Source organism: Bos indicus, chromosome 5, assembly GCF_029378745.1.
Source record: "Bos indicus isolate NIAB-ARS_2022 breed Sahiwal x Tharparkar chromosome 5, NIAB-ARS_B.indTharparkar_mat_pri_1.0, whole genome shotgun sequence".
In the NCBI taxonomy this organism is placed as follows: Eukaryota; Metazoa; Chordata; class Mammalia; order Artiodactyla; family Bovidae; genus Bos; species Bos indicus.
In genome coordinates this window covers 115909453-116049884 of record NC_091764.1, presented here as the reverse complement: position 1 = coordinate 116049884, position 140432 = coordinate 115909453, and the positions used below count along the sequence as shown (strand labels likewise).

The 140432-nt window shown below is 54.9% G+C and overlaps 1 protein-coding gene, 1 long non-coding RNA gene, 1 other non-coding gene and 1 pseudogene across 6 annotated transcripts; 2 read left to right on the top strand and 2 right to left on the bottom strand.

The window, feature by feature from the left end:
• Positions 1-25752: 25752 nt before the first annotated feature.
• LOC139183369 (small nucleolar RNA SNORA11) lies at positions 25753-25873 on the bottom strand (annotated as a pseudogene).
• Positions 25874-46317: 20444 nt separating this feature from the next.
• On the top strand, positions 46318-135326 carry PHF21B (PHD finger protein 21B). Of its 2 annotated transcripts, none has more exons than XM_019961952.2 (13): positions 46318-46757; positions 47640-47705; positions 112704-112796; positions 114316-114666; positions 116830-116970; positions 120859-120910; positions 123419-123495; positions 125703-125757; positions 128937-128959; positions 129966-130124; positions 131606-131681; positions 132038-132141; positions 133255-135326. In XM_019961952.2, the coding sequence occupies exons 1-13, from the start codon at positions 46704-46706 to the stop codon at positions 133471-133473; spliced, it is 1470 nt and encodes a 489-aa protein (XP_019817511.2). In that variant the 5' UTR covers positions 46318-46703; the 3' UTR covers positions 133474-135326. The 2 variants fall into 2 exon arrangements, with proteins under 2 accessions (XP_019817511.2, XP_070646666.1); XM_070790565.1 differs by lacking the exon at positions 46318-46757 and adding an exon at positions 47199-47479.
• Positions 48853-71429, top strand: LOC139183271 (uncharacterized). 3 transcript variants are annotated; one of them, XR_011566896.1, is made up of 3 exons: positions 48853-49036; positions 70155-70322; positions 71154-71429. It is a non-coding gene; the product is annotated as an uncharacterized lncRNA (long non-coding RNA). The 3 variants fall into 3 exon arrangements; XR_011566897.1 differs by lacking the exon at positions 48853-49036 and adding an exon at positions 65474-68474; XR_011566895.1 differs by lacking the exon at positions 48853-49036 and adding an exon at positions 68818-69670.
• TRNAW-CCA (transfer RNA tryptophan (anticodon CCA)) lies at positions 80758-80829 on the bottom strand. The gene has a single exon. It is a non-coding gene; the product is annotated as a tRNA-Trp (tRNA).
• Positions 135327-140432: the final 5106 nt, after the last annotated feature.

Genomic DNA, 140432 nt, shown 5'->3' with positions numbered 1-140432 from the left:
AGACCCCGCACGGCCAAAACGAAAACGGAAAAGCACATTTTTAAAAATTAGAAGGAATCTTAGAAACAAATTTTAATGCACTCCCCCCTTCTGTTGATCGGGGAACTGAGGTCAGAGCAGCTAAGCGCTCTGCCAGGGCACTCAGTGAGTTGCTGCGGGCTGGCATCTTCACCATTCCTCCCAACCCTGCCCTCTTTGGTCGCCGTCACCAGCTGGGTTGAGTGGCTTCTCTCCATAAGAATCCCATGGACAGAGGAGCCTGTAGGGCTACGGTCCATGGGGTTGCAAAGAGTCAGACACGATGGAAGTGACTTTGTATGCCCTCTCTCCTTACAATGTGCTGCAAGAGCGGATCCCTGTTGCTCCTCCAGTCCTGCTCCCCCAGCGTCCCCTTTGCCCCTGAGAAGGCTTGTCCACCAGCTTCTTGCTTGCCTGATGATGAGGCACCTCAGGAGAGCTTCTCAGGGCCGACCACTAGGCCAGACCCCTGCCGTGGAAGGGAGACACAGCTGGTTTGGTCAGCGTCACTGTACAGCGAAGGGGTGTTACACACAGCCCCAGAGGATCATCAGCATCTGATCTGCCACCCGATTCCGGTTTAGGGGACACACACTGAGCCTGCCCAGGTGGGGAGACAGACTTACAGACAGACAGTTATGACGGAGATCTGAGATGAGCAGAGGGCAGTGGAATAGGAAACTCTTGACAGAAAGGAGATGCCCGAGCTGAGTCTGGGGGCGCAGGCAGGAGCCGGATGGGGGACAGAGTTCCCGCTTACTCAGCCTTTTCCAGTGATCCGTCTTGCTCTAGGTCTTAACACGCGTGAGAATGATGAAATGTCTGGCTCCTAGCTCTTCTAGCTCAGCCCACAGCCTCCAAAACTCAGAGGACCCGTAAGCTGGTCGCTGGCACCTGGGACTCTGCAGAGATGCTCAGCGGCGTCTCTCAGGGTGGATCTTGACGTCTGGCCATGTTCGTGGTGTGCGTGGTGGGGGGAGTGCCTGTGTCATGTTGTCCACAGGAAAGAAGAGGTCACTGCCACCACCGGCATTCGCACGCCTCCCCTTCTGCTGTGACGCGGATCTCTGAGAACACCGAGTGGGAAAAGTGAAGCTGCAGGAAGAGCAAGATTGGCCTGGAGAACAGTGACCCACAGCGCAGCCCTAAGCATGTCAAGGGGCCCCGTGGGTTCGGGGAGAACAAGAGCCCTTCGCGTCGCTTGGGGTGGTTGCCAGCACCAGGCAGAACCGCGGATGGGGCTGAGCGCTCATTGAAAGATTCTGTTCTTAAAGACTGTGTGTGTGCGCTCAGTTGTGTCCAACTCTCTGTGACCCACGAACGGTAGCCCGCCAGGCTCCTCTGTCCATGGGATTCTCCAGACAATGATATTGGAGTGGGTCGCCGTGTCCTCCTCCAGGGGATCTTCCCGACCCAGGGATTGAACTCAAGTCTCTTGCATCTCCTGCTTTGTCAGGCAGGTTCTTTACCACCAGCGCCACTGGGACTCGGCTTTGCTAAAGGCATAAACAAGGACTTAGAATTTACCGAGCAGGAGAATCTCGGTTCCAAAACAAGAAGTGAACGTTCTAGTATGACAACACAGGCATCGTGTGTGTGTATGCGCATGCGCGTGCGTAAAGGCACTAAAGAGCTCGGGGCAGAGTAGATGGACCTTTTCTTTGAATCAAATACTGAAAGATCACGGATGGTTCTTCAGCAAGACTATTATTCACGGCTCGTCACGGCTCGTTGTGAATAAATGTTTACAATTTTCTTTTCAGAGTTTGGATCCAGTCATTCTGACAAAATCCTTTTGTCATCGCACAAAGCCTGGGATTAAAGACTCCATCCGCGGATTATTTTCTACATATGGCTGCACTGGATTATGGTGCCAGAGAGGGTGAGCCAAGTAAACACTTTCTCCAGGATGCGGCCCCGATGAGCCGGGGTGTGCAGAGGCTGCTGCATGTTGGTCCATGGGGCCTGGACGGCTGGTGTTGCTCTGATCTCTGGTGTTTAGCAGAGAGAGCAGATGGCTTTTCAAATCCATCTCCTGCTCCCATTCTCACTGCTAAGCTTCAAATAGTCTTAATCCCTATAATTGGATTAAGGCAACCTGGGATTTCTAGAGGCCCTAGGTGCCTACCAGAAGCAAAAGTAAATCCTCTGTGGAGGAATACATCATTTTAGCCCTCAAATTACTTATATAATTTTTCATATAGAACGATTGAGTCTGACACTCAATCAAAAATAACACAGCATCAAGGACAGAAGACCATATGATCAAATCCCAAGAGAAACAATAAACAATAGAAACAGATTCACAAAGATTCCAGGTAATGGAACGGACAGAAACTTTTAAAAATAGCCATGTTCTGAATGTGTTTGAAGACTTAAGAGAAATGAATGTTAGATCATTAGAAACTGTAGGAAAGAATAAAACTGAAATTCTGATTCTGACAACAACCCAAATTCTCTGTCTATACAGTAACTGAGATTAAAAATGAAAGGGTTTAACAGCAGGATGGACATTGCCAAAGAGAGATTTGGTGAACTGAAAAATAGGTCATACCCAGAATAAAGGATGGAGAGTCAAAAGAATGGGATATACATAACGAAAAGAAATTCTACTGCAGGAAGAAAAGCACATCCAGAAATATCGAAAGAAACGCAGAACACCGAGGATTTCTCAAAGAGAAGGAACGACAACTGACTTCACAGAAACAACGGTACCAGAAGACGGCAGGATTCTATCTAAGGTGCTACAAGAAAATAAGTGTCAACCTAAGACAAGAGCTTTGGATATAACCTTCAAGAGTGATGGTAAAATAAAGATGCTTCCAAACATTCAGAAACGGAGATACTTGTCAGCAGAAAATATTAAAGAAAATAAAAAAGGTGAGACTTGAAAAAGAACAATGATTCTGATGAACCTGTGGTGATACTGAAAAAGAAAAAAGGCACGAATCCCCGACATCAGGAATGAAAACGGGGATTGTAGGGGATATGACGAACAAAACGCCAATAAATGTGAGCTTTATTCCTGGAAATATACAGTTTATCAAAATTGACAGAAGAAGAAATAGAAAATATGAATAATCCTTGAATAATCCTTGCAATTCAAGTCCTCTAGGTAAAGAAAATATTATGCTCAGAAAGCTTTCATAACTCGTATAAAAGAAGAAATAAAGTCAATATTTCACTGGTATCCTTCTGAGGGTTGTCACACCCAGTCTGAACCATTCAGTAGTGATTAGAATGAAGTTCATGCTCCCTAGTTTGGTGTACAAAGCTTAAGATTTGACTTCTGTTTACTTTTTTTAAGTGCTTCTCGTTTTATTTGCTTTTAAATATTTGCTCACCTACTTTTAATATTTACTTATTTGACTGTGTCGTGTGGGGTCTTTCATTGCAGCGCACAGACTGTCTAATTGTAGGGTGCAGGCTCAGTTGCTCTGCAGCATGTGGGATCTTCCCGGACCAGGGATCAAACCTGTGACCCTGCATTGGCAGGTGGATTCTTTACCACTGAGCCGCCATGGAAGTCCCTGGACTTTAGCCTTAATGTGGCGGGGTAGGTTGTGTTCAGCAAATAGATTTCTGGCAAAACAGGTAAGAAAGATTTGTCCAGCTGGGCTGAACCCTCCACGCCTGCGGACAGGTAACGTGAGCCATGTGGGCCATCTGAAATCATCTGGGAGGCACATCACAGAGAGGAACAATCAGGTTAAAATCATGCTGATCTTTATCTTATTTAACCCCGCACTTCCAAAATATTATCCAGTCAACCTGTAATCCACACAGAAATGATGAAGGAGATACTTGACATTCTTCCTGTCACGCTTGCTGAGTCCTACGACGCGTCAGTGATTGGTGACAAAGACGTCTCGGACCCAGCTGTTACCAGATGGGAAGAGAGAACACAGAAGTGAAAGTCCACTCACTCACAGGGGAGTCCAGCCCCAGGCCAGACTCTGGACACGCCTGTCCCCAGGGAGCCAGCATCGTGAGCCTTGTGGGCGGCTCGGAGGTGTGGCTGGGCCAGCGGGCAGTGCTGCAGGCCCGCCTTGGGCTGGGGGACCGAAGTCCCCGAATTCTTGTCTTGCTTGCTTGCTGAGCGCTGCGGATGCAACGCTCCGTGCACCACGTTGGGTGTGTCCGTGGCCCGTCCTTGTTAGATGCTGAGTCTCTAGTTTTGTCTCTTCCACTCTCCTGTCGATGCTGTGAAGGTCCCTATGTGTGGCTTCCTTTCTGTATTTTTTTAAATTGAAGTATAGTTGACTTGTAGTGTTGTGCTAATTACTGTTGCACAGTAGAGTGACTCAGTTATATATATCTACATATACAGTTTTTTATATTCTTTTACATTATGGTTTATCAGAGAATAATAAATATAGTTCCTTGTGCTATACAGAAGGATCGTGCTGTCTACTCATCCTAGACGTGACAGCTTACACCTGCTGGTCCCAAACTCCCAGCCCGTTTCTCTACCCGCCCCCCGCCCTGGGCAACTACTGGTCTGTTCTCTGTCTGTGAGTCTGCTTCGGTTTCATCGGTATGCTCATTTGTGTGTGTTTCAGATCCCACATGTGTGTGATGTCATATACTGGTCTTCCTCTTTTGACTTCACTTAACACGATCATCTCTAGGCCCATGTGTGTTGCTGCAAATAACACTGTGCCACTCTTTATTACGGCTGAGTGGTATTCTACTTGAGGGTCAAAATGAGCAAATATATATAAAGTCCTGGAACACACCTGGTGCATAGTAAGTGCTTTAAAATACGTCTCAGTCAAATTAACAGCATCTCCTTAGAGACTGACTCTGCTCTAGGTGGGAGGGTGTGAGGGCCGCTGTGGGAACCGGCTTGAGCCAGCTGGCATCCGCTCCTCCTCACTGTCCTCCCTGGAGGTGGGCCCTTCCTGGGGCCCTTGTCCTCCTGAACCGCTCCACGGCCACCCAGGTGCCCTGGCCGGGAGATTCCCAACACCCCTCCCTTACCCGCTCCCTGGCCAGTCTGCCCCCAGCTCTGTGACAATATGGCATCCTTCACCTCTCCCATCCTTCCTTCCCACTGTTAGTGTGTTAGTATAAGGACCTCAGCATCTGTAAGGACTCTGTTTAAGGTCCATCCGTACAGTCAAAGCTATGGTTTTTCCAGTAGTCATGTACAGATGTGAGAACTGGACCATAAAGAAGGCTGGGCACTGAAGAATTGATGCTTTCAAACTGTGGTGCTGGAGAAGACTCTTGAGAGTCCCTTGGACTGCAGAGATCAAGCTAGTCATTCCTAAAGGAGATCAACCCTGAATTCATTGGAAGAACTGAGGCTGAAGCTGAAGCTCCAATACTTTGGCCCCCCTGATTCAAAGAGCCGACTCGTTGAAAAAGACCCTGATGCTGGGGAAGATTGAAGGTGGGAGGAGAACGGGGCAGAGGAAGAGATGGTTAGATAGCATCACCGTCTCAATGGACATAAACTTGAGCAAACTCCAGGAGACAGTGAAGGACAGAAGAGCCTAGTGTGCTGCAGCCCGTGGGGTCACAAAGAGTCGGACACGACTTAGTGACTGAACAGCAACAAATCTGTAAGGACCCCACCGTATGTACGGTCTCCATCATCTGAAAGGACCCTATTATCTATAAGGACCCATCAAGCCTTGCCTAGACTAGCTCAGCAGCCTCCCGGCTGGTCTGATCACCCTAGCCCTCTGCCGATCCACATTCTGGAAGAAACTTTCTTAACCTCTAATTCTCTTTGTCTGCAGGAGAAACAACAGCCCCACGCTTGTCTGCAAAGTGCGGGCAGCCCTCCCCATGGCTCCTCTGCTCGTCCTGCCCTGGCCGTGGCCATGCCCGCCTGCCCTTGAGGAAGGAGGACCAAGGCACTAAGGTGTTCTCAGCGGGGCTGAGTGCCTCTGTCAGCTCAGGGCAACACAAGACCCTCAAACTCGGGGGCTCAAATCAGCTGCTCCTTTGTCCTACGTCTCAGCTGGGTGGTTCTCCAGTCTTGGGGTCTTCTCACTCGTTGGTGGGAAGCCCCGGGAGTACGCAGCTTTGCTGGCTCTGTCTGTCTCTCCCCCAACTCTTGGGCCTAGACTGGACTGACTGGGCTGACTCCCCGACTCTCCACGTGCTTAGCCCAGGCAGGCTGGCCCGGACTTCGTGCCACCACCCCCTCCCTGTCTGGTTCTTTGCAAAGCAGCTATGAAGAATTTTAGAGGCAGGTACCACGGGGGCCTGTGAGTCAATTCTTAGAATAGGACGTGATCATCTCTTCTGGGAAGAAGGGTTTGCAGCCACTGCCGATTCCTGACTGAGTCATGGGTGCCTTTATCAGGAGGCGGGAGAGCACGGCTTAGGTGCCTGTGAGCTGGGTGTGTGCGTCTGCTTCTTAACCTTCACCATTCACAGCCCTGTGCTCACTGCACCCTCTGGATGAGCCAGTGGGCTGGGAAGGAAGCTTGGAGCCAACGTGACTAACAATTTCTAAATTCTCTAGGTGGCAATTATAGGGAATAAAGAGAAAGGCATAATTTCAAAACTTTCTAACAGCATTGCTCTGGGTATCTCTGGTTATCTTCTTAACTCATTTTAAGAGCTCTAACTATGTGCCAGGCAAGGCTGGGATCTTTAGAAACATGATTTTATTTACTTTTACACAGCCTTGTGAGATGGACATGATTATGCACTCTGGGGCGCAGAGAGGTCATGTGATTTGCCTAAAATCACACAGTTGGAATGAGTTAAGCCCAGATGAGAGCTCACGCCCAACTCCAAAGCCAAGTCCTTCCACCTCCATAAGATTCTGTAACAATGCACTTTGTCTTCCGCCCGGAGCTGGGAAGAATCTGTCTATTTTCTGAGAATGAGCATGTCAGTGAGTTCGTTCACAGGACTGGGTGCCCGCCATGGGAACTGTCTGGCTTTAGGCACTGGAGAGCAGGCTCTCAGGACAGGCTATGCCCTCCAGAAGCCGATGTTAGACTCGGGGAAAGGAGATACGTACTTGGACAAAGAAGAATCGTGCAGATGCTGCTCTGTGCCTAAAGAAAAGGGAAGTGGGTCTTGGCACAGAGCGTTCCTGGGTGGGTCAGCGGCCTGGGGAGGCCTCTGGAGGATGGACGTGTGAGTGGGGGTCTGAGTAACAACCTGGAGGCAGCCAGGCGATGGGAAGGCAGTGTTGCCTGCAGGAGAAAGTGTGCAAAGCAGCCCCTCCCTGTCCCTTCCCCTCCCGCCTCCCCGCTGTTCCTCTCCATCCTGTTTGCCCCTTTCTCAGGCCCAGGCCCGCCCTGTCCCTGCGTGTCCCATCATTGCACACACACCATCGCCCATCCTGAAGCCCAAACCAGTGGACCCTCCTGGACTCCTCCTTGCCCCTCATCCCTGGAACAGAATCCACTGTGTCCTGTGGGTTCTGGCTCTGCCTGATTCCTGCCTCCCTGCGTCCTTTTCTCCCCAACTCCCTGCCGGCATCTTTGTCCAAACCACTGCCATCTCTTGCCGGGGCCTGCCAGCCTGGCTCCCGGGCTCGGGTCGTGCCCTCCCAAGTTCCTCTTCGAAGCATGAACGTGGTCCTGTCACCCCTGCTGGACCCCCTCCTGTTCTTTCCTCTAACTTAGGAGAAGGTCCGAGTCCTACCCGTGCCCGCGAAGCCCCATCCCTGCTCCCGGCTACCTCGGCACGCTCACCCCTCGCCACCGTTATGCTCACCACCGTGCTTGCACGCCTCTCTGGTCTGATGGTGCCTCAGGCAGGCCCTGCTGCCCCTCCCTCGGGTCCTGGAGCTGGCTGAGCCCCCACCTCACCCACGTGCCCTCCCTCCAGGCCTTCCCTCTGGTCCTCAGCTTTTGTCTCGAAAGCTGCTCCCCAGGGGGCTTCCTTGCTCCCAAGCTACGCTATCCCCAGAATGCAAGCGCTCTCGCTCTTTCTCTCTCCTGATGTTGGTTGGTTTGTTATCAGGACCACCGGCTCCCTGTTAAACCTTGACTCTTTGTGACCCCTTGACTGTAGCCCTCCAGGCTCCTCTGTCCATGGGATTCTCCAGGCAAGAATACTGGAGTGGGGTGCCACTTCCTCCTCCAGGGGATCTTGCTGACCCAGGGATTGAACCCAGGTCTCTTATCGCTCCTGCGTTGGTAGGTGGGTTCTTTACCACTAGCACCGCCTGGGAAGCCCTCATGTATGTATGTCACTCAGCCACAAAAAAAGGATGAAGTCTCGTCATTTGTGACAACTTGGGTGGACCCAGAGGCTGCTATGGTAAGTGAAATAAGACAGAGAAAGAGAAGTACTATATTTTTTCCCTTATGTGTGGAATCTAATAACAAAATGAACAAATATTACAAAACAGAAACAGACTCATGGATAGAGAGAAAAAACAAGTGGTTGCCAGAGGGAAGGATGGAAGCGGGTATGAAAAGGTTACAAAAAGGGTAACCACGTGAGGTAATGAATGCTAAGTAGCTGATTCTTGTGATCATGTCACAGTGTTTATTTATATGAAACCACCGGGGTATACACCTTAACTATATATAGTTTTTGCAATTAAAGCTCAATAAAGCTGAAAAAAGATTCTGTGCCCGTGAGTCACACAGACCTGGCTGACTCTTGGCTTCCACCCTCACAGTGGTGTGACCTTGGACCCGCAACCATCGCAAGACTCAGTTTCCTCGGCTGAGAAGCAGGGACAACAGTCACCACCTTACGGGGTTGTTACAGTTACGTGTGCAACTGTGTGCAAAACGCTTTGCACAGTCCTTAACACGTAGTAAGTTCTTCTATAGGATGGCTGACGTTCTTTCATTATTCTTGTTATGACGAGGAGGAGCACCATCGGGGTCTGGAAATACTTGGCTGGTATTTTTAATGCCCGCCCACCATGTGTTACGCATCTCGTTCTCTTTCTCACTTTCTCACCTACCCTGATGTTTGTCTCCATCCACCCACGAATACGTCTCATCTGGCTTCTTTCCAGATGCCAAGTCATCCCCAGGGTGTGCGTCTGCAGTGCCCTCTCCTAGCCTTGGGTGGCCTTGACCCTGTGAGAATTCCGAAGACACGTGTCCTCCGAGGGGACTGGCTGCATCCCAGGCTAATACTTCTTTAACCAGAGACTCGGAGGTGGGAACTTTCCTTGGGGGTGGGTGGGCGGTGCAGCCCACCTCCCCCAGCACTGCATGACACGTGTGCTCATTCCATCCAGCCCGTGGCACTTTCTGGTTTCTGCCAGTGTGAAGGTGTGAAGTGAACCACTCTGTTATTGTAGCCTTTTTGATTGCCACGGCTTTGAGCGTCTTTTCCTCTCCCTGTTGACGTCTGGATTGCCGTGGCTTTGAGTGTCTTTTCCTCTCCCTGCTGGCGTCTGGGCTCCTCTTCTGGAAATCCGCGCTGCTTTCTGCAGGGTGCTTGTCTTGCTGAGCTCCACATCTTTCTCAATGGACTAAATTATTCTTTTGATTTTGTCCTTTTCTTCTTATGTTTTGGCATCTGGATATTGTCTTCAGTCTAAAGAACATTCCACAGACCATGAAACTCACAGGTCTTTTGGAGCAGTGCTGATATCGCTGCTAGGATATATTGAACAGGCAGCATTTATTGAGCACTTACTAGGTGTTGTTCTACATGCTTGTATCATTCAGCCCTCAAGGCTCTATGATGAGGTAGGTGCTCTTACTATCACTGCGTACAATGGTCATCATTCCTTCTGCTCCACTTTCCAGACGTGGCACGAGGCACCGAGTGGCCAGTTCCTCTCCGAGGCCACCATGGTGAGCAGAGTGACGCCCCCGCCCAAGGATGCCCACACCTTAACCCCTAGACTTGTGCATACGCTGCTTTCCGTGGCAAAAGGGACTTTGCAGGCGTGATTAAGTTAAGCATCTGGAGATGGAGAGATGGGCCTGAATTATCCAGGCGGATCCAACGTAATCAGAAGAGTCCTTATGAGGGGAGGAGGGAAGCAGGAGGGTCAGAGACAGAGAAGAAGATGTGCTGAGAGAGACAGAGAGAAGAGGGAGAGGAAAGAAGATTGGAAGATAGAAGATTCTATGATCTGGCTTTAAGAACCGCAAGAGGGGACTTCCCTGGTGGTCCAGTGGCTAAGCCTCCGTGCTCCCAATTCTGGGGACCTGGGTTTGACCCCTGGTCAGGGAACTAGATCCCACATGCGGCAACTAAAGATCCTCCATGCTGTAACCAAGACCAGCACAATCAAATAAATAAATAAATACAGACGGAAAGGAACCTGCCTGCAAAGCTGGACACCCGAGCTCGACCCCTTGGTCATGAAGACCCTCTGGAGAGGGAATGGCTACTCACTCCAGTATTCTTGCCTGGAAAATTCCATGGATAGAGGAGCCTGGTGGGCTACAGTCCATAGGGTTGCAGAGAGTCGGACACAACTGAGCGACTAACGCTTTCACTTTTTCATAATAGAAAGAACACGAAGGGGCCATAAAGCAAGGAGTGCACGTGGCTTCTTTTGGAAGCCGGAGAAAGCAAGGGAAAGGATTCTCCCAGAGAGCTTCTGAAGGAGTACAGACCTGCTCACACCTTGATTTGGGGACTTGAGACCTGGCTGTGCCTGTGACGCTGAGAAGGTGCCTCCAGGTGTGACTCAGGACTCTGGGCACAGGGCACAGGGGTTGACAGCCACTCCCTAGGGACATCCCACTGATTCAAGATCTTCTAAAGTTGTTATCTTTGAGACCACAGCCACAACTGGCTCAATGGAAAAATAGGGTATATTTTACCAAAAACAATTTTGAAGCGATCTGTTAGCTGAAACGCATCTACAGCAAGTCCCCTACTTACAAAAATGTGTTCCTAAGTCCAGCTGATTTTTAAGTCAAGCAAAGTTAGGTCCAACTAATGCAATCGGCTATACAGTACTGTAATAGGTTTATAATACTTTTCACACAAATAATAATACATTAAAAACAAACACAAAAAATAAAGCATTTTGAATCTTACAGTCCAGTATCTTGAAAAGTACAGTAATCCAGTACAACGGCTGGCATACAGGGGCCAGGCATCATACAGGGGCCAGGCATCAAGTGAACAGGCAAGAGGAGTTACTGACGGGAGGAGGGAGAGGAGGTGGGAGATGGTGGAGCTGAAGGATCGTCAGCAACAGAGACGGAGGGCGAGCTGCTGTGTCCCTCACACCTGACCTTGATGCCCAGCTTCTGGTTCCTGGCTGGAACCCAGATGCACGTTTGTATCTTTGAAAATTCACAACTTGAAGGTTTGTATGTAGGGGACTTACTGTATTCCACACATTGAGGGTTTTACACACACGGGGACATCAAGGGTGCATTCATTCATTCATTCGCTCACTCTGTGCCTACTGTGTATGTGGCATCCAGACATCTGGCCGTGGCTGGCCGGGAAACTGCCCTCCCTGAGCATTCGGTAGAGAAGGGAGACAGACAGAGTCACACACACACCAACCCGGATTATAAACTGACAAGCGGGCAGAGGAAGCACCAGAGTTATAGACGAAGTCTGCTGCGGAGCCTGGATATTCAAGTCGCCCACTGCCCGTGACGGTGCCAGGCGCATAGTAGGGCCTCAAGACCACTTGGAACAAGGCTGGCGGTGGGCTGACAGCAGGGATGAGCCCCCCATAGGCTAGACCCTGGGGCCCTAAGCTGGGGGCGCCGGGGGCATCAGTCTTTGACGCTCACCTCCACCACTTAGTAACTCGCCACTTTGTGCTTCTTTACCTCTCAGCCTCAGTCTGTCCATCCACAAAATGGGGACGATCACAGACCCCACCCCACCCCTCCTCCACAGGATTGTTGTAAGGACTCATTGGGAAAAAACAACTAACCATAGAAAGCCACCTGTAGCTCTTGCAAGTGGAGGGAGAGGTGAGGCCTGGGCGAAGCTGGGCAGAGGAAGGAGGTTTGCAGAGGCCTGAGTTGGGGGTGGAGCGGCCTGGGGTGTGTGTTGGGGCGTCATCGGTGTTCGGGGAAGGTCCTCTGAAGTGTGACGTTAGATGCAGCGGCCTCTTCCAAGGCCCTCCTGGGTCTTCAACAAGATCCTCTGGCTGCAGTGGACAGGACCAGATTGGACAGGAGGAAGGCAGAAGGGAGGGCGGCGTGTACTAGGGGAGGGGCGGCCGTGGTGGGTGGAGAGCAGACGGATCCCAGGGTCATTTAGGGCTCGGTGAAGCCGTGCAGGGGACGGGAGAGGGTTCATCAGGATGACTCTGGCGTGAGTAACCGGGTGGCACTCCATTTAACCGAGGTGGGAAGAGTAAGGGAGGAGGGAGCAGAAGTGATGTGCAGAAAGCATCGAGCTTGGTTTCAGGCAGTCTTGGAGACAATCCACAAAGACTAGAAAGAAGAGACAATGGAGGGGAAGTTGTGGTGCTTCTGGGGTTCATGACTCAGGGGGTGTGTCCTCAACCCCCACAAATGTGAGGGGCAGAGTGGGAGGGGGAGGGGTCCCAGCCCTTATTCCAGAAGGACTGTGATAGCTTCAAGGAGAACCAGTGAAGTTGCTCAGTCGTGTCCGACTCTTTGCAACCCCATGGACTGTAGCCTACCAGGCTCCCCCATCCATAGAATTTTCCAGGCAAGAGTACTGGAGTGGGTTGCCATTTCCTTCTCCAGGAAGGTCTTTCCGACTGAGGGATCGAACCCAGGTCTCCTGAATTGCAGGCAGATGCTTTACCGTCTGAGCCACCCGGGAAGCATCAAAGAGAGGAACACCTAATTGAGACTCTGTCCTGAGGCCACCGGAGGAGAGAGCAGGGTTGCTGGTCACAGACAAGAGCTGGGAGGGAGGCAGGGACAGCTATGTGTTTCTGACGGCCTCGTGCTTTGCTAAGGAACCACCTCAACTCTGCAGAAGATTCTAGAACTGTTCCGGTTCTGAAAACTGGACCAAACTCCTGCCTAGAGGCTCCCTTCCCCGAGCACTGCAGAGGTTCTCCTGGAAACCTGGGCAGCCTGCATGGCTTCACCCCTCGTCCCCATGGAACCCCGCAACTCCTGCCCAGAGCAGATTTTTCCTCTCTGGCTCCTCTTCTGCCACTTCAAGGACACTGACCAGAAATACACCCCCTCGCCCCCGACACCGGGAGGTGCTGCCAAGGAGAGCCTTTTACAGCTGCCATGCCACCTGTCCCTGTAAAACGCGCCAAGGGGCGCCTTCCCCAGTGGGCGGGTGGGAGGTGGCCACCATCTCAGAGGCTGGGCTCTGAGGTACACCCTGCCCCCTCCAGCCGGACGGGGTGGGGCTTCTGGGCCGGTGTCTTCAGGAGGCTGTGTGCTCCTTCCTCCTCCCCTCCTTCCTCCTCCCTTACCCTCCTCCCCCTTCCTCCAGCTCACTCCTCCTCCTTGTACACCCCACACTCACTTTCACCCTGCTGACCATCTGCCTGGAGGACAGGCCCCCAGCTCTCCTTCTGACCATTGTGACCAGCTCAGCCCCGCCTCCCTGACCCTCTCCCTCCCCACCGACCCGCCTTCTTCCCTGAAATCCTCTTGCCCCGCTGCCCCCATGACGCTGCCCCGTGTTCTCTAGGCTACGATCAGGCAGAGACCACGTCCTCGGGGACTGGAAGGGCTCCTGGCGCATGGTGCTTGCTCAGTCAGCCCTGGAGGCTGCACGAATCTCTACAAACAGCCGACAAACCTGGAGCGATTAGACGGTGAATGCAAAGCCACGTGGTTTACATCAGACCTGGTGGTACCAAACTGTCTCCTTAGAAAGACAAAGAAAATTAGGCAGGGAGAGAGAAGACAAGGGAGTGTATAAGCCCCTGAAATCAAAGCTGTATTTGTGGAAACGTTTGGTTCGCTGGGGGGTGAGAAATGAGTTACAAAACTCTGTGCATTGCGTCTTCTTCCTTCGTGACGTCTGCCGAGGATCCTGGGCACGTGGACTGAGGAACCCAGGAAGCGCCTACTACAGTCGCTCACTCGGGGATTTCATCTCTTCCTCAGCGGGCATGCAGGACCATCGCGTTAAGATTTGTTGCCTGGGAAAACTGCTGTCCTCGAAAAGATCAGAGCTGTTAAATTACATCCAAAATAAAAATAAATGCTTAGAGTAGGAGCCAATGCGGAGGGAGCCCTCTTGTGAGTTATATGTGTGAGTCTTGAAATTTGAGGGTGGGCATCTGCTTGGATGTTTAGGAAACTGTCTTTGCTATTTCTGGTTCTACAGCGTGTTCCAGATAGTGAGGGAGCCCGTGGCGGGTCTCCTGAAGCCAGAGGTCCCTAGGGGTTGGCTTGGCCTTGAGCCTGCGTTGGGAGGCCTGGCTCCGGCCCCTGTCCTCACGGGCCCCTAGAGGAGGAATGCATGCCTGTCTTCAGCTGGCAGCCCCGGGGAATCAGGAGTAACCAACCCCAGGCCGTGGGAAGGCTTTCTGCTGGCTTCTGAGCTGCCCACAGTGACTAAGAATGACGCTTGAAAATAGCAGCTGAAAATGTCACCACCCACCTCCCAACTTTCCAAGGAAAAAAAAAAAAAGGAATGTTGGCCCCGGGAACAGCCGTCTCTGAGCAAAACGAAGAAGCAACGGTTTATTTGTGGTCAGAGAGAAGGGTCTCCCAGAATGAGCAATCTCAGGCCTGCCTGTGTTCGTTACCCACAGGCCCTCGGGTCCCGTGATGGGCGTCTGTGGCCAGAGCCCAGTCCATTCCACGTGGTAAGGCCCGTCCCTCCCACTCGAGGGCGGTGTGAGTTTGTGGTGACGTGGCGGGTCGACTGTGCGATGTAGAACACGCCACGTACAGTCCAGCAGCCTCCAGTCCAGCCCCAGGCTGCCTTCCAGGGTGGATGTGTTTTGTGAAGAGGATCCTTCTCCATACAAAATTAAAATGAGCTTTCTCTGCGGAAATGATCTTCTTAAGCTATGTTAATGAAACTGTGTATTTGCTTTGGAATCTGCCTTTCTTCAAAATGGTTCCACCTAAAGACTAACTTTTTTTCTTTTCTCAAACCTTGGGCTAATAATAGCTCAACAAACCAGTATTCCTATCACTTATTTTATGGCTGGGGGATGACACACCCCCTGTCATCCTTATCTCAAAAATGCGTATTGTGGGAGAGGGGCCTGGTGAAACTCGTCAGCCTTGAGATGTCTCCCTTATCTGATTAACAGCTTTCCAACAGAAAACAGCTTGCTGAAACTAGCAAAAGGGGGCACTTCCCATCCCCCTCCTGATGTCTATGTCAGAAGCTCTCTGTGTCCTTTATTAACTTTAATAAAACTCTGCTATACAAAAGCTCTTGCGTGATTAAGCCTTGTCCCTGGTCCCAAAGGTAAATCTTCTCCTTTGGAGAGCACGAATCCGACACTGTTCATCGTAAGCTATCAATATTGCTGCACTTTGCTTCATAGTCATTGTTGCTATTTAGATGCTCAGTCGTGTCACGTCCGACTCTTCGAGACCCCATGGACTGCAGCACGCCAGGCTTCCCTGTCTTTTTCTGTCTTCTGGAGCTTGCTCAAACTCATGTCCACTGAGTCAGTGATGCCATCCAACCATCTCAGCCTCTGTCGTCCCCTTCTCCTCCTGCCTTCAATCTTTCCCAGCATCAGGGTCTTTTCCAACGTGTCGGCTCTTGGCATCAGGTGGCCAAAGTATTGGAGCTTCAACTTCAGCATCAGTCCTTCCGATGAATATTCAGGTTGATTTCCTTTATGATTGACTGGTCTCATAGTCATTGGATTCGGTTTAAAAACAAAAACCACAGCTCTAAAGACTCAGAGACAGCACACAGAGCAGGGGGCCACGCTCGATAAGGCCTTGGGAGAGCGTGTTGCCCGGGGCCCCTGTTGTTGAAAGCTGTGGAGGCCAGGCAGAAGGATGTGAAGGGACGAGGGCCTGAGGCTGAGCCAGTGTGGATCTGAAGCTGGTCCCTGGCCCTTCCTCTGGCCACGGTAGCCCCTTATTTCTGCCTCTGTCCTGAGTCCCAGTTGGGGTTTGTTTCTTTCTAGGACAGTGCCTGGTACCTGCAAACGTTGAGCAAACATTTTTTCCATGAACGGACATGTGGACAAGGAGGGTCTGTGTCTCCTGATGCCGTGTGAAAGCCCTTCCACACCACATCATCATATTCTCGGTCGAGGTCGTGGGGGAAGATGGCACTGTTCCCATCGTACAGGTGGGGTAAGTGGAGCCATGCGTGCGCCTTTCTGGTCCCTCTCTGGCTGACGGTTGGACTAGAAACACCCCTGCGTGGCCCTTGGTGGGGAGTGGACACCCTGATTCAGATGCTACTGTTGCTCACGACCACGGAGGAGCTGGACTCAGGGCGCTGGCCGTGGAAGTGGCGTGGGCTTGGATCCGTGCCGTGGAGTGGGTGCTCCTGTGTATGGGGTGCCTCCTGCGTGGGTGTCCAACTAAGAGGGCCAGGCCTTGGGGGGCAGCACCATAACTGGATGCAGGGATTTTTGGTGAGGGATACGCCCAGTCTGGACACACAGATTTTGAAGGTCTTGTAAACTCGATGGAGGAGGAAATGGCAACCCACCCAGTATCTTTGCCTGGAAAAATCCCACGGATAGAGGAGCCTGGTGGGCTACAGTCCATGGGGTCACAAAGAGTTGGGCACGACTGAGCAACTGAGCGTATCGCACTCTGGTGTGAGATTTTCTGTTGACAATTGGTAGATGATTAAGATGCTTTCAAATCTTAGATTTAAAAACGGCTGTTCGCATTAGACTTTGAGAACCATGAGATAATAGAACTTTACGCTCAATAGATCATAACATTGTAACATACTCAAGAAAACATCTAAATATCTTCATAAGAACATGGATGAATCTCCAAGAAATTATGTCAAATGAAAGAAACGAGACACAAAAGGATGTGTACTCTTTTATTCATTGATGTGAATTTCCCAGAACAGGCAAAACTAAGCTACAGAGACAGAAATCAGAACAGTGACTGCCTCTTCGGGGCCGGGGGGGCGGGGGGCAGGCATTGAGAAACACAAGGAAGCTGTCTGTGATGATGGAAATGTAGATCTTCGCTGCGCTGTGGATCCCACGAGTGTGTTCATCTCTCAAAACTCATAGCACCATCCCCTTAGGATCTGTGCGTTTCCCTGTGTGTTGATGCCTGTCCACTAAGTCGTTTCAGTTATGTCTGACTCTTTGTGATCCAATGGACTATAGCCCGCCAGGCTCCTCTGTTCATGGGATTCTCCAGGCAAGGATACTGGAGTGGGCTGCTGTGCCCTCCTCCAGGGGATCTTCGGGAGAAATCTAACCCTACGTCTCGTATGTCTCCTGCGTTGGCAGGTGGGTTCTTTACCACTGGCAGCACCTGGGAAGCTCTGTGTGTTGATACTTGTATTTAAAAGATAAAGAAGAAAAACACTGCAGGTCTCCTCCCCTCTGTGTGAACGTGTCTCCTTTGGGGAATCCAGTGCCTGCTTCACCGCCTGGTGACAGCAGGGACCCCTCTGACGTGGCCTCAGGGGTCCTGCCCAGCTCCCTCTTTGCAGCCAGCGCCCATCCAGCCCCCGCGCAGCTCTTTCAGGGGCAGAAGAGCCAGGAATGCCAGAGGCCTGAGGGACCAGCTTTATGGGTTTGGGGTGAGGGGGTGCCGTCCGTGTAGCACTCACGCTGTTGACGTCTCGCACTGTTTATAGGACGCTGTGTCTTCTGTGCCATGACTCACCCTTTCTCTGAAGTACACCAGCTCCCTTAGAACACAACTCGTGGCGTTAAAACGAGCTCTGCACATGTGAAGGGACAGTGTTTACACTCCAGACCAGAAGCTGGCAACTCTGAGTCCTGGAATTTCCAAGTTGGAAGTTTGGCGGCCACTGAGATCCATTCTACCCCCAAACACACACAGCCACACGCACACACACCAACCTCTGTTCTTGCTCAGGGGACCATACGGAGCCTGCAGCATATTCAGTTGGTCTGTTCATGCTCAGGTCTTCCTTGGAGGGTAGGTGTGACTTGGGGGAATAAATAATGCAGATAATGTAATGGGATAATGTAGATGGGAAAGAAACTCAAGGTGTACAATTCTACACAGCATGACCGAGGAGGGACCGTCTCCCCCAAGGGGACCCCAATGGGATCGCCCAGTATGATCCCCTCTCCTTGGGTGTAGCTGTGCCCTGGGCTTCTTGCCAGAATATGGCAAAGGAACCCGCGTCCCTGCTGTGTTAGAACAGCCACTTGTCAAGGTGCTGGGATGGCCCTGGGTTGCACCCCCTTGTCTGAGACCCCCTCAGGCATAAGCAGTGGGAGACCCTCCCCCACTGGCCTTAGGGAAATGGGTTGCCGAGCTGAGAGGGTCTACAGGGGGACGTGTGGTAAGAGAGGCAGGAGCAGCCAAGAGCAGCTGCTGCTGACACCCTACAAGAAGTGGGACTCCAGTCCCACAACCGCAGGGCACTGAACAGGCCTGGAGGAGGACCCTGGCCTGGCGGGCAGCTGGGTAGCACCGGTGAGACCCAACTACAGCGCCCAGGCCGCCATGGAGCTGGCTCCTCCTGCACAGAAGCTGTGAGATGATCAGCGCGAGCATCTCTGCCAAGTTTGTGGGATTCATCACAGAGGACTAGAAAGCGAAGACCAGCACTTCCTCCACAAGGGGCGTGGGTGTCCATATTTGCCTCTGTATAAATCCTGGGAGGTCACAGGAGGAGCTGGTTACCAAATGTGTGTGTGGTGGGGATGAGACGGGGTGGTGGCTGGGAATCTCTGCTCTGCACCTCTGTTTACTTGACTGATTCTGCAAAAACAGTGAGTATTGAAACCTTCAGGAAGAAAGTGAACACGCTGACAGTGACCGTGGTGGCCGACAGTGAAGTAGGCCCGGTTTGATGCCCCATATGTGAAATCACTCATTAGCCTTTCACTCTCCTGTGAGGTTCGAGGCTGTTACCAGCCACACTGGACAGATGTGGACACTGAGGCCCGAACAACTCCTCATCACTGTCGGGCTGAGAGAACCCAGGCTCTCCAGGGCTGGGATCCGGGTCAGCTCGCTGGGCTCCAGGCCTGTGTCCCGCTCTGCTTCTCCCCTGGCTTTTGTCCAGGTCTCCCACGCTGGGGAGGTTGGTGGAGGCCCCCGCTAGGCTTGGGGGCCTGGGTGACACTATCAGGGCTTTGTGAACTCCACACTTTACAGCCTGTGATTAACTTTCAACAATCAGAACAGAAGGACACACCTTTGAGCTCTGGATATTTCCATGCTGTGACCTTGGTAATTCACATCTCTATACATTAGCATCCACCACTGTCCCCTTCCCTCATTCCTGAGTCTCCTTTGGTAAAAAATTCCAGTCGAAAAATCTCCTTTGATTTAAAAAAAAATTTGTTCTTTGAAAGGACTGTATATTTCTAACCTCGCTGTTTTACATGTATGAGTTAGATTTCGTCAGCAGATTCTTAGAGTTTCTGTATTTCATTATACTATTTTTGGAAGTCCGTATGCAAGCATTGTTTCATAGGTACCATTTCTGATCTCAGTGTGTTTTTCTTTGGTTAATAAAAGCCACAGTTTGTAAATCAGGCATAAAAGATGGCATTTCCCTCAGCTCCCAGGATGGTGCCATGGTGAAAATCCTGCAGCTTATGTCTTCCTTGACTTTTTTTCCTTTTATTTCTTTGAATTCCCCTCAGGGAAAGCCCTCTAAATAGCTTCTTTAGGAGATAAGGAGACCTATGTTTCTGGGCTACCCTGATAGCTCAGCTGGCAAGGAATCCGCCTGCAATGCAGGAGAGCCTGGTTCGATTCCTGGGTTGGGAAGATCCCCTGGAGAAGGGATAGGCTACCCACTCCAGTATTCTTCGGCTTTCCTGGTGGCTCAGTGGGTAAAGAATCTGCCTGCAATGTGGGAAGCCTAGGTTCAATCCCTGGGTTGGGGAGATCCCCTGGAAGACGGCCCCACTCCAGTACCCTTGGCCTCGAGAATCCCATGGACAGAGGAGCCTGGCAGGCTGCATGCAGTCCATGGGGGCACAAAGGGTCGGACACAGCTGAGCAGCTTTCACTTACATTTCTGTGGGTTTTATTTTCACGCCCAGAAATTCTTTCACCTGCAGAATCTCTCCACTGTGTCGCCCAGCTGTGAAGCAACATTCTTACGCAGCCACGCCGCCCCCATCCCGTGGGGGTTTCACTGTGCTCCGCGTCTCCCTCCCTTCCCCTCCCTCCCAGCGGAGCGTCTTGATGGAAAGGGCAGCAGAGCAGAGGGGTGGAGAGTTAAAGATGCTGAACTTTCACCCCTGGACTTTCACTGTCTTAATCACTTTGTGTCCTTGGGTAATCGCTAACCCTCTCTGGCCCTTGGGTTCCTACCGTTGGTGGGGTCATCTCTGCATCTGCATAGTGTTGCTGGGACAGAGGACCTCTTTTCATTTCATTTTTGGTTGCGCTGAGTCTTCATTGAAGGGCAAGGGCTTCCTCTGTTTGCAGAGAGCGGGGCTGCTCTTTGTTGGGCACACAGGCTTCTCACTGCGGGGGCTCCTCTCCTTCTGGGCACAGGCTCTAGGGTGCACAGGCTCAGTATTTGTGAAGCACGGGCTTAGCTGCCCTTCGGCATATGGACTCTTCCCAGATCAGGGATCAAACCTATGTCCCCTACAGCAGTAGGCGGCTTCTCAAACGCTGGACCACCAGGGAAGTCCACAGAGGACCTCTTTACATGAGATGGCTGTTGTCACGATGTCGTGAATCCTTGATCAGTGCTTGGCACACAGAGGCCAGCTGTCAGGCAAGCCTCCTGCCGTGGATCAGTTGTCAGGGTGCTCAGAGGCTCATCGTGAGACAGTCTACACAACAGTGAGCGGGCGGTCACGGCCAGGCCCACAGCAGTCCGGTAGGCTGCCTCCTAGCGGACTCGGACAGCTTGGAATCCTTCTTTGTTTATTGATATAATGTCTTTGTGCTTCTGCCAATGGCTAGAATCTGCTGCGGAAAAACCCGGGTGTTCAGACTGTTACAAGCTTCAGGAGACTGCCAAGGTGAAGGTCCAAGGGGTTGCAAAGAAAGCACTGTGGTCCTTACACGTCTTGGTTATGTGTTCACGATGCGGTGGAAATTTCAGGACTAGAGGAGGAAACGCTCCCTGCCTGGTGTCTAAGCGCGCCCGCAATACTGCCACGTGTGTCTTTGTGAAAGGCTCCAGGAGCAGGTCAGTCAGTGACCGGTCCAGACTCTCGGCTAGTGGTGGCTCCGTCCATTTGAACATCAGCAGGTTGAACGGTCCACTGCTTGGCTGGGGTTCCCTTCTGGCGATACCCCTGACACACTAGGCCGTTCCCTGGGCCCTGGGAGTGTGTCCTGTGACCTGCCTCCCTGGGCACCACAGATGAGTCCACGCGGTGACCTTTCACCCCAGTTACCTCCTTTCCCTCTGGGTTTACGAGGATTAGCAGTGTGCAGGGACTGGTCACCACTGGCCCTTTGCTCCACAGTCCTGCCAGGGGCCTGCAGCCGAGTAAGTGATATGCGTGCTGGACCTTAGAGGACAGAAGGAGGCCAAAGGAAGAAAGTGAACATCCCAGGGTGCTGGGGAGGGTGCGGGGGGCGCGTGTGTGCAGAGAGGCAGGGCCCCACATGGTGGGCTCAGCCTAGGGCAGTGTCTGACCTCCCCACAAGACTGGCAGCTCCTCAGGCAGCGGCTGTCCTGGGCCCTTGGCAGCCTGATCACCTGAGCAGCTCCTGCGGGTCACGCGTGAGCTCAGTTGCTCATCTTGTCTGACTCTTTGCCACCCTGTCGACTGTGGGCCTGCCGGCTTCCTCTGTCCTTGGGACTTTTCAAGCAAGACCCCATTTCCTCCGCCGGGGATCTTCCTGACCCAGGGATTGAACCAGCATCTTCAGCTTTGGCAGGTGGATTCTTTACCCCTGCCAATTACCACTGCACAAAGATATTATATCTTATTATATCACTACCTTTACCACCACTGAGCCACTTGGGAAGCTCCCTTGTGGGTCACAGGTAGGGGTGAATCCCAGAGCCCCGCACACCCAGCAGCTACTCGCTCAGTGCAGCCGGGCTGGAGTCAGCGTGCTGTCTCGTCGCATCTAACGCTGAGCAAGCATTCCCCGCTGTCCTCTGCTCTCCCTTCGCTCCCCGCTACCTCCCACCCTCACCTTGGGGAGCTGGCGAAGCACAGCCCCCTCGGGTGTTTTTATTCCCCGGGAAGCCAAGAGAACTAATGTGTGCTGTAGCGTGTGATCTTCATAAACCCCCTAATAGTGTTATTTGAAAACCAATTTCATTTCCTTTTAAAGATGGCAAAGTCAGTGGTCTTAACTCAAGGATTCCAGTGCCTGAGGTTTGACCTGGCGGACAAGTCACAGGGAGAGACACGAGAGATAAAAACTCCGTGTGGATGTACTGAGATGCCCCAGGGCACACCTGTGGGGAGAGGTGCTGGGGGATCTGAGGTTTTGTTTCAGGTGAAGGATGTGTTTCTAATGTTACCCTTTGAGCAAAGGCCCTGCTGGACTGGAGCCGTGGGTGGTGCTGGTGCACAGACTCCTCTGGGATTTTCTGAAGCCCCCAGCACTCTCAACCCAGTATATCCTCCCAGGGGGGCTCTCCTCATAGACAAGGGGGTCCCCAGGATGGAGTCTGTGTTACAGCCGAGCGTGTAAAGGGATCTGAACTTGTCGAATCTTAGACTCAGGAGACAGGGAAGGTCCTGTCTCTTGCTTGCTGGAAAACCAGCCCCTCAGCAGGGCCTCTTACACCTGGAGGTCCTAGAGCCACACTCCCCGCCGCCACCACCCCCCCACTCCCCGCTGGCCTCTGATGCTCCCAGTGCCCCTCTTTCTGAACAGACCGAGCCTCTGTTCCCTATAGGGTCTGTCCACAGCCTTAGGACGAGGGTCCAGGCTCTCCTTTCTCCCAGCTCCACCCCTACCCCCACCACCCACAGTGTTTTTCCCTGCTAAACCCTCATGCTCAATTTCACTTCTGAATTTCATTTTTATGTTCTTTTTTTTTTTTTTAGTTCCCCAACCAGCGATGGCATCCATGCCCCCTGCATTGGGAGCTCAGAGTCTTAATCCCTGGACCCCCAGGCAAGTCCTCCTTTTCTGTTCTTTTGCTCAGAATTTCTATCCCAGACTTCTCATATTTCAAATCTCAATTTCCATGTCACTCCCCTGGGGAAACCCTCTCTGACCCTTGGGAACGTTTGAGGCCCTGGGCAGGGGCTGCAGACACAGTGCTCCAGGGATCCACAGCCTGGTGTGGCTGATGGGACAGCAGGAAAAGGGGGCGTGTCCCTTTCCTGGGAGGCCATGAAGGCGACTGAGGAGGTGGATGAAGGAGGTGCTGAGGAATGGCCCTGAAAGTGGAGGAGCTAGACGTCGGTGAAAGAGACAGAAACCCGCCCTATCCACACGCTTCCACCAGCTCCTGCTTGGAGCTGCCTGACTGCCGTGCCAGCAGCTTACTTTGCAGCCCAGGCTCTGGGTGCCTGTCACCTCGGGGGCCAGTCAGCAGTCAACAAGGGGCTTGCAAACTCTGCACGTCACAGAGCCTGGTCCTGAGGCTGAAACGCAGTGATGTCCAGAACAGAGGTGACTCTGACCACAGGTGACTCAGGAGGACGACGCTGGCCTGGCTGGAGCGCCCAACCCTGGAGGAGGTCAGTGTTTCCTCCTGACGCTTCCCCATGGACTGTCTCCCCCTCTCTGTAATCTGCAGGAATCCTCTAAGCTGTTGCCCCCTTGAAATCCACCTCACCCCTGCAAACCCAGGCATTAGTTCTTTCTAGGTGAACAGAGAAAAATGACACCTAATTAAGAGTAGACGTGCTGATGGGGTTCTTTGAAACTTATTTCCCTCTGCAAGCCAGTAATCTCTATCGATCACCCCTTTCAGGGCAAATAATTCACCCTGGGAGACTGCGGCCGTGTGCGTTGTACCTGATTCATCTTAAATGGCTTTGAACTTTTAAAATGTCCTCCTTTAACTGTGGAGTTGAAATAGCTCAGAATTCTTATAATGATTGTAATTATAGCTGCTGTTTGGTTAGCACCAGTAATCTCCTAGGCTCTTCACAGCCATTCTCTCTGCTTCCCAGAACTCCTCTGTTAGGGATTATTATTCCTGGGGTAGGGGGAGATTGAGAGAGACTGGGGATGAATATCTCAGAGAGGTTAAATAATTTACTTAAGGTCACACAGCTGAATGGATCTGAACTAATCCTGCCAGCCCATGCTTCCTCCGTCCCCCAGTGAGGCTCTGATTCAAGGATCTCAGAGCTGGGAAGGACCTTAATCACAACCTCATTGTTTTTTTTTCACTTTTAATTTTATATTGGAGTATAGGAGGTCAAACCAGTCAATCCTAAAGAAAATTAGTCTTGAATATTCATTGGAAGGACTGATGCTGAAGCTGAAACTCCAATGCTTTGGCCACCTGATGCGAAGAACTGACTTATTGGAAAAGACCCTGACGCTGGGAAAGATTGAAGGCAGAAGGAGAAGGGGATGACAGAGGATGAGATGGTTGGATGGCATCACCGACTCAATGGATGTGAGTTTGAGTAAACTCCGGGAGATGGCGAAGGACAGGGAAGCCTGGTGTGCTGCGGTCCATGGGGTCACAAAGAGTCAGATACGACCGAGTGACTGAACAACAACAATATAATGGTTGCTGTAACATATTATCCAAAACAGTGGCTTAAAATAACACGAATATATTCTCTTACAGGTCTGAAGGTCACAAGTCAAATCAGTTTCACTGGGTAGAGGCAAGGCGTTGGCAAGGCTGTCCGCTCGGAGCCCTCTCTCACCTCAAGGCGTGTGACATTCGCCATCATCACGATCTAGGGACGAGAGCCACAGAAGAGTGCCTATGGCAGCTTCCCAGCCATGGCAGCAGTCCCCTCTTGGGGCCCTGGAAGAAATCCCTTCCTGGGACTTTCTAGTGGTCCAGTCCCATGCACAGGGTCAGGTTCAACCCCTGGGTGGGGAGCTGAGATCCTACATACCTTGTGGCCAAAATATCAAAACATAAAAAAAAAAAAAACCCAGAAACAATATTTTAACAAATTCAATAAAAACTTAAAAACAAATCTCTTCCTTTCCTGGTCAATGGCCTGCCTCGTGGGTACATGCCCTGGACAGTGGCATGGGCTTTGATGCTCAGAAGGAGTCCACCCTGGATTGAACTCTGCTCTCACTGTCTTGAAATTCTTTACCAGTTTTTTTCATCTTAGGGTTCACTTTAATGAAGATAGTAATGTTGCACATTCCTATCAGTTTGGACAAAAGTATAATGACCTATATTCATTATAATGTCATTTGAAGTATTTTCATTGCTCATAAAAACTTCTGTGCTCTATGTATTATCTCCCTGCAAACTTCTGGCAACCACTGGTCTTTTTTATTGTTTCCATAGTCTTGCCTTTTCCAGAATGGATTATAGTTAGAACCTATTTTTTTCTTTTTCCTTGCAAAGTGAAATTCACTCAGTCATGTCTGACTCTTTGCGACCCCATGGACTATACAGCCCATGGGATTCTCTAGACTAGGATACTGGAGTTGGTAGCCTTTCCCTTCTCCAGGGGAACTTCCCAACCCAGGGATCGAACCCAGGTCTCCCACATTTCAGGCGGATTCTTTACCAGCTGAGCCACAAGGCACAAATCCTTTACAAGACTACTCCTGATCCACTCATGCCACCAAACAGGCTCTAAGTGGCAAATTCCCCCACGTGACACTTCCAGTATTGAGCCCTGTCCCACTGGCCTTGCCTAGCAGCCCTGTGGAGGGGCAGAGGGACACATGTTGGATATTTATTCGTAGGAAGCCCACAAATTTTGTGCCCCTTGTTACAATGAACCCAGATTCCTGTTGAGTGTATTATAAATCTTTATCATTTTTGAACAAGTAGCTCACATTTTCATTTTGTCCCAAGCTCTAAATTATGTAGCTGGTGCTGACTCAGCCCTAACCTCTTACCTCCAGCAAAGACACCTGGAAATGGACTTCATAGTTTTTTTGGACACTTGACATAATTTTAGCTAATATCCCATTGTATTTTTCTGGCCTAACCATTCATAGGCATTATTACTGCCCTGGGAACAAAGTTTCTGGCAACAAAGAATGTCCTTGTAAGATGTTCTTTTTATTAAGAGAGGCAATATTGTCGATGAAGATTCAAACACAGGCATCATTTGAATTAGGGAATGATTATTCCCATTAAGAAGAGGTTCTTGTTTTCCGAAAAGGATTCCGTATGGAATTCTTTAAATGGTCGGCTTTCCTAATGCATTTTTAATGTGTTTCAACATATTAAAAATTACTTACACGCAGGCTTCTCAAGTCTGTGCATGGAACCAGCGTGCCCTGAGCCCCTGCTCTGGTCCGGCCCCGCAGGGCTCAGGAGGGACTGTGTCTGGCAGGGTCGGGGAAGGTGGTCCCTCTCGGAGGAGCTCTGCCTGCTGAGGGGTCACCCAAAGCAATGGAGATGCAGACAGACAGGATCCAGTAGGATGCCCTGGAGCAGTGGCAGGAATGGGAACTCCAGGCACATCCCCTTGAAGATCCTTCAAGGGGCTGAGGTTTGCAGGTGGGCAGGTGGGTGGGGACTCTGGGAAGACCCCGGGCATTGTGTCTGGGGGAGGGTCCCCAGGGGAGAGGCCTGGTTGGCAGCACAACAAGGGCCCTCCTGCTGGTCTGAGGAGCCAGGCCTAGGGAAGAGAGGAGAGAGGCCTGCCAGCCCCGGAGCCACGAGGTGGGAAGATCACTGTCCACAGGAAGGCAGGTTGGAGCTTGAGATCCCAGAGCTGCGGGTGGCAGAGAGGCACTCTAACAGCCGTCAGACAGCGGAGCATTGGACCTGGGCAGGCAGAGGCCCTGGGAGGGGGCACAGGATCCACAAAGGGCACCAAAGCTGGAATGCAGGGAGACTCAGGGGCGGGAGGTGCCCTGAGAAAGGTTACCCGTTTGTAACTTGGCCATGTCCGACCCTTGCAACTCCACGGACTGTAGCCCACCAGGCTCCTCTGTCCACGAGCTTTCCCAGGCAAGAAAACTGGAGTGGGTCCTACCATTTCCTACTCCAAATCAAAGCTGGAGGGAAGGTATGGCTGAATGTGAGGCAAGTCACTTGGACCAGGTGCAGACACGAGGATCTGGGAGAGAGACCCGACCGGTCCCAGTAGGCTTCTGAGAGCTGATGCTGCTGGAAGCTTCCAGCATGGGGGCAAGAGATACTACTCGGGAGAAAGGCGAGGAGAGAAAAGTTAAATGTGAAACCGGGAGAGCCTGGCGGCAGGAGGGACAGGCTGAGGCAAAGGGCTGGTGGCGGGGCATGGACCTGCTCGTGTGAGCAGGGCATGGAGGCTGCTCTCAGACCCTGCAGGCCAGGAGCAGAGCCCTGGAGGGAGGGAGGTTTGTGGCCACTGATGCACTTCGGGAAGATGGGACGTGAGGCTGAGGAGGGACGGAGGTTGGAGCACAGTCCACGGTCAAGGACAGGAAGAAGCCTGTGGTGGTGACAGTAGAAGAGACCAGCCTGGGAGCTCCCCGATGGCCCAGTGGTTAGGACTCCTCACTACTACCACGGCCTGAGTTCAATCCCTGATTGGGGAGCCAAGATTCTGAAAGCCTTGTGATGCGGCCAAAAACAAATTAAAAATAAAAATTGAAAAAAAAGAGGAAGAGACCAGTTTAAAAGCCAAGGCTCTTGCACAGCAGGGCTGCTCAGTGCCCCTCGGCCGGTGCCCGTTGTGAGTCCTGTGTGCAGGCTGCCACCCGTGTCGTCTCTGCATCCAGGGTAGCTCCTGGGGCCGCACCCCTGTCAGCCAGGCCAGACCGCGGTTCAGCAGAAGGCCCAGCTGCAGGAACTTCTCTCTGCCCTGCTGACACTTCCCCACTGAGGCCCATCATCACCTGGGTGAGCTGGCATCACCATCTTCAGGTAAAAGGCCAGGAGGCTGGGTCACTCATCTGTAGTCACGCGGGTAAGTGGGACTGCGTGCTGAGCCTGTCCAATTCAGGGCCAGCCAGGACCCTTTCCAGCACTGGGCACTTCTGCCAGCACCAGTGGGCCACTGCCCCAGGTAACACTGACACCCACCCCAGTGGATCACTGACACCCACCCATGGACCGGTACCACCCGTGGGTGAAACCTCCACCCCAGTGGGTCACTGACACCCACCCACGGACCGGTACCACCCGTGGGTGAAACCTCCACCCCAGTGGGTCACTGACACCCACCCACGGACCGGTACCACCCGTGGGTGAAACCTCCACCCCAGTGGGTCACTGACACCCACCCATGGACCGGTACCACCCGTGGGTGAAACCTCCACCCCAGTGGGTCACTGACACCCTCCCACGGACCGGTACCACCCGTGGGTGAAACTTCACTTGCCAATGGAACCCCGGCACAAAGCAACAGACACAAAGGGAAAAGAGGTTCTTTAGGACGGGTTGGCCTTGAAACTCGTGTAGGACATCCAAGCATGGACGGTTAGCAGCAGGCTCTCTGGGGATTGGAGGGATGTTGGCACATGGCTGACCACTGAAGCCTCGGCTTCACAGAGGATCCCCAGGGAGACTGTACGGGGTGGACCCTCAGACGCCAGGGGACAAGGAGGGCCATCTCTTCACCTGGTGGGCAGAGCCACACCTGGCCACAGCCCGTCCTTCGTCAGAGACGCTGGAGGGTAGGAGCAGCGCTGTCCTCCTTGGCCCTGGGGACAGGCTGGTGGGTGGTGTCTCTTCCCTTTTCCTTGTCATTCAAAAAATAGCTGGTGGACTTCCCTGATGGTCCAGTGGTTGAAAGTCTACCTGCCAATCCAGGGGGCACCAGTTCGATCCCTGGTCCAGGAAGACTCCACGTGCCACAGGGTGACGAGGCCTGAGGACCACATCGACTGAGACTGCATGCCCTAGAGGCCACGCTCTGCAAGAAGAGAAGCCGCTGCAACGAGAGGTCCCCGCTCACCCCAACTAGAGAAAGCCCCATGCACCAGTGAAGACCCAGTGCAGCCCAAAATAATTAACTACTTAAAAAAACCTCAGGGTGGCCAGAATTTGATGTAAGAAATCAGTGAACAACTATCGTATATTAACGCGTATATATGGAATGTAGAAAAATGGTACTGACGACCTATGTGCAAGGGCAGGAATAGGGATGCAGACGCAGAGAACACACTCGTGCACACAGTGGGGGGAGGAGGGGGGATGCATAGAGGGAGTAGCATGGACCCTGCACATTATCATATGCAAAACAGAGAGCCAGTGGGAGTTTGCTCAAACCCTGCTCTGTAAGCCTAGAGGCCTGGGATGGGGTGGGAGGTGGGAAGGAGGTTCACCAGGGAGGGGACCCATGTGTACCTATGGTTGATTCATGCTGATGTGTGGCGGAAACCAACAAAATATTGTAAAGCAATTATCCTCCAATTAAAAATAGGCACATTTAAAAAAAAGAAATCAACGATTTCTGTAAAAATGAAATTGAATAATACATTTTTAAAAAGTGGCTATTGTGGGTCCCACTGGGCCAGCACAGGGTGTCCCTTGGCGGTTCCCAAGCTCAGTTTCCCCATCATTAGCCAGGCAGTGAGAGAAATAAAGGGCTGGCCTGCAGGGCTGGGGAGGGGACAGCCAGTGATTTGCAGAGTGCAGGTGGGTTTGGGGGGCAGGTTGGTCTGGGAAAATAAGGCAGGATGGCTGCAGACAAGGGGAGGCTGGTGGCCGAGACCCCTTCCCCTTCATTTTACAGATGGGAGCCTGGCTTGGGGAGGAGAACAGAGCAAGGAGGGTGCAGGGACCCGCGGGGGCCCTCAAACCCAGGGTGAGCCCCCTCCGTCCTCAGCCGTGTCCTGCGGTGGGAGGTACAGTGGCCTTGAGCTGGTGGAAGCTGGACGTGGCTCCACCCCACACCTCTTATGGGCAAGGACCTTGGCAGTCGCTTTCACCTCTTGAACCTCTGTGCTCTCACCTGGTCAGCAAGGCTTAGAGGCCCCTCTGGCTCCGCTGTCCTCACAGGGTCATGCGGGGATCAGACCAGATGAGGTGCCTCTTCCAGATCAAACCCATCCAGCCCTCCACTCAGGGGCTGGCTTCTGGCACACTCAGCCGGGACTAGGGGACTGGCCGTGTCCTCCATTAGAGCAATCGAACAAGAGAGAATGCAAACATTTGTTTTCGAGGGAGATGGGTGTCCCTGCCAAACCAGAGCATTCTCTTCCGCTTGGAAACCACAGGTCAAGGAGACCCAGGGTGAGCTGCCCCGCGAGGTGCAGGTGTGACGCGCATTCTGTGGCCGCCAAAGAAGATGGCCTGGACACACGGCCCAGACCAAGGCCGTTCTCTAGAGGGCCTGGAACGGGGGTCGGCGTGCATCTGCTGAGGAGTGTTCTTGGCGCTGGGACTGGAGACGCACGGGGAGTGGGGCCAGCGATCTGGCTTCCTTGGGGGAAATTTGCAGAATGTGGATAGAGCCGACTTTCCTTCTGCGCGCCGAGCAGAAAGAGCTCTTGACAAGGAGGCTCCTGGTGAAGAGGCTCCTGTTCCAGTTCCCACAGCGTCCTGGGCACTGGGAGCCCTGGCCCCCAGGTGAGACCCCACCATGGCTGGGTGAGAGAAGTGCGTACAGATGCCGTGAACACGGGCGCCCGAGATGCCCTGGCTCACCTCCCAGTTCTTCTTCCCCCGTTACTGGGCATCAGGATGTGAATCCAGCGTCTGCTCCACATCTTTGAGTGCACCCCTCCCTCCCCCAAAGGGAGACTAAGCTAACATTTTGATGAGACCCTCTTAGGCAACAGGCCCCCTGCCCACTGACTTCATTTTGCAGGAGTGGACACTGGGGCTTGAAGTTTAGGAAACTCACCCAGGCTCTGGGAAGGCTGATGTTGGTGGGGTGTGGGGGGTAGGTCCAAGGGGAGGATAGGGGTGTGGGGTCAGGGGAGGCCAGATCCCGGCCCAACTCCACCGTCCACTCATTCAGAGGAGGTGTCAAACTCCCAGGATCTCAGTGCCCTTGGATGAGGGGGGAGGTTAGAAGGAAAGAATTCCAGACGCCCTACCTCACAGAATGTTGAGAGCCTTAGGCGAAAATAAGGGCTTCCCAGGTGGCTCAATGGTAAAGAATCCATCTGTTCACGCAGGAGAAGCCAGAGATGCGGGTTTGATTTGGATGCGGGTGGGGAAGATCCCCTGGAGTAGGAAATGGCAACCTGCTCCAGTATTCTATTTTTTTTAAATTTAATTAATGTATTTAATTTCTGGCTGTGTTGGGTCTTCATTGCTGCGTGGGCTTTTTCCGTAGTTGCAGAGCGTGGGGGCTACTCTCTAGCTGCAGTGCATGGCTTCTCTTGTTTTGGAGCAAGAGCCGTAGATGCATGGGCTTCGGGAGTTGTGGTTCCCGGGCTCTAGAGCGCAGGCTCGGTGTTGGGGCGCATGGGTTCAGTTGCCTTGTGGCGTGTGGGATCTTCCCGGACCAGGGACTGAACCCGTGTCTCCTGTGTGGGCAGCTGGATCCTTCACCACTGAGCCACCAGGGAAGCCCTGTTCTGCGTTTTTAGGAGATGGGATACATCAGCAGGTGTCTAGCCCTGAGTCAACAACTGTGTTGAAATTCTTCTCTGGCCGCTATCAGGCAAACCTTCAGAACTTTTAAATTCACATTTTTCTTGCATACTTACCTTTCTCATTCCTCCCTGATTTACAAACCTTGAACCGTGTTCTAATTCCCCAATAAATGAGTCATTATTGCCGTTAACACCGGTTCTTGGCCTCTCTCATTGCAATAGTAATGACCCTCATTTCATCATTGGAAGTGTTATTAATAACTCATAATTCCTTAACTACTATTTCGCCAGTGACAGCTGAAAGATTTTTGACCTGTGTCCTCCGCAGAGGGTGACAAAGCTGCGCCTAGAAGCCTGTACCCTTGCCTCCCAGCCAACAGTGTTTTCCACTGGCCACAGTGGCCAGCCTCCCGGCCAGTATTTGTTGGGCATCTTCTATGGGGGAAAGCATGTCTTTATTTTTTTTTAATTAATTTTTATTGGAGTCTAGTTGACTTGCAATGTCATGTTAGTTTCAGGCATACAGCTAAGTGTATCAGTTATACGTGTGCATATATCCGCTCTTTTTTAGATTCTCTTCCCATATAGGTCATTACTGGGCATCTTTTGTGAGCTCAGCAGAGCTGTGATGTGGGCGGTTGGACACCAAGCTTGGACCTGGCCTAGTTTCGGTTAGAAACCATTGCGTATCAGCTGTACTTCCTTAGCTAAATTGTTAGATGAATTGGCCTCAGTTTCCTCATCTATATAATGGGGTTGAAGGGTGAAGGATTAAAATGAGACAACACAGAAAGCCCTTGTCTTGATGTCTTCCATTTAATATGCACTTGCTCAACAAGCCCCTCATTATTATAACTTGAAATGCCTGTCGGGTACCTGGCACGTGCAGCGTGCTGACAAGGACTCTCTGATTTGGACCCTATGGGCTCAGATGAGATGCAGGGAGGCAGGGTGGGTGCCGGGTAGGAAGCGAGGCACTCTGCTGCTGCTCTGGCATTCAGCGAACTGAATGGGTGGAGAATAAAAGAGGTTTGTTTTGCAAGTCCTTGAAAGTTTTCAATGAACTGCGGAAAAAAATCTGTGCTGAACATGCAAATGAATAATTGAGCTCACTTTCTATGCCTGCAAACACCAGCCACTGAAGGCAGAGGTAGTTGCATTTAAGGACAATGGAGCACCAAGGTTGAAGATGGTTTTTTCCCCATCACAACCAGAGGCAGAATGTGAAACTCACCTCCCTGGGGAATAAGAGAAGCGCCATCTGATAAAGCCAGGCTGCGTGTGTGTTGGTTGATTAGTCATGTCCAACTCTTTGTGACCCCATGAACTGCAGCTCGCCAGGCTCCTCTGTCCATGGGATTTTCCAGGCAAGAATACTGGAGTGGGTTGCCATTCCCTTCTCCAGGGGATCTTCCCGACCCAGGGATCAGATCTAGGTCTTTTTCATTACAGGCAGATTCTTTACCGTCTGAGCCACCAGGGAAGATGGAGTCAGGCTGGGGTGCTACTAATTAGGAGAGTTAGGTCCAGCCTCAACCCTCCAATCAAGGAGATTTAGGACTTGAATGGGGGTGGCTCCGAGAAAGAGGTGGAATTCACAATGGGATGAGGCCTGACTCAGGAAGGAAAGATGGGGAGCACGTTGGTGTCCTGGGGTGGCCGCAACAGAGTCCCAGGTTGGGCGGGTTTAAACAGCAGAAATGTGTCCTCTCAAGGTTCTGGGAGCCAGACGTTCAAGATCAAGGCACTGGCAGGGCCATGCTCCCTCTGAAGGCTCCAGGCAGGAATCTGCTCCTCACCTCCCCCTTGGCTTCTGTGTGGCCCGCAGTCCTATGTCCATGGTCACGTGGCATTCTCTCTGCGTGTGTCTGTGTCTCTCCCACTCTCATCACGACCCCAGTCTTATTGGATGAAGGGCCCACCCTATCCTGGGATGACATCATCTTAACTTAGTGAGATGGGCAATGACCCTATTTCCAAATAAGGTCACCTCCTGAGGTTCTGGGGAGGTTGCAAATTTTTCAAGGATGTGTCCAACCCCATATAGGAAGGAAAGTGAAGGGAGACAGATCGAGAGGGGCTGACCACAGGTCTCACTCCCCCTGCCTGCCTCTGCACTGGACCAGGCCGTTTAGGGTTCACAAAGTGTCCCCAGAACAAGCTTGGGGGACGGTGGGGCCTCGACACCCCCGACCTTGTAATGTCCCCAGTCTCTCCTCTCCGGCTCACCCTACCCGACTCCGGCACCCAGTGCCCCAGGCCGGAAACCCAAGGCTGTCCTGGACGCCCTCCTCTTTCTCTCCCCGTCCCCTCCCCTGTCCACCTGCCTTATGCTCACCTTTCCCACCCTGAGGGTCCCGCTGCTGGGCTCCACCCTGAGTCACCGTCCCAGCCTCCAGGGTCAGGGGCTGAGACCCCTGCATCCAGCGGTGGCTGAGTGACTGCTGACGACCGGCTGCTCCTCACCCCAAACCTTCAAGGCCCCTCCTCTTGGCGCCTGATGCCAGGACCTCTTCCAGGTGGCTGCTTTGCCAGGGTATCCTGTGGGTGTTGGGGACCCAGCTGAACCCAGCATTGGCAGTTCGGGGAGGCCAAGTTCTGTCTCCCCCCACAGCACCCTGGGCACTTGTCTGTCCCAGCACCTGCCACATGGCTCACTTGTGTTGCCAATAGGGAGGAAGTTCACTCACTTAATCCTCACTTCAGCTGGCACGTAGCACTCTGGAACTGTCTACGAGTGGATGAGCCCCATTTTATATGGAGGGGGAGACTCAGAGCATAGCTTGCACTATGCCATGCAGCCAGTGGGTGACAGCCAAGCCCCCAAACCCCTAACCTCAGGGGACTCCAGTGGTTAAGACCTCGCCTTTCAATGCAGGGGGTGCGGGTTTGATTTCTGGTCGAGGAGTTAAGATCCCACATACTTTTAGGCCATAAAACCAAAATATAAAGCAGAAGTAATATTATCACAAATTCAGTAAAGACTTTAAAAATGGTCCACATTAAAAAAAAAATTCTTCTTAAAAGACTTACTTAAAAAGACACAACAAAAACCCAACCTCAGCCATCTGGGCTGCCCAATTCCCTTTCCTGCTCAGGAAAGACAGGCAAGGGACCCCAGAGGGTCATCGTGGGGCCTCATCATCAGCTTCCGAGAGCCAGTGTCCAGGCAGACTCGGGGCAGCGCTTCAGGGGCCATGGAGATGCACTGAGCTCTTCTCCGCGTGTGCAGACCTGCAGCTGCTGCTCCGGGTACCCCTCCCCAGGTATGCCCTCGCCCGCAGTCCCTCCCAGCCCTGCCCCTCGGCCAGTCAGCCCGGTTTGCCTCACAGTCGCTGATCACCCGGGCTCACAGGTTGGACCTGCAGAAGTCTTGGGGAGCCCTATCTGTCCTAGCCTTCTCGCCTGGGTGGCCTCTGCCCTAACCCCCAACCCCGTCCTCACCCCCCCTGCTGCTCCCCTTGGGCAGGGCCGGGACCGGCCCGTCCTCCTGGGGCAGCATCCTCACCGGTGGCCCTGGCCCGCATCTCCCCACATCTGGAATCTGCAGACACTGACAACATCACCGCACTTGTGTCCGCGGCTCCCCATTGCTTGCTGACTGTCCCGGCTGCTTGGGAAGCGCTTGGACTTTGCCTTTCTTCCTGGTACATCTCTGATCCTCTCTGGATGGGAAGATGCCGCCCTGCTCTGTCCCTCCAGTGCGCCCGAGGCTTCTGTGACTGCCTGGGAGGCCCCAGTTTCGGGAGCTGTGGGCTCACCCTGTTCTCGCTCCTTAAGTCACCTGGTTTGAGCTTCCTACCCACGCCCCACAGGCACTTCCGGGGATCATCTCCGGAGTATCACCTCCCGGCTCAACTTCTTCATGGTAATCCTAGTTCAGGGCCAGCTTCTGGCTCAAACCCAAGCTAAGCTACCACCTCTCCCCTCTCCCAGCACGCCTGTGTTCACACCTACATGTGCACTCCTGCCTCCACTCCAGGGCTCACTGGGGACCTTGCCCTGCGAGGCCCTGCCCCCAGAGCTGCAACTGGAAAGCAACAGAGCTCAGACTCAAGGATCTCAATCCTCACTGACATCTACCAACTAGGTGACTTCTAAATGATCCAGCTGCTTTGAGCCTCAGCTTCCCCACCATGTATTCCCCATGCTTTTGAACTGTGGTATTGGAGAAGACTCTTGGGAGTCCATTGGACTGCAAGGAGATCCAACCAGTCCATCCTAAAGGAGATCAGTCCTGAATATTCATTGGAAGGATTGATGTTGAAGCTGAAACTCCAATACTTTGGCCACCTCATGCAAAGAACTGGCTCATCTGAAAAGACCCTGATGCTGGGAAAGATTGAAGGCGGGAGAAGAAGGGGATGACAGAGGACAAGATTGTTGGATGGCATCACCGATTCAATGGACATGAGTTTGGGTAAACTCCAGGAGTTGGTGATGGACAGGGAGGCCTGGTGCTGTAGTCCATGGGGTCGCAAGAGTTGGACATGAGTGAGCAACTGAACTGAACTGAACTGAACTGCACTTCCCCATGTATAGTGGAGGTGATAGCAATTTCCCCACTCCCACCCCAGGGTCTTGAGGGGGCCAATGAAATGACAGAGTGTGAAACCAGCAGTGGGGAGAGGGGCTCCCTCCTCGGCGCTCCCCACCCTGCGAATGCCCCTTCCAGCGTCTCTTCTGGAACCTCCTGTGGGGTGGCGGGCTGGCGGTGTCGTTCCTCCCACACAACCTCCGTCACGTGGAGCAGGGCCCAGCCCTTTCTCACTCTGTTCCCCAGTAATCACCCCTCACTCCCCTGGGTGCACTTCGGGTTGTGCATGGAGAGAGCAACCAGACTCGGGGTCAGACAAGTGAAAAATAACTTCCAGTCTTGCTCTGCAGAAAGGTTCCAGGCTCAGAATCACTGCTGGCTTGGAAGTCTGGAAGTAAAACCATCACCGGGGACTTCCCCAGTGGCCCAGTGGTTAAGAATCCACCTGCCAGTGCCGGGCATATGGAGCACCTAAGCCACAGGTACTGAGCCCTGCTCCCCAGCCTGCGCTCCGCAAGAGAAGCCACTGAGACAGAAACACTTGCGTTGCAGCTAGAGAGTGCGCCCGGCTCTTTGCAACTGGAGAAAGACTGCACTCAATGTTAACAAATGATTTTCAAAAGCTGTCACCAAATGAGAGAGGAAACCAGAGAACCAGTTCCACTCTTGGGTTTGTTGGGGCTCCCGGGTGCAAAGGTGAGAGAGACCAGGGGCTTGTCCCCTTCCTGCCCACCCCTCACGCTGTGTGTTCCCTTCCTCCTTATAAACGCATCCTTCACGCACAAGCAGCACACCGCCGTGGTCTCCAACAGGAACCACACAGCTGACCTAGAGCCTCTGAAGGTGTGGGTGTCAGAGTACTAATTAGGACGGACGCCGATGATAGAAGCTCTGAGACAGAAGCACTCTCAGGTGGGCCTGAGACTCGACTCCCGCTGGGGGTGGAATTTGCCTTTAGGGCACCCACAGTGAGGCTCCGGGCCTTCTGGGACCCACCCGGGGGTGGGGTCTCTGTCCTTCCCCGGCCACTTTCCATTTGATGCCACCTCAACCATTTTTACCAAGTGAAGTGTGACGTGAAAGTCACTCAGTCGTGTCCAACTTTTTGCAACCCCATGGACTGTAGTTTGCCAGGCTCCTCTGTCCACGGGATTCTCCAGGCAAGAGTACTGGAATGAGTTGCCATTTCTTCCTCCAGGGGATCTTCCCAACCCAGAGATCAAACTCAGGTCTCCTGCATTGCAGGCGGATTCTTTACCATCTGAGCCAACAGGGAAGCCCCCCTCAAACTCCCAGAAGTGAAACCAGGAGACTGTGGGCACCTTCCAGGCCTTGAAACTGGTTTCTTAGATGGCCAGTTATCACCTCTCCACTCTGTCCTTCCCAGAGAACTTCGTCCTGGGAGGTGGTACAGAGATGCTTCACTGGGGACATGAGACGGGGTCCACACCTCCCAGATCACCACAGGCTTGCAGGTTCCCGCTGCTCAGTGCCCGCTCCTCCCATTGGGGGTCCTGAAAGTCTTCCTTCGGGGCTTCCTTATCAGACGGGGTTCAAATACAGGGCTCCCAACACACAAGAGAGCTGACTGGGTGACTTCACATCATTGCACCTCAGTTTTCCCATCTGTAAATGGGGCATCATGTCCCGATTTCCCTGGGCTATTATGAAGAGACAATCAAATAATGTACCTAACACACCAAGTCAGGGCAGGCACTTGAAAGCCCTCTGCAAGCACTAATTCTAGCCTCCTCTGTCACCCAGCCACCACTTTCCTGGTTCCAATACTCTACCACAGCCCAGTGGACACTCCTTTTAGTGAAACAGGGGTGTTCGCTGGGGCTGAGACAGAGGAACCAACATGAGCTCTGTGGTGGAACCTAGGACCTGTAGTTAGCAATGCTGCATTGAAAACAAAGTTCTGCCAACAGGGTAAATCTTGTGTCACGTGTCCTCACCACAAAAGAAAAAAGTAAATGAAAAATATGCTTTTAATAAAGGAGACAAGGCGAGGGACTTCCCTGGTGGGCCAGTGGCTAAGACTCCATGCTCCCAGTGTTTGATCCCTGGTCAGGGGCTTTCCTTGTGGGGAAGCTCAGCTGGCAAAGAATCTGCCTGCAATGCAGGAGACCTGGTTCGATCCCTGGGTTGGGAAGATCCCCTGGAGAAGGGAAAGGTCACCCATTCCAGGATTCTGGCCTGGAGAATTCCATGGACTGGGTCACAAAGAGTCAGACACGACTGAGCGACTTTCACTTTTCACTTTCAGAAAACTAGATCCCGCATGCTGGAACCAAGACTCAGCGTAGCCAAATAAATGAAAATGAAAGTAAAATTCAATCAGTTGTGTCTGACTCTTTGCGACCCCATAGGCTGAAGCCCACCAGGCTCCTCTGTCCTTGGGATTTCCCAGGCAAGAGTACTGGAGCGGGTTGCCATTTCCTCCTCCAGGGGATCTTCCCAACCCAGGGATTGAACCTGGGTCTCCTGCATTGCAGGTGGATTCTTTACCGTTTGAGCCACCAGGGAAGCCCATCCTTCCTCTTCAGCCAACTTATCAATAAGTGTGTAGTTTAGAAATGCGATGTGGATCAGCAAAAGTTTCTGCAGGCAAAAGCTTTGAGACTTCTTAGAATAACCATATTTGAAACAAAAACGTCAAACTGTAGTCAATCAATGTCTGGCTGATATCTGAGAGGGGAACGCAGGAGCTCCCAGCCAGCTCCCCTGACCTTGAGTGAGGGTTTCCTTTGAGAGTTGCTGCAGGAAGGACCCTTACAGGTCAGAGGATAATCACTCAAGGATCCCTAGAGACTTTGTGCAAGTCAGAGCCTTCAAGGTGTCATCCTGGCCTCAGTGCCTAGGGGGCTCTGATGAGTATATTCAGTCAGTTCAGTTCAGTTGCTCGGTCATGTCTGACTCTTTGCGACCCCATGGACTGCAGCACACCAGGCCTCCCTGTCCATCATCAGCTCCTGGAGCTTGCCAAACTCATGTCCATTGAGTCAGTGAAGACATCCAACCATCTCATCCTCTATTGTCCCCTTCTCCTCCTTCAGTCTTTAGTCTTTCCCAGCATCAGGGTCTTTTTCAATGAGTCAGTTCTTTGCATCAGGTGGCCAAAGTATTGGAGCTTCAGTTTCAGCATCAGTCCTTCCAATGAATATTCAGGACTGATTTCCTTTAGGATTGACTGGCTTGATGTGCTTCCAGTCCAAGAGACTCTCAAGAGTTTTCTCCAACAGCACAGATCAAAGGCATCAATTCTTTGGTGCTCAGCTTTATGGTTATCAGTGCTCAGTTGCTTCAGTCGTGTCCGACTCTTTGCAACCCCATGGACTATATAGCCCACCAGGCTTCTCTGTCTGTGGGATTCTCCAGGCTAGAATACTGGAGTGGGCTGCCTTTCCCTTCTCCAGGGGATCTTCCCAACCCAGGGATTGAACCCATGTCTCCTGTGGCTCCTGCATTGTAGGCGAATCCTTTAACACTGAGGTACTGGGGAAATTATTGTTATAAATCATGTGAAATGCATTGCTTCAGAATAGAAGGAAGTGGGAGAAGGGGAGTTGGAGGTCAGGAAGGAGAATCCAACTGAAATTAGCAAAAGGCCCAAACAAAAGCACGTTTGCACTTCCTGGGCACAATCCACTGGGCCAGACACAAATTCAGGCAGGAAGACTAAGAACTAAGGTGAGGTTAAGCGAGTGCACCAGACACAGGGGCCTAATGAATCCTGTGAATGAATGAACAGTGTCCACAAGCCAGCACACAGCTGGCCATCTCAGAGAGCACAGCTCCAGACATGCTGCCATTCCTGTGTTGCAGTCTTAACCTCCAGGACCTCAAAATGTGACCTTATTTGGAAATGGAGTCTTTACAGAAATGAACAGTTTTAAAGGATGTCGTTAGGGAAGGCTCTGATCCAACATGACTGATATTCTCATGAAAAGGGGAGATTTTGGAACCTCCCCGGTGGTCCAGTGGTTAGAACACCGTGTTTCCACTACAGGGGTCCAGTTTCGACACTTGGTGGGGGATCTAAGATCCCACAAGCTATGCAGTGTGGATCCTCCCCCCCCCCCAAAAAAAAAAAATCAGAAGAGGAAGCTGAAAGCAAAGAAGGAACCAAAGACTTTGCACAGAATGCCATAAGACAACATCCTGTGGGTCCTTCACTGGGCACATAGAAATCCTAGTTAATTGTTCATAGATATTTTCATATGATTTTGACAAAAACAGAAGATCGATCATTTCTTTTGGCTTGACGTGTGCTGTGACTTGCTTGTGCATTGCAGGGTTCGGTCTAGATTGTCATTAGACTGACGTCTACCTTCACAAAATAAAGGTAGCACTACGTGAAAAAGTTTGAAATAGGATTTGAGAATAGAATGGTGGTTCAAATAGCTCTTAACTTTTCGAAAAATCTGATGCCGAGCAATAAGACTTTTCAAGTCTGAGTTGAAAATTTACATTTCCCAAGTCCTGCCTTTCTGAGGTATTGAAAGAGATTAGAGAAAAAGATTTCCCTTTGATATAATTTTTCTCATTTTCACTGTGTGGGAAAAAAAAGAATGTATTTCCCATAAATGGGAACTCTGCCCAGTGTCTCAAGAAATGTGTATTCCAGTGACAACTGTGAGGCCCTATTGGAGATAAAGTCCAAAATTTACTCATACTTTTAGATTATACAACTAATAAAAACTACCTTACTTTAATTCAGTGTTCTACACATGATAATACAGGACATGTTTAGGAAGCTTTTATAAGCCTATGGTGCTGTCTTGATTTCTACAAAGCGTGGTTGCCTTTTCTGTTTTCCTCTGTTCAGTGTATGACTTGTATTTTCCTTACCATGGGTTGCATTTTTCATTTTCCAAATTGGATCTTTTCCTGGAAATGTTTTCATGTTTTAATAAATTGTTTCAAACTGAAAAAAAAAAAAAAGCCAGAAGAGGCAGGAGCTGCGGGTTACCTGGGGTTCCCAGGGTTGGACAACATGGTGATAGAAACACTGCAGCTTGTCCTGTGTTCAGCACGGGACAGAGGAGGCTGTGCTGAAGGCCAGCCCTCACTTTATTTTTGTTTGTTTGTTTGTTTAATTTATTTATTTTATTTGGAGGCTAATTACTTTACAATATTGTAGTGGTTTTTGCCATACATTGAAATGAATCAGCCACGGGTGTACATGTGTCCCCCATCCTGAACCCCCCTCCCACGTCCCTCCCATCCCATCCCTCTGGGGTGCTCAGCACCAGCCCTGAGCACCCTGTCTCATGCATCAAACCTGGACTGGCTATCTGTTTCATATATGATAATATACATGTTTCAGTGCTATTGTCTCAGATCTTCCCACCCTCGCCTTCTCCCACAGAGTCCAAAAGTCTGTTCTATACATCTGTGTCTCTTTTGCTGTCTCACATATAGGGTTATCATTACCATCTTTCTAAATTCCATATATATGCGTTAGTATACTGTATTGGTGTTTTTCTTTCTGTTTTACTTCACTCTGTATAATAGGCTCCAGTTTCATCCACCTCATTAGAATGGATTCAAATGTATTCTTTTTAATGGCTGAGTAATATTCCATTGTGTATATGTACCACAGCTTTCTTCTCCATTCATCTGCTGATGGACATCTAGGTTGCTTCCATGTCCTGGCTATTATAAACAGTGCTGCGATGAACATTGGGGTACACGTGTCTCTTTCAGTTCTGGTTTCCTCGGTGTGTATGCCCAGCAGTGGGATTGCTGGGTCATACGGCAGTTCTATTTCCAGTTTTTTTAAGGAATCTCCACACCGTTCTCCATAGTGGCTGTACTAGTGTGCATTCCCACCAACAGTGTAAGAGGGTTCCCTTTTCTCCACACCCTCTCCAGCATTTATTGTTTGTAGATTTTTGGATAGCAGCCATTCTGACCGGCATAAGATGGTACCTTCACTGTGGTTTTGATTTGCACTTCTCTGATAATGAGTGATGTTGAGCAGCTTTTCATGTGTTTGTTAGCCATCTGTATGTCTTCCTTGGAGAAATGTCTGTTTAGTTCTTTGACCCATTTTTTGATTGGGTTGTTTATTTTTCTGGAATTGAGCTGCAGGAGTTGCTTGTATATTTTTGAGATTAATTATTTGTCAGTTGCCTCGTTTGCTATTATTTTTCTCCCATTCTGAAGGCCGTCTTTTCACCTTGCTTATAGTTTCCTTCATTGTGCAAAAGCTTTTAAGTCTAATTAGGTCCCAATTGTTTATTTTTGCTTTTATTTCCATTACTCTGGGAGGTGGGTCATAGAGGATCCTGCTGTGATTTATGTCAGAGAGTTTTTTGCCTATGTTTTCCTCTAGGAGATTTTTAGTTTCTGGTCTTACGTTTAGAACTTTAATCCATTTTCAGTTTATTTTTGTGTATAGTGTTAGAAAGTGTTCTAGTTTCATTCTTTTACAAGAGGTTAACCAGTTTTCCCACCACTGCTTGTTAAGGAGATTGTCTTTTCTCCATTGTATATTCTTGCCTCCTTTGTCAATGATAAGGTGTCCATAGGTGAGTGGATTTATCTCTGGGCTTTCTATTTTGTTTCATTGATTTATATTTCTGTCTTTGTGCCAGTACCATACTGTCTTGATGACTGTAGCTTTGTAGTAGAGCCTGAAGTCAGGCAGGTTGATTCCTCCAGGCCCATTCTTCTTTCTCAAGACTGCTTTGGCTATTCGAGACTTTTTGTATTTCCATACAAATTATGAAATTTTTGTTCTAGTTTTGTGAAAAATACCATTGGTAGCTTGATAAGGATTGCATTGAATCTATGGATTGCTTTGAGTCGTATACTCATTTTCACTATATTGATTCTTCCAACCCATGAACATGGTATATTTCTCCATCTATTTGTGTCCCCTTTGATTTCTTTCATCAGCGTTTTCTATATATAGGTCTTTTGTTTCTTTCAGTAGATATAGTCCTAAGTATTTTATTCTTTTTGTTGCAATGGTGAATGGGATTGTTGCCTTAATTTCTCTTTGTTTTCTCACTTTAAGGCCAGTTAAGGGGTGGGGGCTGTGATTGGGGCTCTTCAGTGAGCAAGCAGCCAACATCCAGGGCCAGGAGAAACTGAGTGGGTCTGGGGGTAAGCTGTGGTTACGAAGGCTAGGAGACGTTGAGAAAGTTGCCGAAGCTTGGAGGCTCTTAAGGAGTAGACCCAAGTCTCAAACCCAGATAGCCAAGCTCCTGTTCAGGTGCCCAGTACACTTGACCACAATGCAAGTGAAGAGACATCTGGATGCCGGGTTGAACTGCAAACACTGCTCATGTCTGTGGTCATGGTTAATAGCCCACGTTTCCAAAAATGAAATGTATCTCCCTTTTGGAGAAGGAAATGGCAACCCACTCCAGTATTCTTGCCTGGAGAGTCCCATGGATGGAGGAGCCTGGTAGGCTATAGTCCATGGGGTCGCAAGAGTCAGACACAACTGAGAAACTAAGCACATCTCCCTTTTAGCATTCATTCATTCACTCATCCCCTCACTCACTTATTCATCAGGGAAGCATCTGTTTGGCTCTAGCCCCTACTCTCTCTTCCTCCCTTCAATATCCATATACAGTCAGTCCTGTACACATGAATGAGTTATGTTCCAAGAGCATGTCTGTAAGTCCAATTTGTTAGTAAGTCGAACAAAGTTAGCCTAGGTACCCAACTAACACAATCGGCTACATAGTACTGTACTGTAACAGGTTGATAATGCTTATCAAACAAATAATACATAAAAAACAAACAAAAATAAAGACAGCATTTTTAATCTTTCAGTACAGTACCTTGAAAAGTACAGTAGTACAGCACAACAGCTGGCACACAGGGGCTGGCATCGAACAGTCAAGAAGAGTAAGATGGTGGAGCTGAAGGATCTTCAGCAATAGGAGACAGAGGCTTGTGTTGTGTCCAAGTCTTTGAGAGCCCATGGACTGTTGCCTGCCAGGCTCTTCTGTCCATGGGATTTCCCAGGCAAGAACACTGGAATGGGTTGCCATTTCTTTCTCCAGGGAATCTTCCTGACCCAGGGATCAAATCCAGGTCTCTTGTGTCTCTTACATTAGCAGGTGGATTCTTTACCACTGAGCCACCTGGGGAAGGAGACAGAGGGCAAGCTGCAATTTTGCTCATTCCTGATGTTGATGGAATGCATGTTCACCTCTTTGAAAGTTCACACCGTGAAGGTTCTTAAGTAGGGGCTTATTGTACTGTGTTCTGCCCACAAGCCAGGCTCAGGTTCAGCTCAGGCCACAGCAGGGAAGCCATGACCTCGATTATGGGGCAGAAGTCCCCCTTGTACATAAGTTCTTCATGGTGAGTTTCTAGAGGGAGGAGTAAAGAACTGATGTGTAGAAGTTAGAATTTCACAGAAAAGGCAGTGTTTGAAGTCAATCTTGGAGGACCAAGAGGAATTTAAAAGGTGGGTTTTGAGAGAAAGGGCATTCCGATACAGAGCGTAACATGGGCCCAGGGAGGGTGGGCTCGCGTGCTGGTCACTTTCAGGGTAAAGTGCGTCTGCAGCAGCTGCCAATGATTCCTGCTAAGTTTCTCTCCCTCCACGTAACCAATTCCCTCTCTCTCAGAGAGCACCCAGCCCCTGGTATTTGTTGCTGGCTCAGGACCTGGGTAACTCTGAAAATGACAGAGGGGCATATACAGGATCATCATGATAACTTGGATTAAATAATGTAAACTTGTAAACAGGACCAGAATCTCCCTGAGTCTGTGCAGGTTATGGACAACTTGAACATCCTCTCTGTTGATTCAATTACATACACGCCCAATGAACTTATTATGAAATTTTACTAAAAACCAGTGACATTTACAGACTGCAGTAGGAACCCTGTCACTCTGGCTCTGGGAACACAGGTGCCTAGGCAGTCCACTTTACCTGGCTGCCCAGGTAAAGCGCTAGGTAGAGGGGACCCCAATCCAAGCTGGGCTGAACCTGGAATGGAAGGAGCCAGAGCCAGCCTTTTTGGATTGCATTGGTGAGCCCTGCTCGACCAAACCCATGATGGTACTTAGGACAGGCCATAGTTTTGTGAGTCTTCAGCAAAGCTCACAAAGTAATCACAGCGATTCCTCACTTAAGGGCCTCCTAAAGGCTAGTGCTGGGGTCGGGGAGAAGAAGCCCCCACTCTTTCAAGGCCCAACAAGCACAGAAGTCACCGCCAAATGCCCTGAATAGGAGGCCAGAAGGACCTTAGGGTCCTGACTTGAAAAAAAATTCCAACAACTTCTGCTGACAGTAGAAGCAAGGGAGCGGCATGTTGGCATATGCTGAAAGGGGCATTTGTTGCCTGCGTTCGCTGGGGTATTTTGTGTGCTGCAGAGGAATCCGAACCTACAGTAATTCATCAGTGTAAACGTTTAACAGTTTAGTTTGAGTAATATGGTTGCACCATTTCTCCCCAGCTTCTCTCAAACATAGTAGGATGCTACCAACACGACACAAAGGTTTCCAACGTTAATTGATGAAGATGGTAACTCCACGATGCTGTGTCCACTCAGAGACGTCAACCTCCTGGCTGCGGGGCTGGGAGTTCTAAAATGCGATCTTCGCAGCTGTGGTTGTAATTGTTTCATGTCACATTGACCGGGCACGTCTACGAATTTTAACACCAGTCTTAAAAAATTCCAATGACATCTGTTGAGAGTTTAATTGTGAGTGTAAAAAAAAAAATCATTAAAGGCACAGTCAAGAGATCAATTTTCAGACTGTTTAAACAACACGGTGGCTATCAGGCGGTGGAGACATGACTAAATTAATCTCCAGAGTGGCCGCGCTTAATGTACAGGGGGCAGGAGTGGATGGAAGACAACTTAAATGAAGTAGGAAAAGACGGGCAAAGAGGGATGAGGCGAGAGCCAGAGGAGACCAGGAATGGGAAAGTGGGCCATCTCCCGTCCCATCGGAAAGTGTCCCCGACCCCGGGATGACATGGTGGGCGTCCCGTTTCCCGCAGGTTTGGCTGGAGGTGGGGGCGGAGAAGAAGAGGAGCGGCCCGGGGAGCCGCCAGGAGCCACTTTTGTTCGGCGATCCCGGCGCCGGGTCGCGGCGGGGCGGCAGTGCGCAAGCGCGGGCGGGGCGGGGTAGGGGCGGCTGGGGGCGGGGCGAGGCCAGTGGGCGGAGCCGTGCAGGGGCGGGCTCGTGTTCGGGCCCCGCCCCCCGCCGCCCCGGCCCGCTGCATCCGGGCACTGCCCGAATTAGCATCGTGCCGAGGCACAACTTTGCCGAGGCCCCAGCGAGATCCAGGCGCGCGCCGGAGGAAATATAGTCCCTGCCTCCTGGCAGCTCGCGCGGGGGCTGCGCGGGGGCTCCCGGCGCCGGGGCCGGGGGTCGGGGGGGCCATGCGCCGGGCCGCGCCCGCAGCCCGGGAACTCGGAGCAACTTGCCGGGCTGCCTGAGGAGTTGAGGGGGCGCGCGGCCGCCTTTCCCCCGTCTCCAGACCCCCCTCCCTCCCTTTTCGTCCGTGGGGGAGGGGGCTCGTGTCCACCCCCGGCGACCCCCGCACCATCCGAGGAGACCCGATCCGCTCGCGTCCGCCCGACCCCCGCGGAGCCGCGCAACTCCCCGGGAGCCGGGGCCAAAGTGAGCGCAAAGTGCTGCCCAAGTTGCCGAGATGGAGCTGCAGAGCCGGCCCGAGGCGCTCGCCGTGGAACTTGCGCGCCACCAGGTAGGCGGTCGGGGGCTGCTGGCCTCGGGGGCCCGGGGTTCGGGGTCCGGAGCCCGGCGTCCTCTTCTTCGTCGCAGGGCGCGCAGAGCTGGAGAGGCCCCCTCCTTTAAGCCTGCTGCCCCAGGGATCGGGGGAGTGTGTACATGAACGGACTCCCCTTTGGGCTTCCCCTCTGCGCCGCCCCCCTCCGTTTCGTGCAGTCCAGCACAGTTTGAGGGATCGGGGGCGCTTGGGACCCGAACCCAGTGTCTTCTCTTTCTCGGGCAGGATCTGCAGGACGAGGGTCCCGGGAGAGGGCCCCCTGCGTGCGCTTGCCCGGTTGTGTGTGTGTGTGAGTGTGAGTGTGTACGCCCACTCCCTCCGCCCCCACCCCCCGGGTGCAATGCTGTACAGTTTGCGAAAGTAGTTTTGGCGATAGTTGCTTGGGCGAGCAGCGGCTCGGCGGCCGGAGCCCGGGCGGTGTTGCGGCGCGCGCGCGCGCGCGCGTGTGTGTGTATGTGTTGGGGAGATTAGGACGCGACTTGAATATTTATGAGCTTTGCTCGACACGGACTCGCCGTGTTTACTTGGCTCTTTGTTCCTCCCCCCTCCCCCCGGCACACACTCACACTCCCTCGCACACGCACCCGGGCCTGCAAACTTGCACGGCTCGGGGCGCGCCGCCGGGTGGCCGCGGCCCCCGCCCCGCCCCGCGAGCTGCCCCGATGAGGCGGCAGCCACAGGTAAGCGGCCCCGCGCGGCACTGCCCGGCCGCCTCGCGTGCGGGACGCGGCCCGGGGAACTCGGGCGGGGAGGGGGCGGCGGCCCCGCGGAGCCCCGGGCACACTGGACCCCCCCACCCCGGGGCGGCTGGCCTGAGCCCGCGCCTCCGTGTTTCCGCAGAACGGCGACCTCAAGAAACAGCTGCACGAGCGGCAACCGCGGATCGCCGCGCTCAGCGACAAACAAGTAAGCGAGCCGGAGCCGGCCCCCCGTCCGGGGTGGCGGGGTGGGGGGACTAGGAGGGGTAGCCGGGCACTTGGGTAGCACCCTAAAAAGTGCTGGCCTCGGCGCCGCGCGCTCAGACTCCCAAAGGAGTCTCTGCGATCTTCAAAGTTACCCGCCCACCCCCTGCTTCTGGGAAGAAGAGGCCAGGGTCTTGGAGGCCGAAGCGGGGGGCAGCGCGGCTCCCGCCGTGGCCGAAGGAGAGAAGCTGCCCTTAAAAGGCGGCGAGCAGCCCGGCGTCCATTTTGAGTTGGTGGACATGTTTTTGGAATGTGGACATTTCTCCCGCTCGGTGTCCCCCCCCCCAACCGCCCCCGTCCCCGGCCTCCCGCGGGCGTCAGGGTGCGGAGAGAGGGGGTGGTCATTCGAGCCTGGACACCAAACTCCTTGGAAGTGGATTTTTTTGGGGGGGGGGAGCTTTACGGCACAAATCTTAATTTAAAGAAATCGTTCTTCCTCCGGGCTCCCCCCTCCCCTCCCACTTCTCCGGCATCACTTTTATTCTCGGAACCTGACGCCAGCCAGCTCCCGGGGAACAAAAGAAAGGCGCCCCCGGGACCCCCCGGTTCTGCCCAACTTTGAGTCTCCGGGCACCGGGTGTCCACTGGGGCCCTCGAGGAGCTGCTCGCCATGGGGATGGGGACGGGGGCCCGGCAGCCCACCCCTCCCGGCCCCCTTGGTGAGGAAAAGTTGTCCATTGTGACTTAGTTGAGCGGAGCTCAGCGCTGGAGGGGTTTCAGCACCGCGAACAGAGGCCGCCGCCGCCGGAGCGCGGCCGGCCGCGCGCCCCGCCCCCTCTCCCTCCCCGCTCCCGCCCCTCCCCCTCCGCGCCCCTCCCCCCACGCCCCCTCCCCACACTTGCACCCCCGCCCCTTTCCCAAGCCGAGAACTTTGAGCTGCGCAGCCAATGGCGCTCTCGGGGCTCCGAGGCTGGCGGGGGCGGGGGCGCCGGCTCCGTCCCCGCGGCCCCCTCCTCTCCTCCCTCTGTCCGCCCCGCGGGCCCGCTCCCCCCGCCCCGCCTCGCAGAGCCCCCCCTCCCGCCCCACGGGCCTTCGATCGCGCTTCCTTCGGAATGCCGGCCGCCGGCGTCAGCCTCAAACTTGGACCGCGCCCACCCCCGCCCCCGCCCCCGCCCGCCGATCCGGTCCCCTTCTCGCTCTCTCAACTCCGGGTCGGGGGCGGGCCGGATCCGAAGCCCCCCGCCTCCCCGGAGGGATGGTCGGTGTAGGGGAGAGACGTGGACGTGGCTGGCGGGGGTTGGCGGCGACCCCGGCGAGGGAGAACTCGGAGGCCGGGTGTGCGTTTCGAGTCTTTTTAAAGTTGCAAAGTGGTGGAAGGGGGGCGTGCAGAAGAGGAGGAGGGGGCCGGGGGCTGCGGAAAGAAAGACGGCTGTGGCCGCGGGTCGGCGCCTGGTCGGGGGCGTCGGGCTGGACGCGCGGGTGGGGACGAACGCGTTAACCCCTTTCCCGCGGTGCCGCGGCCCCCCTCCCGGGCCGCGCGCCCCCGCCCGGGAGTGGAAGCTTCCATTCCCGTCTGAGGAGGGGGGGGCGGGGGGGGGGCGCCTGGCGCGCGGCTCCGGCGAAGTCGGGGAGTTCGCGGGGCGGGGGGAGGGTACCCAGGCCCGGCATTACCATTTTGATTGCTTTGATGCCATTTTTGGAGGGGGAGGGGTTGGGAGACCCTTCTGCGCTGAGCACAAAGATGTTTAATCACTGTGTGAAATCAAATCAGATACTTAAAAAAAAAAATCCATCACCAAATCTCGTACCTTGTGATAGCTGAGGGTTCCTAAGCTCCCTTTTTTTTTCCCCACTGGGTAAAACGGCAAGTTGTTGACTCTTCTGCTCCGAGTAGAAGATTTAAAAGAGAAAATTCCACTGAGCCGGCAGCTCTCCTCGCAACAATGTCTCTTTATGTGTGCTTGTACAATACGTGGCAATAGTTGTACTATTTGGAGTGGCTTTTCGGAGCTTAGGTTTGCTCCTTTCTGTATTGTAGCAACTATTTCCAGGCTGTTTAAATTTTTATGATGATAGTAAATGAGTAGCTATTTATTATCTGTCATGCCTGAATTTAGATGAGGCCGGGGAGAGAAACATTTGAAAATCGTGTTTGAAGGTTGCGGGTGCCGCTGGTGGGGGCGGGGGGGTGCGGGGAGGAGCCGTCCTACTCCGTTCTGCCTTTGCCTTTAAATCTGGACTCGGAGAAGGATGCTGCTGAACGGAATGTACCTCCATCTTTTTTGTGTGTGTGAGTGTGTGTTTAAAAAAAGGAAGAAAGAGAACAAGGAAAACTTTTGTTCCCTGACCTTTTAAAAATATTTCCCTCTGAGATGACTAAAAATAACGTCTGGGGAGCGGCCGGCGTTTGTCCTGGCCATCGGAACTTGTGTTTGTCACTGTGAGCGTGTTGTTTTTCCTTTCTCCTTTGTGGCATTTTATATAGCAGGGGCTCATAAAAGAGGGAGGGAGGGAGCTGGGGCCGTGGTGCAGCATGCTAATAAAGCTGCCTCGGCTCTCCCGAGCTCCGCGGTGGAATCTTTCAGAGGTCACCTATGAAATGAGTTGGTAGACTTAACATTTACTCACCTCTGTCTCCTTGGGAGAGTTTGGTGGAGATTGGCAGCTTGGCTGGGGAAAGGGTCGGAGGAATGAGCCCTTGGAGGTGATTAAGAGCTGCACTGGGGGTCTCTCCAAGAGGGGTGATGGGCTCTGCTTGGTTATCCCAGCACCTGCCCAAGGAGCTGGAATGGATGATCAGAGCTGAAAAAGCCAGTAGTGTTTCAGAGTTTGCTTTCAACTCAACAGAAAAGTAAGGTAGTGTTGCTTGAGAGATTTGCTTGGGGAGGAAACTCACACCATCTTCCCCTGCGGAGATGTGTTTCTGTCCTGCTGCTGCTTGGACGATGGCATATAAAGGTTAAGTTTCAATTAAAAGTGCACCCGTGAAGGTGATGAACTGCATAGTAAAATGGACGAATGACCTCATTATCCACATTTGTTAGAAATACAATAGCAGCGAGTAGTATCTTTTGGTGCCAAGCCATCAATTTCCCATTTGTGCCCTTGGCCCTGGAATTTTTTTCAGTTACTTCTGGAAACACGGACGAGGGCTTGGAGATGTTTTTCCAGGACTCCTAGGAGTAGATAGTTGTTCGTTGGTCAGAAGTAGAGAGAAATTGTGTGTTAGTGTCCAGCGTTTCTTCCACCATGGCTGGACCAGGGGATAAATGGGAAACCAGCATCTGTAGGACCTTGCTGTTTGAAAACAGAGTTCACTTTTTTTTTTTTTTTTTAAAAAGAGGAAGCTGTAGGAGTTGGTCAGTAGCCCTTGATAGCCAGGCTATTTGAAAACAGAGTTCATGTTTTTTCTTTTTTAAAAAAAGTGGTCAGCAGCCCTCGGTGGCCAGGCTGCATTCCGGGGGTGGCCCCCCCACCACTGGGCTGTGACCCCCGTGGAGGAAGGACCCCTCGTCTTTAACAAGATATGATGTGTGAAGACTCCATTAGTTGCTCCAGTGGTTTTACGCCATGAATTTGCAGCACATGCAGAGAGGCAGTAACATTTTTATCTAAATTGTCAAGCACTTCCGTGTAAATAACAGGCCCATCATAAATACCACAGGGTGTTTTTTTTTTTTTTTTCCTTCCTCTTTGGAGTTCTCAGCACAACACTTAAACGCCATGTGAAGCAGGCATCTTCATGCAAGTTCAGCTTCACCTTGGAGTGAGAAGACCTCCGGTATGAACTGCAGGGCATGCTGGTCTGGCAGAGAGACTCCCCTCCCCCCCCACTCCACTGCCCAGTGAACTTGAGGCCTTGCATGCTGCCCGATGCATCGATTTGATGAACTCTGGATTCCGAGGGGCTGTCCTCAAGCGCAGCAATAAAAATATGTCTTCTTGAAAGGTATGATGTGTGTGGCATTCGCTCAGGCGCTGAAGCACGCCTTCACTGTGATTCACTAGCTCCGGTGGACACCCAAGGGTCCCACGGTGGAAGCGTTCGCCGAACAGAACTGCAGGGTGGGTCTATTCTGAACGCTTCCCAGTTGCTTTCAACCCTTCCATTAAAGGATGCTCCATTCTTCAGGTTCTGACCCCGAGTCTGCGCGAATCCAGGAGGCTAAATGTCAGTCTTCCTCACCTAGAGTTCAAGATGTCATTCTTCAAATAGCACCTTTACATGGGAAGGAGAAAACTGATGCCGTCTCCATCTTTCTTAGTCTGGAAATGAGCACAGGGTTGAGACAGCAGGGGCTCAGTCCTGGCTTTCCCCAAGTGCCCCCTGCTTGGCTGTGACCCCTTACTCCCCCCTCAACCCCCTCCACAGCCAGTCTCTAGGACCCACACTTCTATCCAAGCCGAGTTTTCCTGGAGTCTCTCTTCCCCTCCATCTGTCCACCCCTCTGGTCCCTCCCCCATTATCCCTTAACTGGAAGATTGCAGTAGCCTTCTCACTGCATCCACTTAAAAAACATTATTGAAATAGAATTCAGATATTGCGTACTTCACCCATTTAAAGTGTACAGTTAAGTATTTTTTATACCTTCACAGTTATTTGCAGCCCATCACCACCATCAGTTTTAGAATATTTTCAGAATATTGTTGTTCAGTCTCTCAGTTATGTTAGATTCTTTTCGATCACATGCACTGCAGCACACCAGGCTCCTCTTGTCCTCGACTATTTCCCAGAGTTTGCTCAAACGCATGTCCATTGAGTTGGTGTTGCTATCTGACCATCTCACCCTCTGCCACCCCCTTCTCCTTTTGCCTTCAGTCTTACCCAGCATCAGGGTCTTTCCCAGTGAGCCAGCTCTTCATATCAGGTGGCCAGAGTATTACTTCAGGGTATTACCCAGCCGTTGTTATTTGGCAGCCAAGTCGTGTCTGACTCTCTGCGACCCCATGGACTGCAGCACACCAGGCTCTCCTGTCCATCCCCATCACCCGGAGCTTGCTCAAACTCTTGTCCATTGAGTCAGTGGTACCATCCAACCATCTCATTCTCTGTTGCTACTTTGTCCTCCTGCCTTCAATCTTTCCCAGCACCATGGTCTTTTCCAGTGGCTCTTTGCATCAGGTGGCCAAAGTATTGGAGCTTCAGCCTCAGCATCAGTCCTTCCAGTGAATTTTCAGGGTTGATTTCCCTTAGGTTTGACTGGTTTGATCTCCTCGCTGTCCAAAGGACTCTCAAGAGTCTTCTCTAGCACTGCAGTTCAAAAGCAGTGATTGTTTGGCGCCCAGCCTTCTTCATGGTCCAACTCTCACATCCATACATGACTGCTGGAAAAACCATAGATTTGACTAGATGGACCTTTGTTGGTAAAGTGATGTCTCTAAGAACAAAATAATGCCTCTTGGAACAACGCAGATGGACCTAGAGATCGTCATACTGAAAAATCAGTAGAAAGACACATATATGATGTTGCTTATATGTGGAATCTAAAAAATTGGTGCAAATGAACTTCTTTACAGAACAGAAATAGAGTCACAGATGCAGAAAACAAACTTATGGTTACCAGAGAGGGAGGTGTATGTGTAAAACAGATAACTAATCAGGACCTACTGCGTAGCACAGGGAACTCTACTCAGTGCTCTGTGGTGACCTGTGTGAGAAAAGAATCTGAAAAAAAGCGAGTATATATATATATAACTGATTCCCAGGTGGCTCAGTTGGTAAAGAATCCGCCTGCCAGTGCAGGAGATGTGAGTTCCATCCCTGTGTTGGGAAGATCCCCTAGAGAAGGAAATGGCAAGTCACTCCAGGATTCTAGCCTGGGAAATCCCATGGACAGAGGAGCCTGGCGGGCTACCGTCCACGGGGTCACAAGAGTTGGAGACGGCTTAGCGACGACTGAACCACAAAAGCAGCGTAACTGATTCACTTTGCTGCACAGCAGAGGCTAACAGAACCTTGCGGATCAACTATACTCTAATGAAAACTAAGGAAAAATGTTTAGAACGTTTTCATCCTGTCAGTGAGAAAGCCTCTGGGTCTCACCCCTCCCATCGCCGCACCAGGCCGCAGGCATCCGCTCATTCACTCTCTGTCTGCAGGTCTGCTTTCTGTTGCTGTAGAGTTGCCTGTTCTGCACTTGCGCATGAGTGGAGTCACATCGTGTGGTTTTGTCTGTTGGGCTGCTTTCACCGAGCAGAATGTTTCCACCCAAGTTGTAGCGTGTAGGACTTGGTTCCTTCTTATGTCTGAATGACCTTCCATCGTACGGGAGATCTCGTCCTGTGCCCATTCACCAGCTCATGGGCACTTGGGTGGTTTCCACCCCCAGGCTCTTGGGAACAGTGCACTACATTTCCTTGTGCCTCTCTGGTTCATCTTCCGTTAGTGTTAGCGTCTTGAAACTGGATCGAGATCACAGTGCTCCTTGTGGAAGCCCTTCTGGTGGTTTCCCGCTGCTCTGTGGGGGGCTGGCCCTGCGCCCCTGCTCGACCTCCGCGCTGGGACCCTCACCTGCTCTGCGCCCCCCACAGTGCTGCTCCTGGGCTGCTCTGCAGCAGGGGGCCTCAGGTACCACGAGCATCTTCTGCTCTGGAGACCACCGGCCATTACCGTCTTCATCTTTTCATGGAAGCGCACTGTCCCTGCTAGACCGGAAGCTCCCTGAGGGGTGGGGGCCGTGCTCTCCGCCCCTCCCCCAGGTTCTGAGAGCAGTGCCTTGTGGTGCTGGATGCGTGTTGGTGGAACGGGCAGTTGACTAAGAAGATGGGTGTGCGGGTTGGCGGGGACCAGCAACCAGCCCCAGAGGAGTCCCAGGAGTTGTCCTCTGTAGGCGTGCAGTAAACAGATTTTTAAAATCCTGCATTTGGAATGAGCAGCACAGAAGTAAGACTAGCAGCTCCTCTGGTCTCGGAAACCTCACAAGAGAGTGATGTATAGATGACCATGTGTCAAAGGAATTCCAGAAAATTCTGTGAAAACCATGCTGTGCAGGCCCCTGGAGATGAGAGACAGCTTCCTAGGGGAGAAGGGGCTTCCAGGAAGCCTGGGGTCATGTTCGGGAGGAGCTGGTGTCCCAGCTGAGGGCTAATGGCCCAAGGAGACCTGCAGGTGTTGGCGAGTTTCCAGCAGTTGAAGCATGGAAGAGAGAGAGACAGGCAGACAGCAGAGAGGGCAGGCTGGGGCTGGAGCCAGGAAGACACTGAACGCCGAGCAAAGCTCCTGGGTTGTATGCCAGGTCTGGGAGATAACCTGGGGCTTTAGGGCAGCTTAGGAGGAGGCGGAGGGAGAAAGTGTGTTAGTCGCTGAGTTGTGTCCGACTCTTTGCGACCCTATGAACTATAGTCCCCTGGGCTCCTCGGTCCATGGGATTCTCCAGGCAAGAATACTGGAGTGGGTTGCCGATCACTTCTCCAGGGGATCTTCCTGATCGAACCCAGGTCTCCTGCATTGTGGGCAGATACTTTACCATCTGAGCCACGAGGGAAGTTGGGAGGAGGGTGAAGGAGGACTGAACTCACTCCCTGTGTGGCCTGGCCGGCCGAACGAGCTCCTGGGAGGTTCTTGCAGGGACAGTGACACCCATGTGTGATGTGGAGAGGAGGCTGTTGGACTTGGGTGACCGGCACATGACAGGCTTAAAGGCAGGGGGCAGTGTGCTGACCCTTCTCCTCCTGCCTTCCGCAGAGCTCCTTACAGCTGAGAAATGAGTGGGGGACGTTTCTAGAAGCTTCTAGAAGGTGACTTGGGGCAACTCTGCTCAGTTGGTTTAAGGAAGAAAAGTGTGTATGTGTGTACATAACACATGGTTGCACTTTTATTACTGATCTTATTTAGACTATAAATTGTATAATAAGGAATAGTGTAGTTGACCCTTGAACAACAAGGGGGTCAGAGGTGATGACCCTCCATGCAGACACTGTGCATATAGTCAGTCCTCCACATAAGACAAGGACTCGGTATCCTCGGGTTCAACTAGCCGTGGATCACGTGGGACTGCAGTATTTACTAGTGAAAAAGGTATGTGTGCAAGTGGACCTGTGCGGTTCAAACCTGCGTTGTTCAGGGGTCATATTGATCTGTGCCGGTAAATGTGCACGGTGTCTATGCAGTGTATATAAAATCAGTTGATCATTTGTCCAGGATTATATTACAAACATGAAAGGAAGGATTTGTTGAAGAAAAATAATTTACCTTTCTCCCGCTAAAGTAGAATCTTACTGAGGGAGGCAGCAGTTAATATTCTTCCTATCATTTCTATAACATTAGGAGTTCAGGGAGAGTTCTGTTTTTCACAAAGTTTTTAGTGTAAAAGCAACACCTCCTTGTTGGGGGGAAACTTTGCAGCACAGGTGTGAGGCTCGTAGACCATGACCCCTCTTCTGCCCGCTCCGGGCACGTGGACCAGAGCAGCACGGGCTCCGGGGTGTTCGTAGGCTGCAGTCTGTGCCCACGCAGCATGTGTAACACGGAGAAACATGCTTCGTGGGCATGCTCCTGAGCATGCTACGCTTGCTTGTTACCCTTGACATTGTGTGCTGGGCACCTCTTGGAAACAGCTCGGTTTAATTCCACAAGCATTTCACAAGCCCCTGCCTGGTGGGGGTGCGGGGGTGATGTTGTTAGTAACAGCGACATCTCATGGTGTGAGGCTTCACCCTTCCAAACTTGTTTCACTGGGTCTCTGCTCCCACCAGTTTCACAGGTAGTTGGGGAGACAGATGTAACCCCCGTGACCTGTCCCATGAGCTCTCTGCACAGGAGAGCCTTCGCAGCGGGCTCAGCCAGTGGCGATGTGCTGTGATGAGGTGCCCGGGGTCGCCCTGAGAAGGTGATGTCCGAGTCTGCGAGAAGCAAGAGTCCGATCGCACACCCAGCACCCGGCTGTGTCCCGCACCCGTGTTCTCCAGCGAGCCTGTTCCGACACCTCTTTGATACATACGATGTGATTTGTTGGGGTCATCTCATGACTTGGCTCAGGCTGGGTAGGTGGGTTTTCCTTGCGGCACAGGTCAGAGAAGGGCAGCTCCCCAAGGTCAGGTGGCTGGGGGCCCCAAGAGGGTGCCCTCTGTTTCAGCCCCTGCCCCGCCTCTAGTTGGCCCCCTGCCTCTGGAGTAGAACACGGCGTGGCTGGGAGAGCAGAGGGCTGGAGGTCACAGCAGAGTTCCTCTCCCAGCCCCCTGCCTCTGGCGGAGTAGCTTCCAGCAGGTCCTCGTGCGTCCTCTGTGAAGCGGGTGCAGTGGTTGAAGCTGCCTTGCCGGGTTGCTGAGTCCAGATCATAGATGAGCAAGTGTATCTAAACCACCAAGCAGAGTGAAGGGGTTGATTGGAAGAGACATGTGTTGGCTGCGGTGGCGCTAGTGGTAAAGAACCCACCTGCTGATGCAGGAGGCGTAAGAGACGTGGGTCCGGAAGATCCCCTGGAGAAGGAAATGACAACCCGCTCCAGTATTCTTGCCAGGAGACCTGGGTTTGATCTCCGGGTTGGGAAGATCTCCTGGAGGAGGGCATGGCAACCCACTCCAGTAGTCTTGCCTGGAGAATCGCATGGACAGAGGAGCCTGGGGGGCTACAGTCCAAGGGGTTGCAGAGAGTTGGAAACGACTGAAATGACTCAGGACGAGTTGGCGGCCTTGGTGGCCCCAGGACACGCTTGCCACACCCTACCCTGTGCCTGCAGGGCTGGAACCTTCACTCTGTTGCTGGTCCTCCTTCGGGGCCTTGCTGCTCATCACTCCTGGTGGAGGTGGACGATGGCGGTGCGTCTTCTCTCGCAGTCCAGGGAGTCGACTTTGATGCGTGAGCCTCTTAAAACATCTGCTGTCGGAACGGTACCATTGATTTCAATTAACTTGGAATTTTTTTCACCGTGATGACTCTGATAATAACTTTGGTAATCCCACGATGCCTCATTAGAGCTGCTGGCTACGATGATCAGCTCTGTGGTTTAGCAAGTGTTTTTCTCCAGCGCCTTTGTCTTTCCAGGACCAAATCGCGGGCTCGCTGCAGGTTTTCACCCCACTCATGTGAGTGATGCTGAACGTGGCCGCCGCCTGGTCTGCCCGTTAAAACCTATCACAGGGCCGCGCTCATGGTGGGGGCCCTTCCACAGGGGCAGCGTCTCAGGTCACACACGGGGAGTTTGAGGGTTGTGTGTTGACTTGCGCTCTGAGACCCTTGCCCCGGACATGGGAGGAATTTGGGGAAACAGGCAGCTTTCTGGGGAGGAGGGCAGCTACTGTTCACCTCCGCTACCCTGTTTGGAATTTATAGCTTTTAAGGAAATAGGACCCTGGATTTGGTTTTCCTTGCAGTCTCTGAGTCTCTTTCGTCCCACTAAGGAGGCTTTGTTTGTTTGTTGTTTTTGCCACCCGGTGGCCTGCGGGATCTTAGTTCTCTAACCAGGGATCGAACCTGTGCCCCCTGCAGTGGAAGCGTGGAATCTTAAGCCCTGGACTGCCAGGGAAGTCCTCACAAGGCTTTCAGCTTTGTCTCCGAGAGGCATGTAAGAAACGGGTTGAACGCAGGCTCTACAACGGGCAGGCTGGAGTTGTAAACCCAGCTCCGCGCTTCGAGGGCTGTAAAATGAAATAACAGCAGCTCAGCGTGGGAGGCAGCCGCGTGCTGGCGTGTGGGGAGCGCTCTGGAAGCCCGGACGCAGCACCCGCCAGGATTAAATGGCACGAGACGTCAAGCTGTGGCCGTGGCGAGTCTTCAACAACTGGGACCTGGGTGTCACAGGTCACAGCTTTCCCATCTGATGCTGACCCTGGGCAAAGCCCTGCCAGTGGCCTCCATTGACCAACTGGGTCCCTATTCGCCCCGCCCTTTAGGGGGTCCTGCCTTTTTGTTTGGGAGGTGGCGGAAGCCCAGAGAGGTTGAGTGGCCAGTCGAGGTCACACAGCTGGCAAGTGGAGGACCAAGGGTCAGCTCGGCGTCACCGTGGCCTCACAGTCTTAGCCCCTATGCTGGACAGCCCTTCTGGCTCTGCATACGAAGAGTTTGGAGTCATGCCATGCCTGGGCGCAGGTCCCGGTAAAACAAAATGGAGTTAGGACGTCAGAGGGAACCGCCCGCAAGTTCTCAGCCATTGGTGATGACGAGTGGGAGCTTCACGCTGCGGTGGAAGGTCGTGGAACGTTGGAGGGGCCGGGCACCTGGGTGGGGAGCCTGGGGCAGGCTGGCTGCAGAGAGGGGTCTCTGCAGTGGAGAAGCTGAGTCCATGGCGGGAGGTTTGGACTTGACCCCGAAGCGAATTCACCTGCAGCCTTGCCCTCTCATCCTGCTGTGGCCTGAGCCCCTCCCTGCTTGGCTGCTTCAGTTTTTCTTCTTAATATTATTGCTGTTGTTTGTTAAGGGGGAGGCATCTTCTCGTTTTGAAATGGCCTCTGTTCTCCAAGGGAACGAACATGCTTCCTTGAGTTGGGTACCCCCCACCCTTTGGGTTCATTACTTATTGTTTCCCGAGTGTTGCAGTTTCCTGAGTGTGGTGAGAAATTGCTGATGCGGCTTCCTTCCCCTGATGACCTCTGAGTGCCACCGGCAGGCGTCCCTGAGGTCTCAGATGGGCTGCATTTGCTTTTAGTTTTTTTTTTTTTTTTTGCTTGGCACCTGTGTTGATCTTGTTAAAGCGCAGCAGAAAGAAGTATATCCATGGGGGTATTTTTCTTTTTTTTGTTCAGGGTTGAGTGGTCATCAGCCCCCAGTAGCCTAGGAAGAGCCGGTTGTCTGGGTTCTTGGTTTAAAATGGAGGTGATGCTGCTTCCCGGGCAGGGCTGTTCTGAGGGTCGTGAGGGCACGTGTCTTGCGTGCTGGGTGCGATTCCCGCCTGTAGTGGGACAGCTGTTAGAGGGAGATGTTATCAACAGGATATTAACAGTCATATGAGAAGCAGGAATCTGGTGGTGTCCCCGAGACGATACTGCCTGGGTAAGTAGCCGGGCACCTGTGGCTTTTTGTGGGCACAGAAGCCCCGAGTTGCGCTTTGTCTCCGTGGACAAAGCTGGGATTTGTGTGTGTCCACAGCTGGGATTGGGCCCGAAACTTGGGATTTGGTAGAGATTGAGGGCATGAGTCCCCCAGACGTGTTCTGACGGCGTAAAGCGTAGGGTAGGCGAGACCATGAGGCCTTTGCAGGGTGCCTCCCCAAGCCCCCTTCTCCCAGCTGAAACTTCAGCCCTGAGTCAGGCGGGTGATGGCACTCGGGGGCCCCAGGGTGCCCCGTCTTCCTGACCGCAGCGCAGCCCCACGGGAAGCCCACTGTTGTTAAGCCATTGAATTCTGTTTGCTGCTGTTTCAGAGGTGGCTTGCCCACACGAGCGGCTGCTGGGTGAGACGTTCCGGGGTCCCACACATGATGTCCTTGTGCCAACAGCAGGGCTGAGGGGAGCTCGGAACTGTTTGTTTTATGGCACGTATTTATTCCATCAGATTGACCTTTGATCTGTAGGTGGAGGTAAATTGCAGAAAGGTCCGTGCCTGCATGTGACTCCGCTCTTGGAAGTAAAGAAGCATTCACAGACAGAAAAGCTTCTGTCAGGGTTTGCCAAATCACCCTCCAACATAGAAAAGGTGATAAAAGACAGTAATTCGGAGAGGGGGGTGTACCTCAGTCTTCAGGGGAAATGATGGCTGCCTTTCCATCTCTTGGGTGGAGGCCTCAGAAAGTTTCTTGAAATGGCAGATGTGGAGTGTCTCTTGGGGCCTCCCTGGGGGCTGCATACCTGCAGGCTGTCCGTGGGGGATGCCATCATCAACTTGGGGAGAAGCTTTTTGCCCCAGGAAAGAAAACAAGGCAGGGATGGGGGGGAGCAGGGAGAGGAAGGGAGGGCGCTGTGTTTCCCTTTGATGTCACTCAGGCGGAAAGCCAATCTGCACATGTAAATGAACTTGAAAATGCAATTAAAAATATATACATATTAGAGACTGTGATCCAGAATTTAATGTGAGATGCAGGTTACCCAGTGACAAGCTGCCTTCCCTGCAATCAGTGGTACCAACTCTCCCCTGTGATGAATGCGTCTCGGAGTGATAAATGCACCCAGATGAACGTGGGATTATTCCTTAAGCTAGTTTGACAGCCTTCACCGAGCCCTATCTGCTTATATCACCCAACCTCCTTCTCCCAGCTGTCACTGTGAAGGGGACACAGGCTCAGAAAGGTCCTTCCCTGGGCTTGTTCTGCATGGACAGGAGATTGGGCAGAACAGTCGCCCGTGTTGCTGTGGACAGAGGTCAGGGGGGCCCTGGACATTGTTACAGCCGCAGGCGCTGGGCGGCGGGCACTGTGCAGGGAGCCCCTGCCTGGGGCTAAGAGTAGGAGCTGGACCTGGGGGCCAGGCAGGTGTGGCGTCTGGGGCTGGAAGGGAACAGCGGGGCAGAGCCCTGCGTCTCGGGCTCTTGGGCGTTTTCTCCCGGGGCGTGCCCAGTGGCATGTGCAGAAGAGAACGCTCAGATGGTGAGGGCAGCAGCCTCCGCTGAGGGCCGAGTGTGACAATTTGGCACATGCCACGGGGCACCCGCTCCGTGCTGGGTGCTGGGGACATGGTGGTAGACAGAGGTGTGCTCACAGTCCTAGAAGGGAGACAGATAACAGGCAGGAAACACCATAGGTGAGTCCCAGGGTCGGGGGAAGGTGATGGGCGCTCCGGCAGAGGGGGTGGGCAGAGGGAGGGGGTCGAGAGGGCCCTCAGGCGTGGCTCAAGGCCTACAGAAGAAGCTGGAGGGTGGACCCTCGTGATTCTCTGCAGGAAGAGTGTCCCAGGCAAAGGGAACAGCCTCTGCAAAGGCCTTGAGACGGGTTGTGCCGGGCATTTCTAGTCGAGGCTAGTGTGGCCAGGCGAATCAGTGACAGCTAAGCAAGGAGGTCCCGGAGTAGATGGAACAGGGCGGGGACCGACCTCTCCAGACTGCTTGCCCCTGCCTTTAAACCACTGACTGGTCGCCATGAAGAACAAAAAATGGTTCTTTCTTTCTTTTTTTTTTTTAATATTTGTTTGTTCGGTTGCCTCAGGTCTTAGTTGCAACATGTGGGATCTAGTTCCCTGACTAGGAATTGAACCTGTGCCCCCTGTACTGGGATAGTGGAGTCTTAGCCACTGGACCACCGTAGAAGTCCCAAAGCTGCCCTTTCAAGGGACAGAATGTAGAGTAGAACCTGGGAGGTACCTTCAGAAGGCGGATTTCAGCTCCCAGCCTAGAGAATTCTCTTCCCGAGGGCTCTGCCTGGGGATTGAATTGTTTGTTCTGAGACCTTTGACCACCCATCCAGCACCTCATAGTAAAGAGGGGGCACCAGCTGCGGCTGGATGGGAGACCGGGCTGGTGCTGAGGTTCTGTGCTTCAGAAACGCCCAGGCTCATCTGGAGTTCTGTCCTGGCTCAGTCACCACCTGAGGTGCCCTGACTCTTGCAGGACCGAAGACCCTGACCCTGCGGGTGCACCGGTGAGCGCCCTGGGCCCAGGGACAGCCAGGCCCAGCAGCATCCCTGTCAAGTGGCATGGGCCCCAGGCAGCCTGCCTTTTACATTTTTTTTTCAAGAGAGGCAGCTGCTGCTGCTAAGTCACTTCAGTCATGTGCGACTCTGTGTGACCCCATGGATGGCAGCCCACCAGGCTCCTCTATCCCTGGGATTCTCCAGGCAAGAATACTGGAGTGGGTTGCCATTTCCTTCTCCAATGCATGCATGCATACTAAGTCGCTTCAGTTGTGTGCGACTCTGTACAACCCCATGGACAGCAGCCCTGCAGGCTCCCCTGTCCACGGGATTCTCCAGGCAAGAATACTGGAGTGGGTTGCCATTTCCTTCTCCCCAAGAGAGGCAGAAACCCATGTAAGAAGAAATCTGCAGTTTAGATGTGGGCGGAACATTCAGGCTTTTTCTAAATGCGCTGGCCTGAAGGACACTCCCACAGGCTGGACCAAACCCACCTCTTCTGATCGCCCTTCTGCGGCCCCTCCCCAGGCCCTGGACACCTGGCTCCTCCCTCATCGTTCAGGCCCAGCCGAAGCAGGCACTTGTCCTGACCTCCCAGCGGGATCTGGTGTCTGTCCGCCAGCTTCATCAGGCTGGGGCGTGACCTAGTCATTTCCTGCGTGATGCTGACGTTCAGAGCTCCGGGGTGAGTCTTGATGGTGAGCCCTGAGGTCCAGCGAGCCTGCCGCCCTGGAGCCCCCCGCCCTGAGCCGCCTGCTCCCCCCAACACCCCCACCCTGGAGCCCCCAGCGCTGTTAGAACAGAACAGTTGGTAGTGGTGCTGGAGGGCCGTTGAGCTTCCTTAAGAGTCGTCACTCCTCATTTAGATAAAGAAGTGGCCCTCAAATCTATTTCTGTAAATAAAAACAGCCCCGCCCCCCTGCCCCTGCCCACACCCCCCTACCTCCACCCCCACCCCCAACCCCGGCTTCCCAAGCCCTGGCCGCAGCCCCGTGGCTTGTTGAAGTTAGTTTATTAATGAGTCTGCTGAGTGGGCCTGAATGGAGGCCGCACTCTCATATTGCGGATCTAATTATAAACACGAGGGACGGTACCAAATAGGCAGCGTTTAAAGGGAGAAGAGTCTGGCAGCTCGGTTGAAAGTGTCCTTTAATGAACTTCTTTGGCACTTGTATCTTAGCAACACATTTTATTACATCCTGGTGCAGCTGGACTCGGGCACAGTAATTTATCCACCCCCAGCTCTCCCCCACCCCCCACTCTGACTTTCTTTGGCGACTGGAGGGAGGAATGTGCTGACCCGATTTTCCAAGGCTGTGTTCGCATCTCTTCTGCTTTGTTTAGTTGATGTAAAAGGCAAACGGGGTGCCCGGCGCACGGCTCGGTGCTGGCCGGCAGGAGGGGGACGGTGGCCCCGGCCTGGAAGGTGGGCGGCTGCCCAGCTTGATCGGGTGCTGCAGGCTGCCCTGGGGATGGGCTGAAGCTCTCCCTGGCACGCCCTGGGCTTGGGTATTTTTATCTGGACTTCTTTCCTGTAATGACACTAATTTGGCTACGGCGGAAGTGGGGACGTTTACAGATCTTTCCTTGTAATCAGCAGGCCTGTGAGTAGAGGTAGGAGGTGTTCTAGATGCGGGTGGAGGAGGCTGGCAAGGAGCAGAAGCAGGGCCAGGGAAGGGACCTTCCAGCCTGGCTGCTCCTGAGCCCGGGGACCTCGGCTGGCTACTTCCCTTCCCGAGTGTTAACTCTCGTGTCTGCTGGGTGAGGCTCCTGCATCCGCTGTAACAGAGCGCCCTATGGCAGGAGGGTCAAATGTACTCCCTCACGATGTGGAGGCCAGAAGTCTGAAATCAAGGCGCCAGCATGGCTGTGCTCCCTCCAGAGTCCAGAGGAGGGTCCTTCCTGCCCCTTCTGGCTTCGGGGGGCTCCAGGTGTTCCTGGGCTCGAGACGGCTTCCCTCTGGTCTCTGCCTCTGTCTCCACATGGCTGAGTTCTCTTTGAGTCTGTGTCCTCCCTTCTTATAAGGGGGCTTCCTTTGTGGCTCAGTTGGTAAAGAATCCACCTGCAATGTGGGAGACCTGGGTTCTATCCCTGGGTTGGGAAGATCCCCTGGAGAAGGAAAAGACTCCACACTCCAGTATTCTGGCCCGGAGAATTCCATGGACTATATAGTCCATGGGGTCTCAAAGAGTCAGACACGACTGAGTGACTTTCACTTTCTTGCGAGGAGCCCACTCATTACATTTTGGGTCCCTCCATCCAGTATGATCTCAACTAATTATATGTGCAAAGACCTGATTCCCAAAGGTCACATTCTGCGGTTCTGGGTGGACATTAACCCACTGTGTCTACCAGTGGGAGCTAGTCACGCCTTCCTTGGATTATGGGTGGGGGTCCCACTGCCCATTTCCCTCCCCTCCCGCTGGCCCCCCTGCCCAGCTCGCGGAGTCTGGTTCAGGCCCTGGCTCATTCACATCACTCTGCTCCCATCACCACCGTCCTCCTGAGCCTCTGCTCTGACTCGGCAGGCAGGGCAGTGCCGTCCTAACCTGTTGTGCCAGGCAGCTCTGTCCAAACTCTTGCAGAATCCTCCCCTGGCTTGGGTGCTTCCTTCCTAAGACAGCAGAGGGTGTGGGGCTGGAGGGAGTTACATGGAGCTGAATTTTGGCTTAACCTCTAGCACTTTCTAAGGATCAGGAGAGAGTGTGTGGAGAGAGCCCACTGCCCCAGGAGGTGACAAGCTCCTGTTGGGAGTGAGGGATGCTGGGGTGTTTGCACGTGGGGGGTTTCACCAGGCCAAGTGGAGTCCCCTCTGCCCAGGAGTCAGCCTCTCCCACTCGGCCCAGCAGTCTGTCCTGTGACCCGACCACGGCTCCCTCTTTTAGGTTGCTCACTGACACGTTTACCAAGGGCATTTTGGAAGGCAGGCCCTGAAGGAGGTGAAGCTCAGGGTTCTGGCAGCTCCTTCCCACCCACCCCCTGGCCAGCTCAGAAAAACGCATGGGGCTGCTGTCCCATGTCCCCAGATGAGCCCTCCTGCAGTGTGCAAGCGCAGAGGCCAGCAGAGCCAAGAGGCAAGCTGCAGGAGGGGCCAAATGGGGCCCAGCTGAGGTGGGGGGAGGGGATGGGGGAGGGGAGGAGGGGGAGGGGATGGAGGTGGAGGAGGTCAGGGAGGTAGTGGAGGTGGGGAGATGGGGGAGTTGACAGAGGTGATGGAGGCGGGAGAAGTCATGGAGGTGGAGGATGGGGGGCGGTGACGGAGCTGGGGAAGGTGGTGGAGGTGGAGGAGGTCAGAGAGGTTGTGGAGGTCGTGGAGGTGGTGAGCGGCGGCACAGAGCCGCCGGCCGGAGCACGGCCGCGGGACAGCCCTCTCCTCTCCAGGAAGGTCGTTCATTCTCACTTCACGTCCTCGGTGCCCAGAGGTGAAAGGCACCAGCGTTGCCACCTGAATCGTGCCCCGGCTGCGGTAAAGCCCGGCTGCCTTGCTCTGGACAGTGGCCGAGGCTGTCCCCGGCCTGCGGGGGCAGGTCCCCTGTGGCCGCCCGGCCTGGATGTAGGCGGGGAGCCTCTGTTGGCCTCACCGTTGACTGTTGCGCCTTCCATTCGGGGGCACGCAGAGCTCATCTTGGAGGAACAGTTAGAGGACTTTTGCTTGTTCTTTTCTTAACAGCATAGATTTGTTAAGTAACACTGAATTTTCTGTTGTGGTAAAGTGCATATTACATAAAATGTATCATCTCAGTCATTTTTAAGTGGGCGATTCAGTGGCATTCAGTACGTTCCCCATGTGGTACCACCATCACCCTCTTCTCCAGAACTGAAACTCTGTCCCTACTAAACAAACAGTAACTCCTGGTTTCCCTCCCCCAGCCCCTGCCAACCACCACTCTACTTTCTGTCTCTGGGACCGATGACCCTCGGTCCCTCATCTGAGTGGGATCATACATGCTTGTCTTTTTGTACCTGACTTACTTCACTGAGCAGCGTCCTTAAGGCTCATCCATGTTGCAGCCTGTGCTGGGGCTCCGTTCCTTTCCGTGGCTGGATAACATTCCGACCCGTGAATGCACCACCTCCTGCTTATCCGTCCACCCTTTGATCAACAGTGCAGTCATTTCCGCCTTTCGGCTCCCGTGAATAAAGCTGCTGTGGACGTGGGGTGACAGGTGTCTGTTCGGGTCTTTGTTTTCACTTACTTTGAACACACATCCAGAAGTGGGATTGCTGGGTGGGACGTTTGTTGTACACCCTAGACAGGCCTGTGGCAGAGACAAGCCTTCGGGGTTTCGCAGGTCATCCCCGAGTGGAGACAGTCTAGGGTTAGCCCCCTCCGTCAGACTGACGTCCTGTGACCCTGGGATCCCTAGTGTTGACACCATCACCTTCCAGGGAGCTTGTATCCCTGGCTTCCTGGCTCCTGATGGATCTCTGCCCCGTGGGCGTGGGCGTGAGTGGGTGTGGGTGTGGGTCACGTGGATGCAGCAGAAGCGTCCACCAAGCCTGTTGGCTGCTTCATGTACAGCTCTACAAAGGGGCGGGCACAGCTGCAAGACTCTCCTAGAGTTTGGTGTTGACACTAAAAACACGGCCATTAACAACGTAAGCTGCTTATGGTAGTTTGTCCGGACCTTGTAGTCTTACAGTGTGTGGTTTACTTTCCCTTTTGTCTCTTATGATGATCAGTCAGTGCAGATGCGGCACCGATACCCCGAGTCCTTTCACTCACTAACACTCATGTTACACGGTGGCATTTTTGCGTGTCTGCTGTTGCCGCATACGTTAACCCACTGGAAGGTCACGTTTCACGGGTGAAAAAGCCGTGCCATGGGCCCCACGGAGGAGAACCCAGAGACAGGAGGTCCTGTGGGCTTGGGAGGCCGCTTCTTGGAGTCACTGTCACCACCCCCCACCACGTCCGAGTCTTCCTCATCCCCTGACCCAAAGGGTTCAAGGATGTCTGTTGAAAGGCTCCCCCCATCTGCTAATCAGGCAGCTCTGTGAGTAGTTCCTCGGGCTAGGTTCCCGTTCTTTGCTGGTCTGGGTTGGCCCTGGGGTGAGGTCCGCATTGCCAGCATCAACCCAGGCTCCTCCCGAGGTGCAAGGAAGAGTAGTAATCCGCAGACTGTTCTCGGTGAGACTTCTTCTTCTGGCATTGGTATTAATATTTCTTAAACTTTTGTTGTTTGGGCTCTCACAGACGACAAAATGACATAAGGAGTAGTGGACAAAAATGTGCAGTTGGCTGGGATTATTTTGAAGATTTCGGAGGACTCTGCCAGTGTTCCGTTTGTTTTTCTTTCTTTTTTTTGTGCAGATAACTGCAGTTCTGTTTTCTACAGTAACTCTGACTCTGAAAATTTCTTTGTGGTTTCAGCTCTCAGATCCCTTCTCTAACTCTTGTTCATCCTGATCTTGAGCAAGTTACTGATGATCCTTCAGCTTCCTTTTCACTCACCTGAGAAGTGGAGGTAATCTGAACACTTGCTTGTAGAACTTGAAGGATGAGGCCAAGTGAAGGGTGGGAGGTGCTTAGCACAGAGCTTGGTGCATGGTGGGGGCTCCAGAGAGGCGAGTTCTCCTGCTGTGTCTTTAGGCCAGACCATTATCCTCCACTGTGAAGCTTCCAAGACACCCATCTCTCTGGGTGCTCCTGGCCTCAGCTCTCATCCCCACCCCCAGCTCCCTACCATCATCTCGCCCGTTTCACCTACTAAATATTTCCCTCACTTTTCTCCACCTCTGCACCTCTGGTTCACTGGTCAGCAGCCTCCTAACTGCCTCTAGGGTCTGTCTTCCATACCATCACTAAGGCTGTCTTTTTAAAGTAGAGCCCTTGCGTGATGTTTCTGTGCTTAAAAACCATCTCCCGGTCCCCACTGCCCACGGCAAGAACTTCACGTCTGCCTCAGCCTCTTGCCCCAGTGAGTTGAGTCAGAGAACCTGCTGTGCTGAAGCTGGGGCCAGGCCTGGAGCCCCAGCCTACGGTCCGCCCTCTGGCCCAACTCCAGGACCACTGGCAGGTGGGAGACACGCTGGGCGCCAGGGAACACGGTCTGTAAGTCAGTGCCTTAAGGAAGAAGATTCAGAAATTCTTTGTAGTCAGTAGACTGGACCTTTCATTTTCTGGGTTCAGATCACTTCTTCAACCTCATCTCTTGACACAAAGCTGTTGACTGTTTCCCAGACATACCAAATGCCCGCGGGTCACCGGTCTTAGCCTACGGCATTGCTCCTGCCTGGACTGACCCTTTTCTCTTGAACAAGACACTGCTCATGCCCCAAAGCCCGGGGCAGATCCTTACCCTCCAGACAGACACCTCTGGCTTCATTTAGGTTGGAGGTAATGATGGTCACAGTGGTGATGGTGGTGGTGGTGGTGGTGGTGGTGATGGTGATGGGGAAGAAAGGGTGACAAGGACAGAGACAGTGGTGAGGATGGGGATGAAGGTGAGGATGGGGATGAAGGTGAGGGTGGTGAGGATGGGGATGAAGGTGAGGGTGGGGATGAAGGTGAGGGTGGTGAGGATGGGGATGAAGGTGAGGATGGGGATGAAGGTGAGGGTGGTGAGGATGGGGATGAAGGTGAGGGTGGTGAGGATGAGGATGAAGGTGAGGGTGGGGATGAAGGTGAGGGTGGTGAGGATGGGGATGAAGGTGAGGGTGGGGATGAAGGTGACAAAGTGAGGATGGGGATAAGGGTGATGTCAAAGATGGTGAAGTTGGTGATGACGGTGATAAAGTGGATGGTGAGGATGCTAATGTAATGATGCTAGTGGTGGTAAAGGTTGTGGTGGTTATGGTGATAATAATGGTAATAATGGTTGTAATGATGACATCGGAGAAGGCAATGGCACCCCACTCCAGTACTCTTGCCTGGAAAATCCCATGGACAGAGGAGCCTGGTGGGCTGTAGTAAGAGTCGGACACGACTGAGTGACTTCACTTTCACTTTTCACTTTCCTGCATTGGAGAAGGAAACGGCAACCCACTCCAGTGTTCTTGCCTGGAGAATCCCAGGGATGGTGGAGCCTGGTGGGCTGCCATCTATGGGGTCGCACAGAGTCGGACACGACTGAAGCGACTTAGCAATGATGACGTCAGTGATGATCATGGTTTTCACCATCAGCCACTTCCTGTGGCAGGTCTGAGTGTTTCCAGTTTAACTTACCATCACAACACGTCTCTATGAGGAAATGTCATGCCCACTACACCCTGGAGGAGCAGAGACGTGTATCAGGGGCCAGTGCTGCTCAGTCGAGTCTGTGTCTCACACACAGGCTCACAGCAGTGACGTTTGAATTACTAGATAGTGGATGAGCCTTAGAAACTGTAAATGTGATGAACGTGCTCTTGCTGCTATATCCTAAAGACAAGAGGACAAGATGCTTGTGTAAAGAGGAAACAGAAAGCTTTAAAAGTCTAGAAGTTCCTGAAGTTGGCATCCAAAGAGCAGAGTGCCTTGTGTCCCAGCTGGGAGCCCGTCCAGAGTTGATAACAAGATGGCACAAAATGCTGCTGACGCTACTTTTAAAACCTGTGAGGCTTAGATACCACGTTTCAGAACAAGCATGTCTTTGCAGGCAGTTATTTGTGTGACATCTGATGTCACTCTGTAGGTCTGGGCTTCCCGGGTCAGCTCTTGAAAGCTGTCTGCTCCTCTTACGTTCTGTTGGCCTCCAGCGGGTACCACTGATACTCGGGAGGGAAATCACAGGTGCCAGAAGTGGTACATGACTTTTCTTGGAATTTAAAACTTTAAATGAAAAACGACAAGATAAGTAATCCTGCCACCTTAAAAATGTACTTGATAAATTGTGGAGCGAGTTTTAATACAGATAAGTGTATGTGTGAAGTACTTCCACAGGTGTAATGACCACGTAACATATGTTTTTTTAAACTCTCGGGTGGCCCTTCCTCTCCACTAGTAATTCCAGACTTTGCAAAGACTCAGGCCCTGCTTGAGCCTTCAGTCGGGGTCCTCAGAGGCTGCCCCCTGACCGTCTGCATCTGCATCTCCCAGGAGCTCGTTTGCCAGCAGGAACCTGGCGTCACCCCGCACTTGTGGAAGCAGGAGCTCCACCACTGGCCCAAGGCACACTCCCCACAGGATTCTGGGGCCCCTGGACTTCGAGAACCAGGGCTCTGGGTGAGGGTCACCCTTTCCCTGGCCGCCTGACCAAGCGGAAAGGTATGGACGGCATGCTTCTTCAGCCCTTAGTGAGTCTTTTCTTCTTGTGGTGGTGGGGATGCTGGTGGTGATGGTGGAGATAATGGTGGTGGTCGTGGTGGTCATGGTGGTGATGGTGGTGACAGTGGTTTTGTGATGCTGGTGGTGATGGTTGTCAGCCCTTGCTAACCTCAGGGAAAGATTAAGGATATTGGAGCCTGGAGGGAGAGACCCGGCGCCAGTTACTCATCTCACACACTTGGGTAAGACACGGAAACTTCCTGAACCTCATTTTCCCTGCCTGCAAAGTGGAAGCAGCAAATACCTTTACTAGCTATAAAGCCTCTGCAAATATCAGCGGTTTTATTATTTAAACTCCGAAGACGACTCTGGATTCTAGTCCTGTGACCTCTATGTCCAGGTGGAAGGAGGGCTAACAGTTGGTGAATAGTCTGGTGTCAGGCTGTTTCCACCTATATTTGATGTATTGAGACATTTCTGTTCATCTGCATTGATCCTTTCAGGATGAATTTTAACGCATATTTCTTTTAAAACTTAAAAAAAAAAAAAAAAAAAAAGATCCCAGAAAGGGCAGAAGATAATCTCAGAGTCCTCGTCACCGGCCCTGTGGCCCGGGTCCCTGGTCCCCTGTGTCGGCTCTTCCAGGCTTGCCGCTGGTGTCAGGGTCGCCGAGCTCCCCGGGCTGAGTGGCCTGGGTGGCTGCACCTGCCCAAGAATCACCAGCCAAGGCCACGGAGTAGAGGAGCCTGGTTCCCTTTTCCCATTTTAGGTTATTAAATGGGTTTCCTCCCACTTGGCCCCATCTGAATCGGGTTCTCTTTTGTCCCCCAGAACCTCATCTCCTGCTTCCCCTGGCTTTGATCTTGTGTTGCAGTTGTGGTGTCTGCCGTTGGCGGCTCCTCCCTCACCCCAGGTGCCTCCTTCCTGCCACCGAGCCTGCTGCTCCTGTAGTACATACTCACCCCTAATGAGCTACTTAAAAAAATCAGCATTGATTTCTAGATAAAAATCACAATTAATTTTAAATGCCCTCTGTAAACCTTGTTACAAATAATTGCCAGAGACACATAAAGTCTGAAATTAATTAAAATCGACAGCCTCACCGGATGCAGGATGTGCTTCTCATTGTTTTAGTTACGTGTCTGAGCCTGTGTGTGGATATCGCTCGGGCCGAAGCTGTGGCTCAGAGATTCCAGGTGGGAGAGGAAGGGGGTTGCTGGAGGACGCTGTGCAGGAGCGGGGAGAACGTGGGTTGGAGCTGCCCTGACCTGGCTGGCAGCCCTGCTTCCAACCTTTCGGTTGTTGGATGACCTTCCGAGCCTCAGGCTCCTCGTGTGTGAAATGGGTTTAGTAACAGTGTGCCTCAATAACCTCAGATATGCAGATGACACTGCCCTGATGGCAGAAAGCGAAGAGGAACTAAAGAGCCTCTTGATGAAAGCAAAAGAGGAGAGTGAAAAAGCTGGCTTAAAACTCAACATTCAGAAAACTAGGATCATGGCATCTAGTCCCATTGCTTCATGGCAAATAGATGGGGAAACAGTGGAAACAATGGCTGACTTTTTTTGGGGGGGGCTCTAAAATTACTGTAGATGGTGACTGCAGCCACGAAATTAAAAGACGCTTGCTCTTTGGAAGAAAAGTTATGACCAACCTAGACAGCATATTAAAAAGCAGAGACATTAATTTATCAATAAAGGTCTGTCTAGTCAAGGCTATGGTTTTTCCAGTTGTCATGTATGGATGTGAGAGTTGGACTATAAACAAAGCTGAGTGCCGAAGAACTGATGCTTTTGAAGTGTGGTGTTGGAGAAGACTCTTGAGAGTCCCTTGGACTGCAAGGAGGTCCAACCAGTCTATCCTAAAGGAGATCAGTCCTGGGTGTTCATTGGAAGGACTGATGTGAAAGCTGAAACTCCAATACTTTGTCCACCTGATGCGAAGAGCTGACTCATTGGAAAAAACCCTGATGCTGGGAGGGATTGGGGGCAGGAGGAGAAGGGGACAACAGAGGATGAGATGGTTGGTTGGATGGCATCACCGACTCAATGGACATAAGTTTGAGTGAACTCTGGGAGTTGGTGATGGACAGGGAGGCCTGGCGTGCTGCAGTCCATGGGGTCGCAGAGAGTCGGACACGACTGAGCGCCTGGACTGGACTGAAGTGAACAGTGTGCATGTGTGTGCACTCATTCGGATCTGACTCTTTGTGACCCTATGGACTGTAGCCCACCAGGCTCCTCTGTCCATGGAGTTTTCCACGCAAGAATACTGGAGTGGGTTGCCCTTTCCTTTTCCAGGGGATCTTCCTGACCCAGGGATCGAACCCACCTCTCTTGTGTCTCCTGCATTAGCAGGCGGGTTCTCTACTGGCGGAGCCACCGGGAAAGCCTTATTAACAACAGCCACCTCCCAGACTCGCTGGACATGACGGTGCGGATATGCTGGCTTGGAGTCAATACTCAGGGTTTATTATTACTCCCTCGTCTTCCCCCTCGATCCCCCTTCCACACACCAGCCTTGCCAGAGTTGCTTCATTCATTCCCTCCCCACCTTGCTGCTGCCACCAGATAAATAGAAGCAGACAGGAAGGAGAGAGGGCAGGGATGCCAGGCAGTTGCTGTCTTCTGGGCAAAAGCACTGGCCTGGGGGTAGGGAGGCATCTTGGTCCAGTCCTGCAGACCCGGATGAGGGTTGCCTCCACCTCCCCTCTCCCCTGCCTCTGCTCTCGAGGCTGGCAGGGCAATCAGGGTCGGTGTTTGCCGAGGTGAAGGGGGCTGGCAGAGCTTGCAATCGCCTGCCCTCCTGGAGCAAGCCCCTCTCTCAGCACTGGGGCAGTGTGTAGGGCGAGGAAATTCTTCTGCATGATTGCTATAGTAACTGGACGCATTTATAAGTTGCGTTCATGGTCAACCTTTTGTCAGTTTCCATTCCAGAATTCTCAGACTGACTCCAGCGTGTCCTTGAGGGGAGCGCTCTGTGGCCTTCACATTTCCTCGTGGCTGCCCGTGTGGCTCTTGTTTAGGCTCCTCCCTGGCCCCCTTCCTGGAGGAGCACAGGCCCAGGACTGACTCTTAGGTCGTGCTTTTCACTGGCCACGTGTGGCTCGGCGGGTGCTTAGCATCCTCTGAGCCTCAGTCGCCTCGAGGAGAGTGGCACCTCTCTGCTTGTGAGGCCGTGTGTTGAGTGTTTGGGAGCGTTTCCTGAAATGTGAGATGCTGGGGAAACAGACCCACAGCACAGAGCCCCTGCCGTTGACAAACTCGCAGGCAGGCCTGGTGGCAGATCAGGGCACCCCAACTTGGTGAGTGGAAGTAGGGGGGCTTAGACACCTGAGGGGGTCCTGAGTAGGAGCCAGCAGTCCAGCCAGGGGTGGCAGGAGACTGCGTCCCCGCGAGGGAGGAGGTGGCACAGGAACAGACCGTGCCGCTCCAGAGGGACATTTTCTCTCCTCCCCCTCTTCCCTCTCTCCCTGTCTACTTCCCGCCTTGTCTTCCAAGTCCCCAGGTATGCCTTCCCTTGTCTCCCTCTCTCTTTGGAAGCTCTAGACAGTAAAGGCTGGCTCCACTTCCAATTCCTTCTGTGCCTGTGGTCCCAGATAGAAATAAATGACCCCCCACCCCCGCCATGTCTCTGCAGGAAGTGGCTACAGAGAGGAGAGAACAAAGCTTTGGAGTTATTTATTTCTTGCTTTGCAGAAATGTTTATTGGCAAGTAGCGTGGCAAGGTGGAATGGTTTGATTTGATTAGCAAGTCTAAATGTATTAGCAGCGAGACAGAAACGATATTACAATTAGTGGTAATTAGCTGTGCTGATGACTCTGGGTGCCAGTGCCGGGTGACAGATGTTGCTTCCTGGTCCCGGGTTAGACAGAGAGGGCACTTTTACCCTTGTGAAGAGACTCAGCTCCAGGGCGGAGGTGGGGCAGGGGGGCAGTGGTGCCTGAGACCTCAGCCCTATTGTCAGCAAGTCTTGAGTAATAGCTGATCAGTCGGATCACAGAGACGTGTGTGTGGGTCCTGCTGGTACTGTGTAAAGGGACTGTGATGTTGGGGGCCAGTGGGCTTGACTTGCGGGGAGCCCGAGCCCCTCCCAGCCTGCCCTGAGTCGGCACCACTGATGACAGCAGCAGTGGCTGGCTTTGTACACCTGCATCTCTCTACAGGTCTTTGATTTAGCACAGCCCCTCCCAACCCTGTTCACTGAGGTTTTCATGTGGCCTCGCTCCCCACGACCAGTGCCCAGCCAGGGCTGCAGCGAGGACCCCGGGGGTACTTTGGTAATGAGTGGTGCACACCGATAGTGCCTTAAGGAGTTGGCATAGACTCAGGAGACACTCGAAACCACGTGACCACGCTTTTGCAAGTTAGTTGACTTGAGCGTGTGTTGTCAGTGACTTTGAACAAGGTTGGAGAATGGAATGGAAATGACTGACACTCCCCGTCCTCCAGGAGTTTCCGGACGTCGATGGGGACACCAGACAAGCATCCATCCTGCAGACGTAGCCAAGGGCGTCGTGGTGAACGATGAGAATGTTTCAGAACTGGAGGGAGGTGGTGGTTGCCCAGCTCTGTGAACGGACTAAATACCACTGAACTGTTCGCTTTAAAATGGTTATTTTTATGTTCTATCAATTTCACCTCAATTTTTTAAAAAAGCAAAATTCTAAGAGAGAATTTGGAAACCCAGACAGTGTAAACTGGGAGCATCTCAGAGAGTTTAGTGAAATAAGTTTATCTGTAGTGAGACAAAGTTTCTGAAAACTCAGAGCTGGTAAACAGAGATGATCCTGGATGCTGAGTCTGCCTCTGAGGCTGGAAAGAGCCGGAATGGTGAGGAGGGGAGAGGCGTGTCTGTGATGCCTGGAGTGAGGTGAAGACCTAGGCTCAAGGGTGCAGGGCAGCCCTTGGGGGACGGTGAAGAAGAGGTGGAGAGAAAGTGGGCAGAGACCAGGCTTCCTGTCTGCCTCTGGCTGCTCTCCGGGGACTGCAGAACGGGTCAGTGTGTGCCATCTGTATGTCCGGCGGGGGAGGCTGCCCTGATGCCCCCAGGCTACCCAAGCATGTTGGAGGCCATGGCAGCCTCTTGAGTGGGGCCCCCTCTCCCTTTCATCACAGGTGGACTTGGCCTCAGCAGCAGCACCCACTCAGAGAGGCAGCCCCCAGACCGCAGCTCCTCCTTGTCCCCCGTGGCCCACAGGCCATCAGTGACAACATGAATTAAAGAATGCGCATGCTCAGTCGTGTCAGACTCTTTGTGACTCCATGGACTGTAGCGGGCTCTGCCAGGCTCCTCTGTCCGTGGGATTCTCCAGGCAAGAATACATTTGTACTTGAGGTCGCGTTTGTACTTGAGTCCAGAAAGGAAGTTTCAGAAAAATGCTTTGGTATGAGTCCATTTATAGAAAGTACAAAACGTTCAAAACAGTATATGTATGTTTAAATAAATGTATTTGTTCAACTCTAAAGAAAAGTCAGGGAAGGATAAATACGAAATAGTAGTTACTCAGATATGAGAGGAAGTAGGGAAGGCAGGCAGGAGTATTTCAAAACTGGTGTTCCTTTTCTTAAGCTGGGCTGTTTACAGATGATACTGTTGTTCTTTAAATGCCACACATTTTATTATTTCTAATATCTCTTCAGTGCTTAATAAAAACAAGTGTTCTAAACATGTACTGCCGTATGGGGCGTCCTACCTCAAACTCACTGTGAGATTTTGAGCTTAGGCAAACGGGTCAGGGCTGTCCGTGGCCATAAAACCTTGGGCAACAGGGCAGCTCCTGGTTACTAGAGGAAAAACATTGTGTAACTCTGGAAATAGGACAGAATGGTCAAAAGTGTACGAAGCCAGCTGTGGGGTGTCTGCCCTGTGGTGGTACATAAATCATAAATTTGCTTTTTTCCCTAAAGTAACATGAAGTCCACAATTTAGATCTTTAACCAACAGGAATTCTGGAAATGACGCAAAACTGATTAGCGCCCCCTCCTGGGCAAGGTGAGAAGGAACCTTTGCAAGCCCGGTAGGAGGGCGGCCGTGCCTGCGACGGTTCAGCACCGCGGACAGCGCTCGCGCGGCCGCTTTCGGAGGGGCCCCATTGCCGTGGGGGAGGACGACTGGAGCCTAGAGACCCGGGTTGGAATCCTGCCTCTTGGAATTCTTAGCTGTGTGGGCTCGGGCATATTCTCAGGGCTCTGGATCCTCAGTTCCCTCCTGTCTTCCTGGTAGGGGGCTATGAGCAGGGGGGCTACTGCCATGGTCCCCAGCACGTGCTCTGGGGGTGGTCAAGGGGGCTGGGGTGGGCAGGTCAGAGTGGGAGAGGCCAGATCGTCCTGCTCGTGGGTTTCATGTCACATGGGGGAGCGGGTGCCATGAGTGGTGACTGGTGTCACCAGGCCTGTCACAGACTTCCTAGGTTGCTGGCACAGCGGGCCGAGCAAACAGGAACCCCACTATGGCCCGTCCGTCACCTGCACTTCCTGCTCAGGACCAGCTTCAGGGTGGCCAGAGGAGGGCAAGGCCAAGCAGGTGGCAGCATCACCTGAGGCTTGTCCCAGGTGTGGGGTAGGTACGGGGAGCAGAGGTGTCTCAGCCAGGAGCTCGGACCCTGCACCCTCAGACTCTGGAGAGGGTGGCTTGGTGCACGTGGTGATGGTGGCAGCGGCTTCTGAAAAGCTCTATTTTTTCTTAGTGATGCGAGGAAGCAAGCTCTCTGTCCCGTGTGGCTGGGAGGAGGCCTGAGGACAGAGGTGAGCGTGGGGAGTCATCTGTGCAGGAGAGGATTCTCTCAGTGTTAAATTCTGGGGTGTTTGGGACTTCCTTGGCAGTCTAGTGGTTAAAACTCTGCGCTTCCACTGCAGGGGGTGCGGGTTCGATCCCTGGTCGGGGGATCCTGCATGCTGTGTGGTGCGGTCAAAGAGTTACAATAAATTCTGGGGCATTTGCTTCTAGTCACAGGCAGACCCGTTTGTTAACATATGTTTCTTTTTTGTTTGTTTAGCGGTTGGGTACTGGGAGTGTTATATGATCTAAACTCTCAATAACAAGGAACACATACCATTAATTGAAACAGATGGGTTGGCATCTATGTCTCCATATCCACCCTGGCCTTATTAAGTCTCAGTCACATTCACACTGGGCAGCTCTGTTTCGCACCGTGAGCCCAGCATGGGTGGAAGGATTCCCGCTGTTTGAAGAACTAGCCTTCTTTCTCCTTGATTTCTAGCCTGATGTGACATACACTGGAGTCAAAGCTGGGGAGGTGGTGACAAGGGCTGGAAGTGACCAGCTGTGGGGACAGTGCATTTGGCGACAAAGCTCAACCTTAGTCCAGGGCTGCGGGGGTCCGTCCTGCATGGCACCAGCACATCTGGGTGTGTGGGTTGTGTCTGTGAGAGTATAAGCGTGGGTCACATCGGGGCATGTTCATGAGACTCCGTGTCCTTACACACATGCGTGTTTACACCATCACACGCCAACACTGGGGGGCCAAGGATGGAACTGATGTTTCACGCCTGTCTGCCCTCACACCTGCTGTGACCCCAACCCAGTGCTTCCTGTGCTTCCAGGCAAGAAGGGGTCAACTTAGGCCAGGGCTCCAGGGACACAACTCCTCCTGCCAAGCCATAGCCTTGGATGGTTGATCAGCATCCGAAACATACGCACTTGGTGTTGTTTCTGCTCATTCTGTCTGTGTCGTCCTTTCCTTCCTCCTCCAACATTCCTGCTAATCCTTTAAAAACTGACTTTGGCACCTCCTCTGAGAAGGCTTCCCTGACTTCACCATGCTGGGCTAGATCTTCCCCAGCTGGTTGCATGGCTCTAGGAGCAGGGGCCACACCTTCCTCCCATGGTGCTCCATCCGTCTCAAGATGTCTTGCCAAAGCTGGGAACACAGTAGGTGCTTGCTATATGTTGTATTTCAAGATAGTTACTTCTTCCCTCCCCTCACCAGGCATGAGAGGATTTTTCTTCAGGTTTACTGTGAGAACCTGATGAGATTCCTGGAGGTAGAACCCCCAAATATGGGGCCTCCCTTTTTAGACTGGCCCCTAGGAGTTTCTCACTCTCAAGTTCTTCTCCACTGAGACTCCAGCAATTTGTTGAAGTTACCATTTAAGCATTCCTGCCAGTGACCAGTTGCCCAGCTATGGTCCTGGTAAGCCATGATTCTCTGGAGCTACCTGTATGTCTGTCCAGGCAGCCTCCTCTCCTGCCTCTGTTCCCTGCCCCCTATCCTTTGACTTGTCAGGGCCCAGCCTCTCCTGGGGCCCCAGTTGTCTGGCAGCAAAGACACCATCACTGCTGAGAAAGGAGCTTCCTTTCTTTTGGAGCAAACAAACACCCACACAGCTCTGGTGTGCACTGATGGAGAGGGAGAGGGCTGGGATCATGTTAGTCCCGGGGGTCAGCTCCACCAGGGCCAGGCACCAAGGAAGTGCTCCTTCAGTGTTTGTTGACTGGCTGACTGAAGGCTTGCACAGGCCAGCTCTGCACCGACTCACTTGAGCAGTCCTGAGCTGAGCCATGTGGAGGAGTTTGGGTTCAACCAGGTGGGCCTAAGAGCCCCCAGCTGTTTCCTCCCTCCCCTCGGAAAGTCAGCTCAGCCAGGACTAGGTCCCACACTTCTTTGGCTTTTCAAGGTTCCCCCCACTTAACAAAATGATGAAATGCATAATAGACCAAGATATGCCCACATCCAGAACTCATTATACATTTCCCCAAAGTTAAAAAAAAAAAGAGAGAGAGAGGGAAAAAAAAAAGAGTTCTCCTTAATCACCTTTTCATATTTTCATTAACAGCATCAAAGCGATTAGGTCTGGAAAAAGCAATCTGAATCATAGTCATCTTGGAAGAAGTTGATGAAGAATGCAGAGGCATTTGAATTTCAAAGCCCAGCCTTTCTCTCTCATTAATGTTTTCTGCTCTGAGGGCTCCTGTAAGACCCCACTGCCTGCCCCAGTCCTTCAGGGAGTTGGAGAACGTGAATGACATGGCATCGGGGCTCCAAAGCGGTCGCTGCCACAGGGTAGGAGCCCCCTTCGCGAGCCTACTGGACCTTCCCCCTCACCCCCCCCCCACCGCCCCCTCACCTGGCAATGCTTAGCGTCGCAGATTCTGTGTGTCAGCAGCTGTGGGGCGCCTGTCCAGAGCCCAGGTGGGGTGCAAGGCGTGTAGGATGGAGCACCTCTTAGGGAGCCCTCGGTCCAGCCAGGGAGACAGACCCAGCCCCTGTGTGGGAAGGGTGAGTGCAGATGCAAGGGACAGTGCCCCAGGGAACAGAGTGTCTACTGGGCATATGGTGGCAGAGGGGCGGGTTCCTCAAGACAGAGACACAGGCGGGCCTGTGTTCTCCAGCAGTGGGGGAGCAGACTCCCCAAAGACACTGAGTGTCTGGAGGTGATCAGGGCTATATTGGGTCCTGGAGGCCCCCAGGGGTTCCGGGGGGCAGTGGTGCACACAGTGGACACACTGCCCAGGGCGGCTCACCCCTTCTTTCCATCCTCCTGACTCTGGAGGATCTGCCTTGGGCGCAGGGTACCTCGGGCACACTGCCTCCAGCGCCGCCCCAGGCCGGCCAGCCCTCACTGGCCCCTGCAAGAGGCTGAAAACCTGAAACCAGCCGCGGTGCAGGGAGGGGGGCCATTTCCCAGGGACTTGAGAGGCACCCACAGTGAATGGGCCTTGGGGCATGGAGTGGGGGTGCTGAATGAGGAAACACGGTGAATGAAGGTTTCCCGGGGTGTGTTAGGAGCCCCTTCCATCCTGACTTGCCCCCAGGGCAAGGTGGGGAACTCTTGAAGCAGAGGCAGAGCTCAGATGTCTAGCATGGTCCCCAGGGCTGCTCTGAGAGTGGGTGTATCAGAGCATCTGGAGGAGCCTTGACCACACAGGTGCCCAGCCCACCTTTACCTGTTGAGTCCACAGCTGCAGGTAGGGCGGGTGAGTCCAGCAGAGCAATTGCTGTTGTTGAGCGTGGCAGCAGTGCAGAGGTCACTTGTCAGTCCAGCGAGAGGTGGCCTGCAGGTGCCGTCCTGAGTTGACCTGAGGGGTCAGCGTTGGTGAGTCATTGGTGGTTATGCAGCAGGCGGTGGGGGGGGTTGCCTCCCCGCACACCTGGCCCTGCCCAGCCCCGCCTTCACCTGTCTCAGATGCTGACTCTGGAGTTGTACCAGCATCTTCCCAGTAGCCTTGCAGAGTGGACTGGGGACTGCTGGAGTCCATTCTGAGAAAATAGAGTGCAGGAAAGGAATCCAGGGGCTCGAACATGGGGTGGGTCAGGATTTGCCGGTCTTTTTGCCATTAAGTGAATGAAGTTGCTCAGTCGTGTCTGACTCTTTGCGACCTCGTGGACTGTAGCCTACCAGGCTTCTCCGTCCATGGAATTCTTCAGGCAAGAAGACTGGAATGGGTTACCATTTCCTTCTCCAGGGGATCTTCCCGATCCAGGGATCGAACCCGGGTCTCCTGCATTGGAGGCAGACGCTTTAACCTCTGAGCCACCAGGGAAGCCCCTTTTCGCCATTAGGACCCTTTTAATCTTCCCTCTTAGAGGTGAGTGTGCTGAGCGGTGAGGCAGGCGTGCCCTCCTAGCTTTCTGCTGTGCTGGCTGGGTGCCCTTGGGCTGGCCGCACAGCGTCTCTGGGCCCTGCTTTTCCCAAGGATCTGGTCTCTGGAGGCCTTTGCAGAGCTCACTTCCTGCAATTCCTTGAGATGCTTGTGCTGTCAGGGTATGTGAGGGCCACAGAGTCATGACCCCAACAGTTTCCAGAGCTCACGGAGACACGAGGCACGGTTCAAGTCTCAGCTCTGACGTTTAGTAGTGGGATGTCCTTGGGCCAGTTAATTAGCCTCTCTGTGTCTCCCTTTTCTTATCTGTAACTGGGCCTCTGCAGCCTTGGTCCACAGTCCTTTTGACCCCAGGGGCTGGTTTCGTGGAAGACAGTTTTCCCACGGACCGGGTATGGGGGAGCGTTGATTTGGGGGTGATTCAGGTGCATTACATGTATTGTCCACGTTATTCCTATTATTATTACAGCAGCTCTGCCTCAGATCATCAGGTGTTAGACCCCAGATGTCGGGGACCCCTGCTCTGTAGGACTGTGGCAAGGGACAAAGGAGGCGGTGGAGATTCATCCCATATGGGTGCACGTGGCAAGCAAACGCTAGACTTGATTATCGTCAAGCTCCTCCTGGCTTCCCAGCCGTCACACGCTGACCTCTTGTCAGCCTCAAGCAGCTCCGTTTGCCGGTGGTGAGCATAGGTCCGGAGGTTGAAGCTTGGACCCTCTGACTCCACGGCTCATGTGCCATGTCCGGCTTCTGATGGAGCAGGCACTGTGGGCAGTGGGGGGTCCGAGGGGGCAGGAACCCCGCAGTCGTTAGCTGGTGCCGCTGCCTGCCAGGTGTCCTTGGTGCTGGAGACACCCGGCGTCTGGAGGTCTCCTGCTGCCTGACGGGAGCCGGGCCAGACCACACAACCATCGCGTGGAGCCCGTGCAGCTCGGACCCTTGTCTGTTGCCTCCACGGAGCCGGGGGTGACTGGGACCACAGCAAGTTTCCTTGACCTTCAGAGCATCCCGTGATGGGTACCTGGCAGCTGAGCATCGTGTAGTCCCAGAAACAGCATCGCGATGGGGGTGTATCCAGGGGATGCAGGAGCCAATTCAGAGCATCCCGGGGCTACTGCTGGGGCAGTTTGAGCAACAAAATACGGTTTTGGGATCACAAACCTCAGTGTGAAATAAATGTCAGTCCGTGCTAATAATAAGTGACTAAATAAGTGAATGAAGGAGAGGGACTAGCCTGGTGGTCCAGTGGTTAAGAATCCGCCTGCCAATGCAGGGGACTCGGGTTCGATCCCGATCTGCGAAGATCCCACGTGCCGCAGGGCAACTAAGCCTGTGAGCCACAGCTTCTGAGCCCACTCTCTAGAGCCTGTGCCCCACACCGAAGACCCGATGCAGCCACATAAAGAAAGATTAAAAAATGAACGAGAAGAGACAACTTTGACCCAGGCAGAAGAACACCAAGTAAATTACATCGATACTCTGCCCTGAAGAAGGTGGGCCCCCACCCCTTAACAGTGTGAGCTCTAGGTGTGACCCTTTCTGATTCTGCAGCGCGGACGCCGCACAGTCACACCTCAGCCAGGTGAGTGAGGCCAGCGTCACAGAGCTGGGTCAGGTTGGTGGCACGTGCCTGATGGGAGGGGATGCGAAGGGCATTTCTCATTTCTGTTTGTCCCCCCAATACCTGGTACCCCAATCTAAAGAGGAGAGAGAGAGAGCAGACAAACCCCAGGCAAAGAGCCTTCTACAAAACACCTGCCCAGTCGTCCTCAAAGGCCGTGTGAAGGTATTTCTGGAAGCGCCCAGCCCAGCCCCGTGCGCCTTAGCTCCACTGAAGACGGCTCTGCCTTCCTGATGGACAGGTGAACGGGCCCGTGGAAGCGAGGCCCTTGGAAATTAGATTCCCGGCTGGGGCTCCCGCTCCCATGGGAGGAAGTGGTGTGTGCGGGGTGGGGGGCAGCTGGGGATGGGGTGGGGGTGCATCCTTTCCCAGTCACCTCGTCTCCAGCACATGGATAAGAAACAGATGAGAGAGGTGAAGGCGCTTGTCCGGGCTCACACAGCGGAAAGCAGTGAGTGTAGGTGACAGGCTGTGCTGTGAGAACCATCCTGAGAGGCGGCTTCAAGCTCTGCCATCGGTGCGTCTCCAACAGGCCCAGCGGGGGGTCTCTCCCTGGGGGCCGCAGGTGACTCAGGCCCGTACCTGGGGATACTGGCGGCTTTTATCCCCCCTTGCTACTGCTAAGCCACTCCTGTCCTGTCCGACCCTGTGCGACCCCATAGACGGCAGCCCAACAGGCTCCCCCATCCCTGGGATTCTCCAGGCAAGAATACTGGAGTGGGTTGCCATTTCCTTCTCCAGTGCATGAAAGTGAAAAGTCAAAGTACCTCAGTCGTGTCCGACTCTCAGCGACCCCATGGACTGCAGCCCACCAAGCTCCTCCGTCCATGGGATTTTCCAGGCAAGAGTACTGGAGTGGGGTGCCATTGCCTTCTCCGTTATCCGCCCCCCCAATCCCACACAAATGAATAAATCAAGAAGACCCGTTTCTTGTCTAAAGCCACATTAGAACTTTGCCTGCAGGCAAGAACTGTCCCCCAAAGATCTCACCCTGGGAGGTATCTCCCTTTAAAATGTAGTTATTAATCATCAAGGCTGACATTAGCATAATGGGTTCGTTTAAATGTGGGCACAGGGAACGGGGCTCTTCTGTGGAGTGGGGCAGGGGTCGTTGTCTTCCTGCTGGAGAAGCGGGTATGGGGGGGACGCCCAGGGGTCAGGCCTGAGCCCCGGTGAGAAGGGCCAGGGTGGTGGGGAGGGTGGGCAGTTCATGGGGCCTGCAGGTGGGCCGCACAGGGTCCTTGCCTTCTCTCGGGGCGGGAGCCCTCCGTTAGAAGCGGGGCTTGACTGTGGAGCGTGTCTCAGGGGGCGGGTGGGGGGTGGTCGGTAAACACCATGTAGGGAGACGACAAGGGGCCGGGACCTCCATCAGGAATCGTAGAATACGGCCACAGTCTGGCCAGACGTCTCCTCATTGACTTCCCGGTGCTAAAGAGAAGCCGGGCGTCCGGGTTCTGACACAGCCGGACACGGCGGGGCTCTAGGCGGGAGCCAGTGCCCTTTCGGGGAAGAACTGTGATGCCCTCGGTCTGCCAGGCCTTTCTCCGTCACCAGGGATCCAGAGAGTTGAGCTGACGGCAGGTCACCCTTACGATCACAAAACTAATCTCTAAAAATGCCTGTGGGGCTGGTCCTGTCTCCTACTCCACGTGGAGAGAGAAGGCCCGAGCAGAGGGCTTGGGGGGCCTCTTTGAACTTTGGGGGTGTTTGCCCCGTACATGTTTCTGGGGCCCGGGCCTGGAGGGACATCAGTCAGAAACCCCCCTCTGTGCCCGCCCCCCCGCCCCCTGCGATGGTCCTGATGTCAGGGAAAGGCCTTGGGCACTGAAATTAAAGTGAAGTCTGTGCTTCGCGAGCAGGTAGCGACTGAACTCTGCCTGGCTGCTTAGGAAGCGCCTGGGTATCACTCTTGCCTTGAGCTGCCCTTTTGACCCGGGACGACGGCGGCCGTGGTGGTGATGACTATGATTGCCAGGAAAGGCTTAGAGAAACCCCCATCAAGCCACCTCGGGGCCACCAGACCAGCTCTCTGCAGGCGCTTTCGTAGCAGTTACCTTCCTGCTGGAGGCAAACAAATCCGTCGGTGCTGGAACAGCGAGTCGCTGTATCCAGGGCGCCCTCGTGGCTGTGTTCCCTGGTGACCTGCACCCTCTGCTCATCAGCAGCTGCCTCACTCCCTGGGTCCCGGCTGACATGACCCTTCCCTTCTCGTCCTCAGATGAAGCAGGGGCTGGCAGAGGGTCCCCGATTGCGGGGGCGGGGGGCTTGGCTTTGAGCAAAACCTCGATTCTGTGATGAGGTGAGGCCTGGAGTGAGCAACTTGCAGCCAGAGAATTCAGTTTCCTCATCTTCAGGACATCTAAGTGCAAGAGAGGGGGACCCCGTAACCTTGGGAGAAAGAAGCCCATTTTGGTTGGAGCAGGAGATGGAAGCTTCCAGAAGAAAAAAAAAAAGGAACTGGCACCTGGTCGTACAGAGAAGGGTTTTCTAATTCGGTCAGGGAATTTAGGAAAAAGTAGCAAGAGGATCGGAGAAAACCAACTCAGTGAAAACTCCAGGCAGGAAAGCAGCTGTGAGAGAGGGAGAGTTGACTTGATCATGGACACGCGCTATTTAAATGCAAATACAGGCTTATTTGGGGGACTTCCAGGCGGCTCAGTGCTAGAGAATCCTCTTGCCAGTGCAGGAGATGAGAAGGAAAAATGGCAACCCACTCCAGTACTCTTGTCTGGAAAATCCCATGGGCAGAGGAGCTTGACAGGCCACAGCCGATGGGGTGGCAAAGAGTCGGACACCACTTAGCAACCAGACCACAGCAGAAGTTAACTTAGACACTCCCCCTGGAGGCGGCGTGGAAGAGCAGGAGCAAAGTGCATAGGGCCTTGCACACCAGCCCTTCCCCAGACTCCCATCACTCCCTGCGTGAACCTGCTTGTGGTTCATAAGGTTTTTCGTGCAAGTGATCAGGGGAAGGGCTTCCCAGGTGGCTCAGTGGTAAAGAATCCACCTGCCAGTGCAGGAGCCACAGGGGACTCGGGTTTGATCACTGGGTCAGGAAGATCCCCTGGAGGAGGAAATGACAACCCACTCCAGTATTCTTGCCGGGATAATCCCATGGACAGAAGAGCCTGGCAGGCTACAGTCCATGGGGTCACATGAGAGTCAGACACGACTGAAGCGACTGAGCATGCACACACGCAGTCAGGGGGGAAAAGCTTTTTAAAGAGAGTTACTTTCCTGACGGCTCAGACAGTAAAGCGTCTGCTGCAGTGTGGGAGACCTGGGTTCGACCCCTCGGTCAGGAAGATCTTCCGGAGAAAGAAATGGCAACCCACTCCTGTACTCTTGCCTGGAAAATCCCATGGATGGAGGAGCCTGGTGGGCTACAGTCCATGAGGTTGCTCAGAGTCGGATGCAACTGAGCAACTTCCGTTTCACTTTAACCCTTGTAAAGAGCTCAGTCCTGTGCTTGACCCATGAAAGCGCTGATGCGGACCTGGTTGTGCTCGCAGCCCGGGGTCCTGGGGTGTGGTCCCTCTGCAGAACAGCAGAGGTGGGCCTGGATGTCACTGTAGGTCCAGGGAAGCAGCCTGGGTGGTGGGCAGGACGGGAGGAAGCCCAGGGAGGGAGGGGGCAGGAAGGATGTACGGGAGGGCGCCGGGCGGCTGGGGCAGCGCCTCCGGGCACGGCTCCCACCTGGGGAAGCAGAGTGCGGGGTGATGAAGCCGTGCTCCAAGCACCTGCGGTGCTGCCCGCAGGAAAGCACTTCCTCCCGCCGCTCCCAGCTCTGGGGAGAGCAGGCCAGGGGATGGGGGCGGGGGCTGAGATGATCAGGAGGGACCACCCACCCCTTAATTCTTGCCAAGTGTCCGGTTTCCCAAAAAAGGGCCCAGTGGATTCAGAAATGGGAAGCCCTGCCCTGGGAGGGTCCGGCAGTGGCCCTGCGTGGAGGGTCCTCCAGGGCTCCACCCCCTGGGCGGCGGCGGCGGCGGCCTCACTGAGAGAGCCTGGCAATTCTGAGTCCCGTAATGCGTGATAAATCCCAATATTTCTGCCATTAAACAATAGCGTCGCGAGGGCTGAATTGCCACCTGCAATGAGTAAATTAAATATTGACGATTTCATTGACTGTTAGATTTAATTTGGAGCCATCTTGCTGGGGCCGTAATGGGGCTGGAGATGACTTTGTATTGAATCCCAGCTGTCATCCCGTTAGGAGTTGAGTGATGAGGAAAAGATGCCCTCGCGATGTTGATGCATCCCGACTCTGCGGCCCCGGGTCAGGCCTCCACCCCATCAATCTGGTGCCCGGGCTGGTTGGGGCCGCTCTCTGTCATTCCTGCTCGGCTCCTGTCCAGGCCGGCTGGCGAAGCCTGGTCCTCCTCCTCCCAGGAGACCGCACCTCAGTGTTCCCCCGGGAGCAGCCTGGATCTCCGGCCCTTGGGGCCAGCCTGTTGGGACGTTGCTTTGGGACATACACGGAGCCTCTGCCCCTGTTTCCCGTCTCATCGCGCTTCGTGGTCACAACTGCCCGGGGGTCACAGGTCGTGATTACCCAGATCTGAAGCCCGGAGAGGTTTTGGACCTTCCCGAGGTCACACAGCCGAGGAGGAGTGAGCAGGACTCTGTGCCAGGCCGTCCAAGCCCAGAGCCACCCCTGCTCCTGAGCAGGGACCGTGTCACCACCCTGTGCCCACGCAGGCCTGACCCCCAGCTGGATCGCCGGTCTGTTCAGGGGCTGCTCTGATCTTAGTGTGACTGTGGCTGCCGGGCTGGAAGCTCCACCCTGGCTGCTTGCCCACCACCCCCGTGACCCTGCTGTCCCCCGTGCTGCTCACACCTCCTTGCCCTGGGCTTCCTCTGCCATCCCTGGAGGGTAGCCCCCGCACCTACTGTCAAGATCGGCCCCTTCAAAGCCCCACTGAAGTGCCTGATCTGGTGCCCACCCTCCAGGAGGCCGGCTCTGCCACCACCCGTCCGGTGGGGGTGGAAGGCCCCCTCCCCAGGGCACGCGCGTGAATGGATCTGGTGTCAGAAGGCCCAGGTCTGTTCAGGTCGGCTGTATCTTGCTGGGCGGCCTCGGGCAGGTCACATCACCTCTGCGTCTGTTTGAAAAGATGTTGATACTGTGTGGTGTATATGAAAGATGCCAACTGAGTGAATCTTAAAAGTGGAAACGGGGGCAGAGGCTCCGTGTATGTCCCAAAGCAACGTCCCAGCAGGCCGGCCCCGAGGGCCGGAGATCCAGGCTCCTCTCGGGGGAAACAGTGAGGTGCTGTCTCCCGGGAGGAGGAGGACCAGGCTTTGCCAGCCGGCCTGGAGAGGAGCCGAGTAAGAAAGACGGGAATGACTTTTAAGATACAAGAAAAGAAACTGTGGCTGTGCAGTGACAGATGTTCACTGGGCATTTTGGTGACCCCTCCACAATACAGACAAACATCAAGTCCTTCTGTTGTACTCGTGAAGCCGAGGTAACGTTACGTGTCAAATGGTAGCAATGATTACCCAGCTCACAACGTCCTGAGCACACGCCCCGCGTTGGAGTCGGTCCTGGCTGCTTCACGAACTTTCTCTTTTCCTGACCGGAGCCCTCAGAGTAGACGCTGGGGGAGATGAGGTCCAGAGGGTATGTGCCCCCTCCGAGCCTCACAGGTATCGAAGGACAGAGCTGGGATTCAGACCTGGGCCCATGGGGTGCTTAGCCTGGGCCCTGAGACCCCTCACCGCTTGGTCCCGGCCGCCCTCGTCGTGTGAAAAGACCCCACCCTCCTCTGCTCTGGAGCCACCTCTGCTTCCAGCTTCATCAGCCGTGTTGGTGTATGCCTTCGAAATGCGCCCCTCACGCCCCTCCTTGACACCCGGCGCCCTGGGTTCTGAGTCATTCGGGCTTTGTGTAATTGCACTTGCGCTGTGGGGGAGCTGTCCCGCTGGGTGCCCTTTCTGGGGCCCTTTGTCCAGTCAAGGCCTTTCCTCCTTCATGGGGTGGACAGCGAGCTCTAGGACATGAGCTTTAGCCCCGTGTGACCTCCAAGTGTCCTCTGGGGACACCGGCAGGCCTAGGAAGAAACACACTGCCCACACGTGTGTATACACGCTTGGGTCCGGACACGGCCTTCGTCGTCGCTTAGCTGGGGCTCGACGGGCTTCCTGCAAAGAGCCAGACGGTACGTCTTCCGGGCTTTGTGGCTCGTAGGGTGTCTGCTATAGCCTCCCAGCGCTGCTGCCGTCGGGCAGCTGTGGACGGTGCAGAGGGAACGGACGTGGCTGTGCTCCAGCAAGACTTCGCTCCTGGACACCGACCTGTGACAGTCACGTGATTTCCACACGACACAAAATGTTATCCTCTATTTGATCTCCGCTCCTGGCAGGCTGTACCAAAATAGGCAACAGGCTCAGTTTGGCCACTGAGCCGTGGAAGCCCCCTGGCTTTCTGGGGAGCCGGACCCTCTTGTTAAAGACAGAAAGAACAGATCAGACTGAGGGTCCCTCGCTGTCCTGGGTGTGGTCCACAGGTGAACTGCGGGAGGGTTTGAACCTGACCAGGGATAGTCGATGGAAAGATGTTGCTGTTGGTGCAGGGATGGTTTTGTGGGTCGTGGTTTTGCTGCTCAGGTCATGTGGAGACCTGAATGGCCCCAGAGAGGCCAGGTGGTTGCCCGCAGGGGCTCAGGTGTGACCAGATGAAAGCTGGTACCCAGCACAGAGATACAGCCCAAGTGGCTCAGGTTGGCTGGGTTGGTGCCAGAGACCCTAGGCCCCAGAGACTGCTGGGGAGAGGGCAGCTTCGTTCCCTGACACTGTATAACTGGCATCTTCCCAGGATGGGAGGAAAGAATTCAGCAAGAATCCAGCGTGTGGGGGGCTCAGAGGGAAAGATGAGTTGCTCGAACACAGGAGGAGGGGCTCAGGAAGTCAGTGGGGGTCTCAAGATGAAGGTGTTCAGGCCCAGGGGAGGGGAGCCGATCGTGGCTGCGGATTCCTCCAGGGGCCAGAAAGTGCTGAACGAGTACTGCCTGCTCGTGAGAGTGTCTTCCAAGGGGATTTGAAAAGAGAAAGAAACTAGCTGTTCGGTGCATTCAGAGAAGACCTTGACACACTGCTTTAGCCCTGTTGGTTGTGTAGCAACAACTTGCACACCCCCCTGCAAAAGCGTGGCCCCTCCAGGGGCTGAGCAAGCTGCGGCTCACGCCCACTAGAGTGGGGTCTTGAGCTGGGGGAGGCTCCTTCAGAAGATGGACTGAAGCTGGAGCACCCAGCCTGACTCCTGGGAGGAGGGCCAGTCCCCGGGAGGAGGCGGGGGGTGGCTCTGGTGGGGAACCCCAGCTGATGGGGGAGGGGCACCGTTAGAGCCTTGGCTCCAAACCAGATACGATAAAGTCAGAGCTCAGGGGCGGTGTAACCCCCGGGACCAAACCTCACACCTGGGAGCTGCGGGTCTCAGGAGAAGGGTGGGGCTCCCCCGGGGAGGCTCCATCATAGCAGGAAGCCGCCCACTCCACTCCCCCGCCAGGACACACCGGAAGAGAACACACTGAGAGACCATGGCTGGGTTAGAAGATCCGCTCCGGGGCCGGGATTGTGTTGTGAGCAGAGGCTAACTAATAAATTGGAGCAGGAGGAGTGAAAGGGAACATGGGAAAGCGAGACGTGATCGCGGCACAAGAGCCCAGTGGCGCCTGTGACCGATCCGGTCTGCAGAACTTGGGGGTGACGGGATGGGCCAGTGGAGCTTCCAAGGTGGAGCCGCTGCACTTTATAGTTTCCAGCGTCAAACTGGAAACGTCAAATGTCAAACTGGTTGAGCTTCTGCTTAAAACAAACCGGGAAACCACACCCAGACCAGCAAGTGCCTCCCTCAAGGTGGGGGAGCAGCGTCTCTCCCTAGTGGGGGTCCTCACGGTCCCTATGGAGGGCAAGGTGGGGCCTGTCTCCTCTGCTTCCAGAGCTCAGAGCCAGACCTGGAAGGTGGGCTCCTGCCACCCACCCCACCCACCCCCGAGCCTCCCTGAGCTGCTATAGAAGAAACTCCAGGATCTCCAGAATGGGGAGGGGGGCAGGGTCCAGGTTAGTAGGCTCATCAGCTTTCCCAAGGACTGACCAAGGGGGCCCTGAGAGGTGCAGGGTCCCCAAGACCAAGCCCACCACCTCGTGGATTGAATAAATGGGTGATGTAGGCCGAGGGGGAGGATGGAGTGAAGGGGCAGAAGGCGTTTGTGACTCCAGACGGGGCTACAGCATTCCCCCCACCAAGCTTGCTGCTGGGACCCGGAGAGTCCTGGTCCCACCTGGACCGTCAGCCTCGGTAGAGGCCCTGGGTTCAGGCGTGTCCTCCCGTGCCTGCCCACAGCTGCCTGCCAAGGTCCGGTAAGCGAGAACTGATTACCCGCCCCCATCCTGCCATCAGTATTTGGGGGGAGGCTTGTCGGGTGGCAGGAGACAGGAGGATGCCCGGAACCCCCATCACTGGCTGTGCCCCCGCTCCCGCCCTCCCAGGGGTTTGGCCTGAGCTGAACAAAGAACCTGAGTACAGCAAAGATTGGGGGCCTGGGTCACAGGCAGGGGACAAACCCAGGCTGCCGGCCTCTGTCCTGGGACCCAGCCAATGTTCACTCATGGAGCAGGGAGTTTGTAGAAAGCAGAAGCTTCGTGAGCTCTGCGTTCCCTCTTGGGAGTGGAAAGAGTGCGGATTTAGGCGTGTGTCTGCGTGATTTAGGTGAGTTTCTGTGTGATTTAGGCACGTGTCAGCGTGGGATGCACCGGATACCACGTTGTCTGGCTGGAATGAAGTCGCTCTGTTTCATGGGGTGGTGGAGTAAGAAGCCAGGTCAGACCCCTGTCTCTCTCTCACCCTCTAGCTACTGGCTCCTGCGAAAATCAGGTTGCCCATTCTTCTCAGGGAAGCATGGAGCCCATGGGCCTCCTAACATGCGGGAGAAATATGAAAGAATTTGCTTGTGAACTAGAGCTTGATAAAAGCCCTCCTCCCACAGCCCTTTCCACCCACTGAGGGCGTGTGCGCTTGTTATGTCTATTCAAGGGTTGTCACCAGGAATTTACAGGAATTAAGGCAGGAGGAGGGAGCAGGCCATCGTAAGCAGCTTCTAGACACACAGACAGCCCTTGATGCAGAAATCTGTCATCCTATGAGATGAGCATCTTGCTTCAGCTTATGGCAGAGGAAAACTGAGGTTCAGGGAGGGCGAAAGTGAGTGAGCCAGGGTCCCGCTCTGCCTGCCCCCAAGCCTGATGCACTCTTCCCCACACGCTTCTTTCGGGGTCCACAGCTTTATTTCTGGCTTCAGAAGGCGTCATCCCTGAGTCACTGCTCTCAGTATCCCTGCCCGCATCATCTTCCCCTGCCCCGAGGACGCTCTCCCGACGTGGACATCCCCTGGCAGGCCATGTCCCTACACCCACGTCCCCGATGGGGAGCCAGGTGTGCCAGCCGAACCTGGTGCTGGGTTGGCGTGCTGGTTAGCAGGCTGGATGTGGAGCAGGCAGGGGCCGGGTTTGGCTGGGCTTCCTGGGTGGCAGTCAGTACGCCTTCCAGCTCTGCTGGTGCCTGTTGCGGGTCCCCAGGTTGTCCCCAAGCTGAGGCAAGAACACAGACATGTTATTGATGGCCAGGCGCATGTCAAGGCCTCCTGGTGGCCGTCACTAAGTCACAGCCATTCCCAGAATCCAGAGAGCCTTTTAAGTGGCTGGGGAGGAGGAAGAACAGCTTCAAGTGGATTTTAGAGGCAAACACACGGGCTGGAGTCACAGCCCTCTCCCCGCTCCCTGCCACGGTATGAGTGTCCCTGACGCCACCAAGGCCTGGAAGTGAGATGCACGTGGAAACGAAGCCCATCTCCTCCCTGAGCTTCCCTCACAGAGATGTGGTTTCTGAGCACCTTCGCTGGGTTTTTGCAGTCCAGTGATGCATGCGGTGGGTGGAAGCTTCCTGGGTACACAGCCCTTCACAGGCTGCAGAGCGTCCTCACAAAGCCCGTCTCCATGTGACTCCTCAGCGGGTGCTGGTGTCACTCATGCCCAGTTCACAGATGGGAAAACGGGCTCGAAGGGTCTCAGCCTGTTACCTACCGAAGGTGAAATGCTGGGGTTCAGAGGGCGGACGGGGAGCCCGGCACATCCCCGCTGTGTTGAGCCTTCACATTGGACCTCAGGCATCGGCCGCCCCAGCCCCACACCCATCATATAAACAGGGCCCCTGAGGTCAGCCACGTCCAGGGCTTTGCTAGACAGAACTGGGTCCCTGCACGCCTACCTCCTCCCTGGGTGTTCTCCAGAGATGTACTTGAACCTCCCCGGAAGCTTGGGCAGTTCCGCCCTCCTCGCAGCTTACCTGCTGCTGCCCAGGTCTCAGCTCAAAGGCCGGGCCAGGCTGAGCTGCGGGCGGCCCGCGGAGATGTGAGCTGCGTGTTCTCTGGGCCCCACACTCCTCATAGTACTTGGAGCTCAGGCCCTGTGGCCAGGTGCCGGCTCGGACCCCGCCCCCTTCCCCTCCCAGCCTGGACAAGTTCCCCAGCCCGGTTTCCTGGGTGTCACGTGGGGAGGAGTCTGTGCCTTTTCACGGGGCTGTCGGCGTGAGACAGCCGTGCCATCGCAGGCCCGAGTGTCCCCGTGGACACCGTTGGGCCCACTGTCCCTGTGGCTGTTCTGCCCCCAGTTCTGTGTTCCGTGGTGCTGGGCCGAAGGCACCCGTGGGGGCGGCCTGCTGCCCCTCCTGGCTGGTGCTGGCTCTGTGTGATCAGGTCCTGTGGCCAGGTTTCAGGTGAGTGCTGGCCTCTCTCTGGAGTCCAGCTGGGAAAGGGGCGTGAAGCCTCAGGCGGTGCCAGCGCACGTGTGGCCCTTCTGGCTCCATCAGGCCCCATCCCCAAGGCCCCTACTCCTGGCCAAGCCTTTGCTCACCTGTGCTCTCTTCTTCTGTGGTCAGGCTCAGGGTCACCTCCCCTAGAAGGTGACCTGCCCCCTCTGCATCAGCCTTTCTCCACGAACAGGGCCGATGGTCTGTCCCCACTGAACTGTGAGCTCCCCAAGACGGACCTCACAGATTCATGCCTGGAACAAAATGCTGAGTGGCAGGAGGAAGGAATGGATAAAGCAGTGAGTGCACCTCCAAAGGCTGGGTGGGGCCTCCTTCCCGCCCCTGATACGGCCCCCCAGTGCCCTGAACTTGGCCTGTCTCCACCGACTGGACCAAAGACCCGCCTTCAACCCCTGGGTCTGACGCTCGTTAGGGGGGCAGTGCAGGTCTTTGATTGGGAGAAGGGTTCTGAGAGTCCAGGTTAGAAGGCGCACTCCCACCAACCATCAGCCTGGATGGTAGACTTGGCTGCGTTTCACCATTTTACACTCTCACCTACCACAAGGTCAAAAAAACCAGGCCATTCTCAGCTTCCATGGGATCTGTAATTCTCAGGACCTTCTGGCCCCACTGCCTGGGTCTGCCATTGTTCTGAGCAGTTATGAAAAGCAGAGCTGCAGGAGAGAGAGGGTGAGCCCGCAGGAGCAGGGCCTGAGTCACAAAGGGGCAGGCTGGCCTGGCCCACACGGGCGAGGTCACTGCCCCTCCCGGCCCTTACTCACTGTGAGCCCAGTGCTGTGCAGCTCGTGGGAGGGCCTGGGGCTGGGGACACGGGGAGGGGTCAGGAGGCAACCCCACAGCCAGAACCTGGTGATCCACACGCTCCCCTGCTCCCCACCGAGGTCTCAGGGATTGCCCTCGCGTGGGTCACAGGCTCAAAGCTGACTGACCTTGGGCAGGTCACTCAGCCCTTTAGTCCTGCCTGAAAGGGAGTAGTAGCTGTGAGCTCTGTCCAGGGTGCTGAAGGAGTCAATTAAAGTCAGGCCTGCGTGGCATGTAGCAGGGGCTCGATAATGCTGGAGTCATCATTCTCTAATCCCTCTACTCATCCAACACATATTTGCTGAGCTTTTAAAAACTGGAATGAGCTGGAATGTTTAGAAGTTGACTTGTGAAAGTGAAAAGTGTTAATGGCTCGGTCGTGTCCAACTCTTTGCGACCCCAGGGATTGTAGCCCGCCAAACTCCTCTGTCCATGGCATTTCCCAGGCAAGAATACTGGAGTGGGTTGCTATTCCCTTCTCCAGGGAGGTCTTCCTGGTCCAAGGATTGAACCTGCTTCTCCTGCAGTGCAGACAGGTTCTCTACCCTCTGAGCCACCAGGGAAGACATCCTAATGCTGGAAATTGAACTCCATGAATGGCAGTAAGCCGGCCAGCCCCCACTTCACAGCTCAGGTGGACATCTTCCACCCTCCCCCACCCCGCCACCCCTCTGTGCCTGTGGCCCTCGGGTGACCCACGAGTCATCCTCCCTGGAGGATGCGGCCTCTGGTTTGTCCCACCCCACCCTCGGCCTGGCTGGTGTGAGTGGGTGGAGGCCCATGACCCCTGAGGGCAGGGAGCCTCATGTGTCTGTGGCTGCCCCTGCCCAGCCAAGTCCTCCTCAGCAGGTGTCCAGGTGCTCAGAGGCCTCACGTGGGGGTCTGTCTGTCCCACCCTGGTCTCCCTTCCGATGTTTTCCTTCCTGAAGTGCTGACACTTGTACCTTGTTTTTATTCTCAGCACTCCAGGGGACTCCAGGGCACCCACCATCTTACTGGGGACAGGTGTGGGCACACTCAGAGGGGCTTCTGACTGAGGGTGGGGGCTCATGGCTGAAATCTGCCCTCCTTCTCCCTGCCGAGTGAGGGCCAATGAGATGGGCTCCCTGTGAGCCGTGCCTCTCTGGCAAACCCGGGGCAGGAGTAGGGTGAGAGGCCCGCATGCCTGTGTGGCTTGAACAGAAACCTCCCGCCCCACCCTGAGGGCCCTGCCTACATCCTAGCCTGGTCTGTGCCGTCCTCGGCAGCCTGACTGACCAGAGCAGCATCTCAGCCTCCTGCTCCAGCCCCCAGGGGTTGTCCTGTTCCTTCTCTGGTCATTCCTTATAACTTGAGACCCCAAATCTGAAATTAAAATATCTCTCTATCCTGTGGGCCCTGCTGTTCAGCGAGGCCTCATTGTCATGGCTCACTAACCCAGGGATGCAGTCTGGACCACACGGCTTGGGAAGTTACTCGCAGCAGGTGCATATCAGCAGTGGTAATGCTGGTAGTTAGAACTGCAGTGGGGATTCAGGGGCATCCCTGGTGCCTCAGACGGTAAAGAATCAAGAATCTGCCTGCAATGAGGGAGACCTGGGTTCGATCCCTGGGTTGAGAAGATCCCCTGGAGGAAGGCATGGCAACCCACTCCAGTATTCTTGCCTAGAGAATCCCCATGGACAGAGGGGCCTGGTGGGCTACAGTCCACGGGCTTGCTAAGAGTCGGAGGCGACTGGGGGCTTCGCTCAGCTGTGGTGCCCGGGCTTCTCACTGCAGCGGCTTCTTTTGTTGCAGAGCAGAGGCTCCAGGCACGCGGACTCAGAAGTTTTTGCGTGGGCTTAGTTGCTCTGCGGCGTGTGAGATCTTCCCGGGCCAGGGATGGAACACATGTCCCCTGCGCTGGCAGGCGGACTCTTAGCCGCTGGATCAGCAGGGAAGCCCACCGCTAACGTAGCTTTCCCCACCAGTGAACTCTGGGCTTATGACTCGTGTCACGTCCTGATTATACCGCCCCCCTCGTCCCGTCTTCATGCCTTGTCACTCACATCCAGGGCTCCCTGGAGCCCCCTGCACTTGCTGCCTGGCCTCCCTGCCTCCACTAGTGCAGCTTCTGGCCCCTCTCGAATCTCCAGGCTGCCCGCCCATCTCTTACCACCGTTGACGGGTGCAGCTCTGTGTGTTTGCTGCGGGCTCCGTGGCGCTGGGTCCAGGAGCCTGACTGAGGTTTGTGAACGTCCTCTGTCCCTCGTGGCCCTCAGCAGGCCATGCCTTCCCTGCAGTTCCAGGCGCTTTTCAGAGATGTGAGGACAGAAGTCTGTAACAGGACAGTAACAAACCCCGTCACAATGGTGAGGCCTGTGTACGCTTTACTTTCATAAATGACCTTGACCACTCCGAACTTTGCTCAGTGCTACCCAGAGATCATAGAGATTTCTTTCCCGATCTCAGTCCTTCCCTTCAACCCCCAGCCCTGTGGAGTTGGGACACGCTCTTCAGGCCTTAACTGACATAGATTGGACTGCGGATTCCTGTCCCAAAGCAGCACGCTGACTGTGAAGCTGCCGAAAGGTGGCAGGGGGATGGGTGTTGACCCAGGTTCTACCCTCTGGGGGGTGGGTCTGGGCTCCTGCAGACGCCCCTCCAGAGGCCCCCCTTTCCCTTCTTTCCCATAAGGGCTGGCGCTGCAGCAAGAAGAGGCCCCCCTTTCCCTTCCTTCCCATAAGGGCTGGCGCTGCAGCTCTTGCCATTTTTTTAATAGATAACTTTTTGCTTTGAGATACAATTTACATGCATTGACATTCGCTGGTCTTCATTGTACTGTTTGATGAGTTTTGACAGTTTATACACACAGGTAACTAACTTACACTGGGATGGAGCAGACCACCACCCCTGGGGGCATTGTGGAGCCTGGCCACGGTGAATTAGGGTGTGCACGACAGAGGGAAGGTCCTGAAACGTCTGCTCAGCCGTCCACCTGGAGGTGGGGGAAGGAGCCATTCAGGAAAGCACCTTGTGTCTGGGCGTGTGTCTGCGCAGAGGTGGCCTTGGCCCCTCGTGCTGCCTGCAGGGCTGCAGGGTTGTTAGCGCTCCCGGATGCCCTCTGGGCCGGGCTCTGTTAGGCAGCACCTCGAGGGAGCTTGGCAACAGGGCCTCTGGCCCCGGTGAAGCTCCCTGAGAGGCGTCTCCTCCCACCCTGTACCTGTGGCCACGGGACAAACCTACCCTGGGCAGACGGTCATCCTGAGGACGTGGAGGCTGGTTCTGCTGAGAGCCAGCCAGCGCCCATCCGCGTGGCTCCACTGTGGCAGGCCTCGCCTGTGTCCTCTCGTCTGTGCTCTGCGCGAATCACAGCCAGGCCAGGACGCTTCCCAGAGCCGAGCTTTCAGACCCACCCACCCCCAGCATAAGGTGGGTCTGGCACCCAGCAACCTCGTGGGGAAGACTGAGCATCGCTGAGTGTCTCTCCTACTAAATGAGCGGGTCAGCACAGTGCCTGCCACTCAGGGCGCCCTGCGGCCAAGCCTCTTGTGGCCTCCTCCACGCTCCCTGCCCTGGGCCTGGGTCAACTTAGCGTCAAGTTCAGAAGATACCTTCTGGGGACCTGCCTGACCGTCTCCCCCCACCCCGGGTGCTGGTGGCCCCGTCCTAGAAATGGGGAGACTGAGTCTGGAGATGAAGGCTCTGGTCCAGAGTCTGGGGTTGTTTCTCTGGCACGCGGGCAGGAGTGGGGGCCGCCTGGTGCTGGGCCCCTCCCTTCCAGAGCTGAGTGTGGTTCCCCCGCACAGGACTGTGTGCAGAAGACGGATTCCTGGGACCCACCACGGCCACCGGCTCCCAGGTCCCAGGGCACCGCCAGGCATCGCAGTCCCCTCTGCCCTGCTCCGGATGGGCTCTAAGCGCCTCCTGTGTGCCAGACAGCGTGGGCTGGGCCATAGCAGCCATGCCGAGCCCCGGGGGACCCGGTGCGCCTCTCTGTGTGTCCTTCCACCTCCCGTGGCCACGTCTTATCCCGCAGGACAGGGTCGCCCTGGGGTCCCCTCCCGCTGGCACCTCCCCAGCCACTCCCCTGGGGCAGGCCACTTTGCTTCCTGCCACTTTCCTCGTCCACGCTGGGGTCCTGAGCTCAGCTCCCAGAAGCACGGAAGCCACCTAGACGCGGTGGTGCTCTGTCGGTGACAGTCAGCACTCCACCCCCGGCCCTTCTGTGCTAGTGGGACCTGCGTCTCTGCTGTCTGAGCAGCGTCGGATCCCAGCTCACATCCTCCCATCCTGGCCTGGGACTTGCTTGGAGGCTGACCCCAAAGACAGGGCCAGCCACCTTGCCTTCCTTGCTTCTGTCCACATGGGGCCTGGCACCGAGTGGCTCTCGATAGACGGTGCTGAGCCCAGTTACTGCCCACGGGAGAAAAGGTAGATGCCTGCTAAGTCGCTTTAGTCGTGTCTGACTCTTGGCGACCCCACGGACTGTAGCCTGCCAGGCTCCTCTGTCCTTGGGATTCTCCAGGAAAGAATACTGGAGTGAGTGGCCATGCCCTTCTCCAGGGAATCTTCCCCACCCGGGGATCAAACCTGGGTCTCTTAATGTCTTCTGCATTGGCAGGTGGGCTCTTTACCACTAGGACTACCTGGTCAGAAAGGTTCAGTTCAGTCACTCAGTCATATCCGACTCTTTGCGACCCCATGAATTGCAGCACGCCAGGCCTCTCTGTCCATTACCAACTCCCAGAGTTCACTCAAACTCACGTCCATCGAGTCAGTGATGCCATCCAGCCATCTCATCCTCTGTCGCCCCCTTCTCCTCCTCCCCCCAGTCCCTCCCAGCATCACGGTCTTTTCCAATGAGTCAACTCTTCACATGAGGTGGCCAAAGTACTGGAGTTTCAGCTTTAGCATCAGTCCTTCCAAAGAAATCCCAGGGCTGATCTCCTTCAGAATGGACTGGTTGGATCTCCTTGCAGTCCAAGGGACTCTCAAGAGTCTTCTCCAACACCACAGTTCAAAAGCATCAATTCTTCGGTGCTCAGCTTTCTTCACAGTCCAACTCTCATATCCATACATGACCACAGGAAAAACCATAGCCTTGACTAGACGGACCTTTGTTGGCAAAGTAATGTCTCTGCTTTTGAATATGCTATCTAGGTTGGTCATAACTTTCCTTCCAAGGAGTAAGCGTCTTTTAATTTCATGGCTGCAGTCACCATCTGCAGTGATTTTGGAGCCCAGAAAAATAAAGTCTGACACTGTTTCCACTGTTTCCCCATCTATTTCCCATGAAATGATGGGCCCAGATGCCATGATCTTTGTTTTCTGAATGTTGAGCTTTAAGCCAACTTTTTCACTCTCCTCTTTCACTTTCATCAAGAAGCTTTTTAGTTCCTCTTCACTTTCTGCCATAAGGGTGGTGTCATCTGCATATCTGAGGTTATTGATACTTTTCCCGGCAATCTTGATTCCAGCTTGTGCTTCTTCCAGCCCAGCGTTTCTCATGATGTACTCTGCATATAAGTTAAATAAGCAGGGTGACAATATACAGCCTTGACATGAAAGGTAGTGGGGGATTAATCCTGTTTTCCTATTGGCTGCAAGGTCAGGAAATCAAGCCAGGAGCCCATTGCCAAGAGCAGGACCCTGCTGTCTGAGCCAGACCCTCTTTGAGGGGCTCTTGGGAGCCCCTGGGGTTGCTAGAGTGTTCTGTATCTCAGCCTGGGTGTTGGTGACTTGGGTGTAGACACGTTGAAATCATCAAGCCATACACTCAGGTCTCGTGCTCACAATAAGTTGACTGTTTCTCAGTCTTACCAGGGTGCGGGGCCTCTCTGGAGCGCCAGGCGCCTCTGGGGGCCCGGGGCCCGCCCCTCCCCACCACTGCCCATGAGAGGCTCATGGCAGGGGACCTCTCCCCATAGGGAGCGTGTCCTGGCCGCCAGCGGGCTCCCTGGGGTGCCGTGCAGACACGCTCCCCTTAAATTAGATTCCAGGGTGTCGGAGGTGGCAGGCTGATGAGGCCAGGGTCAGTGGGCATGGGCGCCCGCCGATCACATGTGGAAATTAGATTTCCTAAATGACCGTTTATTTCCAGAGGCCGGGGTCGGTGGCGGTAGGCAGTTAGGACACGCCTGTGGATGGTGTCTTCCCGTCACTGAGGTTGGTGTTGAAGGCGCATGGAGGTTGGTGGTGGCCTCTGGACCTGGGGGGCTGGGGAGCAGCTCTGGGGCCTCCTGTTGGGGGGACAGACACTACTGTGCCCCAAGTCGGGGGTAGCCGGGGAGCGTGAGGTGAGGTGGCCGGGCGGTCCGTGGGGGCCAGGTGTTGGGGAAGGCAGGAGCCCAGCATGCTGCCTGCTTCTCACCCAGGCCCGGGAGGCAGCCCCTCTGTGCTGGGAAGGAAGTTACCCCTGTGCCTGCCTCCTGCAGTGCTGGACACGAGCCCACATCCTTCCCTACAGGATTTGCTCCATCGTTCCAGGGGATGGTCAGGGGAAGGAGAGCTGGTGCAGGGTCTTCCCAGGGTGCCCGCGAGGCTGCAGCCAGAGCCCCTGGGTCCTCTGCACTGACACCACCCCACCCATCTGTCCTCAGGGCCGAGGGGCTGGCCTCCTCCTTAAGGCGCCTCATTAGAAGAGGCAGCCCCTTCACTGGGGACGGTGGTGGTGGGGGGAGCTTCCAGTCAGGGGCGGCCATCCAGGACCGCCTCCTCCCCGTGGCTCTGGACGTGTCCACAGGCAGAGCTGGACAGCACGGGGGTGCCTCCTTCTCAAGACTCAGGTACCCAGAGTGCCTGAGTACGGGAACAGGGGCCTTGACCGGCTCCAGCCTCCCCCACGTTTGGTTCTCAGACACAGCACTGGTTTCCCTGTTGAGATGATGGGAGGTGGCCGTTCTCACTGGCCTTGTGGACACCCCTCCACACCCTGGATCCCGTGTGGCTTCAGATGCTGCCATCCGCGGGGACATGGCTAGCGTACCCCCCACCCCCGCACACCCACCCCACACCTGCGGTTGCCAGGGACTCGGGGCTGTTCTTTTCCTGCACTCTGAAGATCACAGCCCCCGATACTTAAGTCCACGATGCCATTTAGAGTGTGTATTTCCTACTAAATAGCATAAAATTACACCCTTTCAAGTTAATTAAACCACTTTGCCACGCTGGGGGCTGCTGAAAGGGTGTTTTAAATGTCAGCGCGGAGTAGCTGCATGTGTTCTCTGGGGCTCTCTGGTTAAGGATGGCCTTGCCTGTAAAGACCTCTGCATTGGTTAAGTGGCCCCGGGCAGCCCGCCTCGGCCAGCCCCATGCGGTTGGGGTCACCGGGACCCAGCCTGGCCAGAGCATCTGGGCCAGCAGCTGATCTCCCCGGGAGCACGCAGTCAACAGCTCTGCCTCGAGGTGGGCGTTTGCAGAGTCTCCTAACAGGGCTTCAGAAAATGACTCCCCTTGTGCGGTGTGAGGATGCAGGTTTTGGAAGAGGGTTCTTGTTTTAAAGACCAGTGTTGCGGTCTCCTGAGAGACCCTGGGGTGTAGCCTCCTCTCCTCCAGGAGCTGCAGTGCCCTAGGGACCAGTCCTTGGAGCCCAGGAGGGAGCAGGATGCTCAGGGCAGGGGGGCCAGCGGGTGTGGGTGCCTGTGGGCAACAGCCTTGCGACTTTGGCCAGCCCCAGGAGGGGACATCACCCCGGCCTCTGTGGCACACGGGCCATTTGGACACCCTGCCCCTCCAGGAGGCAGCTGGCGTGTCCCAAGAGGTGAAAATCCACTCCCAGAGGGCTCCCTGCCTGGCCCACAGTGGGCACCTCGGGTCCTGCCTGCACACAGCAGCTCCGCTTGGCTGGCTACAGCAGCCAAGAGCCCTCCCAGGCTCCCAGTCAGTCTCAGGGAACAGCCAAGCTCCAGGTGGGGATCCAAGGCCCTGCTCGCATGGGGACACATGTGCGGTGGTTCACGCACTCGGGTGGCCGGGAGGTTTCCCATCCCCTGAACATTCCCATCCATCCATCCCCTGCAGACCGACTGTCGGCTCTTCCAGTCTTGCCCATCGAAGGCGCTGACTGGTGCCCGTGCGTGTGAGCCCAGTGGCCCTGGGCACGCCCAGACGGGGACCTGCTGATCCTCACTGCATCAGGAGCCCCCCCGGCCCTCCCGCCAGCCCCGTCCCCCTGCAATCCTTCCCTCCCCCTCCCTGTCACCACACCTGGTCCCTGATGTACGTGTGTGAGCCCGGGGACCCATGGCGTGAGTCACACCGGCGGCTCAGGGCCAGATGCCTCCCCGTGTCTGACCCTCTGGTCCTGGGAACGGGAGGCGGTTCTCGATGCCCCAGCTTCGGGGGTGAGGACAGGGTGCTTGATGTGACCCAGGCCAGCAGGGGAGTGGAATTCAAGTGCAGGTTGGTTGCCCACCCGCCCCCCACCACCCCACCAGGTAACTGGAGCTCCGGGTATGTGTTGGGTCCCAGCCATAGACATGGGACGTGGGCTGGGAGGAGACAGCAGAGGTGGGGGTGCCTTTCTCTGGGTTTTCACAGGCACCCCCAAAGGCCCCCTGACGGTCCTGTGTGGGCGAGCTCGGGGTTAGGGGAGGCGGGCCGTGGGCTCAGGGGCGCCAATCGGGGCTGGCAGAGCTCGCCTCAGCACAGGGAAGGACGTCTCCGGCATTCCTGATGGTGATGGAGGCGGCAGTTGGATTTCATCTGCAAATAACAAACTGGTTTTGCACGACCGTAAAAGTGGTGCTTAGGTTACGTTAATGTTTACTGGCACTTTGGGATGTTGGAGCTCCGCTGTTATCTTTGCCCCACGTCACAGCAGTTCCATAAAGATGCGAGGAAAATTGCAAGTTGTGAAGCTGCTTGGCCGCCGCAGAGCGGGCAGTTGGCCACCTTCTCCGGGGCGCCCTTCATGCTTCTCGGGGGCCTGGGGCTGCTGCACCCTTTTCAGGTGGGAGCTTCAAGGGGTGCAGAAAGCAGGGGCCCCCACTCTGGTCAGCTCAGCGCACACTTTCCTGGCCGGGAGGAGGGGCAGAGGAAGCGAATGCTCCCTTCCACACAGTTCTCGAAGACCCCGCAGAGCCGATGGTGAGCGTCCGGAGAGCGTCTGGGGCCACAGCTGCCCTGCCTTGACCCCAGGGCCCCCCACGAGCCTCCCAGACAAGGCTCGTCAAGGTCACAGGGACTGTGCCCGGACACAGGGCGCTTCCTCCTCTTGCCGGGAGCCCGGCTCCCAGGTGACTCCTGCTCTGTGTCCACGGCACTGGCTGGAGCCCAGCCACCCAGGTCAGACGGAGGGGGCGGACAGACGGATGGACGTGTGCTATAAACAGCGTAGCCTCCTTCCTTGGGGACCGCCACTGCAGTGCTGGGGTCTGAGCTCCATAAGGTCAGGCTCTCCCTGCCCAGCCCGGAGACCCTCTAGCAGCTGCCGGTCAGGCCGTGGGCACGCAGCTCCCAAGCCGTGCTCACTGGCCCCTCCTACGTCCTGAACTCTGAGTCCCAAACCCTCCCCTCTGGCTGAGTCTCAGCTCAGGACTCAGCTCACATCACAAGGGTATGAGTGGGCATCTGAGCAGGGCGATGCGAGGGAGGGGCGGCAGCCCCCAGGATGAAGCCAGCAGACGGGTCTAAGGGGACATTTAGGGGCTCAGGACACGGTGGCCCCAGAAATCCGCTCCCCCAATGCCACAAGATGTCTGGCTTCTCACGAGGCAGCCAAGGGCTCAGGCCGTGACGAGAGCTAGGTCCTGCTGTAGGCTGGCCGAGTAACACCAGCCCCCATCTCATCCCTCGGTGTGGGGGTGGGGGAGGCCCAGCGGAATGTTCTGGCAACTGGGAAGGGAACTGGCAACACCTGCACGGCTCCCTATAGCCAAAGTGAGCTTCTGCTTCTCTTTCCTGGTGAGTGACGAGACAGAAGCCTCGGCCCAGCGCCTGCCTGAGCCAAGCTTGGACGAAAACGCTGCTGCTTGGACCCAGCGACAAGCCACTCCCGGGCACACGACCGTATCCCCAGCTGCTCAGCATGCAGACCTCTCATGGGCGCCGATTTGGGGCTGAGCTTCTGGAATTTTAGGTGGGGGGGATGACTGAAGGTGGCCAGCCCGGTGGCTGCTTTCCCTGGCCTGGAGTGTGGGCTTTCCCAGAGGAACTGGGAGCCACATCCTGGGGTGACCCTGGGGACACAGAGGACCTCCTCTTAACTCCTCGGCAAAGGGCAAATGCTCTGGGTCAGCAGTGGGGCCGTGGTGCCCTGTCCAGTCCCGGGGCGTCGGTGGATAGAGATGCGCCATGGGCTGCCCCAGGGTGGTGGTGGGTGAGCCGCCTAAGGAGCCGCATCCACCTTGTTCTCAACAAGAAACGTGTCGTGTGGGCATCATGTCTTTAGGAGGGCTCCTCTGTTGGTGTTTCTAGAGTTCCATCTGTGTATCTGTTTGGATGCCAACGTGGTCTTCATACAGATGGAGAGAAACCCAGCTGTCCTGAGTGTGCCATGGCGGCGGCCTGGGGTGGGGCACTCTGGAGACCAGGGGTGCTGAGCTGTGGTCGCCTGATCAGTCCGTTCCCTCCCCAGGACTGGGGGCCAGTTTCTGTGGCTTCATCACCACGCCCGTGCTGGTACTGCCCCTGCACGGAGGGGCCCTGGGACCCACGTGAGTGTTAGTCGCTCAGTCGTGTCCGACTCTTTGCAGTCCCATGAGCTGCCGCCCGCCAGGCTCCTCGGTCCATGGGATTCTCTGGGCAAGAATACACTGGAGTGGGTGGCCATTCCTTCTCCAGGAGATCTTCCTGACCCTGAGATTGAACCCGGGTCTCCCACATTCCAGGCAGGTTCTTTACCGCCTGAGCCACTGCGGAAGCCTGGGACCCACTCGGAGCACCGACAGCTGTCACTCCCAAGTCCTCAGAAGCCCAGTGAGAGGCAAAGGCCATGCTCCCATTTCTGTGATGGGGACACTGAGTCCCAGGTCCCCCGGGAAGCCCTTGGGGGTGGGGGACGGGAGTGCAGGCTGCTCCCTCTCTGCAGGAGTCCTTCAGGAGGGACCTGGCCTAGCTGGACACTCGTGTCCGGGACCTGGGAGCGTCCCGCGGGAGCGGGCCTTTTACAGCCTTCCTCGGCTCCTCCCATCCGCACCCTGAGCATCTCCTTGGTGGGGTGATTGCTGAGGCCTGAGTCATCCACCGCTCGGCCAGTGGTCATAGCCTCCCGATGGAGGACGGTTTACAGGCGCTCGGGGTCTGAGTGGGGTCAGTGGGCGAAGAGCCGGCGTGGCTTCCTGTGTGTCCTACACCCTGGCGTGGCCCATTCGGGGCAGGGCAGGACCCAGCCTTGCTGCAGAGGCACGTTCCTTCTCTCCTTATGGTACCACCTGTTCTGGGCCAGTAAAACCCAGAAGAGACGTGAGCTTTCAGCTGAGAGTCGCATGCCCTTGGGGGAGAACGCCTTCAGCCTCTGTGCCCGTGTGGCTTCCTTGGGTAAACCGAGGGGACATTGAGCGATGCCCAGGTTCAGACACTCGCTTCACATCGTCCGGTTCTCTCGAGGGAGAGCGGAGCTCCCTTTACAAGTCCCCTGAGCACCGACTTGGAAAGCGTCTCTCCTCCGGGTTCAGACTTTTTAAGACAGAAAAGCTCCCTGGACCCTGGTCCTGCAGCCTCTGAGCGGCGGCCTGTGGCCCTTTGTGCCCAGGGGTTGGGTCCTGACATGTAGGTGGGGGGTCAGAGGGCAGGCGTGTCTCTCTGGTGACCGTGGGGAAGGACGGTCACTGCTGCTGGAGCTTGTGGGGTCGCTGAGCTCCGTCCCCTCCAGGTGTGGACAGGACCCCAGGGCCCTCTGGGAAACAGGAGGGTCGAGTGTCCGGCAGAAGGCAGTGCGAGACCACACGTGTGCTCACACAGCCGTCTGCCCCACGCAGCATCCCCAGGAGCCATTGCCATGGCAACCCCTCCCCGGTGCTATCACGTGAGAAGGCCCCTCTGTGAGGCCGGCCCTGCCGGTCCTGAGTGGGAATAAGAGGAGTTTTGAAAAATAGCTTCTGATGTCCCGAGTGCAACTGGAGGCAGGGTTGGGTCACCCTGGGGCACCTGTCTGAGGGTTGGTGGTTTGGGTTTGGGGGCTCAGGCTGGGGAAAGGCGTGTGGAAGCCCTGGGGTCTGTAGGAACCTCCCATGTACCCACCCACCATCCACTGGTCTCCCGAACTCACACTCCAGGGAAGCCCTCTGTGCGGCCAGCATTGAATTGGAAACCTGTGAACATTTCCAGTTCGGGAGTGGACGCTCGCTGCAGGCCTCGGGAGGGGCCACACATGGCGTGCTCGGCCCAGGACTAAGCTTGGTCTACCTGGTGCCTTCCTGCTCGCTATGACACGCCAACAGCCGTCCTGGGAGGGGGCGTGTGGGGTTGTCTTTGGTTGGCAGTTGTGGAAACTGAGGCACAGAGGGGCTTAGGAGCCCCCACAGTGCTCAGGGTTGGAGATTGAGTTCAGGGGCAAGGTCAGCCCTGAGTTGAGTCCTGTGAGTGGAGAAAGTTCTGTAAAAGGGCATCTGGGTGGGGCCTTACAGGGTGCACGCTCCTCTCTCCCTCAGCCCCACCCTGTGCACTCTTTCCCCCGCACGGCTCACGGTGACCCCACCCTGCTCCTGCCCCCCTGCCGCCAGGAAAGAGGACTGAGTGCCTTGAGCCGCGCGCGTCCCAGGGTCCCTGTATGCCCTCCGGTCCTGCTGCTTTCTGTCCCGCCGGCTGGGACTGCCAGTCTCCTGATCCATCCGGTCAGGGTCTGGGTGAGAGCTTCCCGTCCTGCCCAGCACCCCAGTTCCCAGGCCATGCAGGCTGCCTGGGGTTCAGTGGGAGCCCCGGATGCAGACTGTCCCCAGACACTCCGGGGTCTGTCCCCTGACGTGGAGGAAGAGCTGTTGAAGCAAACACAGCAGGAAACCTGGGACACCAGGCTCTGGTTTCCTTTTCTGCGTCCTCACACTTCCTCACGTTCCTGTACTTGCCTCTCGTCATTGCGGGGAGATGAGCACGTGTGCCCCGTGTGCGAGATGGAGAGACTGATGCTGGAGAGCAGAGCGGACTTCCGCAGGTCGGCCCAACCAGAGAGGGGCCTCTGCAGGACTGGCTCCTGGACAGGCTGACCCCAAGGCCGTCACTGCTGGGGTGCCAGGCTGCGCCTCCCTCCCACGCTCGGTGTCCTGGTTCCAGGTGCCGACCCGGCCAGGTCTGACCCACTCCCTCTACGTGGCGCTCGCAGAGCCAAGAGTGCAACCAGGCTCTGTGTGGACCTCGGGCGCCCACTCCCGTTAGCCCCCTGCCGCAGAAACGCTCCCCGTCATGGACGAGAAGATGGGGCGCAGAGAGCTGGGGGCCACATGCGCCTGGTGCCAGAGCCCGAGCCCAGCCCGTCCCCGCCCGGGTACCGTCAGACACACCTGTCTGCTGGGCACCTCCTACGTGCCTCGGCCGGGACTGAGCTTGGCCGAGGTTTCCCAGGCTGCCCCGGGGACGCCACTGATGCAGGAAAACACATGAAGTTGTCTTTGACTTTTATGGCCCCTTTTTCCCTATTAAAATGCTTGAAGCTGTAACTGTCATCATAAGGAGCTCATTTATCTTGACCAGAGTGCGGCTGTAAACTATCCGGGGCTGGTGGAATAGACCCTGAGATGATTGTTTCTGCTATCGATAAATTCCGACACGGAGCAGAAAGGTCAGCCCCTGCCAGATAAAATGGCTCTTCAGCTTGTTAATTAAATGTTTATAAGGATGTGGAAGAGCGCGCTCTGGGCTGAGCCTTGGAGCGAAGGGGAGCAGATACCTGGCGATGGGAGGATGGACGGGGCAGGAAGGGGGCGTTGGTGCTCCTGGAGGAAACCGCGGTTCCTGGAAACCTGCTCAGCAGCCCGTTTGGTAAACTCCTCCCCAAAGGCTAGGACTTCAGGCTTTGACTTAGGGAGTCAAAGCCTCCCTCCCTACCTCTCCTGCTCCCCTGGCACCCAGGACACCCTGCAGAGTGCTCCCTGAAGAGTCAGAAGGCACCCCGAGTCCCAGGCAGTGGCGTAAACGTGGAGTCAGGCCATGTTTTAGTTCGTGGAGTCAGCGGGTGGATGGTCTTTATTCTGTGATCATCCCGCAGGTCTTCAGTCTCCCCTGTGGCGGGTCGTGTTTCTTTCTTGCTCACCGAGTGTTTGCGAGTGAGGTCAAAGTAAAGCTCCCCCTGTCTCCCTCACCCTCTGACTCACCCCAACCTCGAGGGCTCTGCCCCTCCAGCCGCCTCTGCCCCTTCCTCCCCGTCGTGGTCCCCTCCCCCAGGTCCCCTCCCTGGTTGTGGATTTCTCAGCGCGTGGACAGAAGTCACCGGTGTGTCTCAGGTCAGGAGAGGGCTGAGCACCAACCTGCGGTGATGACGTAGAGCCACGGACGGTGGCGCGTGTGAGACACACGGACACGGAGCAAAAGAGGAACCCAGAGAGGAGTCCATACAGAAACACGGGACGCCAGAGACTCAGACAGCCGGTGCAGTAACACACTCAGAATCGGACGCACGGCCACCCTCACGCCTTCCCGTGCAGATACGCACGGGCTGGAAGAACATACAGATGGCACGCAGTGCTCGCCTGGATGGCTTGTTCAGGGATCTTAGCTTTCGTGCCTGCTCTCTGGCTTCTGTGGGTGTTGGGCATGGATTTGCCCTTGTGGTCCTGAGGCCCTGGGGTCTTCGTGCAGGAACCCCTGCTTCCAGGGGGCAGCACGGCCCCACCCACAGATGGAGCCAAGTGCCCGTGTGGGCTTTTTGCTGGAGAACCTGCTGGAGGGACAGGCTGCTTTCTTCTGGGCCTGCAGTCCCCAGGTTGGCAGAATCGCCTGGGAGTTTATTTAATCAAATGGTGCTCCCTTTGTGCCTGCCGCTCACCTGTGCAGCTCTGGACCGGGGCCCAGGGGTTGACAGCAGACTCCACACGTGATGCTGGATGAAACAGCGGGTCCAGGGGCAGCTGAGGGCACCGCCTTCTATGTGCATCCCTCTGCGAAAGGCGGGCAGAATCTTTCAGACACGGGCATTGGGCAGGGCTCGCTACACTGTGCTGGAGAGGGAAAAACGGCACGGTGGATTGAGACGCTCCCTCATAGTGACCGCGTTTGCTTGGATGCTCTCTGCGTTGCGTATAAAGCTCTATTCCAGCAAATGTCCACGGTGAATTTCCAGTTAAATGTGGATAATTCGGCTCCATGAAGAGAGGCGGGCAGCTGGCTGGAAGGACATAAACCTCCGAGCTTTGTCCACTTGGGGCAGGTGGGAAGTTCCAGAGGAGGGAGGAAGCACCCCATCGTAACCAGGAGAAGCAGCTCTGTGGGTTGTGGGGCCTCTGTCATCTCATCTGGGGAAGGATGATACTCCTTCCAGGGACAGAGAGCTTTAAGGGGGGAAATAGGGAAGGGAGTTTATTTTTAGCAGCTTTGTTAGAATAATATATACAATAAAGTGTTATATTTAAAAAGTGCAAGGTGTTTGACATAGGCATCCATCTGTGAGACCACCACTAGAATCAAGATAGAAAACACACCCTTGACCCTCAGAAGTTTCCCTAGGCCTTTGTAGTCCCTTCCTTTCATCCCCATCTCGATACAATCTCTGATCCCTTTAGATGAGTTTGCATTTCCTGGAATTTCATGTAAATGACATCATACAATAGTATGTGCTCCCTTTTTTGACCCTCTCCTTTCGTTCAGCAAAACCACTTTGAGATTCATCCATGCTGTGCATATCAGTTGCTCATTCCTCATTCCTTTTTCGTTGCTGAGTAATATTCCGTTGTGTGGATATGCCACGGTTTGCTCATCTGTGGACCTGTTGTGGGCCCGTTGATGAACATCTGGGCTGTTTCCAGTAGAGCTGCTGGGAATGTTCCTGAACAAGCCTCTGTATGGACATGTGCTCTCATTTCCCTTGAGTAATGTCTAGAGGCAGAATGTTTTAGTTGGGATTGCTGCAACAAAAACACCATCAACTTGGGGGCTTAAACAACGGACACGTATTTGTCAGAGTTCTGGAGGCTGGGACGTCCAAGGTCAAGGTGCTGGTTGATCTGGTTTGCGGTGCAAACCCTCTTCCCGATTTGCAGATGGATGTCACCTTTGTCCATTTGAGCTGTGAGAAAAAATGCCACAGGCTGGGTGGTTCTTGTACACAGAAACTTACTGGGACGTCCTTGGCGGTCCAGTGGTTAAGACTCTGCCCTTCCAGTGTGGGAGGCTTGTTGTGTTCCATCCTTGGTCAGGGAAGTAAGATCCCACATGCCACACAGTGCAGCCAAAACTGAAAAAAAAAACAACAACAAGTGTTTTTATGAATGAGTGTTAAACTTCACCAAGTGCCTTTGAGACATCCAGTGAAGATGATATTAAAAAAAAAAGAAAGAAAGAAAAGCTTATTGCTCACAGTTCTAGAGGTCGGTAGTTGGAGAGCAGAGTGCCAACATGGCCAGGTGAGGGCTTTTTCCGGCTGCAGACTTCTTGTCTGGGGGAAGGGGCTAGAGTCGCTGCAGCCTCTTTTACAGGCACGAATCCCATTCATTTCATCAGGATTCCACCCTCCTGGCTGAAGCACCTCCCAAAGGCCTTGCCTTCTAACACCATCACTTCGAGCATTAGAATTTGAACAAGTGAATTTTAAGGGGACGCTAACATTCAAAGGTCTTCCCCGGTGTCTCAGATGGTAAAGAATCCACCTGCAATGCAGGAGACCAGGGTTCGATCCCTGGGTTGAGAAGATCCCTGGAGAAGGGAATGGCTGTTGCTGTTAAGTCGCTTCAGTCGTGTCCGACTCTGTGCGACCCCATAGACTGCAGCCCACCAGGCTCCCCTGTCCCTGGGATTCTCCAGGCAAGAACACTGGAGTGGGTTGCCATTTCCTTCTCCAATGCATGAAAGTGAAAAGTGAAAGTGAAGTTGCTCAGTTGTGTCCGACTCTTAGCGACCCCATGGACTGCAGCTTACCAGGCTCCTCCATCCATGGGATTTTCCAGAGTTGAGAAGATCCCTGGAGAAAGGAATGGCTACCCACTCCCATATTCTTGCCTGGAGAATCCCATGAACAGAGGAGCCTGCCAGGCTTCAGTCCATGGGGTCACAAATAGTCAGATATGACTGAGTGACTAACACTTTCACTTTCAACATTCAAACCACGGCAGACTCCTTGCTGTGTCCTCACGTGGCAGAGACGGGAAGGAAACCCTCTCAAATCTCTCCTTGCTGCTGCTGCTGCTGCTAAGTCGCTTCAGTCGTGTCCGACTCTGTGCGACCCCATAGACGGCAGCCCACTAGGCTCCTCTGTCCCTGGGATTCTCCAGGCACGAACACTGGAGTGGGTTGCCATTTCCTTCTCCAATGCATGAAAGTGAAAAGTGAAAGTGAAGTCGCTCAGTCGTGTCCGACTCTTAGCGACCCCATGGACTGGAGCCTACCAGGCTCCTCAGGGCGCTAATTCTGGAGCTCTTATCTAGACCATCTCTAATTCCTGAAACTGAGGGGGGGAAAGGGAATGAAGCCTTTTAAAATGTTCTTATTTCAATTGTTATTTACAATTAGTTTTATGTTGTGACATCTGATTCAAGACTAGGTTTAGAAAAGAAGCTAGATCTCTTCTTGTGTCTGTCTGAAGGGCTTTCCAGGTGGCTCAGAGGTAAAGAATCCGCCTGCCAATGCAGGAGATGCAGGGGGTGTGGGTTTGATCCCCAGGTTGGAAAGATCCCCTGGAGGAGGTGATCACAACCCTCTCCAGTATTTTTGCCTGGAGAATCCCAGGGACAGAGGAGCGGGGAGGGCTGCAGTCCACGAGGTCTTGTGAGTCAGATATGACTGCGTGAGCATGCACAATCCCATCAAGAGGCCTCCACCTTCACGATCTGGTCACTCTCAAAGGTTCCGTCCGTGAAAGCATCACACTGAGGGTTAGTGTTTTGACACGCGCGTTCCGGGGGACACCGACATTCAGTCCATAGCAATACACATATATTTAACTTTTTACAAAACTGTCAAACTGTTCCAGTGTGGTTATACCAGTTTATGTTCCCAAGAGTGTTGGTCGGACTGCGTCCCATCCTCACCAGCCCTGGACTCGGCCAGTTCTTGTTGTCGCCCTCTGAATGGGTGTGTAGTAGTATCTTACTATTGTTTAATTTGCATTTCTCTAATAACTCATGATATTTAGTATCTTTTCAGTAGCTTATTTCTTTTCAGTAGCTTATTTCTTTAGCGATCTGTTCTGTTCGAATCAGTTTTTAATTGGGTTGTTTGTTTTCTGATGAGTGCGTTTTGGCAGTTCTTTCATATATTCTGGGTACAAGTCTTTTATCAGATAGGTGATTGGCAAAGTGGTTTTTTCCCCTTGTCCGTGGCTCACTTTTCGTTCTCTTAAAATCTGTCTTTCCACCCTCAGTTGTTTTTGAAGTTCAGTTGATTAATTTCTTCTTATGTGGACTGCATCTTTGGTATTGTATCCCAGACTCTGTGCCTGAACCACAGCCCCCAGATTTCCTCCCGAGCCTCGTCCCAGCGCCCCGTCCCATCTGAGTGCTGCCCTCCGTTGTCTTCCAGGCTTTGGGAACCATCACTGCAGTGCCTGTCACCGGTCCTCAGGTCAGCTCCTTGCAGAGGTTGGCCGGGCAAGGAGCTGCAGTGCTACCTCAGGTAAGCGGCCTGCGGCGGGTGTCTGTCTGTCTGTCTGTCCAAGCCCCTCAGCACTGAGGTTTTAGGTGCAACCTCAAGGGAGTCCCTTTCCTCTCCTGCCTCCTCTGCCCACCCTCCAGAGGAGACATTTGGACTGCTGCTGCTGCTGCTGCTGCTAAGTCGCTTCAGTCGTGTCCGACTCCATGTGACCCCATAGACGGCAGCCCTCCAGGTTCCGCCATCCCTGGGATTCTCCAGGCAAGAGCACTGGAGTGGGTTGCCATTTCCTTCTCCAATGGATAAAAGTGAAAAGTGAAAGTGAAGTCGCTCAGTCGTGTCCGACTCTTAGCGACCCCATGGACTGCAGCCCACCAGGCTCCTCCGTCCATGGGATTTTCCAGGCAAGAGTACTGGAGTGGGGTGCCATTGCCTTCTCCAGTGGATAAAAGTGAAAAGTGAAAGTGAAGTCACTCAGTCGTGTCCGACTCTTAGTGACCCCATGGACTTTCCAGGCAAGAGTACTGGAGTGGGGTGCCATTTGGACTAGACCCCATTTTTTCACACACTGAAGAACTGAGAAATCAGTTTAGTGGGTCATGACCAGGATTTTTTTTTTTTTTTTTTAATGGAATAAGCTATGCTTGACTAGAATAGAGCAGACACATCAGAAACACTGTTTTGTGGGCAGAGTGTGTTTCCGGACTGGATCACGATGTAATGAAGACTTTTGAGCATGGGCCACGGTTAAGAAAAGCGTGAGAAACTCTGGACAAGTAGGTGCATTTGGGAGATGCTGGGCCAGGTGCCCCTGGATCCATTCTGGGGCCCCTGAGACTGAGCTCAGCACTTTGGACCAGTCAACTGACCTCCAACCTTCCTGGGCGGAGTCTCCTCTCCTGCAAAGAGGGTGCTGCCAGTGCCTCCCTAGCCTTGACACAAGAGCCTTTGTAGCTGGGCCAGGTCTGGAGCAGAAGCCTGCCGGTGGGGACTTAGCTTAGTGGGGCACCTGCTGCTGAGCCTCGAGGGGCTGCCAGCTGCCCAGGTGACGCCGGCTCCTGCCTGTCCTGGGGCTACAGGCTGCACAGATGCCCTCAGCCAGAGCCCAGTGAGGGGCAGGGGCCCCAGGCCCTCTTGTCCTGTGGCAGCCCCTCTGAATGCCCACCTGTGCTGAATTCACCAGCGTCCTGTCCCCAGCAGGTTCAGATTCCAGGAGGGGGACAGACAAGGAGTCAAGATGCTGTGAACCCAGAGTGATTAGCCTGAGTTAGAAGGATTCCCAGGGTGCTGTGGGAATAGCACCTCATAGCCTGCCTGAGGATCAGGGAGGGCTTCCTGGAGGAGGTGGTACCAGAAGCAGGTCCCCAGTCTCTACACCACCATCCCCTCTCCTCTAACACGGGGGTCTCTGAGCCAGGTCACGTCCCTGCCCCTGCTCTGGAGTCTTCCCCAAGTCCTGGCTCTGCTCAGGACTGCTCTTTGGCCAGGCCTGTCAGCATCCCGCCTGTCTGTCTGACCATGTCCCCCACCCTCCCTTCCCCAGGTTAGGCCAAAGACTCTGATCCCAGACAGCCTCCCCGTCACCCCGGGCCGGGACCGGCCACCCAAGCAGCCCCCAACGTTCCAGAAGGCCACCGTGGTCAGTATCAAGAACCCCAGCCCCGCGCTTCCCACCGCCAACAACACCGTGAGCCATGTGCCAGCGCCCGGCAGCCAGCCACGGGCCCTGCCCGAGCCCGCCGCCGTCAGCTCTCCTCTGAGCGGCGCCGGGGTGGCCTACGCCATCATCTCCACCGCCCCCAGCAATGCCGCCGCCATGGCCCCCAGCACCGCCGTGTCCATGGTCAGCGACAGCGTCAAAGTCCAGCCCCTCCTCATCAGCGCCGACAACAAGGTGAGGGAGGGCAGGCTCCCTTCGGGGCCAGGTGAAGGGGGGCTGGGCAGCGTGAGTGACCGGATGGCGGAATGATCAAGTGGCCAAGTGAATGGATGCAGTGAGGGCAGAGGAGTGAATGAACAGTGAGACTGAACGAATCAGTAAGGGAGCGGATGGGGGTGGGGTTATAAATGAATGAATGAGTCGGTGGTAGGATAAATGGTGTATGAAAGAGGGATCAAGTGAATGAATCGGTGTGGGAAGAAGGTGGGGTGCAAAGGGAGTGAATACGTGGGTGGAAGACTATGTGGCTAGGGACTTTCCAGACGGTCCAGGGGTTGAGACTCCTTGACTCTACTGCAGGGGGCACGGGTTCGATCCCTGGTCAGAATCTAAGATCCCGCATGCCTTGCAGTGTGCACCCCCTCCCAAAAAAAGGAAAAAAAAGACTGTGTTGCTGAATGAATCAATACCCGTGGGAAAAGAATAACGCCTCGATGGATGAAGTGTTTCATTCATAAGAATAATTAACTAGCTAATAAAATGTGTGGCCGAGTGGGTGGCTGGAAGAGAGTCCCTGCTGATGCAGGGAGGGAGTTGAGGACTTTTCAGGCCCTGGTTGCCTCCTCTGTGATTCCCCCCTCCTCATTCCTCTATGATCCCGCAATTCCAGGCCGCGTGCCCGAAGAGGGTGGACACACTTGGCCCCGGTTCTGCAGCCCTGCCCGTGGGAGCCCCTCCAGCTCCCCCTCACCCCTCCACCCTGTAGGCTCCCCCCTCACCCCTCCACCCCGAAGTCCTTGCCCGTGGGGCCCCTCCAGCTCCCCCTCACCCCTCCACCCCATAGTCCCTGCCCGTGGGGCCCCTCCAGCTCCCCCTCACCCCTCCACCCCGTAGTCCTTGCCTGTGGGGCCCCTCCAGCTCTCCCTCACCCCTCCACCCCATAGTCTCTGCCTGTGGGGCCCCTCCAGCCCCCCCGTCACCCCTCCACCCCGTAGTCCCTGCCCGTGGGGCCCCTCCAGCCCCCCGTCACCCCTCCACCCTGTAGTCCCTGCCTGTGGGGCCCCTCCAACTCCCCTCACCCCTCCACCCTGTAGTCCCTGCCCGTGGGGCCCCTCCAGCTCCCCTCACCCCTCCACCCGTAGTCCCTGCCCGTGGGGCCCCTCCAGCTCCCCCTCACCCCTCCACCCTGTAGTCCCTGCCTGTGGGGCCCCTCCAGCTCCCCCTCACCCCTCCACCCTGTAATCTGCCCGTGGGTCCCCTCCATCCCCATCACCCCTCCACCCCGTAGTCCCTGCCTGTGGGGCCCCTCCAGCTCCCCCTCACCCCTCCACCCTGTAATCTGCCTGTGGGGCCCCTCCAGCTCCCCCTCACTCCTCCACCCTGTAGTCCCTGCCCGTGGGGCCCCTCCAGCTCCCCTCACCCCTCCACCCCGTAGTCCCTGCCCATGGGGCCCCTCCAGCTCCCCTCACCCCTCCACCCTGTAGTCCCTGCCCGTGGGGCCCCTCCAGCTCCCCCTCACCCCTCCACCCTGTAGTCCCTGCCTGTGGGGCCCCTCCAGCCCCCCCGTCACCCCTCCAGCCCGTAGTCCCTGCCCGTGGGGCCCCTCCAGCTCCCCCTCACCCCTCCACCCTGTAGTCCCTGCCCGTGGGGCCCCTCCAGCTCTCCTCACCCCTCCACCCCGTAGTCCCTGCCCGTGGGGCCCCTCCAGCTCCCCCTCACCCCTCCACCCTGTAGTCCCTGCCCGTGGGGCCCCTCCAGCTCCCCCTCACCCCTCCACCCTGTAGTCCCTGCCTGTGGGGCCCCTCCAGCTCCCCTCACCCCTCCAGCCCGTAGTCCCTGCCCGTGGGGCCCCTCCAGCTCCCCCTCACCCCTCCACCCTGTAGTCCCTGCCTGTGGGGCTCCTCCAGCTCCCCCTCACCCCTCCACCCTGTAATCTGCCCGTGGGTCCCCTCCATCCCCATCACCCCTCCACCCCGTAGTCCCTGCCTGTGGGGCCCCTCCAGCTCCCCTCACCCCTGCACCCCATAGTCCCTGCCCGTGGGGCCCCTCCAGCTCCCCCTCACCCCTCCACCCTGTAATCTGCCCGTGGGTCCCCTCCATCCCCATCACCCCTCCACCCTGTAGTCCCTGCCCGTGGGGCCCCTCCGGACCCCCTCACCCCTCCACCCCATCTTCCAGGTCATCATCATTCAGTCTCAAGTGCAGCCACAGCCCGAGAACACCACAGAGTCGCGGGCGCCCACGGAGGAGCCGAATCGGGGGGCTCAGGCCAGCAACAAGAGGAAGGAAGAGCGGCCCTCGAGCCAGGAGAACCCCGAGGTGGGTGGCGGTGGTGTAGGAGCCGCTGTAGGACGTGCCCCACATGGGCTAGGGTGGAGACCGGGCCCGTGAGCCCAGGTCCCGCTGTTGTGTGTCCCAGACTTGCCGGCTAAGGGGCTGTGTGGGGCAGTGCTGAGCTCTGACCCTGGCCCAGTCTGCCTGGCTTGCCCTCCCAGTGCCGTGGGGGGAGGGCATCACGTCTGCTTCCTCGTCTGTGAGGTGGGAGGGTGAGTCTGCCTTCCCAGCAGCGTTGTTGGGAGGATCCCACGGTCTGTGTCCGCTGGGGTCCCGAAAGCGTGCCTGGGCGCTGCTGGCTGTTACTCCGCACCCCCGAGCCCGGCTGTCCCCCCATCCCGTCCCCCTGTCCTCAGGACCCCTGTCCAGGGACAGCCCTGCTCTTGGCAGCACGTGACCCTGAAGCAGTCCTGCTCCTCCCTCCACCCCACTGTTCCTGAATGACTGAAGGCAGCCCAGGAGGACCTGCAGGACCTAAAAGTCAGCTGTTTACTGAACTTTTGGTCACAGCAGGTGGTGTCCTTGTGTTCCTGCTGGCATCCTCAGCTGTCTTGGGCCAAAATCACCCCCTCTGGGCCTTTTTCCCTGTGACTGCCCCTACCTGGCCCTGGTTCCTCTCCCTACTGACTGTTTTGTCTTACAAGATCACCTTCAGAAACCATCTCCTCCAGGCAGCCTTCCCTGACCGCCTACCACCAACAGATCCCCCTGGGCTCCTCCAGCTCCTGTTGAGTCTTTTTATCAGAGCTCTGTCATCTAAAGAAGTCATTCATCCGTTCATCCAGTCACTTATTTGCCAATCACATCTCAGCCTTTGCTGCAGGCCAGGCTCTGGGCTGAGGATGGGGACAGTGAGACTGGGCAGGTGTAGTTAGTCCAGGCTCGAGGATGCTCACTCCTACCGCCAGACACAGGCATGGCCATTTGGACTTGAACCTGGGTTAGAACAAATGGCAGGTGTTGTCAGAGAATTACAAATTCTGAGCTGTGGGAGATCCAGGGAGAAGGAGGGCTTCCAGGTGGTGCTAGTGGTAAAAAGCCCGCCTGCCAATGCATGAGAAATCAAGAACTGCGGGTGTGATCCCTGGGTCAGGAAGATCTCCTGGAGGAGGGCACGGCAACCCACTCCAGTATTCTTGCGTGGAGAATCCCATGGACAGAGGAGCCTGGCGGGCTACAGTCTGTGGGATCGCAAAGAGTCAGACACGACCGAAGCGACTTAACACACAGGAGAGGGAGAAGGCCTTGGAGGGGAGGGGTGTGACCACGGAGATGGGAACACAGACGGTTTCAGGAGAAGGACGAGTGGCATGTCAGCTGGAGGACACTGCCTAGGCAGTCACACAGACATGGGGAGAGGACTCAGCACACCTGGAAAATCAGCCGGTCTCTTTGGACCCTGGGTAGCACGTGTGGGTGAGAATTTCTAGATGTTGTTCTTCAGTCACTCAGTTGTGTCCGACTCTTTGTGACCCCATGGACTGCAGCACGCCAGGCTTCCCTGTCCTTCACCATCTCCTGGAGTTTGCTCAAACTCGTCCACTGAGTCAATGATGCTACTGAGAACTTCTCAACATGGGGTTAAAGATGGACGTTGGAGGCTGATTCTGGAAGACCTGGATGCAGGTGGCCAAGGAGGAACTCCATTCCTTGGGTAGTAGGGAGCCATGGAATGTCTTTGAGCAGGAGAGTGACTTGGTTATTGCCCTTTGACACATCCAGAAAGTCTGCTGGGAATTGGTAGAGTGGACTACTCACCAAGGTTGAGATGCAGCTAGTCTGCTCTGTGGCTTCAGGCCCAATCTTGTCTCAAGAGAGCAGTCCATTGTATTTGGTGGTAATGAATGAGCACCCACTGTATGCGAGGTGGGGCTGAGGGGCCAGCTCACAGCTCAAGCTCCCATGAGCACCCTTCTGTCCTCCGATGGGGTTCTCTGCACCCTTAATATTCAGGAAGGTTCTCTGGGTGGCTTTTCTTTGTTCTTTCAAAGTATATCTTAGTCAATTATTGTGCATTTATACAATTAGTATAATTACATCTAACTACATAATTAGTGTAAATACATGTAATGACTTAAATAGAACTTGCAATTACAACACGTCCTGGTGTAAAAATCCTTATTAAAGTTGCTTTTAGAAGAAGGCTGGGAGCTGTTGTGTTGCATAGACGCAGGCTTCTCAGTGGCCTTTGAACCTGTTTGTGAAGAACCTAAGTCAACAGTGCTGGAGGCCAGAGCAGCAGCTGCCCCAGAAATGTGCCCAGATGCACCAGTCGAGGACTCGGAGGGCCGGGGGTGGGCGTGGATTGGGGCTAAAGAGACACTGACGGGCTGGTAAGGCTCAGCTGTGTGGTGGCTTCCGGGGCAGTGGCTGTTGAGGTACCAGTGTCTGTACACCCGCACACACACTTTCTTTGGAGCCCACGGCTGCCTGTGAGATGAGCTGGGCTCGGGAACACGACGCAACAGCACCCTCACAAGGCATCAAAGGGACCTGGGGCAGTAACACCCCGCTTCCCTGCTGAGCGACCCTCTACCACTAACTGCACTTCCTCCCCTGCTTGCCTGCATCCTCCCAGCTGCTCTGCGAAGTGGATGGGGCAGAAATGACAGCGTTCACTGTACAGACGAGGAGACGGGCTCAGAGAGGTCGGCGTGTCCACGGTCACTGGGCTGTGCACTCAGCCGGGACAGACCCTGGACGCCTGGCTCCTGCCCCAGGCTTGGTGGATTCCATCCTGTCCTAAAGTCCCTGGCTTCTTCAGGACAGAGCCTGGCCTTTTCTGTGCTATTCGTTTCCCTGGCCTCAGGCAGCATCTGACCAAGCTGGTCACTCTCAGATTAGTCTCTCACATTAGTTTGAGGCACTCTCACATTAGTGCCTCATGGAATGGCAGCTAGAGTAGGAGTCCTGGCCCCATTCCAGCCTGGCCCCAGCCCTGGCCACAGCCCCAGCCCTAGACATAGCCCCAGCCCTGGCCACAAGTCAACCCCAGCCCTGGCCACACCCCCAGCCCCAGCCCAGGCCACACCCCAGGTCACACCCCCTGCCCCAGCTGCAGCCACACCCCCAGCCCCAGCCGCAGCCACACCCCCAGCCACAGCCTAGGCCACCCCACCAGCCACAGCCTAGGCCACACTCCCAGCCACAGCCTAGGCTACACCCCCAGCCACAGCTTAGGCCACACCCCCAGCCACAGCCTAGGCCACACCCCCAGCCACAGCCCAGGCCACACCCCCAGCCACAGCTGGGCCACCTGTCTGGGCAAGACCCAAGCAGGCAGATGCTCCTTCCCTCTGCCACCCCTGCTGCCACTGCCCTCGTCCCTGCCTCCCCTCTACCCAGGCTCCCAGCCCCTAGATGGTTCCTCTCTGCAGCTAGAAGGATCTTTCTACAATTCACCAGAAATAACCAAGTCACCACCCCTTGTTTTTAAAAATGTTCTTCAGCTTTATCGAGATGTAATTGGCATATAACCTTGTGTGAGTTTAAGGTGCACAACATAGTGATTTGAGATACGTATATATTGCAACAGGAGCACCACAGGAATTGCAGTTGGTGTGTCCATTGTTATCCATTGTTACCTCCATGGTTATTTATTTTTGTGTGATGAACACTTACTTTTCAAATCCACTCTCAGCAGCCTTCACATTTACAGTATGGTACTGTTGGCTCTAGTCACAATGCTGTACATTATTTATCATACAACTGGAAATTTGTAGTTTGTGATTACTGTCACAGCCCAGAGGAGCTAAGGAGACAGGATGACTCATGTCTTGTGGGATCCTGGAACAGCAAAAGAGCATTAGATAAAAAACTAAGGAAACCCCCAAATAGAAAAGCTGGGTTAACCTTTCTCTTGCCTTCCCTCAGAAAATCGCCTTCATGGTGGCGCTGGGCCTGGTGACGACGGAGCACTTGGAAGGTGAGGACCCTCGGTGGGGCTGGGCCTGGCTGCTGGGTGGGTGGGTCAGGTCTGACTTGGCATCAGACAGAAGCAGTGGGTCTCAAATTCTCGGTCAGATGTGACCCACCTTCTGCGAGGTCAGTGCTGAGTGCCTGGTTGTCATCACTGAGACCAAGGAGCCCACCCGCTCTCCCGGCTTGACTCTGCACAGAACCCTCTGTGTGTCAGTGGAGGGACTTTGTGGGTTCTCTGCCCCCTAGTTGGAGGCAGCACCGTGAAGTGATAAGATCGGGGTGCCCAGCTCTGCCATGACTGACAGCTCAAGCTTGGGCAAGTCACCCAGCTTCTCTGGGCCTTAGTTTCTCCATCTATAAAATGGGATAATAGCCAACTCTTCCTCCTGGGATTGTTGGATAGAACCAAGAGGAGCAGCAGCCACCTTCCCTTCTGTCAAGTTGGCCTGTGGACTCATGTCCGCCCCCAGACGGGTCGGTGGAAGCCAGCACGTTGAGTAGACAGATCATCGTGACACTGTGGGTGCCGTTTGACTTTACCAATGAGAGCAATTGCAGATTAGCTCTGTGCATCGTCCTGGAATCTCAGGGCGGAGCCTGGTGGGCTGCAGTCCATGGGGTCGCTAAGAGTCGGACACGACTGAGTGACTTCACTTTCACTTTTCACTTTCATGCATTGGAGAAGGAAATGGCAACCCACTCCAGTGTTCTTGCCTGGAGAATCCCAGGGACAGGGGAGCCTGGTGGGCTGCGGTCTATGGGGTTGCACAGAGTCGGAAACAACTGAAGCGACTTAGCAGCAGCAGCAGCAGAAAGCATAAAGCCAACCGTCTTGTGGCACGTGTGGGGAAGCGGAGGCCAGAGACATTGATTCACTTGCTCAAGGTCACACAGCTAGTCACTATCAGGCCCAGGATGGCATCCATGTCTCCTGACTCATGACCCAGAGTGTTTTTCCATGATTCCGGCCTCACTGCTAAAGACATTTTATAAAGTGAGAACACCCCTGCACCTCAGGGAGACCTGGATTCAGGAAGGAAAGCTAGATTGCTCTTCCTCCTTAAAATTGAGGGACAGGAGGGAGTGAATTGAATACCCCAGTGCCCGAGGCACTGACTAGCTCTCATCTCAGGTGAAGGTCATCTCCAGGACAGCACTGAAGCCAGGGGAGGGAAGGGCCTTGACCAGACCACCCCATGCATGGCCGAGTCAAACGTGCCCTGGAGGTGGGTCCAGGCCTTTCCACGGCCACCTCCCCTTGCGTTCCCTGGGTCTGACTTGGTCTCTGGCAGCAGCTGGGGTGTAGGTGGTGGGAAGGGACAGGGGCGTGGTCCGGCCACTCAGATACCCTGCCACATGGACCTGACCCCCGTGGGGATGTCCCATGCAAGGACCCCTCCTCTCATGGCCCCCCTGCCTTCTTGGAAGGAGTTCTGTTCATGTCTGAATCCTCCTGCTTGAACTTGAGTGTAGGGAATCTGGCTGTGCATGGCGGCCTTCGAGAGCCATTTCTGCTCTGTCTTTGGAGCCGTGGAGGCAGCCTGGGATGGTGGAACTGGCCCAAACAGTCATGTCAGAAGTCCGGTGTTCAAGTCTTGGCCATGCTGCTTGGAGCTGGGTGACCCTGGGCCAACTTCTTCCCCACTCGGAACCTCAGTTTCTTCATCTATGACTTGAGGAAAACCACTTCCTCAGACTTGGACTTCGCAGGGTTGTCATGGCAACTGAGCTAAAAGCACTCTGCGAATCCATTTGCGATTATTATAATTTGTATAAACAGTTCTCATTTTGCAAACTCTGCTCCCTCCTGCCCATGATACCCAAATATTTTTTTATTTGTGTTTATTTGGATCCTAACTTCTGCACAGGGTCTGAGGTGCCTTACGGGAAACACAAATAATATTGGGACAGTTTCAAAGGAGAAATCCGATCCGAGAAACAGAGACTAGGATATAATGTCAAAACAGCTACAGACGGAGAGACAGGGCCCACCTGGCAGTCAAAGCAAAAGGGAGAAAGAAAAGGAGGGAAAACCCAGTTCTCGAACTGCAGGAGGCTCGCCCCGCCAGGCCCCGTAGGGAGGACTGTGTTTGTTGTCGTGAGGGCCGGGCTGCCTGAGCAGGGCGGGCACCTGCCTTCCCAGGAGCACTCAGCCTTACTCCGAAGCTCAGTCTGGCCGCAGTCTGACCATCAGGCACCAGCTGTCCTAAGGTCCCAAGAGAGGCGTCCCCAGGCTGGAGGATGGCACTTGGGGCCGTGCTGAGAGCAGGTGCCTGGACTCTGGGTATCCCCCACCCTCCGCCCAGTTGGTCCTTCACCCTGAGGCCAGCAGCTGTGTCCTGCCTCAGAGCGAACGACGCTGGGGCCCCCGGCCCACTCAGGGCCACTCTGCGGCCAGATGCTGGGCAGAGGGGCTGCGGTGCAGGAGGCAGTGCCCAGGGTTTGTAGAGGATGAGTCCAGGGCTCCCAGGGCAGGAAGATTCCTGTAACCTCTGCATCTGGGCCTTTCCAGAGATCCAGAGCAAACGCCAGGAGCGAAAGCGGAGAAGCACAGCCAACCCTGCCTACAGCGGCCTCCTGGAGACAGAGGTGAGGGGCCCGCCATCCGCACACGGGGTGAGGGGTGGGGGAGGCTCCGCGGGGCCGGCCTCCTCACCTGCCCCTCCTGATTAGAGCTCAGAGCGTGACAGTGAACAGCCCTGACCTCCTGGGTTCAGAATCTGGTGAGGCAGAGGACCGCCATGTCAGCAGGTTCTCAGGCGGGCTGCCCCGGGGCTGGGGCTGGATGCAGGTCACAGCCGGCTCCCTGCTTCTTCGTCCCGGTGATCCGGCATGAGGGCTGGTCGCAGGCAGTGCTGGGCCCTGGTCCTCCGGGGACCCGGCGGGCTCAGCCCTAGCTCCTGACTCAAGAGAAGCCACAGAGAAGAGGGCCTGGGAGGGGCTGGGCCAAGCGAGGCTGGGGAGAGGGTTGGCTGGAGGAGGAGAGGGAGTGGCCGTGACTTCAGTGATTTCCTTCTGGGTGGAGACGCGAGGCCAGCAAGGAGCGACCTGGCCTGGCGTGCCCACCTTCCCCTCCCCTAACCCCCTGAGCCCCAGTTCCTTTCACGTAGCGGCACCCCAGCTCTAGACTGCTTCTTAATGGTGGGCAGCGCACACTCCCCTCAGATAGCCGAAACTGGTCAAATAGGGTGTGACAGTTAACTCCAAGGGAGGGGATGCCCCCTTCATCCAAATCCCATCCAACACACTCCCCACCCCCAAGGCGAGGTCGGCTGCAGCCCTACTAGGGGGTGATGAGAGTCCCTGAGCGCCAGTCAGTGATGCCGTTTAAGGGCAGCCCAGGGAGCACCCAGCCCCTCCCAGCATTACGTTCCCAGGGAGGAACTGAATCCAGAATGGGATTGCCTTGCCCGTGCACATCAGAGTTCAGCATTCTCGGCTTGAATCCAGATGTCATCTCTCAGAAGCCAGGTCTGCCGGGGCTGCAGATGCTCGGGCTTTCCTGCGAAAAACGCCCTGGAATCTTGCCCTGAAAGGGAAGCTGTTTCATGAGGGCCCTGGAGTTGGGCAGCCCCCTGAAGGGGAGCCCCAGGCCCTGGCACGTCGCGGAGGCCAGCGAGGCCCTGCAGGGCCCAGAGGAGGACAGGCGGACGGTGCGCTGGCTTCCCCCTGGGGAGTTCTTGAGTCGGAGCCAGCTGTCCCACGTCTGCGGCTCACCAGTTGGACCTCACCGGGCGGGGACGCCTGCGGGTGCCCTGTGGGGAGAGCGCCCTGTGTCCTTGTCGCCGGCTCCCCAGCCCACCTGCCTGTCCTCGCTGGTACCCTCCCGACTCCCGCTCAGAGCACACGCATGTTCACACCCGCTCACTTCCCCCCTCGACTTTCTGAGCACGCTGTATCCCATTTGTGAGAGGCACCAAGCTGTTCCTCCAGCTCCAGCCACGGAAACTGCGTGTCCTCTGTACAGAATGGGCACCGTCCCTTGGTTGTGCTCGCGATGGACGTGCCCCCTGCTCTGGGGGCCAGGCCATACCCTCATCTCCGAAGTCTGTGGCCTTGACCGGAAATGACCTGATTAGCGAATTAGGAGCTGATGCAAAGCCCTGTGACCTTAAGCCCTGACAACATGTAGTTCCATGGGTCTCTCTAGACACTGAACACGGCCCAAACATGTTGAGAGAGACAGGTTTACAACCCGTCATTCAAGTCTACAGGCATCGTCTTGCCACAGCCAAAGCCACCTTGAACCACCAGGGTCTGAACCCACGTGGCCTGTAGTTGTAAAGCCCAGGACTAAAGTCACCTTCTGGAATGTACTGGAGACTTCTTCCATTTACACGTGATGAGCCAAGGGTCACTCTTTGTTGTCAGGTTCCTGGGCCTCATGCTAAGAAGTGGGGTTTGGGGAGCCAATCCCTAGTACACTTCGTTTCCCAACCTGAGCCCAGAAGCTGCTGAGAAAGAAGACTCAGGAGGCAGACAGATGGACGGCCAGATGTCCGCTTTGTTACTGATTTGCCCTACCTGGACACCTCTAGCCGTCCTTCCTGAATGACGCAGGCTTGCCCACGGGAGCCACGATGGCCCCATCGGGCAGAGCCTTTGCTGGCTTTTGCCCTGGCTGACCTGCCTCTCCCCTCCCCCATGCCCATGTCCCCATTTCTGCCCCTGGTCTCGGGTGTCCAGCTGGAGTCCAGAGCCCAGGGTGGGGACCCTGTCCCGGGTGAGTCCTGGGCTGGGTCTGTGTCAACCGAGGAGGGCCCCCTGTGATTCGATTTGGTTTTCTGTCTCTGCAGAGGAAGCGACTGGCGTCCAACTATCTCAACACACCCCTGTTCCTCACAGCAAGAGGTAAGCGCTTCTCCTGCAGGGCTGCTGTGGGGCTGGGTGGGCCACACCTCACTCCGCTGGCCACCGCCCAGCTACCCAGCCTGCCCCGTCCACAGCCGCGGCCGGACAGCTGCTCTCTGTGGGCAGCGCGTCATGGCTCCCTGGGCCCTCTGCACACTGCTGCCCTCATCTATCACATGACCTCCCTGAGCCTCGGTTTGCTGGTCTGTATAAAACCGGCCCATGACAGTGCCGGCCTCTCAGAGCTGGGCCAGGGACAGCAGGTGAATGAGGCAGCTCTGTGTAATGTCGAGTGCGGTGCACACACAGGAGCTGTTCTTCCCACTATACTATATAATTTCCAGAAATTAGGAAGAAGACTATTTTTGTGATCATTAAATTATGTGGTTTGGCCATCCCTTACCGGAATGGAAGTGGGTTATGGTTGAAAATGAGTTGTCAGTGAGCCACTTTGAGGGGTCCCTGGAACAATGTTTTCTCCACTGGACAGCTCGCTGCTGCCATGTTCCTCAGGGAGCTTAGGGGCCACGATGAACCTATTTTTTGATGGGTTCTGGCCATGACCAGGGCAGAGATGTTTACTTCCATGATGCCCTGAGTGAGGACCCAGGAATCGGTGGGGCCTGAGATACTCCCAGCATGCCCTGAGGACCCAGGAGTCACTGGGGCCTATGTCCCTGGTGAGGACCCAAGAGTCACTGGGACCTGAGATACTCCCAGCATGCCCCTGGTGAGGACCCAGGAGTCACTAGGGCCTGTGCTACTCCCAGCATGCCCCTGGTGAGGACCCAGGAGTCACTGGGGCCTGAGATACTCCCAGCATGCCCAGGGTTGAAGACCCAGGAGTCACTGGGACCTGAGATACTCCCAGCATGCCCTGAGGACCCAGGAGTCACTGGGACCTATGTCCCTGGTGAGGACCCAGGAGTCACTGGGACCTGAGATACTCCCAGCATGCCCCTGGTGAGGACCCAGGAGTCACTGGGGCCTATGTCCGTGGTGAAGACCCAGGAGTCACTAGGGCCTGTGATACTCCCAGCATGCCCAGGGTGAGGACCTAGGAGTCATTGGGGCCTGAGATACTCCCAGCATGCCCAGGGTGAGGACCCAGGAGTCACTGGGACCTGAGATACACCCAGCATGTCCCTGGTGAGGACCCAAGAGTCACTGGGACCTGAGATACTCCCAGCATGCCCCTGGTGAGGACCCAGGAGTCACTGGGACCTGAGATACTCCCAGCATGCCCCTGGTGAGGACCCAGGAGTCACTGGGGCCTGAGATACTCCCAGCATGCCCCTGGTGAGGATCCAGGAATCACTAGGGCCTGAAATACTCCCAGCATGCCCTGAGGACCCAGGAGTCACTGGGGCCTATGTCCCTGGTGAGGACCCAGGAGTCACTGGGACCTGAGATACTCCCAGCATGCCCCTGGTGAGGACCCAGGAGTCACTGGGGCCTGAGATACTCCCAGCATGCCCAGGGTGAAGACCCGGGAGTCACTGGGACCTGAGATACTCCCAGCATGCCCTGAGGACCCAGGAGTCACTGGGGCCTGAGATAATCCCAGCATGCCCAGGGTGAGGACCCAGGAGTCACTGGGACCTGAGATACTCCCAGCATGCCCCAGGTGAGGACCCAGGAGTCACTGGGGCCTATGTCCCTGGTGAAGACCCAGGAGTCACTAGGGCCTGTGATACTCCCAGCATGCCCAGGGTGAGGACCTAGGAGTCATTGGGGCCTGAGATACTCCCAGCATGCCCAGGGTGAGGACCCAGGAGTCACTGGGACCTGAGATACACCCAGCATGTCCCTGGTGAGGACCCAAGAGTCACTGGGACCTGAGATACTCCCAGCATGCCCAGGGTGAGGACCCAGGAGTCACTGGGACCTGAGATACACCCAGCATGTCCCTGGTGAGGACCCAAGAGTCACTGGGACCTGAGATACTCCCAGCATGCCCCTGGTGAGGACCCAGGAGTCACTGGGACCTGAGATACTCCCAGCATGCCCCTGGTGAGGACCCAGGAGTCACTGGGGCCTGAGATACTCCCAGCATGCCCCTGGTGAGGATCCAGGAATCACTAGGGCCTGAAATACTCCCAGCATGCCCTGAGGACCCAGGAGTCACTGGGGCCTATGTCCCTGGTGAGGACCCAGGAGTCACTGGGACCTGAGATACTCCCAGCATGCCCCTGGTGAGGACCCAGGAGTCACTGGGGCCTGAGATACTCCCAGCATGCCCAGGGTGAAGACCCGGGAGTCACTGGGACCTGAGATACTCCCAGCATGCCCTGAGGACCCAGGAGTCACTGGGGCCTGAGATAATCCCAGCATGCCCAGGGTGAGGACCCAGGAGTCACTGGGACCTGAGATACTCCCAGCATGCCCCTGGTGAGGACCCAGGAGTCACTGGGGCCTATGTCCCTGGTGAAGACCCAGGAGTCACTAGGGCCTGTGATACTCCCAGCATGCCCAGGGTGAGGACCTAGGAGTCATTGGGGCCTGAGATACTCCCAGCATGCCCAGGGTGAGGACCCAGGAGTCACTGGGACCTGAGATACACCCAGCATGTCCCTGGTGAGGACCCAAGAGTCACTGGGACCTGAGATACTCCCAGCATGCCCCTGGTGAGGACCCAGGAGTCACTGGGACCTGAGATACTCCCAGCATGCCCCTGGTGAGGACCCAGGAGTCACTGGGGCCTGAGATACTCCCAGCATGCCCCTGGTGAGGATCCAGGAATCACTAGGGCCTGAAATACTCCCAGCATGCCCTGAGGACCCAGGAGTCACTGGGGCCTATGTCCCTGGTGAGGACCCAGGAGTCACTGGGACCTGAGATACTCCCAGCATGCCCCTGGTGAGGACCCAGGAGTCACTGGGGCCTGAGATACTCCCAGCATGCCCAGGGTGAAGACCCGGGAGTCACTGGGACCTGAGATACTCCCAGCATGCCCTGAGGACCCAGGAGTCACTGGGGCCTGAGATAATCCCAGCATGCCCAGGGTGAGGACCCAGGAGTCACTGGGACCTGAGATACTCCCAGCATGCCCCAGGTGAGGACCCAGGAGTCACTGGGGCCTGTAATATTCCCTTACACCCTGGGTCTTGTGGACTCTAGTCCTGATCGGTGCTCCCCATGGCCACTAACATGTTCTCCGCCCTTCTTCCCTGTGCTAGCCAATGAGGACCCCTGCTGGAAGGTACGTGTCCCTTGGTCTCACACCTGGGTGGGTGGGACATGCTTTCCACAGAGTCCAGGTAGGGTCACTCCTGGCAAGGGGCCGGGGCCCCAGTGTCCTGCTGCTGTGAGATGGAGCAGAGGGCCTTGGGCTCCACCCTCGGTGCTGAGGGCTTTGTACAGCACCAGTCCACTTTCCAGCATGCCCCACAGAGTCGGGCATCACCACGGGGCTCAGCCCACAGTTCAAGCAGGAGCCCTCCGGACACAGGGACCCCTGGAGCCGTGACAGCCCACATGGAAGCAGCTGATGCTGAGTGCCAGGGGGTTGTCTGGCCTCACGGTGTGACCTTGGGCAGAGCTGGCCCTCTCTGGGCCTCATTCCCCACCTCATTAGGGACTGGACTCGGGTCTCAGGGTCCCCCCCACACACCTACATTTCCATGACCCTGTGAAGCCCCACTCAGCTCGCACACACTACGTCCCTGCTTCCCAGGATGCTTGCTGGTCACAACCTTACTTGTGGGCACGTCTTCAGAGTTTATTCAGTGTTTTCCTTTACTCAGTTTCAGACCTGATTCTAAACTTCCAGTCCCTTCATGCCACAGTCAAGCCACTAAAAACCAACATGTGATGACATTTCCATTAGACCGTGTTGTTTGCAGCACTAACCCTGCGGTGTCGCAAGTCCATGCCGGCGGGGGTAGCGTTTGTCCACAGCCACTCTGTGCCTGGCCAGCCGGGGCATGGGGACAGGAGCTGCCTTGAGCCCGAGTCCTGCTACATGGAGCCCACAGGCCTGGGGGGGCCTTGGCTTTGAGGCAGGAGACCGGGATGCTCCGCCTCCTGGTTTGCAGGCCCGCGCTCACTTCATTATCCCCCGTCATCAGGGCTTAGTCCTGTCTCCCAGAGCTGCTGAAAACCCTGGCAGAAGAGCTGGGTCCCAGGCAGGTCGGGGTGGCAGCTGCCTGCCCCCCGCCCCTACTCCCAGCCCGCTGACCTGCCTCCCACCGTCCCGTCTCTTCCAGAACGAGATCACCCACGATGAGCTCTGTGCTGCCTGCAAGCGAGGGACCAACCTGCAGCCGTGCGGCACGTGCCCGGGGGCCTACCACCTCAGCTGCCTGGACCCGCCCCTCAAGACAGCACCCAAGGGCGTGTGGGTGTGCCCCAAATGCCAGCAGAAGGTACGGGAGGCTGTGTCTGTGTGTGGGTGACCCAACCCTCACCTTCACCACCTCCCTGAACTGCAGGGCCCTCCCTCACCGGGCACAACATCTGAGGCTGCTCAAACCGTCCCTGCTTCCTGGGTCATCCCCACCGTGAGCAGAGACGGGGAGGGCCAGGCTGGGGCGGGGTGAGAGGCAGAGGTGCAAGAAGAGGGGCTGGGTAGAGAACCAGGCTTTGCAACCTCAGCACAGCTGACCTTTGGGACAGGATAATCTGTTGGGGGGTGCTGTCCTATGCCCTGTAGGGTGTTCAGTGGTGTCCCTGGCCTCACCCAGTAGATGCCAATCACAGCCCCCGTCATGGCCATCTCAGACACTGCCGGTTGAGGACATGGGTATAGAGCGAGCAGAGGTGTCCCTCTGCAGCTGATTTAGCGATCCAACTTAGTGTACTAATAACACAAACCACAAAAAATAGCACCAGTTAACACATTAGAAAGTCGCTCATTCGTGTCCGACTCTTTGCGACCCCGTGGACTATATAGTCCGTGGAATTCTCCAAGTCAGGATACTGGAGTGGGTAGCTTTTCCCTTCTCCAGGGGGTCTTCCCAACCCAGGGATCAAACGCAGGTCTCCTGCATCGCAGGCAGATTCTTCACCAGCTGAGCCACCAGGGAAGCCCAGTTCTCACTGACAGCAACATGCAAATGAAAAACCATCAAATTAGCAAAAACGATAACATTCCCTTCTGGCAATGATGTGGTGAAATGAGCACTCTTAGACGTTACCTTAAAAATGTGTACACCTTTTAAACCCGGTGTCTTGCTTTGAGGAATAGAACCTACGGAACAGTTCAATATAAGTAAAGTTCTGTACAGAAGGAAGTCCCTCAGCTTTTCTTTATAAAAGATAATAAAATAGGAACAGCCTGGTTTCCCCACCAAAGAGTTAGTGAAATAGATTCCGGCACTTTACTCAGTGAGATATTATGGAGTCACTGAAAATGATTTTTTTTAACAAGGAATTTGGAATTCTTTGGGACTTGTTCACTATGTGGGGTTACGTTTTCAAAAACTAAAAATAAAATAAAAACAGGTTTTGTAGCTGCTGTTTAGTTTGATCATCAGCCATCTGACTGAGAAAAACAGGGTGCAGAATAGAAAACTTGGGTGAAAATTCTTGCAAGTGTTAATCTTGTGTGTGGCTGGGTGGTGGGAAGTTTCAGTGCTATTCTAAAAGTACACTTTTCTATAGAATGTGTTACTTGTAAAATCATTGCGGAATCCTCTTTATTTCAATGAGGAAGCCTCTTTATTTTAGGAAACATTGAGTTCCCATCATACTGGGTTTTGTGGGGACCTGAGGAGAGGGGGGTGTGGCAGCCCAGAGAGCTCGTGCCCGTGCCCCTGTCGCCCCCGTCCCCCCGCCTCAGGTTCCTCAGCCGGAGCGTGGCGGGCCCTGGGCTGCCTGCTGGCTCAGTCCCCCATCTGCCCTCCAGGCCTTAAAGAAAGATGGAGGTGTGCCCTGGACCGGGATGCTGGCCATCGTGCACTCCTACGTCACCCACAAGACAGGTGAGACATCGGGGCAGCTGGGAAGGGGCAGAGACGCCCTTCTGTTCAACCCCGCCCTCAGACTGCTGAACTCACTTTGAGCCCAGCAGAGGCTGCTCTGATCCAAAGCTCTGAACAGAGGGAGCCTTGGACTAATCCTGCGTGCAGGGCAGTTACTGCGGAGGTGGAATTTCAGCCCCTGAGCATCCGGCAAGAGCCTGTGGCTCCTGCAGGAGGTTGTGGCCAGAGTGACCCCTAGGGATGGACCTAGGATTCTTCTTGCCTCTCCTGCTCAGCCACGGCCCAGCCCCAGCTTACCTGCCGTTCCCGGTGGGGCCTGGGATCCAGGCCCTTTCCTAGTCCTTCCTCTTTCCTAGTTAAAGAAGAGGAGAAGCAGAAGCTGCTGCAGAGGGGCAGTGAGCTGCAGAGTGAGCGCCAGCAACTGGAGGAGCGAGACCGGCGCCTGGCCTCGGCCGTGAAGGTGTGCAGGGCGGGCGGGGTCTGCCGGGGGACCACGGGATATTGCAGATCAAAGTGTTACTGTCCGGTTACTGAGGCCCCAGAAGAGGGCAGACTCACCAGCGTCGTTCAGGGAGTCAGCAGGTGGAGAGGGCAGCTCTGTGACTCAGGACACACGTAGTTATCAAGGCACGGGACATCTGGCTCTGCTCCTTCTCAGCTCTGTGACCTCAGAAAGGCCCTATCTCTGAACCTCAGTTTCTTCTTGTATAAAGGCAGCATGATGGTTTCTTCTCTGTAGCGTGGTGGCAAAAGGTGGTGATGCTGGTGGTGGTGGTGATGGTGATGATGTAGTGATGGTGGTGATGGTGGTGATGCTGGTGGTGATGATGGTGATGATGGTGGTGATGCTGGTGGTGATGGTGATGATGTAGTGATGATGGTGATGGTGGTGATGCTGGTGGTGATGATGGTGGTGATGGTGGTGATGGTGATGAATTTGGTGGCGATGATGGTGACAGCAGTGTCAGGCCCTGGTAGAAACTTCTTAAATGTTGTATTTCATTTAATCCTCTCAATAACTCTATGAAGAGGCCCTGTGATTGTTCCCATCTTGGCGTTTTGGACATAGTCTCAGGAAGTTGAAGTTATTTGCCCAAGCAGCAAATGATTCAAACTCTAACTTGAGGCCTCAGTGCTTAACCACTGTACTGTGATGCCATGAAACCTAAAGGGCTAGAAAAAGCCGTGAACACAGCAGGCAAGAGAAAGAGGAAAGACCTGCCCAACAAGCTCAAGGTCTTTCCCAGGGGTTGCAGCTGAGCCAGAGCAGGCTCCGAGCTTCCTCCAGCAGGAGGCGGGGACGGTGTGGTCAGTTGGGAGCCCCCCAGCCACAGGGAGCACACTCCCACATCCCTGCACACACACCAGTTCCAGCCCTGAGTCCTAAACCAACTTCTCTTGTGGATCTGACTGCCATTGGATTCCGTTTTTCGCTTCTAGCTGGTGTGTGAGGCCCTCTTCCTTTCTTTCAGCCTCTGCGAGGGAAGGGAGGGACTTTGGGAGAAGGGGCTGCCCCGGGTGGCATGCATTGCTAAATGCTGAGACTGTTCTCTCTGACACTTTCCCTGAACAGAAATGCCTGGAGCTCAAGACAAGCCTGCTGGCCCGGCAGAGGGGCACCCAGTCGTCCTTGGACCGCCTGCGGGCCCTCCTTAGACTGATACAGGGTGATCAGATGCTCCAGGTCACCATGACGACCACCAGCCCCGCCCCACTGGTGGCAGGGCCCTGGACCAAGCCCTCAACAGCAGCCATGCACTCTGCCCTCCAGCACCCCCAGGGGCACAACTGACCCCCAAGGGACCCATCTTCACACCCGCGGAAAGTCACTGGGACCCTGCTTGCAAGACCTGCGGGTTCTGTCAGCCTTAATTCATACACACTATGAATTTCAGTCAAACCTAAAACCAGACAGAGACAGGAAAGAAGGGAGGAGGAGCTGAATGAGAGTCCCAGAGCCAGGACTCTGGGGATGGAGTCCTGCCCGCTTCCGGTCAGACAGGACGTCCAGAGTCCAGCTCGGGGTGCAGAGTCAGCTCCCCACCGCTGGGGGGCTTGTCCAGGCCTCGGGCTTCTGGGCACAGCTGTCTCCTCGGCCTCGAGTCAGCCCCGCGCCCGACAGAAGGGCCGAGGCACCCTACATGCTTGTGGGAGGGGAGCCGAGGTCACGACGTAGCTGAGTAGTAGAGCTAGTTGGAGCGAGAGGTGGGTAGCAAACCTAGGTAGACTCCGCCGCCCGCCCGCCCGCCCGCCCGACCTCACGGGGCCGCCAGGCGCGCCAGGCCTTCCAGACGCCCGGCCCCCATCATCAGTGTTACTAGCGTTGAGAATCGCAGCTAACTTGAAGGACGCTCCCGAGGGTCGGACGCTGCTGTCGGCCGGGCCTCTGTCTGGCCCCTGGCCTCGGGGGTACCTTCGCTGCACGCCTCCTCCCCGCCTCTGCTGACTTTCTGGGTTCATCTTGCCCTCGGTGGCTCTGGGCGAGATGGAGCCGCAGCCATGCTGGGGAGGCGTTTGGCAGGTTTTCCACCTGGGGTTGAATCGTTCAACTTAACGACCGAAGCCTTTTCTTTTCTCCTTTCGAAGAGCCGATAAGATATCCCATTCCTCTTTTCTTGCCAGTACAGACACTATGCCAAAAAAATAACTTTACATTTTTGTATGGCGTTTTTATTGTGAGATAATTTAATGTGAAGGGGACTTGGTGACTTTGCTTCCCGCTCACCGGGGTCTCCGCTGCCAGGGATGAACAGGAGCCCCCTCAGGCGGAGGGGGAGGCTGCCAAACCAGAGGGGCCCAGAGCGGCTTTTAAGAAGTGGGGGGAGGGGGGAGGGAGAGACCAGTGGCCTCGGGAGACTGGGGGGGTCCCTCTTCTTGCAGTCGCCCCAAAAGCGGAGGGAGGGCGCCCGCCGTCGTCAAAGGGCTCCTGTGTCTGGGGTGGGCTGTGCAGGCTTGTCAAGCCTTGCGGCTTCTCCAGTCCCCGAGGGACTTAGAACTTAACACAACAGGATGAGCATCTGGGAGCCACGGGGCTCCCACCCCCAGCATATCACACGGTGCCGATCGCAGTGCACACGTGTGCGTGCGCACACGTGGCCCCAGACACGCACACACGCACGCATATGCCGGGTGCGCAGCAAGGAGGCTGGCCGGCGCCCCACACAGCCCGCCAACGGTCCCTCCTGTCATTTCCACGACTCCGGGAGAAACTGTGCTGTACGATACAGATCTATTTTGATACACTTAACACTGGGCTGAACAAGATTTTTATATTCTTTTATTGATGAACAAAGTGAACTGTGAGACACACGTCTTATATATTGGTTACTCGAGATGCCAATTATGCATTACCGCGTGGCTTGCGATGTAAACGTTTTCAGGTTCCTTTTTTTTTTTTTTTTTTTTCCAGTTGGTTGGTTTTTCTTCTCGGACGGATTGAATTATGTTTTTGAAAAAATTGTTAATGGGAGGATGTGAAAGGTTGGACCCGGGAGGGGTAGCTGCCGATGTGTCTTGAGACTTAGCTTTTTTTGGACAGGGAGGGCCGTCCGATGGCTAGTGAGGATAGAGAAGCAGTGTTTGTCTTGAATACGCCGATGTAGTTTCCTTCTGTACGATGCATTAAACTCGATGGATGGTTTCAGAGCCCTGTGGTTTGTTTCCTTGCCTTCAACAGAGAGGCCTTGGGGAGCACGGGGTCGGGGGGGCAGGGAGATGGGGATTGGAGGGGGTAAAGGTCAGAGTCCTGCCCTCATCCCACCTCAAGGGAAGGAAGGAAGAAAGAACCCTGGGCGGGGCTACCACGCACAGATCCCCCAACCCCGGGTGGGTGCAGGCACCCCTTTTAGGGCCAGGATTGACAATCGCAAGTAACAGAAGCCCAGAGCAGGCTCCGTGCGGAGCCAGGGGCCACGTGCACACTGTTCCCTCCCTCCTCCCCCTCCTCCTCCTCTCAGGATCCACAAGACCCCTGTCTCTGCCTCCTGGGCAGCATGGCCCCAGGGTCCCACAACCGCCCCAGGTCTTAGTCACACTGGGAAGCCAGACCGCCTGCATCCTTGCTCCAGATGTGATGTAGAGGCCTCTGGTTGGTCCAGCTGGGTGAGGAGCCCATCGACGGACAGTCAGCTGTGGCCAGAGAATGGGGTGGAGGACAAAGTGACTGTCTGCTGGAGTTCCCAGCGGGGCCTGCTGCAGCCAGCGCCTCCTGCTCCCGCCCCCACCCGCTCCCCTGCCCGGGCTGACCGGTCAGGCCGCGTCGGCTCTGCTTTTGGGCAATCACTGAACACTGCGGGTGGGTCCGTGTGTGTGTGGCCCCCACTCGTGCGTTCCCATGGGCCTCGTCCCACCTCCCAGCTTTCCATGTGTCTGTGCTGGGATCTCCCCAGTGGTCACACATAAACTGTGTCATCCTACTTCTGAATCAGATCACATTCACAGATACTGGGGGGCTAGGGACTTCAGTGTCTTTTGTGGGGGACACAACCCATAACAGACACCTTCCACGGGTATTCTGAGATCTGCTTCTTGGAGGTTTCTCCCTTCAGGACCACCCAGGGCTGCCCCCCTGGCTTCATCTACCCCCGCACAGCCCATGTAGTGACGTCCTGCCCAAGACCCCGTTCCCTGACGGCCAACTGTGTGCCCACCCCACCTGCCTCCTTCCTGGGACCTGCTCTGACACGTCAGCCCCTCCCAGGGGACTTGAAGCGCCAGGACCTAGAGGGGGACACACCCAGGTCACACGGCCAGCAGGTGGCTTTATTCCAGTCTGTGGTTCCTGGACACTCTGCCTCTCTGGACGCTAGACACTTGGTCACATGGGGCCCGTGTGGATGGCTGGAAGCCGCCCCAACCTAGTCGCAGGCACGTGCACTCTGGACCTGGCTAGCTGGCCAGTCGGGGGCTGCAGATGGTGACCTGGCCCCCAGGTGACTCTACTGAGTGTGAGGGGACAGATGAAGGGGCACAGGCTGGCCAAGCGTCCCTGACCACACGCTGCCCCTCCCCGCACTTTCAGCCCAGATTGCGGGTCCCATGGTGGTGGGCAGCACTCCTAAAACTAGACTCTGCTGTGCTCCCACCCATCTCCCAGACCCCCTGGGGCTCCCCGAGAACAGCACCTGCAGGGTCTGGTGAAGCTACTCAGGGGTTCCTGGTCCCCACCTCGATGTCCTGCCCTCCCCTGTGCAGCAGCTCAAGGTGTGGCTGGGGGCTCCCCAGGTACACCCCAGGGAGAAGTCTGAGCAGGAGGTGGCTGCAACCTGAGACTGTGAGACCACCCTGCTGGGCCACCCCAGCCTCAGTCTGTCCTGCTTCGGGCGGCTGCTGCTCACCCTGCCCCTACCCCCTGCCTCTGGTCCCCCGGGAGGACCCCACACCAGGCCGCAGAGAGAGCTAGGTGCTGGCCGTGGGTTCTGCTACCCTCACCGGCTACCTCTTGTTTGGCGAGGCCCCAGCACCCACTCCAAGAATTCCTGGTTTTGACTCCCACCTACCCACAGGCAGCTCTGATCGGGTCCCTGTTGTCATCAGGTGGCAGAGACCCACTGCTTCCAGTAGCATCAGGCAGGTCCCTGCGGGATTGGGAAGCCAGGCGGGGGAAGGCTGGCCCCAGGAGGGTGTGTGTGGTGGTGCTTCCACCCCCAGCTTCCCCCACTCCCCGGGGTTAAGTCAGGAGGAGGGTTCCCCACGACCTCCACTGCTGGGCTCCTCGAGGTGGAGGCATTGCCCAGAAAGCGGGGCGGGGTGCAGGGGCAGCCTGGGGTGGGCCACCTCTAGGAGCATGGCGCTGGTGTCAGAGCAGCTCACATCAGCCCCAGAGAGTCACTGTGCGCGTCACTTCCAAATCCACGGTCACTGACTTCACGTTTATTTCCTGACCTTGCTACGTGGCATGCGGGATCCTGGTTCCCCAACCAGGGGTAGAACCTGCACCCTCTGCAGAGGAAGCACAGAGTTCTAACCACTGGACTGCCAGGGAAGTTCCTCAAAAAAATAATAGAAGTTCCTGTATTATCATCTCCATTCTCCTGTTAAACATCACCAATGGGCTTCTTTTTCTTTTCTGTTTGTAAAAAATAGTCTTACAGAATTTCCCTGTTTTTAAAGGTTTCTATTTTTGTTCTTCAGTGTGATTTCTTCTCTTTTCATTTACTTTAAGCATATTTTCCTTTATGAACTCAAGGGTGTGTATAATAGCTGCTCTGTATGGATGTGAGAGTTGGACTGTGAAGAAGGCTGAGTGCCAAAGAATTGATGCTTTTGAACTGTGGTGTTGGAGAAGACTCTTGAGAGTCCCTTGGACTGCAAGGAGATCCAACCAGTCCATTCTAAAGGAGATCAGCCCTGGGATTTCTTTGGAAGGAATGATGCTAAAGCTGAAACTCCAATACTTTGGCCACCTGATGCGAAGAGTTGACTCATTGGAAAAGTCTCTGATGCTGGGAGGGATTGGGGGCAGGAGGAGAAGGGGACGACAGAGGATGAGATGGCTGGATGGCATCACTGACTCAATGGACATGAGTCTGAGTGAACTCCGGGAGCTGGTGATGGACAGGGAGGCCTGGCGTGCTGCAATTCATGGGGTCGCAAAGAGTCGGACATGACTGAGTGACTGAACTAAACTGAACTGAACATCCTTGACTGCTATTTTCAACACCTGCATTATTTTAAGGTTGGTCTCCATTGATTGTTTTTCAAGGTGGTGCTAGTGGTAAAGAACCCACCTGCCAATGCAGGAGACATAAGAGACATGGGTTCGATCCCTGGGTCAGAAGATCCCCTGGAAGAGGGTATGGCGACCCACTCAGGCATTCTTGCCTGGAGAATCCCATGAACAGAGGAGACTGGCGGGCTACAGTTCATGGGGTCACAAAGAGTCAGACATGATTGAAGTGACTCACCCCACACACATCATTGATTATTTTAGACTGGATTGCATTTTCCTGTTTCTTTGTATGATGAATAATTTTTAATTACATCTTGGATGTTGTGGATATTATGTTGTAGAGACCCTGCGTTCTGTTACAGTCCTTTGAAGAGTGCTGGCTTTTGCTTGCTTTAGCAGGCACTGAACTGGGCCCTGACTGCAAACGCTGTCAGTTGGTGGCTCAAACCCCAGTTCAGTTCTTTTATCATTAGCTGGTGTCTATCCTACATTTGTGACTCAGCGATCAGGCAGAACTTTAACCAGAGTTTAAATGGTCAAAATATAGACTATCCCTCTCTGGCTCTCTCCTGTCCAGAATTCCCTACCCACCTTCCAGTGACTGTCCCAAACTCTATCCTCTGCTCTTTAAGCCAAAAAGACTCCTGGTTCCTGTTGTCCATGTAGCCACTGTAACGGAATTGCCGACTTTGAAAGTCCCAGATCAGATTAAAGCACGTAAAGGGTAAAGGACGCTCGTCCCGGGCCGTCCCTCTCCAAGCGTAGGCCTCCCTCCAGCCTGTCCTCACTCGTTCTCCAGGGCCTGCCCGTTGTTGATCTTCTGTCTGCTTACCCATGTTCTTCTGTATTTTGTCTAGCGTTTACAGATGTTGTGGAAAAGTCAAGTCCCAAGAGAGTTATTCAGCCATACTGGAAGCAGAGCACTTATTTACACTCAGAGTCCTTAGAAACACTTGTATGTATGTGTGTGTTCAGTAGCTCAGTCGTGTCCAGCTCTCTGTGACTCCATGGACTGTAGCCCGCCAGGTTCCTCTGTCCATGGAGATTTTCCAGGCAAGGATGCTGGAGTGGGTCCCCATGTCCTCTTCCTGGGGATCTTCCCGAACCAAGGATCGAACCCTTGTCTCTTGCGTCTCCTGCTTAGGCAGGTGGATTCTTTACCGCTGAGCCACCTGGGAAGCCCCTTAGAAAAACTTAGACCGAAGTAAAAGTTAAAGACCACCTTCCTACTCAATTTTTAAAAAAATTCCTTCTGGGGCTTCTCTGGTGGTCCGGTGGTTAAGAATCCGCCTGCCAATGCAGGGCACGCCGGTTTAATCCCTGCTCTGGGAAGATCCCACACGTGCTGCAGCTACACAACCCCACACGCATCAGAGCCTGTGCTCGAAAACGAGAGGAGCCACCGCAGTGAGAGGCCTGTGCCCCACAAGTAGAGACTAGTAGCCCCCGCTCGCCGCGACTAGAGAGAGCCTGAGCCCAGCAACGGAGACCCAGTGCAGTCAAAACTTAAATAAAATTTGAAAATGCCTTCTGGATATTGGTCCAGACGTGTAATATTTTCGATTCATAAACTATATAGGATTGGGGCGTTTTAAAGCTTTACACAAGCCATAGCACCCTGTATTTATCATCCTGCAACTTCTCCCCGTCTCCGCATAATCCTCAGAGATTCAGTCCCATGGAAACGTACAGATCCAATTCGTTCATTTTTCCTGCAGGACACTGTTCACTCTCATGAAGTAACTCTCCTTCATCTGCCTTTTCTTCTATTGATGGACACACTCAGGTCTCATCTGATTGTCTGCTCTGACGACAACCCTGTAGTAATTCTCTGTACCTCTTTTTTTGGTTTATTTCTCTCGACTCACAATTGCTGGATCAGCTTTAACTTCACCAGATTGCTAAATTGTGATTGTACCCATTTACATCTCTACCAGCAGTGTAGGAAAGTGCCAATTCCTCAAAATATTAACAATGCTTCTCCGCGGGTGGTAAAATTGTAAATGATGCTCACTGCCTTTGTTTGCACTTTCTTTCTGTCAGTGATTTTTTTTTCCCCTGAGCAATTATTTTTCTGATAA

What these genes read in the sequence shown, in the direction of transcription:
- PHF21B (XM_019961952.2), top strand. Translation starts at nt 46,704, where the DNA reads ATGGAGCTGCAGAGCCGGCCCGAGGCGCTCGCCGTGGAACTTGCGCGC. An exon ending in GAGCTGCAGTGCTACCTCAG is followed by an intron (nt 112,797 to 114,315) that starts GTAAGCGGCCTG and finishes TCCCTTCCCCAG; the next exon opens with GTTAGGCCAAAGACTCTGAT. An exon ending in CTACGTCACCCACAAGACAG is followed by an intron (nt 131,682 to 132,037) that starts GTGAGACATCGG and finishes CCTCTTTCCTAG; the next exon opens with TTAAAGAAGAGGAGAAGCAG.